The sequence below is a fragment of the Hypanus sabinus genome, unplaced genomic scaffold (assembly GCF_030144855.1).
Source record: "Hypanus sabinus isolate sHypSab1 unplaced genomic scaffold, sHypSab1.hap1 scaffold_251, whole genome shotgun sequence".
Classification (NCBI taxonomy): domain Eukaryota; kingdom Metazoa; phylum Chordata; class Chondrichthyes; order Myliobatiformes; family Dasyatidae; genus Hypanus; species Hypanus sabinus.
Genome location: NW_026780634.1, coordinates 355360 through 477951, shown reverse-complemented (window position 1 = coordinate 477951; position 122592 = coordinate 355360). Strand labels below are relative to the sequence as shown.

General features: G+C 46.3%; 1 protein-coding gene across 1 annotated transcript; it reads right to left on the bottom strand.

Annotated features, from left to right (window-relative positions):
* Positions 1-12720: 12720 nt before the first annotated feature.
* On the bottom strand, positions 12721-69018 carry LOC132388025 (NACHT, LRR and PYD domains-containing protein 3-like). The gene is made up of 13 exons (XM_059960366.1): positions 68944-69018; positions 67469-67540; positions 60712-60825; positions 51916-52007; positions 44216-44310; positions 43247-43413; positions 40780-40951; positions 40633-40683; positions 33832-35569; positions 19171-19257; positions 13983-14153; positions 12973-13140; positions 12721-12808 (listed from the first exon to the last, which is right to left on the bottom strand). Exons 1-13 carry the CDS (start codon positions 69016-69018, stop codon positions 12721-12723), a joined length of 3090 nt encoding a protein of 1029 aa, XP_059816349.1.
* Between the last annotated feature and the right edge of the window lie 53574 nt (positions 69019-122592).

The window sequence follows — 122592 nt, the reverse complement described above, 5'->3', positions numbered from 1 at the left end:
CTGAGTGGTGTCAAGTTAGAAGAAGGGGAAGCACAACGAGATCTAGGTGTCCTTGCTCATCAGTCACTGAAATTAAGCATACAGGTACAGTAGGCAGTGAGGAAAGCTAATGGCATGTTGGCCTTCATAACAAGGGGAGCTGAGTTATAGGAGCAAGGAGGTCCTTCTGCAGTTGTACAGGGCCCTGGTGAGACCCCACCTGGAGTATTGTCTTCAGTTTTGGTCTCCAAATTTGTGGAAGGACATTCTTGCTATTGGGTGAGTGCAGCGCAGGTTCACGAGGTTGATTCCCGGGGTGGCGGGACTGTCATATGTTGAAAAATGGAGCGACTGGGCTTGTATACACTGGAATTTAGAAGGAGGAGAGGAGATCTGATTGAAACATATAAGATTATTAAGGGATTGGACAAGCCAGAGGCAAGAAACATGTTCCCGATGTTGGGGGAGCCCAGAACCAGAGGCCACAGTTTAAGAATAAGGGGTAGGGCCATTTAGAACTGAGTTGAGGAAAAACTTTTTCACCCAGAGAGTTGTAGATATATGGACTGCTCTGCCTCAGAAGGCAGTAGACGCCAATTATCTGGATGCTTTCAAGAAAGAGTTAGATAGAGCTCTTAACAATAGCGGAGTCAAGGGATATGGGGAGAAGGCAGGAACAGGGTACTGATTGTGGATGATCAGCCATGATCACATTGAATTGCGATGTTGGCTCTAAGGGCCGAGTGGCCTACTCCTGCATCGATTGGCTATTGTCTATAGGCCCGTCAGCTTAACATTTGATATCAGGAGAATTCTTAAAGCCGTCATTATGGAAGAAATAACGAGGCATTTGCAAAGGAGTGGTTCCATTATTCAGAAGCAGCATGGATTCAGAATGGGCAAGTCCTGTTTGACCATCTAACTGGAGTTGTCTGTGGACATAATGAGTGCAGTGGATAGAGGAGAACAGCTGGATACTTGGATTTCCAGAAGGTGTTCGATAAGGTGCCGGACAAGAAACTTATGAATAAGATACGGATGCATGGACTCGGAGGAAGTGTATTGGCATAGATAGTGGATTGCTTAACCGATAGGCGGCAGAGAGTTGGTATAAATGGGTGTTTTGCCGGTCGGCAGTCTGTGGTGTGTGGGGTGCCGCAGGGGTCGGGTCTGGGTCCGCACCTGCGTACCATTTATATTGATGATTGGGAAGAGGGGACTGAGTGTAGCGTAGCAAAAATTTCCGATGATACTAAACTGAGTGGAAAAGCAAATTGTACAGAAGACATGGAGGGTCTGCAGAGGGAAAAGATAGGTTAAGTGAGTGAGCCAATGTCCGGTAGATGGAATACAATGTTGATAACTGCGAGATCATCCACTTTAGAAGGAATAATACAGAAGCAGATTAATATTTAAATAGTGAAATATTGCAGCATACTGTTGTGCAGAGTGACTTGGGAGCTCCTGTTCATGAATCGCAAAAAGTTGGCTTGCAGTTATAACAGCTTATTAAGAAGGCAAACGGAATGTTGGTCTTCTTTGCTAGAGAGATTAAATTCAAAAGCAGGGAGGGCATGCTGCAACTGTACAGGGTACAGCACCTGAAGTACTGTGTGCCGTTCTGGTGTCCATACTTGAGGAAGGATATTCTGGCATTGACGACAGTGCAGAGCAGGTTCACTAGGTTTATTCCAGGGATGAAGGGGTTAACCTATGAGGAGCGATTCCGTCGCTTGGGACTATACTCTCTATAATTCAGAAGGATGGGAGGGAATCTTATAGAAACATGCAAAATTTTGAAAGGGATTGATAAGATCGAAGTAGGCAAGTTGTTTCCATTGGTAGGTGAGACTAGAACTCGGGGATATTGTCTCAAGATTCAGGGAAGAAGCTGTTTTTCCCAGAGAGTGGTGAATCTGTGGAACTATCTGCCCCGGGAAGCAGCTGAGGCTTCCTCACTAAATATATTTAAGTTACGGTTAGATAGGATTTTACATAGTAAGGGAATTAAGTGTTCTGGGGAACAGCCAGGTAGATGGAGCTGAGTTTACGGACAGATCAGCCATGATCTTATTGAATGGCGGGGCAGGCACGATGGGCCGGATGGCCTACTCCTGCTCCTATTTCTTATGTTAAGTTTGCCCCTGTCTCCTGTGATATGAATCTCAAGTTCCATTACTCAATATTATACACGCATTATAAACGTGTTTACTTCTAATGACCATATCATGTGTGTCTCTCTTCTTTGAACCGCCTTGGTGATTTCCACTGTGAGTGGACTGCTCTCCTGAGAAACACGGGCCTCTCTTCTCTGAACTGCCTTGGTGATCTCCGCTGTGAGTGAACTGCTCTCCTGAGAAACACGGGCCTCTCTTCTCTGAACCGCCTTGGTGATTTCCATTGTGAGTGGACTGCTCTCCTGAGAAACACGGGCCTCTCTTCTCTGAACTGCCTTGGTGATTTCCGTTGTGAGTGGACTGCTCTCCTGAGAAACACGGGCCTCTCTTCTCTGAACTGCCTTGGTGATTTCCGTTGTGAGTGGACTGCTCTCCTGAGAAACACCGGTCTCTCTTCTCTGAACTGCCTTGGTGATTTCCGTTGTGAGTGGACTGCTCTCCTGAGAAACACGGGCCTCTCTTCTCTGAACTGCCTTGGTGATCTCCGCTGTGAGTGAACTGCTCTCCTGAGAAACACGGGCCTCTCTTCTCTGAACTGCCTTGGTGATTTCCATTGTGAGTGGACTGCTCTCCTGAGAAACACGGGCCTCTCTTCTCTGAACTGCCTTGGTGATTTCCGTTGTGAGTGGACTGGTCTCCTGAGAAACACGGGCCTCTCTTCTCTGAACTGCCTTGGTGATTTCTCCTGTGAGTGGACTGCTCTCCTGAGAAACATGGGCCTCTCTTCTCTGAACTGCCTTGGTGATTTCCGTTGTGAGTGGACTGCTCTCCTGAGAAACACGGGCCTCTCTTCTCTGAACTGCCTTGGTGATCTCCGTTGTGAGTGGACTGCTCTCCTGAGAAACACGGGCCTCTCTTCTCTGAACTGCCTTGGTGATTTCTCCTGTGAGTGGACTGCTCTCCTGAGAAACACGGGCCTCTCTTCTCTGAACTGCCTTGGTGATTTCCGTTGTGAGTGGACTGCTCTCCTGAGAAACACGGGCAACAGTCGCAGCCTTTGGTCTCAATGGGCCACTTTGTAATCTGACAGGATCTTTTTTTCAGGTTTCCCAGCAACTGCCGCCTATTCAGCATCGCATCACTAGCGGTTCGCTGACTGTCATGCCCAGCCCGAGCTCCAGACACCCCCTGGCGAACCCCAGGCAGCGGCCGTGTCAGTCTGCTCCATTGACATCCCTCCATTTCTAAAGCCAAAGGGTATTCCCTTTTATACCGACAGACGGGATTTAGTTTCAGCCACCCCGAACATGGAGAACAGACGCTGACCGGAGCACCGCCTAATCTGTGTACAGACGTGTCTAGATTTGCTTCAGGACCGGGGGAGGGTAGGGGAGGTGGAGGGGTGACGGGCTGGATTTAACTCAGTGGGTATCTTCTCCCCGGACCCTATGACCCTGAACGCGGACCTCACTGCAGAGCTGGAAACTGAGCCCCGGCTCCTCACCTGTCCTCAGAGTTGATGCGGCTGAGAGACTCACCGTCCGAAGACTGCCTCCGGATGCCGTTCCCATTCTTTGCCTCTTCGGCTGTTTATTCGTCTGTGTGTGTAGTTCTTTTTGTTCTTATTGATTCTGTTCTAATTCTTTGTATCTACTGTGAGTGGCCGGAAGATAATGAACCGGAGACTCATATTGCGGTGATATACACGTACTTTGATGGGAAATTGATTCTGATCTTTGAAGTCTGAATATGATTTCCCTTTATTCTTCCCCTCACTCGGCAGATCAAGCGGGCACCCTCCCGCATACAGATACCCTACCCGTGAACTCCAGTTCGTCCAAATGACGAGCACAACCCATCCTCCGTCTCTTCAGGCTCCCCCTTGAATCTTCGTGTTGATGGAAAACCGAATCCATCTAAACAAGCGAATGCCGGACCACACCACGTCATCATTCCCAGCCATTTATTCCTTTATCTTTCCCGTCAGTCTGTGCGGCTCAGCGCACCACACGCAGGGAAACGGGTTATTGGTCGGACAATGAGAAGGATGGGATAGACCTAGGGGGGCGGGCAGAAAGCCGGTGGGAAAAAATGCCCACATCTGTGTGATAACAACCCGTGGATGTGAAAGAAAACAGTTCAGCCAGGAGAGTCTGCGCACAATGCAGACGGGAGCCGACACGGACCAAAAAGAAAGTGGGACTGACAATGAAAGAGAATTCCTTTGAGAGAGAGAAAAAGAATGAGTTTGGATCATAGAGTGCTTTTTGTTGAAGTTTTATTTTGCCGATTTGAGTGTTATTGCTCAGGCCTGTAAATGTTCCGCTAAATCATGCACTAATCCGTGGCACTAAAGGAACAGCGAGTCGGACAGCAGGACAGGCTCAGTGTCAGCGACGGCCGATACTGCGGGCGTCGTATCCATGGCGGCAGACATTGTAAGTTGGTGTCAGATAAAATGAACGAAGATGAACCTCCGTCAGGAACAGTGGATGGAGCGTAGCCTCCACCTGGACCAAATGAATGAGGATCAAATCTACTGGGAAAAGTGTATGGAGGGTCAATCCGCAGGGAAAATGGATGGAGGGGGAACTTCCAACGGGAACAATAGATGGCTGGTCACCCACCGGGATTAGTGATGTAGAGCAATTGGACGGATGGTCAGCCCGGCGAGATCCATAGATTGCGGGTCACTCGCACAACGAATATTGGATAGAGGGTCAACGATACACGGGTCAATGACTGAGGCTTCACTACCACCGGGAACAGTGAGTGTTGGTCAACACCATACGGGTCAGTGACTGAGGCTTCACTACCACCGGGAACAATGAATGGAGGTTCAGCACCACACGAGTCAATAGCTGAGGCTTCACTACCACCGGGAACAATGAATGGAGGGTCAAAACCACACGGATCAATGGCTGAGGCTTCACTACCACCGGGATCAATGAATGGAGGTTCAGCACCACACGGGTCAATGGCTGAGACTGCCCTACCAGCGGGAACAATGAATGGAGGTTCAACACCACACGGGTCAATGGCTGAGGCTTCACTACTACCGGGATCAATGAGTAGAAATTCTAAACCACACGGGTCAATGACTGAGGATTCACTACCACAGGGAGCAATGAATGGAGGTTCAACACCGCACGGGGCAATGGCTGAGGCTTCACTCCCACCGGGAACAATGAATGGAGGGTCAACACCACACGGGGCAATGGCTGAGGCTTCACTACCACCCGGAACAATGAATGGAGGTTCAACACCACACGTGTCAATGGCTGAGGCTTCACTACCACCGGGAACAATGAATGGAGGTTCAACACCACACGGGTCAATAGCTGTGGCTTCACTACCAACGGGAACAATAAATGGAGGTTCAACACCACACGGGTCAATGGCTGAGGCTTCACTGCCACCGGGAACAATGAATGGAGGTTCAACACCATACAGGTCAATGGCTGAGGCTTCACTACCACCTGGAACAATGAATGGAAGTTCAACACCACACGGGTAATGGCTGAGGCTTCACTACCAACGGGAACAATGAATGGAGATTCCGTGCTACTGTGATGGACGGGTTCTTGTCACCCCTACAATAGATGGAGTATCAACCACCGGGTATAATGGATGGATGTTCATACCTAACGGGATGAGTGGATGCAGGGCCACCACCATCGGGCATTATAGACATTAGCGAGTCGCTGTCGTTTGTAACATTGCTTGGTAATAATTGAAAATTGTGGGCGCAGAGTCACTGTATCTGGGCACAGAGGAGAAATTGGAACCTCCCCATTGTCACTGAGATGACGGGGTCTCCAACAGTGGGTAGTGTGGGGGGTGGGTCACTGTTCCCGGAGATTGCAGGATGATATTATTCACCCGACACGTTGACCTGGGGAATCAGAAATCCGTCACCGACGGAAGATGTATATACAGCGTCACGTTCCCAGATGTGCGATCGAAGGAGAGTGACAACGCTCTTTGGACATCGTAGCTATATGGTCTCTCTGTATTCAGCCAGCGGCACCACCTTAGGGAAGAGAGGTTAGAAGTCGGGACTACGGGGCTGACTCTGGGCAGTTTTGTGCTTCGTTTGGGGGTTGCTCTGTTAATGAACCGGAGTACTGAAATGAACGGATATTTCTGCGCGCTTTTCACCTACTCTCGGAATCTGGACTGAGTGGCGGCGGAAATGAATGTGTTCGTGCAGCAGCTGATATTCCTCAGCAAATATCCGACAGAGGCGGAAATAATTTCCGAGTCATTCCTGTGTGTTCCTATCCCCGTGATGTGATAGTAGATAAATTCTGCATCATTCGTCAGCCACAGGAGGATGAAGCTGCCGGAGAGGGTGAAGAGCAAAACCACAGACCTCTTCCGGCTCTCCATCTCCAGGTCACTGCTGTTTCCCCCCTTGCTCTGACCCCTCGGCCTCGACGGACCCGACTGGCCACTAAAATGTGCCTGACTGTCAGAGCGATGAGCAGCAGAATTACGCCGAATGGGAGGAACGGAGTCAAAACGATGTCAAACCAGTCATACGCCACCCACGCTGGTTCAGTGAAGTAACTTGTCTTCGGCTAACAGAACCATGGTACATTGTTAATGATCTCTCTGTAAGTGAAGTAGAGTGGGCCGTTTTTCAGACGGAACAGACCGCTAGATGGCGCTAGAACCACGGCCGCCGTTCTCCCCGTGCAGGATTTTGTTTTCAGTTTCTGACAGCAAATGGCAACAAACCGATCGAAGGTGAAAGTGACGGTGAACCAGACGGAACAGTTTACGGCAATGCGGGACCGGACACGGTGAACAGTGCACACAGAGAGGACGTTCAGGAAAAGAAAGGGAAAATAATGATAGTGAAATTGATATAAAACAAGTTATAATGGCCAGCAGATACAGTGTGGTGCAGAAGGAGAGGCCGCACTTTCCCCGGACAGGATGACAATCGCCTCCAAAATCACTGGAGAAAGAGAACGGATTGACATAACAAATATGATTCGCAATCAGGCACATCCAACTTAATCGCCCTCCACTACCCATCAAGGGTGAGGTTGAGTTACTGTTAACCTCAGATTCACTGCTGTCTGATTCCAATGATTCACGAGCGGTAAAGAATTTCATCTGATATCCGTCGTGAACAGTGTATTCATTCTTATGAAATGTTGCCTCATAGGCCTTAACTGGACTGTACAGGATACATATTCCCTGCACCCAGACTGTCAATCATAGAATCATAGAAATCTACAGCACATTACAGGCCCTTCGGCCCACAATGTTGTGCCGACCATGTAAATTCTGATGGAGATTATCTGCAATATTTGCAAATCATTCATCTTGCTTAGTATGAATGAATGCACAGGTCATTGTTTGAATGAAGCAGCTTCATGACGGAGCGTCCAGTCCACGTGATCCAATCCCCGTCACAGTTCAGCCACGTCAGAAGCCAAGATGGTGAACATTCCTCTATTGCGAGTCTGTATTTCTTAAGGAGGGAGCACAATTTGCACGCGATACAACAATTTTTGTCTCATAATATCGAGACGAAGCTGGAGTAGGAAAACATGACTTTGACTGGGGGTTAAAAGTTACTTGCTGAGAATATCAACTGACCATCTCTGAATCTGACTGGTTGCCCTGTTTACACGTGAACAGTGTTCCAGGTGACCCGAGAATCAGCACACGAAACATTTCCAATATATTATGCAAATTCCTATTTTGGTAGCACTTCGCTTTTAATTTTCCTCATACATTACATTCATCACGTTATTTTTTTGTAATTGCCATGGATTTCCGCACACATCGAGATTCACTAAATGGCAGTAAGTCATCCTGGCATCCTCATAATTCTGCAAATAACCCAATTTCATCTCGCCCGGAACGTCAGGGGAAAAAAGAAAATGTTCATGTAATTCTCCACATCGCCGGGAATGCCAGGAGAGAAAAAAAAAATATTCTGTCCTCAAAATTCCCCACATCGCCTAAGTTCCCATCGCCGGGAACGCCAGAAAAGAATAAAACACTCGGTCCTGACCTAATCGATATAGTCTATATCGTAACAGACGGGTTTCATTCTGTGCGGTACCGCACATGTGATTGCCTGCTACCCGAAAACAGAATAATTTATTGCCAATATCTGTATTTTTTGTCTGACAACGATTGTTCAAACTCGCACATCACTGTCTTTTCCACGGGGGAATTTATCGGAGATAATACTTGTAATTTCATACTTGATAGGGAATTACAGAATCGTTCCTGTTATTGCTAATGGACTAGACAGTTCAGAGAGATGGGGCAGAAAAGCTCTAAAAAGGTAGGGAGAGTGGTGGAGAGAGGAGGATAAGGTGCGGAGAGAGGAGGATAGGGTGGGTAGAGGGGTGGAGAGAGGAGGATAGGGTGGGGAGAGGAAAAAGGGTGGGGAGAGGAGGATAGGGAGGCGAGAGGGATAGGGAGAGGAGGATAGGGTGGGGAGAGAGGAGGATAGGGTAGGGAGAGGTGTGGAGAGAAGGGGTTAGGGTGCGGAGAGGGGTGGAGAGAGGAGGATAGTGTGGGGAGGGGTGGAGAGAGGAGGGTAGGGTGGAAAGAGAGAGGTGGGGGAACAGATGGAGAGAGGAGACTAAGGGAGAGAGAGGCTGAGTGGGTAGTGGGTCTCATCTCCACTGCTCACCTCTTTCTCCTCTTCCCTCCTCAATCTGACCCCTCCTTCTCCCTCACCCTGCAAAAAATGGTGGTGATCCACGTCAACCAGCCCGCACCGCTAGACCTCGCCTCCGTCTTCTCCGGCAAAACGGCGCCCACTCCTGCCTTTGACGGGCCCCGGTGACGACACGTCCCCCTACTCCACGGTCAGGCTGAGGGATTCAGGCCGAGCGAGCTGAGGCTCAGCCCGAAAGAAAAATCAAAGCTGGACTTTCGAGATTGAGGAGGGGAGGGCAGGGTAACTGTGTTAGCCTCTTCCCGTAGTTGCATTCCACCCCCGTGGGAACCCCCCAGTTCTTGCTTCCTTGTTACGAGCCGTCCTCTCCTACCCTCAGCTCCCGTCTCCCCTGAAACACTCCGCTCTCTGTCCCCTCGCTATCATCGTCCATCCCACCCTGGCTGGCGGCCATTTTTTGATGGTTACCATTGACAACCTCTCTCCCACCATTGTAGAATGGGGCACAAACTTTTCCTCACCTTCCCTTGCTGTTTATTCAATCTCAACTCCTCATCCCTCCTCTCCTTTCCCTCGATGCCCTATCTCCCGATTTTCCATTTAACCTTCCGCTGACAGCGATTTTTTGACAGTGTCAGACCCTCCTTCCCACTTCCTCCACCACGAAGTGCGTCAGTCCCTCACACTCACCATCTTGTCACCCTCCTTCCCATCCCACCACTCGCAAACCCCGTCCCTCCGTCCCCTCGCTCTCCTCCCCCCGCCATCTCGATGCTCTGCATCGTACGCTGGTTGGGGCTGCCATTTTGCGATGCCAATCTTCACCTCTCCTCATCGCCCTCTTTCTCTCTCTCTGTTACCCAGTGAGTCACTCCCCTACTCACCCTGTCACTCCTGACATCCTTTCCCCTCTCTGGCCCCTTGCCCTTTCTTCCACCATCCACCACATTTTAGTGAACATTTTCTGATGGGAAATTTCTCTCCCCCACCCAATCCCTTCACCCCGTCCGTTGAGTGAGTCGCTCCCCTCTCCTTCGTTGAGACAATGAACTCCCTGACTCATCAGCTCTGACCGCGTCCCCGATCTCCGCTCCGCATTTCTCCCGCCCACGCCCCACTTTTTTGAAGCTCGTCTTATTTGCGAGGGAAATGTCACCACCCATTCATCCACCACTATTGCAAACGTCACTCGCCCACACTCCCCACCCTGTCCAATCAGACCACCCCCTCCCGTCCCATCAATTCCCCTCCCTTCCCGTACCATCACATCGCGCTCCCTCCCGTCCTATCAGTCCCACTCCCTTCCTGTCGTTTCACACCTCCTCACCCCTTCTTTATTTTCTCCACGTCGGCCACCAGTTTGTGAACTTTCGCCCCTCCGCTTTCCCTCCCCTATTGAGTCAGTGACTTCGCCACGCTCACCGTCTCATCAGTCCACTCCTCGTCCCATCACTCCTCTTCCTCCCAAACCCCTCACCCCTCCTCACCAAAACCCACATGTATATGTGTATGTGTGAATATCTGAGATATATACATTAATTTATTCAATTACAACATCATTAGAATTAAAATATATATACAATATGGAAGACGATATAAAACGCAAATTAAACTACTGTTATTACAATCAATAACACACTCGATCCCGAGATTGTCTCCATGGGCACCGCATGTTCCTTCGCCATAGATTCTGTGTGTGACAGTGGCCATTGTAACTCAGTGTCTCACTCCATCCCTGGCGGCCACATTTACCAAGGATTCGCCCATTTTAAATCAGTGCGTCCCTCCCTCTCTTGTGCTCACTTCGACCAAAGCCGTCACTCCCACCCCAGCGGCCATTTCAAGTGATGCGTCGGACAGCCCACCTCTCCCGGATGATCCGCTAATTGACAGCGGCTCCTTGAAGCCCGCGAATTATATATAATATCCCAGAAATCGATTTTTTGAGTACGATCGAAAAAGAGAGAGAGGTGGGGGGAGAAGGAGAGACAGAGAGAGAAAAAGAGAGAGAGAGAAAGGGGGAGGGTGGAGAGAAGAGAAAGAGAGAGAGAGAGAGAGAGAGAGAGAGAGAGAGAGAGAGAGAGAGAGAGAGAGTGCCATGGCAGAGTATTCCAAAAAAAGTAAAATATGAAACATACTTTCACCCCAGACTACACTGAAGTGTTCCCCTGCCTAACAGGGATCAGGAATAATGACAGTGTTGCTCGCTGCACTGTTTGCAACAGTGACTTTTCTATTGCCCATGGAGGATTAAATCACTGTTGAGGTGAGTTTAACGGGTGTCATTCGTTCATTAGCACACCTAACACTATTTAAACTAGCTGGCTGGCCGCTAAGGAGCTACTCTACTGCAGACATCCCACCTCTCCCGGGAGTTTGGCATTGCAAGTGTGTGATGGGACGGTGTGGAGGGAGATTCACTCTGTGTCTGACCGGGGTGTGTGATGGGACGGTGCGGAGGGAGATTCATTCTGTGTCTGAACCCGGTAGTGTGTGATGTGACAGTGTGGAGGGAGATTCACTCTGTGTCTAAACCCGGTAGTGTGTGATGTGACAGTGCGGAGGGGGATTAATTCTGTGTCTGAACCCGGCAGTGTGTGATGGGACGGTGTGGAGGGGGATTCATTCTGTGTCTGAACCCAGCAGTGTGTGATGGGACGGTGTGGAGGGAGATTCATTCTGTGTCTGACCCCGGGAGTGTGTGATGTGACAGTGTGGAGGGAGACTCATTCTGTGCCTCAACCCGGTAGTGTGTGATGTGACAGTGTAGAGGGAGATTCACTTTGTGTCTGACGGAGTAATTCAATGATGGGACGGTGTGGAGGGAGATTCACTCTGTGTCTGACCCCGACAGTGTGTGATGGGACAGTGTGGGGGGAGATACACTTTGTGTCTGACCCGGGGAGTGTGTGATGGGTCGGTGTGGAGGGAGATTCACTCTGTGTCTGACCCCGGGAGTGTGTGATGGGACAGTGTGGAGGGAGATTCACTTTGTGTCTGAACCCGGGAGTGTGTGATGGGAGGGTGTGGAGGAAGCTTCACTCTGTGTCTGACCCTGGGGCTGTATAATGGGTGACGGCGGAGGGAGCTTCACTCCTTATGAAACGTCGGTGTTCCATTCCCATCGGGAGCTCAGTGGTCTCACGTGTGATACTATCGTCAATTCTATCAGTCTGCGGGGATCAATTAGCCAGGAAGGGGCTTTGGTGGAGATGAGATCCTGGGCATCCGACCTCCCTCAGCCTGGAGCTGAGACGCTACTGTGTCAGTGTGAGGAGCTCCGACCCACTGTTGCAGTGCACAGGGTGCGGGGGGCAGCAGAAACCTCAAATAAAACTCGAGTCCGGCACCAGGACAGGAAGTTACCGCGGTTTATTGATTTCATCATGACAAATGTAAATTAAACAATGGGTGAGCTGCTGACGTGCGGGAATAAATAAACTGACCCGACTCATTCACAGTCACCCACAATTAACTGATCGGCGACAACGAGTGACCGGATGAATAATGAGTCCCGTTTCTCACCGTCACTCTGCACCGGGGAACCGATGATTATAAAATCACACTTCAGGGCCGTGTCCCGGATCGCTGCAGATCCAGGGTCATTGCCGAGGGATTTGTCAATTTGACATCATTATATCGGCCAGACTGCACCGTCCTCAGCAAAGGGAGCAAAAGGATTCTGTCACGGGATAACCCTCGGGCTCTTCCTGTCTGGGTAATTCTCTCGGGTGTCACGTGGGAGTCCCGAACACGCACACCCCGCCGGACAACAGGCGGAAACACGTCACTGCGGGACCGCTCCGAGCGACGCACAGAGCGAGACCTGAGCCACTTCCGTTAAAACCGTTGGGAATCACACCGGGCGCGCGGCCATTAAAGGTAAGGGCGGGAGTTAAAGGGGAGGCGGGGAATCGGCCAAAATGTTCCCATCCCGCGGGTGGGGATTTTCACACATTCAGATGTTCACAGATCCACTCTCAGTCCGGGTCTGAGTCCCTCCAGAGGTCCCAGTTCCTTCCTCCCGGTCTCACTGAACCGATTGTCCTCCAGCCTGAGACAGATGGAAGAATAAAGATGAAATAAACAGATCACACAACAGTGTCAGTAACAGGGGACCGGGGTTAATGTTTCAACAACACTCACAGACAAATATCACCAGACAACCTGCCGATCCGCTGATATTTTATCACATTGAACATTAACACAAACACTTACTCGATCGACTCCAGACTCGGGAGGGTCAGTATGAGGAGGCGGATAGCGGGGGCAGATCGATCTGTCAGCGAGTTTGAGGTCAGGTTCAGCTGCGTCAGTGATGGTTTTGTACTGAGTGCGGAGACGAGATCCTCGGCACCAGAATCTGTGAGACCGACACCCCACAGCCTGGAGATGAGAGAGAGTGAGGGTGAAGGACACAGAGAGACAGGAGATGGTACAAATCCCCAGTGTTTATCAGTAACACAATTACTGATCACATTAATGTTCAGTGTCAGACACCCAGTGACTGTAAACACAATCTCCCACAGCCTGGAGATGAGAGAGAGTGAGGGTGAAGGACACAGAGAGACAGGAGACGGTATAAATCCCCAGTGTTCTGTGGTGAACTATGTGCCTGTCTGGACACGCCCCCTGCTGACTGCTCCTGTGGCTCCTCCCACAGGCCCCTGTATAAAGGCGATCTGAGGCCTGACGCTCGGCCTCAGTCTCCAGGTCATAGTATGATGGACACTCACTCCTGGTTCCTTCTTCCAGTCAATAAAAGCCGATATCTCGCCTTACATCTCAGTGTGAGTTATTGATGGTGCATCATGTTTATCAGTAACACAATTACTGATCACGTTAATGTTCAGTGTCAGACACCCAGTGACTGTAAACACTCTCCCACAGTCTGGTACTTACTGCAGTGTCTGTATTTTACACTCCGTGTTCCTCAGAGCCGCAGACACCAGTTTCACTCCTGAATCTTCCAGTTTATTATCACTCAGGTCCAGCTCCGTCAGTGATGGGTCTGTAGTGAGAGCGGAGGCGAGATCCTCGACACCGGAATCTGTGAGACCGACGCTGAACAGCCTGGAGATGAGAGAGAGTGAGATTGAAGGACACAGAGAGACTGGAGATGGTACAAATCCCCAGTGTTGATCAGTAACACAATTACTGATCACATTAATGTTCAGTGTCAGATACCCAGTGACTGTAAACACAATCTCCAACAGTCTGGTACTTACCCCAGTTTCTGTATTTTACACTCCGGGTTCCTCAGAGCCGCAGACACCAGTTTCACTCCTGAATCTCCCAGTTCATTACCACTCAGGCCCAGCTCCGTCAGTGATGGGTTTGTACTGAGAGCGGAGGCGAGATCCTCGGCACCAGAATCTGTGAGACCGACACCACTCAGCCTGGAGATCAGAGAGAGAGAGAGAGAGAGGGGGGGGGGGTGTGAAGGACACAGAGAGACAGGAGACGGTACAAATCCCCAGTGTTTATCGGTAAAACAATTACTGATTTTTTTTCCTCAGCACGACTGCGCAAGTCGGCCAGTGAAAACAGCGAGAAGAGTTTAAAAGGAAGACAGATTTACAGAGCGAGCGTCAGAGGAGCAGGAGACAGAGTAGGAAGGCTTTGGCTCAACGGGGCTTCGGCGATAAAGGGTCGAGGCGAGGTAGGTTATCTGTTTACAATACAGACAGAGAGTATGTGTGTGAGGCTGGTTTTCTGTGCTCTGTGTCAGATGTGGGAGATCCTGGAGACTCCCAGCCTCCTGGCCGGCAACATCTACACCCGGTGTGTCGAGCTGCAGCTCCATAGGGACCGAGTTAGGGAACTGGGGATGCAGCTCGATGACCTTCGTCTGGTCACGGAGAGCGAGGAGAGAGAGGAGTTACAGGCAGGTGGTCATACCTGAGCCATGTGAGACTGAAGAAGTGGTTCAGTCAGGAGAGGGAAGGGCAAGAAGCAGGTACTAGTGAATACCCCTGTGGCTGTACCCCTTGACAATAGGTACTCCTGTTCTAGTACTGCCGGAGTGGGGGCGTCCTAAGGGGGGTGGGGTGAAGCAACGGTGGACGTGCCTGTGGCACAGAGTCTGGCCCTGTGCTCCAGAAGTGCAGGGAATGGAAGAGGATGGCAGTAGCGATAGGGGATTCTGTCGTTAACGGGTCAGACAGGCGAATCTTTGGATGCAGGAATGAAACACATGAATGACAGTAGTTTGCCTCGCAGGTGCCAGGGTCCCGGATTTTCAGATCGCGTCCAAGATAGCCTGCAGTGGGAGAGAGCACAGCCAGAGGTCGTGGTACATATTGGGACCAATAACATAGGTAGGAAAAGGGACGAAGTCCTGAAAACAGACCACAGGGCGTAAGGATGTAAGTTGCGAAACAGGAACGCACATGTAGTAATCTCGGGTTTACTGACTGTGCAACAAGACAGTGAGAATAGGAATAGGATGAGGTTAAGGATAAATGCGTGGCTGAGGGATTGGAGCAGGAGGCAGGGATTCCGATTTCTGGATCATTGGGACCTCTTTTGAAGCAGCTGTGACCTGCACAAAAAGGATGGGTTCCACTTGAATCCCGGGGGGGGGGGGGGGGGGGTGGGGGTGGGGTGCAATATCCTGCAGGGAAGGTTTGCTAAGGCTGTTGCGGAGAGTTTTAATAGAATTGCTCGGAGTTGGAAATGAACTGATGTGATGGAGGAAAGGAAGGTTGGCTCACAAATAGAGAAAATTTGGAGAGAATACGAAAGGGAGGATAGGCAGGAGATAGAGAAGGGACACATTCAGTCCAATCATTTGAGATGTGTCTATTTTAATGCAAGGAGTATGATGAATAACGCGGATGAGCGAGTGCGGATCAGCTCTCTTGGAGCTATGATGTTGTGGTCATTAGAGAGACTTGGATGGCTCAGAGGCAGGAATGGCTACTTCATGTGCCAGGCTTTAGATGTTTCATAAAGGACAGGGTGGGAGGAAAAAGTGGTGGGTGCGTGGCACTGTTAATCAGAGATAGTGTCACGGCTGCAGAAAAGGAGGACGTCATGGAGGGGTTGTCTACGGCGTCTCTGTGGGTGGAAGTTAGGACCAGGAAGGGGGTCAATAACTCTACTGGGTGTTTTGTATAGACCGCCCAACAGTAACAGGGACATCGACGAGCAGATAGGGAGACAGATTCCCAAAAGGAGTAATAATAACAGGGTTGTTGAAGTGTGAGATTTTAATCTCCCATATATTGATTGGCATCTCTTTAGAGTGAGGGGTTTAGATGGGGTGGGGTTTGTTAGGTGTTTTCAGGAAGGTTTCTTGACACAATATGTAGATAAGCCTATAAGAGGGGAGCCTGTACTTGATCTGGTATTGGGAAATGAACCTGGCCTGGTGTCAGGTCTCTCAGTGCGAGAGCATTTTGGAGGTAGTGATCACAATTCAATCTCTTTTACCATAGCATTAGAGAGAGATAGGAATAGGCAAGTTAGGGAAACCTTTAATTGGAGTATGGAGAACTATGAGGCTATCAGGCTGGAACTTGTCAGCATAAATTGCAAACAGATTTTCTCAGGGAAACGTACCGAAGAAATGTAGAAAATATTCAAGTGATATTTGCGTGGGGTTCTGAGTGGGTACGTTCCAATGAGACATGGAAAGGATGGTAGGGTACAAGATCCGTGGTGCACAAAGGCCGTTGTAAATCTAGTCAAGAAGAAAAGAAGAGCTTATGAAAGGTTCGAAACACGAGTTAATGATATGAATCTGGAAGATTATAAGACTGGCAGGGAATAGCTTAAGAATGAAATCAGGAGAGCTGGAAGGGGCCATGAGAACGCCTTGGCGGACAGGATTAAGGAAAACCCCAAAGCATTCTGCAAGTATGTGAAGAGCAAGAGGGTAAGATGTGAGAGGATAGGACCAATCAAGTGTGACAATGCAAAACTGCGTATGGGACAGGAGGATATAGCGGAGGTATTTAATGAATCATTCACTTCAGTATTCGTGACGGAAAACGATCTTGGTGTTTGTAGGGATGACTTGCAGTGGACTGCAAAGCTTGAGAATGTAGATATTAAGAAAGAGGATGTGCTGGAGCTTTTGCAAAGCATCAAGTTGGATACGTCACTGGAACATGATGGGATGTACCTCAGGCTACTTTTGGAAGCGAGGGAGGAGATTACTGAGCCTCTAGCAATGAACTTTGCATCATCAATGAGGATGTGAGAGGTTCTGGAGTATTGGAGGGTTGCGAATGCTGTTCACTTATTCAAGAAAGGGAGTAGGGATAGCCCAGGAAAGTATAGGTTAGTGAGTCTTGCTTCAGTGGTTGGAAAGTTGATGGAGAAGATCCTGAGAGGTAGGATTTATGAATATCTGGAGAGGCAAAATATGATTAGGAATAGACAGCATGGCTTTGTCAAAGGCAGGTCGTGCCTTACGAGCCTGAATGATTTTCTTGATGATGTGACTAAACACATTGATGAAGGTAGAGCCGTAGATGTAGTGTATATGGAATTCAGCAAGGCATTTGATAAGGTACCCCATACAAGGCATTGAGAAAGTAAAGAGGCATGGGATCCAAGGCGTCATTGCTTTATGGATCCAGAACTGGCTTGTCCACAGAAGACAAAGAGTGGTTGTAGATGGGTCATATTCTGCATGGAGGTTGGTGACCAGTCGTGTGCCTCAGGGATCAGTTCTGGGACCCCTAGTCTTTGTGATTTTTATAAATGACCTGGATGAGGAAGTGGAGGGTAGTGTTAGTAAATTTGTTGCTGACACAAAGGTTAGGTGTGTTGTGGATAGTGTGGAGGGCTGTTAGAGGTCACAGCGGGACACCGAAAGGATGCAAAACTGGGCTGAGAAGTTGCAAATGGAGTTTAACCTATATAAGTGTGAAGTGGTTCATTTTGGTAGGTCAAATATGCTGGTAGAATATAGTATTCATGGCAAGACTTGGCAGTGTGGATGATCAGAAAACATAGGACACTCAAAGCTGCTATGCAGGTTGACTCTGTAGTTAATAAGGCACACGGTGTATTGGCCTTCATCAGTCGTGGGATTCAGTTTAACAGTCGAGAGGTAATGTTTAAGAGTTGAGAGGTTATGAGGGGGATAGATCGAGTTGACGTGGATAGGCTTTTTCCGTTGAGAGTAGGGGAAATTCAAACAAGAGGACATGATTTGAAAGTTAGGGGGCAAAACTTTAAGGGTAACACGAGGGGGAATTTCTTTACTCAGAGAGTGGTGGCTGTGTGGAATGAGCTTCCAGTAGAAGTGGTAGAGGCAGGTTCGGTATTGTCATTTAAAGTAAAATTGCATAGGAATATGGACAGGAAAGGAATGGGGGGTTATGGGCTGAGTGCAGGTCGGTGGGACGAGGTGAGAGTAAGCGTTCGGCACGGACTGCAAGGGCCAAGCTGGTCTGTTTCCATGATGTTATAGTTATTTGGTTATATGTTGCAGCTATATAGGACCCTGATCAGACCCCACTTGGAGTACAGTGCTCAATTCTGGTCTTTTCACTATCGGAAGGACATGGAAACCATAGAAAGGGTGTAGAAGAGATTTACAAGGATGTTGCCTGGATTGGGGATCATGTCTTATGAGAATAGGTTGAGTGAACGTGGCCTTTTCTCCTGGAGAGACAGAGGATGAGAGGTGACTTGGTAGAGGTGTACAAGATAATGAGAGGCAATGATCATGTAGATATTCAGAGGCTTTTCCCCAGGGCTGAAATGACTAGCACGAGAGGACATAGTTTTAAGGTGCTTGGAAGTAGGTACAGAGGACATGTCAGGGGTAAGTTTTTTTCCGCAGAGAGTGGTGAGTGCGTGGAATGGGCTGCTGGCGGCGGTGGTGGAGGCGGACACGATCGGATCTTTTTAACTCCAGGATGGCTGCATCGAGCTTAGAAATATAGAGCACTATGGGTAAAACCGAGGTAACTCTAAGGTAGAAACATGTTCAGCACAGCTTTGTGGGCCGAAGGGCCTGTATTGTGCTGTATGTTTTCTATGTTTCTTTGTTTCTACTGATCACATTAATGTTCAGTGTCAGACACCCAGTGACTGTAAACACAATCTCCCACAGTCTGGTACTTACCACAGTTTCTGTATTTTACATTCCGGGTGCCTCAGACCCGCAGACACCAGTTTCACTCCTGAATCCCCCAGTTTATTATAACTCAGGTTCAGCTCCGTCAGTGATGGGTTTGTACTGAGAGCGGAGGCGAGATCCTCGGCACCAGGATCTGTGAGACCGACATTCTCCAGCCTGGAGATGAGAGAGAGTGAGGATGAAGGACACAGAGAGACAGGAGACGGTACAAATCCCCAGTGTTTATCAGTAACACAATTACTGATCACATTAATGTTCAGTGTCAGACACCCAGTGACTGTAAACACAATCTCCCACAGTCTGGCACTTACCACAGTTTCTGTATTTTACACTCTGGGTTCCTCAGAGCCGCAGACACCAGTTTCACTCCTGAATCTCCCAGCTGGTTTCGCCCAAGTCTAAACACAAACAGACAAATTGATGAATAAAGTGATTCAAACCGTGAGTTTGGGGGAATTTCTCTCGTTCGGATATTTCAGGAAACGTTAAACCTTTCAGTAAATCACTGATCGGAGTTCCCATCACTGTCAATGTCAAGATCCCAGAGGAAGAAGGCAGATGGGGAACAGTGATCCCACTGGAGAAATTGGGATGGGGAAGAAAGATACCCACAGGAGGAAAGGGAGTGGGGAAGATAAATGCCACAGGAGGAAGGGAATGTGGGAGTAACATCCCACAGAAAAAACTTGGATGAGGAAGAGCGATCCCACAGGAGGAAGGAGCATGGGGAAGAGAAACCGGCAGGGACAGGGAAGAGAGATCATACAGGTGGAAGGGGGATGAGAAAGTGAGATGCCACAGGAAGAGGGGAATGGGAACAGAGGCCTAACTGCAGGAAGGGGGATGGTGAAGAGAGATCCCACCGATGGAAGGGAGATGGGGAAGAGATAGATCCCTGAAGAGGAAGGAAGATGTAGAAGGGAGATCACACAAGGATGGGGAAACAGAGATCCCACAGGAGTATGTGGGATGGGTAAGAGAGACCCCACAGAAGGAAAGGGTGTGGGGAAGAGAGATTCCACAGAAGGAAGTCAGATGGACCAGTGATTCCGAAGGAGGAAGGCGGATGGCGAAGAGAGATCCCTAAGGAGGAAGGCGGAGTTCGATATTAAGGTACAGCATATTAAAGGAAGTGATAATATGCTCACGGATTGTTTATCTAGATGCTGAATTGAGTGGATAACTGCATTACACTGTAGAAAAAAAAGTTTGGTGTTGTGTTAGATTCTAACACCCTGCAAGACTCTGTATGAATTCGTTTTTTCCCGATGGTAAAAAAAAACGCCCTGAAGAAAGGGGGTATTACGTCCGTAGCCCCCTCCTTTGTGAAAATCGCCAGATCACTGTTGGGTTGAGTCGAAAGGGGGCCCAAGTCAGGAGGGGGAGACGTGCAGGATGTCAAGTTTCTCCCCCCCCCCCCCATAGCGATGCAAAGCTACGGGACATGGCCATTGTCGCTTGGAGACAGATTTGTGGATTGAGATACTCTGCTACGTGAATGCCCTCGGGCAAAGTGGGCTGGTTGAGGGAGAGATTGCATCACCCCCAACCTGATTGACATCTACGACCCTGCGAGTCAGAATAAAAAAGGGGCTGTAGGAACAACCCCTCAGTCGCACCAGAAGAAACGTTAAGCGACCACGTAACAGCAGGAAGTCATCTGAAGGAAGCCACGTGCGTTCGATTCCGTGGCTGGAATCGGTGACTGGAACCACGGAAAACAGCTTTTAGCTAACAACGGGGAAGCCCGCTCCCCTGACTCAACGGATTGGCATCTTAAAAGACCTGGGGCAAGTTTATACTACATCACTTTTAAACCCAACAACGCTGCAGCTTGAACGAACTGATGGTGACTTGCCTTTCCATCGGACAATACATTATCCCCTAGACAACGATAGAGATATTTCTTATCGGTTATTATTATACCCGCGCTTAGATTTAGTATTGACGACGTATATTATCTGTATGTTTGCATTAACCTTATTTTTGTGCCCTTTATCAATAAATACTTTTAATAAATAGTACCATCAGACTTCAACGGACCTCCCTATATTTGCTGGTAACTGATCCAGTTACGGGAATTTCGTAACAACAGGAAGTGGGGGTGATGGGAACAGAGACCCTCAGGCCGAAGTTGGATGTGGAAAAGAGATCCCACAGGAGGAAGGGGGATGGTGAAGAGAGTTCCCACAGGAGGAAGGGGGATGAGGAAGAGAGATCCCACAGGGACTGTGGGGATGGGAACAGAGGTGGCACAGGAGAAAGTGGGATAGGGAATCACATTCTTCTTCTGGGATCTCCCTTCCACATCCCCCTTCATGATTTTACATCACTCGTCCATCTGACCTCCTCCTCTGAGCTCTCTCTTCACCGTACCTCTTCCTGCTGTTGGGCCTCTGTTCCCATTCCCCTCTTCCTGTGGCATCTGTCTTTCTCGTGTCCCTTCCTCCTTATTGATCTCTCTTCCCCATCCCACTTCCTCCTCTGGGATCACACTTCCCTATCCCCCTTCCTCCTGTGGGAACTCTCTTTCCCATCCACTTACTCCTGTCGGGCCTCTGTTCGAATACCCGCCACTTCCTGTCGGATACAACACATCCTGTGGGGTCTCTCTTCAGAAGGAGGGGGAAAGGGAAAGGGAGATCCAACAGCAGGAAGGATGGGACAAGAGATCCCACAGGAGGAAGGGGGTGAGGAAGAGAGATCCCACAGGAGGATGCCGGATAGGGAAGAGAGATCCCACAGGAAGAGGTGGGATGGAGAAGAGAGATCATAGAGGAGGATTGGTGACGAGTCGGAGTGATACCTCAGGAGGAATGGGTTTGGGAAAGAGAAATCCCACAGGTTGAGGGGGCATGAGAACAGAGGACCCACAGGAGGGAGGGGGATGGGGAAGAGAGATCCCACAGGAGGAAGCCGGATGGATGAGTGATCCCACAGGAGGATGCCGGATAGGGAAGGGACATCCCACAGGAGAAAGTAGCATGAGGAAACGAGATCTCACAGGTGGATTGCTATCCGTGCTATGCGCCAGTGAGGCTAGAAATAGGAAGATAATGCAGCTAAATACGTGGCTGAGGGGATGGTGCATGAGGGACGGGTTCATGTTTCTGGACAATTGGGCTTTCTTCCAAGGGAGGTGGGACCAGTTCGAATTGGACAGTTTGCACCTGAACTGGAGGGGGACTAATACCCTTGCCGGTAGGTTAGCATGTTCTGCTCCGGGGGTTTTAAACTAGATTGTAGGCGGAGGGGGAAGAGTGTTAGAGCAGATAGTGAAGTGGAGGAGGATAAAGGTCATGCGAAGACTACTTTGATAAACAGATATCAATGGTTTATACGTGAGAGGAATGTTCTCAGCTGCATCTATTTCAATGCAAGGAGTATTGTGTGGAAGGCAGATGGGTTTGGGTTGTGGATTGGCACATGATGATATCGACGTAATTGCTATTAGTAAGACTTGGTTGCAGGAGGGGCAGGACTAATAACTATATAACCATATAACAATTACAGCACAGAAAAAGGACATTTTGGCCCTTCTAGTCCGTGCCGAATGCTTACACTCTCCTAGACCCACTGACTCATACTTGGTTCATAACCCCCCATTCCTTTCCTGTCCATATACCTATCCAATTTTACGTTAAATGACAATACCGAACCTGCCTCTACCACTTCTATTGGAAGCTCATTCCACACAGCTAACCCTATCTGAGTAAAGAAATTACCCCTCATATTACCCTTAAACGTTTGCCCCTTAACTCATGTCCTCTTGTTTGAATCTCTAGTATTCTCAATGGAAAAAGCCTATCTACATCAACTCTATCTGTCCCCCACATAAGTTTAAATACCGCTATCGTCCCCCCTCAACCTTCTATGCTCCAAAGAAAAAAGACCTAACTTGTTCAATCTTTCTCTGTAACTTCGATGCTGAAACCCAGGTAACATTCCAGTAAATATCCTCTGTACTGTCTCAATTTTGTTGACGTCTTTCTTATAATTTGGTGACCAGAACTGTACACAATACTCCAAATTTGGCCTCACCAATGCCTTGTACAATTCTAACAATCCATCCCATCTCCTATTCTCAATGCTCTGATTTATAAAGGCCAACATACCAAAAACTTTCTTCACCACACTATCCACATGAGATTCCACTTTCAGGGAACTATGCACCATTATTCCTAGAACACACTGTTCTATTGCATTCTTCAATGCCCTACATTTTACTATGTATGTCCTATTTGGATTATTCCTATAAAATGTAGTACCTCACACTTATCAGCATTAAACTCCATTTGCCATCTTTCAGCCGACTCCTCTAACTGGTCTAAATCTCTCTGCAAACTTTCAAAACCTACTTCATTATCCACAACGCCACCAACCTTAGTATCATCTGCATACTTACTAATCCAATTTACCACCCCATCATCCAGATCATTAATGTATATGACAAACAACATTGGACCCAGTACAGATCCCTGAGGCACACCACTAGTCACCGGCCTCCAACCTAACAAGCAGTTATCCATCACCACTCTCTGGCATCTCCCATCCCGCCACTGTCGAATCCATTTTACTACTTCAGTATTAATAACTAAAGATTGAATCTTCCTTACTAACCTTCTGTGCGAAGCCTTGTCAAGGGCCTTAATGAAGTCCATATAGAAAACATCCACTGCTTTACACTCGTCAACTTTCCTTGTAATCTCTTCAAAAAATTCAATAAGGTTTGTCAAACATGACCTTCCACGCACAAATCCATGATGACTGATCCTGTCTATCGAGATAATTATATATACCATCTCTAAGAATACGTTCCATTAATTTACCCACCACTGACGTCAAATTGACAGGCGTATAATTGCTAGGTTTACTCTTAGAACCCTTTTTAAATAATGGAACCACATGAGCAATACACAAATCCTTCGGCACCATCCCCGTTTCTAATGACATTTGAAATATTTCTGTCAGAGTCCCTGCTATTTCTACATTAACCTCACTCATGGTCTAAGGGAATATCCTGTGAGGCTCCGGAGATTTATCCACTTTTATATTCCTTAAAAACTCCAGCTTCATGTTCCGGGGTTCCATTGTTTTAGACGTGATAGAGGTGAAGGTTGAAAGAAGCAGTGGCATTACCAGTAAGGGAGAATATCACAGCTGTGCGTAGATGGGACAGCCCGGAGGGCTCGTCTACAGACGTCATATGGGTGGAGCCGAGGAACGGGAAAGGTGTGATCACACTAATAGGGTTGTATTATAGACCGTCTAATAGGCAGAGAGAATTGGAGGAGCAAATCTGTAGAGAGGTAGCAGACCGATGTAAGAAACAGAAAGTTGTAATCGTAGGGGATTTTAAATTTTCACATATTGACGGGGACGCCCACTCTGATAAAGGGTTAGATGGTGTGGAGTTTGTCAAATGTGTTCAGGAAAGTTTTCTAAATCAATATATTGAGCTAACAACAAGAGAGGGTGCAGTGCCTGATCTCTTATTAGGGAACCAGACAAGTCAGGTGACAGATGTGTAAGCAAAATTTTGGGGTCCAGTGACGATAATGTCATTAGTTTTAAGATTGGGATAAGTTGTTTTCTGGCAAGGATGTGTTCAGTAAGTGGAACGCCTTCAAGGGTGAAATTTTGAGAGTGCAGAGTTTGCATGTTCCTGCCAGGATTAAAGGCAAAGTTAACAGGCAGAGGGAACCTTGGTTTTCAAGGGATATTGGCGATCTGGTTAAGTAGGTGTTTAGCAGCTATAGGCAACAAGGGACTCTTCTATACTTGAAGAGTATAGAAAATGTAAGGGAATGCTAAAGAAGGAAATCAGGAAGGCAAAAAGAAGACATGAGGTTGTGTTGGCAAATAATGTGAAGGTAAACCAGAAGGGTTTCTACAAGAATATTGAGGGTAAAAGGATAGTAAAGTACAAAATTGGTACCCCAGATGATTAGAGTGGTCGTCTATGTGTGGAGACTCACGAGATGGAGGAGATCTTAAACAGTTTTTTTTTTGCATCAGTGTTTACTCAGGAAACTAGCATAGCGGATATGGAATTAAGGCAAACAAACAGTTGTGTCATGGAACATATAGAGATTAGAGAGGAGGAGCTGCTTGCAGCCTTACAGTGAATAAAGGTAGATAAATTCCACGGAACTGAAATGATATTTCCTCCGACCTTGAGAGAGACTAGTGTAGAAATTGCAGGGGCCCTGGCAGAAATATTTAAAATGTCCTTTGCCACGGGTGCAGTGCCGGAGGATTGGAGGTAGCTCATGTTGTTCCGTTCTTTGCAAAAGGCTTCAAAAGTACACCAGGTAATTACAGACCAGTGAGCCTGACATCAGTAGTAGGTAAACTATTGGAAGGTGTTTTGAGAGATCGGATATACAAGGATTTGGATAACCAAGGGCTGTTTGTGTGTGGTAGATCATGTTTAATGAATCCTATTGTGTTTTTCGAGAAAGTTACCAAGGATGCATAATAAGGAAAGGCTGTGGATGTTGAATGCATAGACGTTAGTAAAACATTTTAAAAAGTCCCACATGGGAGGCTAGATCAGAAAGTTTTGACACTCGGTATCCATGGAGAGGTTGTAGATTGGATTCGAAATTGGCTGTGTGGGAGAAGACAGAGAGTGGTAGTGGATGATTGTTTCTCAGACGGAGGCCTGTGACTACTGGTGAGCCTCTGGGATCTGTGCTGGGACCATTGTTCTTTGTTGTCCATATCAATGACCTAAATGGTAATGTGATAAATTGGATCAGCAGCTTTACTGACGGCACTAAGATGGAGGCGTTGTGGACAGCAAGAAAGGCTTTCAAAGCTTGCAGAGGGATCTGGACCAACTGGAAGAATGGGGCAGAAGATGGGAGATGGAATTTATATCATATAACTTATAACCATTAAACCATTAAACAGCACGGAAGCAGGCCTTTCCGGCCCTTCTAGTCCGTGCCGAACGCTTACTCTCATCTAGTCGCACCTACCTGCACTCAGCCCATAACCCTCCATTCCATTTCTTTCCTGTCCATATACCTATCCAATTTTACTTTAACTGACAAAATCGAAACTGTCTCTACAACTTCTACTGGAAGCTCGTTCCACACAACGACCACTCTCTGAGTAAAATAAAATCCCCTCGTGTTAACCCTAAACTTTTGCCCCTTCACTCTCAACTCATTCCCTCTTGTTCCAACCTCCCTTACTCTCAATTGAAAAAGTATATGCAGGTCAACTATTTCTATCCCCCTCATAATTTTAAATACTTCTATCAAGTCCCCCTTCAACCTTGTACGATCTAAAGAATAAAGTCCTAACTTGTTCAACCTTTCCCTGTGACTTAGGTGCTGAAACCCAGGTAACATTCTAGTAAATCTCCTTTGTATTCTCTCTATTTTGTTGACATCTTTCCTATAATTCAGTGACCAGAACTGTACACAATAAACCAAATTTGGCCGCACCAATGCCTTGTACAATTTCAACATTACATCCAAACTCCTATACTCAATGCTCTGATTTATAAAGGCCAGCATACCAAAAGCTTTCTTCACCACCCTATCCACATGTGATTCCACCTCCAGAGAACTATGCGCCATTATTCCTAGATCACTCTGTTCTACTGCATTCCTCAATGCCCTACCATTTACCATGTATGTCCTATTTGGATTATTATTTCCTAAGTGTAGCACCTCACACTTATCAGCATTAAACTCCCTCTACTATTTTTCAACCCACTCTTCTAACTGGCCTAAATCTTTGAACAACAAGCTTTGAAAACTTTCAATATCTACAACGCCACCTATCTTAGTATCAATTGCATACTTACTAATCCAATTTACTATTGCATCATCCAGATCATTAATGGATATGACAAACAACATTGGAACCAGTACAGATCCCTGAGGCAGACCACTAGTCACCACTTAAATGCAGAAAAGTGTGAGGAGTTGCATTTTGGCATGACAAATCAAGGTAGGACATACTCAGTAAATGTTAGGGCACTGATGAGTGCGGAGGAACAAAGGGATCTGAGAGTTCAGATACATAATTCCCTGAAAGTAGCATCACAGATAGACAGGGTTGTAAAGAAGGCTTTTGGCATCCTGGCATTCATAAATCAAAGTATTGAGTATAGGAGTTGAAATGTTATGATGAGGTTGTATGGGACATTGGTGAGGCCAAGTTTTGAATATTGTGCGCAGTTCTGTTCACATAACTATAGGAAGGATATCAGTAAGATTGAAACAGTGCAGAGAAGATTTACTAGGATGTTGCCCGGTCTTCAGGAGTTGAGTTACAAGGAAAGATTGAGCAGGTTAGGACTTTATTCCTTGGAGCACAGAAGAATGAGGGGAGATTTGATAGAAGTTTACAAAATTCTGAGGGGTATAGACAGGGTAAATGCGAATAGGCTCTTTCCGCATAGATTAGGAGAGATAAATTACAGGAGGACTTGGCTTCAGGGTGAAAAGGGTTCAGGTTCAGGTTTAGGGGGAAATTCTTCACTGAGAGAGTGGGGAGAGTGTGGAACGTGTTGCTATTTGATGTAGTAGATGTGGACTCAAGCTTTAAGAATAAATTGGATAGATGCATGGATGGGAGAGGTCTGGAAGGTTATGGACTGGGTGCAGGTCAATGGGACAAGAAGAATAAAGTTTCGGCACAGAGCAGAAGGGCCGAAGGTCTTGTTTTCTGTGCGCTGGAGTTTTATGATTTTACGATTCTCTGAAGGGATGTGGGGAGGAGAATTCACTCAGTCGGAAGGGCCAATGGGAAGAGAGATCCCACAGGAGCAAGGAAGATTGGGAAGGGATCTCCCACAGGAAGATGTGGGAAGGGGAGAGATCACACCAGAGGAAGGGGGACGGAGGAGAGAGCCCAGAGAAGGAAGTGGAATGTGGAAGAGAGGTCCAACAGAAGGAAGATGATGGGAAAGAGAGATCCCATAGAAAGAAAGCTGGTGGGGAAGATAAATCCAACAGAAGGAAGGGTATGGGGAAGAGGTATTACATAGGAAGAAGGGGATGGGGATGTGAGATCCCACAGGAGGAAGTGCGATCGGGTAAAGAGATGCCAGAGCAGGAGAGTGGATGAGAAGAGATATCCAATAGCAGGAAGGTAATGGGCAAGAAAAATCCCACAAGGAGGATGTGGAAGAGAGATCCCACAGGATGAAGTAGGATTGTGAAGAGAGATCACATAGGAGGAAGGAGCATGCGGAAGAGAGATTCCACAGGAGGATGTGGGATGGGTAGGAGAGAGCGCACAGAAGGAAGGGGGGGGGGAAGGTGAATAGAGAGCACACAGAAGTAAGGGGGTTGGGGAAGATATATCCCTAGGAAGAAAGATGGTGGGGAGATATCACACAGTTGGTAGGAGAATGGGGAAGAGGCATTCCACAGAACGAAGGCGGATGGGAAAAAGAGATCCCACAAGAGGATGGGGAATGGGAAAGAGATCCCATAGGAGGAAGGGGATTGAGAAAGAGAGATCCTACAGGAGGAAGGGGGAATGGGAAAGAGATCCCACAGGAGGAAGGGGGATGGGGAGAAGTGATCCCTCATGACGAAGGGGGATGAGCAAGAGAGATCCCACAGGAGGAAGGGGGATGGGAAAGAGAGATCCCACAGGAGGAAGGGGGATGGGAAAGAGAGATCCCACAGGAGGTAATTGATGGGGAGGAGAGAGCGCATAGGAGAATGGGGAATGGGAAAGAGAGATCTCACAGGAGGAAGTGGGGTGGGGAGAAGTGATCCCACATGACGAAGGGGGATGAGCAAGAGAGATCCCACAAGAGGAAGGGGGATGGGAAAGAGAGATCCCACAGGAGGAAGGGGGATGGGAAAGAGAGATCCCACTGGAGGAAGGGGGATGAGGAAGAGAGATCCCACAGAAGGAAGGGGGATGGGGAAGAGAGGTCCCACAAGAGGATGGGGAATTGGGAACAGAGATGTACAGGAGGAAGGGAAATTGGGAAGAGAGATTCCATAAGGAATGGGAACAGAGCTCCCACGGTGGTCAGGTGGATGAGGAAGAGAGATCCCACAGGAAGAAAGGGGTAGGGAGTTTAAATCTCACTGGAGGAAGGGGGAATGCGGAAGAGAGATCCCACAGGAAGAAAGGGGTGGGGAGGTTAATTCGCACAGGAGGAAGGGGGATGCGGAAGAGAGATCCAACTGCAGGAAGTTGATGGGGAAGAGAGATCCCACAGATGGAAGTGGAATGGGAACAGAGGCCCCAGAGGGTGAAAGGTGATGCGGAATAGAGATCCCATAGGAGCATGGGGGTGGAGAAGAGAGATTCCACTGTTGGAATGGGGATGGGGAAGAGAGATTCATCAGGATGAAGGAAGCCGGTGATGAGAAATCCCACAGGAGGAAGTTGTATAGGGAACCGAGTGCCCACAGGAGGAAGGGGGAAGGGTAGAGAGATCTCACAGGAGCAAGGGGTATGGAGAAGAGAAATTCGACAGCAGGAAGGAATGGGGAAGGGAGATCGCACAGAAGGAAGGGGGATGGGAATGAGAGATACCACAGGAGGAAGGTGGATGCTGAGGAGAGATCCAACAGTTGGAAGAAAGTTGGAGTGGGAGCAGAGAGCCCAGAGGATGAAAGGGGGATGGGAAAGCGAGATCTCACAGGTGGATTGCTACCCGTGCCACATGTTCGTGAGGCTAGAAATAGGAAGATAATGCAGCTAAATACGCGGCTGAGGGGATGGTGCATGAGGGAGGGGTTCATGTTTCTGGACAATTGGGCTTTCTTCCAGGGGAGGTGCGACCAGTTCGAATTGGACAGTTTGCACCTGAACTGGAGGGGACTAACATCCTTGCCAGTAGGTTAGCAAGTTCTGCTCCGGGGGTTTTAAACTAGATTGCAGGGGGAGGGGAGCCAGAGTGTTAGAGAAGATAGTGATGTGGAGGATGATAAGGATCATGCGTGGACTGCTTGTATAGACATATATATATATATATATAAGTTTTGTCCGTGATAGAAATGTTCTCAGGTGCATTTATTTCCATACGAGGAGTATTGTGGGTAAGGCAGATGAATTTAGGGCGTGGATTGGCACGATAATGATATCGACATTATTTCTATCAGTAAGACATGGCTTGCAGGAGGGGCAGGGCTGGCAGCTTCATGTTCTGGGTTTCCATTGTTTCAGACGTGATAGGGGGGGGGGGGATGAATGGGGGAGGAGTGGCATTACCAGTCAGGGAAAATATCACAGCTGTGCTTAAACGGGACTCCCCGGAGGGCTCATCTACGGAGGCCACATGGGTGGAGCTGAGGAACGGGAAAGGTGCGACCACACGAATAGGGTTGTATTGTAGACCGCACAATAGTCAGAGAGAATCGGAGGACCAAACCTGTAGAGATTTAGCAGACCGATGTAAGAAACAGAAAGTTGTAATAGGAGGGGATTTTAACTTTCCACATATTGATGGGGTCTCCCAATCTGAGAAATGGTTAGATGGCGTGGAGTTTGTCAAATGTGTTCAGGAAAGTTTTCTAAATCAATATATTGAGGTACCAACGAGAGAGGGTGTAGTACCTGATCTCCTATTAGGGAACCAAACAGGTCAGGTGACAGAAGTATTTGACAGATGTATTCCAATTCTGTGGAAATGAGAGAAGATCTGGGAAGAGTGGATTGGGATAAGTTGTTTTCAAGCAAGGATGTGTTCAGTAAGTGGAACGACTTCAAGGGTGAAATTTTGAGAGTGCAGAGTTCACATGTTTCTGCCAGGATTAAAGGCAAATTTTACAGGCATAGGGAAACTTGGTTTTCAAGGGATATTGGCGATCTGGTTAAGTAGGTGTTTAGCAGGTATAGGCAACAAGGAACAAATGAGGTACTGGAAGAGGATAGAAAATGTAAGGGAATACTGAAGAAGGAAATCAGGAAGGCAAAAAGAAGACATGAGGTTGTGTTGTCAGATAATGTGAAGGTGAAGCGAAGGGTTTCTACAAGTATATTGAGAGTAAAAGAATATTAAAGGACAAAATTTGTACCCTAGAAGGTCAGAGTGTTCGTCTATGTGTGGAGCCTCACGAGATGGGGGAGATCTTAAACATTTTTTTAAATCAGTGTTTACTCAGGAAACTGGGATAGCGTATATGGAATTAAGGGAATGAACAGTAGTGTTATGGAACATATATAGATTAAAGGGGAGAAGGTGTTTGCTGCCTTACAGCGAATAAAGTTACATAAATCCCCCGGGCCTGACATGATACTTCCTCGGAACTTGAGCGAGACTGGTGTAGAAATTGCAGGGGACCTGGCAGAAATATTTAAAATATCCTTAACTATGGGTGCGCTGCCGGAGGATTGGAGTGTAGCTCATGTTGTTCCGTTGTTTGAAAAAAGGCTCTAAAAGTGCACCACGTAATTACAGGCCAGTAAACCTGATATCACTAGTAGGTAAAGTATTGGATGGTGTTCTGAGAGATCGCATATACAAGGATTTGGACAGCCTAGGGCTGATTAAAGATAGTCAGCATGGCTTTGTGCCTGGGAAATCATGTTTAATGAATCTTGTAGTGTTTTTCGAGGAATTTACCAAGAAGGTAGATGAATAAAAGGCTGTGAAGGTTGCCTATATGGACTTTAGTAAGGCCATCAGAGGCCATAAGATGTTAACTCAAAAGGTTCAGACACCAGCTATCCATGTAGAGATTGCAAACTGGATTTGAAATTGGCTGTGTGGGAGAAGGCAGAGAGTGGTAGTGGAAGATTGCTTCTCAGACTGGAGGACTGTGACTCGTGGTGTGTCTCAGGGATCTGTTCTGAGGTAATTGTTGTTTTTTGTTTAAATCTATGATCTAGATTCTAGATGATAATTTGATAATTTGGATCAGCCTGTTTGAGGATGACACTAAGATGGAGGCGTTGTGGACAGCGAGGAAGGCTTTCAAAGCTTGCAGAGGGATCTGGACAAACTGGAGAAATGGGCCAGCAAACGGCAGATGGAATTTAATGCAGACAAGTGTGAGGTGTTCCATTTTGGAAGGACAAATGAGGGTACGGCATACACAACAAATGTTAGGGCACTGAGGAGTGCGGAGAAACAAAGGGATCGGGGAGTTCAGATACATAATTCCCTGAAAGTGTCATCACAGGTAGAAAGGGTTGCAAAGAAGGCTTTTGTCATCCTTGCATTCATAAATCAAAGTATTGAGTATAAGAGTTGCGATGCTATGGTGAGGTTGTGTAAGGCATTGGTGAGGCCAAATTTGGAATACTGTATGCAGTTCTGGTCACCTAACCACAGGAAGGATATCCGTAAGTTTGAAAAAGTGCAGAGAAGATTTAATAGGATTTTGCCGGGTCTTCAGGAGTTGAGTTACATGGAAAGATTGAACAAGTTAGGACTTTATTCCTGGAGCGCAGAAGAATGAGGGGAGATTTGATAGTTTACAAAACTCTGAGGGTACAGACAGGGTAAATGCGAATAGGCTCTTTCCACATAGATTAGAAGAGATGAATTACAGGAGGACGGCTTCAGGGTGAAAGGGGAAAAGTTTAGGGGAGCATTTGGAGGAACTTCTTCACTCAGAGGGTGGTGAGAGTATGGAACGAGCTGCCATCTGATGTGGAAAATGTGGACTCACTCTTAAGCTTTAAGAACAAATTGGATAGATACATGGATAGGAGAGGATTGGAGGGTTATGGACTGGGTGCAGGTCAATGGGACTAGCGGAATAAGGATTCGGTACAGACTAGCAGGTCCGAATGGTCTGATTTCTGTGTTGTAGTTTTCTATGATTTTATGATTCTATGGAAGGATATGGGGAGGAAAGATCCCGTAGGCAAAAGGGGGATGGGGATGTGGAAGAGAGATCCCGAAGGAGGAAGCGGGATGGGAAGGGATCCCACAAGAAGAAGGAAATGGGGAAGGGAGATCCCACAGAAGGTATGGGAGTGTGGAAGAGAGATTCCACAGCAGGATGAGGCATGGGGAATACATATCCCACAGGAGGAAGGGGATAGAGAGAGAGATTAAACAGGATGTAGGGGGAAGTGGTTGAGAGATCGGTCAGGAGGAGGAGGCATGTTGAAGAGAGTTCCCACAGGAGGATGTGGGATTGGTAAGAGAAATCACACAGGAGGAAGGGGGTTGGGGAAGAGAAATTCCACAGGGGCATGCCAAAGAGAGATCAGACAGGAGGAAGTCGATGGGTGAGAGAGATCCCACAGGAGGAAAGGGGATAAGGATCCGATAGAAGGAAGGGGGATGGGGAAGAGAGATCTCACAGGAAGGGTGGGTGTGGGAAAGACATCCCACAGGAGGATGAGGAACGAGTAATAGAGAGCGCACAGGAGGAATGGGGATGGGGGCGAGATTCCAAATAATGGAAGGCGGATTGGGATGAGAGGTCCCACAGGTGGATTCCAAGGGTAAACGATAATCCTACAAGACGAGAGGATGCAGACAATTTTGTGCGTGTATGTTGGGTCTGAACAGAGGCCCAGAGGAGATGCGCCCTCGCTCTTTGCGTATCTGGAAGTGAGCAAAGTCACGCACGGGGAATGGCAGTAGGAGGACAATCTCACAATGGTATTTCATTCCTTCTCACTGGGACAGTCTGCTGATGGTCTCTTGTCCCTCACCGGGAAGGGGGTGTGAATCTCTGACCCACCTGCTGCAGTCAGTGTCGGTCTGGGTGTCAGTCACAGTGAGAAGGAACATTGTCAATGGACGTGTCACAGGCAGTGAGTATCACGGCCATTCCTGTGATTTACTACCATTAAACCAATGGTCGTTGTTCACTGATCTGATGAAGTCTCCAACATCCCTTCACAAGGAACCACAGAACCCTCCCGTCCTTGGGGAATTACTGACCGATCCCCTGGGCATTTGTCACAATTCTTCACAATCTGATTTACTACAAATTTACTGAAATTCCTTTACATTGAAACAACACAATGAGACAGTTTCACAGTTCAGAGTGAGAGATAAATCAAGTTACCTCAACTCCTGGCTCTTGTGCAGCCCGGGTCCCAGCCGTTGGATTCCTTCACACTGAATGTGGCAATTCTGCAGGTTGAGGTGTTTTATTGTGTCACTGAGTCCGATGACATGAGACAGGACAGCGCAGTCAATCGGGGTCAGTGTCATTCCACTGAATGAAAGTGTTTCCACAGATTCCAGTGCGGCCTGAGCCAGTCCACGATTCTGAGACTCAAACAGGTAGTGTAATGTGTTCAGGAGGCTCCTTTTACCAGCTTCACTCCCCATGTTTCCACTTTGGCGTTCAACCTCCTCCTTCACCCAGTCAATCACCCGGCAGGTTGTTTGATGAGGAAATGGACCCAGAAACTCCTCCAGGCCCCGAGTTGTCATTGGGGAGGAGAGACCAGCAACAAAACGGAGAAATACCTCAAATCGCCCATCTGTCGTGTTGTGGGCTCCAGTGAGGAATTTCAGGATATCCCCGGGATGTGGATTCAGGAATTGTGCCACTGCAGCTACAAACTCTTGGATCGTGAGGTGTGGGAATGTGTACACCACGCTCCGTGCAGAATCCTCTCTCTCCAAAAGCTCCATCAGGAACCCGGACAGGAACTGGGAAGGCTGCAGATTGTAGTTGATCAAATCTCCATCTGTAAACACAATCTTCTTCTCGGACACTCCTCTGAAGGCCATCTGACCAACCCTGAGTAACACATCACGGGGGTTCTCAATCTCACGACCGTGGTTTTTCAGGATGTGGTAAATATAGTAGGAGTACAGTTGGGTGATGGTCTTGGGAACTCGCTGCGGGTCCCTGACTCTTTGTGTGAAGAAGGGGCCCAGTGCCAGAGCGAGGATCCAGCAGTAGGAGGGGTTGTAGCTCATGGTGTACAGGATCTCGTTCTCCTTCACGTGTTTGAAAACAGCTGCCGCCACCGTCTGATCTTCAAAATGTCTGATGAAGTATTCCTTCCTTTCCTCACCAACAAATCCCAGGATTTCAGCCCAGACACTGATCTTAGCCTTTTCCAGTAAATGTAACGCAGTGGGACGGGTGGTCACCAGCACTGAACACCCTGGGAGCAGCTTGTGCTGGATTAAACTGTACACAATGTCAGACACCTTACACTTGAATGCAGGATCTGTGCATGTGGACTGAGGTTCCGTGTCTTTCTGACTGTCAGCAAAATCAATTGTGTCATTGAATTCATCCAAACCATCAAATATAAACAGCAATCCCTCTGGGTTCTTCCAGACCTCTCTCAGTATGTTCCCAAAGTAAGGATACTGATCCAGAATGAGTTCCTTCAGGTTTATTCTGCAGTTAATGGAGTTTAAATCCCGGAATTTGAAACTGAAGATAAACTGGAATTGTTGGTATATTTTCCCCGTGGCCCAGTCATGAACAATCCTTTGTACCATTGTTGTTTTCCCGATCCCCGGGACTCCGGCCATTGCTGCCGAACTCACAGATTTGGATTTACTCCGAGTAAAGCTGCTGTGGAACAGCTGATCCATCCGGAGTTTTTCCAGGTGTCCACGGAGATGTTTTTCTCTCCACTCCTCGTGGTCTCTGCCTCTTGCCAGCAGCTCATGCTCCACCAGTCTCCGATCTCGAACAGTAGAAATGACCGTGAGCTCAGCGTATCGATCAACCAGCTGGAAAACCTTCACCTTCTCCCTCATCAGGATCGTGTTCACTCTCAGTGTTTCAGTTTGTGCCCGCAGAGCCTCCTTGTGTTTCTGTTGAACATCTTCCATGGGAACAAACAGTGGACAAACTGTTAGATGCCTCAACGCTGAACTCAGTATCTAAGCACGCAAGAGTTATCTCAAAGCCATTGCATTAATAGATTCATCAATGGATATTCGTACAGTAAAGTCAATTTGATTAAAAGACTCCTGACTGGACAGAAAGGCGTGGTCTAGATAAACACCAGATCATCACATTTCCGCATTAACTGTGTTGTGAAGGTGAGAATTTCCCTGGTAGTTTACTGACCCCAGATTGTCCCGTACTCGTCAAACTCCCACGACTGCCACAAATATAATTGTTCCTGTGGATGAAACTTTTAATCCCTTATGTTGATGTGGTGTATAGACATAGTAAAGAGGGTAGTGAGAATTCTACCAAAGGAACGTGTCAGGGAATCACAGCTTCCCCCTCCTAGCATCACTAATTCAAAATGCAAAGAGGCAGCTTTGCTGATCAGCACCTACACTGTGGGTGACTGGTTGGGGTGTGCGGGATCTTAAAGTGTGTTCGAACCCTTTCATGGGTGTGTGGGGTCTCGCAGTGTGCCTGGACTGTGTATGGGGGTCTCACAGTGTGACAGCATATTGACGGTGTGTGTAGATTTTCACAGCATGAGAAGGGTGTGTGCTGTCTCTTTCTGTGTCAGGACCTTGTTAGGGATGCGTGGGGTCTCACAGTGTTTCCCGACACTGTCAGGGGTGTGTGGGATCTCATACTGTCTCAGGAATCTGTCAGGGGTGTGTGGGTTCTCACAGTGATTCAGGACCCTTTCAGGGCTGTGTGAGGTTAACGTGTGTCAGGACCCTGTCAGGAGTGTGTGGGGTCTCACAGTGTGACAGGACCCAGTCAGGGGTGTGTGGGGTCTCACTGCGTATCAGAACCTTGTTACGGGTGTGTGGGGTCTCACAGTGTATCAGGATCCTATCAAGGTGTGGGGTCGCACATTGTGTCAGGACCCTGTCGGGGTGAGTGGGATCTAACAGCGTGTCAGGGCCCGAAAACGAGTGTGTTGAGTCTCGTCGGGTATCGCGATACTCCCAGGGTGTGCAGGTCGTCTCAGTGTGACAGGACACTGCCAGTGGTGTGTGGAGAATCACAATTGCCAGGAACCTGTCCGTTGTGTGTCGGGTCTCTAAGTGTTTCAGGACCCTTTCAGGGGTCTGTGGGGTCTCACAAACTGTCAGGACACTGCCAGAGGTATCTGCGGTCTTGCATTGTGTCAGCACCCTCCTATGGGTGTGTGGGGTCTCACAGTGTGTCATTAACCTGTCAGGAGTGTGGTGTCACACAGTGTGTCATGACCCTGTCAGGGATGTCGTGTCTCACAGTGTGTCAGGACCCTGTCAGGGGTGAGTGGGGTGTCAAAGTGTGTCTGTGCCCTAACAGTGGAGTGTGGCGTCTCAGTGTCTTTCAGGACCGAGTCAGGGGTGTGTGGGTCTCACAGTGTGTCAGGACATTGTCAGGGGTGTGTGAGGTCTTACAATGTGTTCGGTCCCCGTCAGGAGTCTGTGGTGTCTGGCCATGTGTCAAGACTCTGCCAGGGATATGTTGAGTCTCACAGTTTATCGGGAACCTGCCAGGGGTGTGTGGGGTCTCACAGTGTGTCAGGACCCTGTCAGGGGTGTTTGGGGTCTCACAGTGTGTCAGGGCTTTGTCAGGGATGTGCGTGGTTTCACAGTTTGTCAGGACCCTGACAGGGTTATGTGTGGTCTCACAGTGTATTATGGCCCTAACAGGGGTATGTGGGTTCTGTCAATCCTTCATCATCCGGTCACTGGTGTGTATTGTCTCACAGTATGTCAGGACCTCTCAAGAGTGTGTCTGTCTAATTGTGTGTCATGTCTCTTTCAGTAGTGGGGGTCTCACAGTGTGTCAGGACTCTGTCAGGCGTGTCTGGAGTCTCAGCATGTGTCAGGACCTTGCCGGTGCTTTGTGGGGTCTCATGGTGTGTCAGAGCTGTGTCAGGTGTGTGTGGCGACTCACAGTGTTTCAGGACCCTGTAAGGCATGTGTGGGGACTCACAGTATGCCAGCACACTGCCAGGGGTGTTTGGGGTCCCACAGTGTTTCAGGACTCTGTCAGGTGTGTGTATGGTCTCAGAGTGTGTCAGGATACTGTCAGAGGTGTGTGTAGTCTCACTGTGTATCAGAACCCTGTTACGGGCGTGTGTGGTCTCACAGTCTATCTGAATCCAATCGGGGTACGTGCGGTCTTGCAGTGTGTCAGGACCCTGTCAGCGGTGTGTGGGGTCTCGCAGCGTGTCGGGACCCTCTTATGTGTGTCTGGGTACTGTCAGTGTGTCAGGACCTATCAAGAGTGTGTCGGTCTAATAGTGTGTCAGGTCCCTTTCATGGGTGTGGTGACTCACAATGTGCCAGGACCCTGTCAGGGGTGTGTGGGGTTTCACAGTGTGTCAGGACCCTGTCAGGGGTGTGTGGGGTTTCACAGTGTGCCAGGACCCTGTCAGGGGTGTGTGGGGTATCACGGTGTGTCAGGACCCAGTCAAGGGTGTGTGGGGTTTCACGGTGTGTCAGGACCCAGTCAGGGGTGTGTGGGGTATCACAGTGTGTCAGGGCCCTGTCAGGGGTGTGTGTGTTCTGACTGTGTGTCAGGACCCTGTCAGGTGTGTGTGTTTGGTCTCTCACTGTGTCTGGAACCTGCCTGGTGTGTTTGGGGTCTGACAGTGTTTCAGGATCCTGTCAGGGGTGTGTCCGGTCTCACAGTGTGTCCGGATGCTGTCAGAAGTGTTTGGGGTCTCACTGTGTATCAGAACCCTATTAACGGCGTATGGGGTCTCACAGTGAGACAGGACCCTGTTAGGGATATGTGGGGTTTCACAGTGCTTCAGGACCCTACCCGGTATATGTGGGGTCTCACCATATGCCAAGACACTGTTGGCGGTGTGTTGGGTCTCACAGTGTGTCAGGACCCTGCCCGGTGAGTGTGGAGTCTCTCAATTTGTCAGGACTCTAACAGGCGTATGTGGAGTCTCTAATTCCTTCATTATCTGGTCACTGGTGTGTAGTGTCTCAGTGTGTCAGGACCTGTCAAGAGGGTGTCGGTCTAATAGTGTGGCAGGTCCCTTTCAGGGGTTTGGTGCCTCACTGTGTGTCAGGAATCTATCAAGGATGTGTAGGGTCTCACTGTGTGTCAGGACCTTGCCGGTGCTTTGTGGGGTCTCAGAGTGTGACAGGACCCTGTCAGGGATGTGTGGGGTCTCACAGCATGCCGGGAACCAGTCAGAAGTGTGTCGGGTCTCAGAGTGTGACAGGACCCTGTCAGGGATGAGTGGGGTCTCACAGCATGCCGGGAACCAGTCAGAAGTGTGTCGGGTCTCAAAGTGTGACAGGTCCCTAGCAGTGGAGGGACAGGTCTCTGAGAGTGTCAGGACCCTGTCAGGGGTGTGTGGGGTCTCACAATGTTTCCGGACTCTGTTAGAAGTATGTGGGGACGCACAGTGTGACAGGAAACGATCAGGGGTGTGTCTCGTCTCACCATGTGCCAGGACACTGTTAGAGGTGTGTTGGGTCTCACAGAGTATCGGGTCTCTAACATGTGTGTGTGACATCTCAGAGTGTGTCAGGACCCTGCCTGGTGTGTGTGGTGTCTCACAGTTTTCAGAGCCCTGTCAGATGTGTGTGAGGTCTCACTTGGACCAGGACACTACCAGGGGTGTGTGGGATCTCACAGTGTGTCAGGACCCTGTCAGGTGTGTGGGATCTCACAGTGTGTCAGGACCCTGTCAGGGGTGTGTGGGGTCTCACAGTGTGTCAGGACCCTATCAGGTGTGTGTGAGGTCTCACAGTGTGTCAGAACAATGTCATGGATGTGTGGTGTCTCACAATGTATCAGGTTCCTGCCAGGTGTGTGTGGGGTCTCACAGTGTGTCAGGAACCTGTCAGTGGTGAAAGCAATAACAGACGACAGAGGCGTGAACAGTATGAAAACAGCTTGTTACCATTTGAAAATTAACGACCTTGGAATTTGTTCTTGGAAATGAGACACGTTGAATGAAGGTGGTGCCTTATATTTCTGTTCAAGGGCTTCGAGTAATCAGTTAAAAGCATGGGCTACTGTAAGACTAATAATCTTTACGATATCTGTCTTTCCTTCGCCCTCTCCTCTGTTGAATGTGCAGTTGAGTGGTCCAACTCAGTCTGCGATGATGAAGCCTTACAATCTCTTCAGCCCAAGAGATTCCAGTTGCATTTTCGGTGACAAAATGTGCTAACGGATGTAGTGAATTTCCTATCCAGACGTTCACAATTTAATTAATTGCAATATTATTTATAGATATTTTCAGTCCTTTCCACTTTTTTGCTGCAAGCTCACAAACCCCGGTTTCTCTGTCCTTATTCCCATCTCTTACCCTTCCACAGTGTCCACACAACACAGGCCCACATGAATTTCAGCTGAGCATTTAGTCTCTGATCTCCACCTCACTAACATTGTTTCCAGATGGAATTCCAGGATTATTGAGTGGGAAATTGAGCTGGATAACTTTAGCAGTGTTTGCACGAAGTGGTTTGAAAACGTGAAGAGAGTGGGGTTTATATGCTGTTCTGGGATTAAACAGACCAGTTGGGGTGTTACAGCTTTTCTCATTAAATGGACGTTGTCATGCCTATTCTGTGACGAGAACTTCAATGGACTCCCAATTCTAAAAATTGATAACCTGTAGGATCTGAGGGAGTTTAGAAATGTGGCTTAGAATGAGGGTGTTGGGTTGGGTGTTGGTAGGGGTATTATTTCATTTTTCGGAGTGAAATCTCCTATAGTTTCGCTCCTCAGACTGCACTCTTCTCCAATCTGACCCCGGTAGTGGGACCTGTCTTTGCAGAACCCATAGAGGAGTGATCCCTTTCAGCAACGCCCCCAACTCTCTGCGTGTTTCCTCATAATCTCCTGTGAAAACTCTCCCTGCAGCAAACATTTTCCCATGTGTCTCACTGTGTGCTGTGACACGGTGGAACACTTACCTGATCAAATCCTCCTGGCTCAGCAACGACTTGGCCCTACACAACATCAACCTTTGATGGCAACAGCGGTTTCTTCACTTACCTTTCAGCTCCCTGGGAATCTCCGGTACGGGTTGATGGTCCGGAACACAGCCTGTTCAGATTTTAAACAATTTTACACGTTTCAATTCATCAAGTTTTAAGTAAGTAATATTTGAATCCAAAAGTAAATTAATATCTGATATCTCACCATGTTCCTGTATTTCTTTCAGGATTTTGTCCAGCTTTGGGACACCAATCCTCATTTTCACAAAGGTTTCCCACATCACCCTCCGGGCGCGGGAGCCTTTCTCCATCACCAGGCTCAGAAGGAGTTTAGAACTGTCCGCCCGCTCTCCCTTATCAGCGAGATCAGAGATTTTCTGTGAAGAGTAACGGTGAACATATTGGGGACTGACAGATTCACACAGAGAATGAGAAGTAAATGATGTGCTGTGTAATGGGATCACACTGAGCAGTCACCCGGACGGGTGCTGATCCTGTCTGGACATGGACTGTACATTCTGAGTGCAGAGCACATGGAGGGACATTCACCGTGAACCTGGTCCACCAGTCAATGAGATCCAGCCTGATATCGTTGGTGGGGAAGATGCTAGAGTCCATTATTAAGGATGAAATAGTGGCATATCTAGATAGCAGTGATAGGACTGGACCGAGCCAGCATGGATTTTCCAAGGGTAAATCATGCTTGACTAATCTGTTGGAGTTTTTCGAGGATGTAACCAGGAGGTTAGACGGGAGGAGATCCAGTGGATGTAGTTTACCTCGATTTTCAGAAGGCATTTGATAAGGTCCCACATAAGAGATTAGTGGGTAAAATCAAAGCTAAGCGCATCGGGGGGAAGACATTGACATGGATAGAAAACTGGTTGGCAGATAGAAAGCAAAGGGCAGCGGTGAATGGGCGTTTCTCGGAATGGCAGGTGGTGAATAGTGGGGTGCCACAGGGCTCGGTATTGGGATCACCGCTGTTTACAATTTACGTCAACGATTTAGATGAAGGCATTGAGAATAACATCAGCAAATTTGCTGATAAGAAAATGCTGGGCGGAAGTGTGACATATGATGAGTATGTTAGGAGAATTCACCGTGACTTGGATAGGCTGGGTGAGTGGGCAGATACTTGGCAGATGACGTTTAATGTGAATAAGTTTGAGGTTATACACTTCAGGAGTAAGAACAGGAAGGCAGATTATTATCTGAACGGTGTAGAGTTAGGTAAGGGAGAAATGTAAAGAGATCTAGGAGTCCTTGTTCATCAGTCACTGAAGGTGAATGAGCAAGTGCAGCAGGCAGTGAAGAAGGCTAATGGAATGTTGGCCTTTATTACAAAGGGAATTGAGTACAAGAGCAAGCAAATTCTCTTGCATTTGTACATAGCCCTGGTGAGACCACACCTGGAGTATTGTGTACAGTTTTGGTCTCCAGGCTTAAGGAAGGACATCCTGGCTGTAGAGGAAGTGCAGCGTAGATTCACGAGGTCAATTCTTGGGATGTCTGGACTGTCTTACGCAGATAGGTTGGAGAAACTGGTCTTGTACACGCTGGAATTAAGGAGATTGAGAGGGGATCTGATTGAAACATATAAGATTATTAAGGGATTGGACAAAATAGAGGCAGGAAATAAGTTCCAGATGCTGGGAGAGTCCAGTATCAAAGGGCATGGTTTGAGAATAAGGGGTAGGTCATTTAGGCCAGAGTTAAGGAAAAACAAATTCTCCCAGAGAGTTGTGGGGGTCTGGAATGCACTGCCTCGGAAGGTAGTGGAGGCCAATTCTCTGAATGCTTTCAAGAAGGAGCTAGATAGTTATCTCATGGATAGGGGAATCAAGGGATATAGGAACCGGTTATTGATAGTAGATGATCAGCCATGATCTCAGAATGGCGGTGCAGGCTCGAAGGGCCAAATGATCTACTTCTGCACCTACTGTCTATTGTCTATTGTTTATTGCCTATCCTGGCTGGTCTGTGACCGCTTCATTGACGTGGCTTCAAATCCATAATTAATTCCTCACTGGATTTGACGGAGCAAAACAGAAATAAGAAAATGACGATCACAGATGAGGAAAGAAGTCAGGAGAGTTTTTATAACAGAGTGAGCAGTCACAGGGAAGTTGCAGAAATGATTATGTGATTCATCTCCTCAGTCTGTCAGTGTCCAACATGAGAGCAGATTACCGGCTAACACCTGATGCCTTTCCTTTGCCTTTTCCAGTGGAGGCTTATTCAGTGATTACACATTTTAACATAGTAGTATTCTACGATCCACAGTTTGCGGTTACAGATTGTAACAATCATCTCCACTCAGAACAGAGCACACTCGAGCTCATGTGGCATTCACTGATGATCTGTTCTCACTGTCATCCTGCCATCACACTGCATATCCTTCCCAAACCGAAACTTCCTGTAATATTTCAACTTAATACTTCAAGGCCACACAACTCAACTCGCTCTGAATATTGAGGGGATACCCAGCATTCCGCAGGATCTTTTCACTTTTTCTATCACTGGTTCACATTCACATTTTTGTGATTGTATGTACAGTATTTATTTCCCAGTTGTTCCTTTATCTAATATAATATCCGATGAGTCAGATTTCCGACACCCATCAGTCCTGTGATGTGTGAAAATTCAAAGCCATTCTCCCTCCCACTCACCCGATGTTCCTCTCCGCTGAACTGATTCTCGGCCGTTAACGCCAGGCTTACTCCGTGCACCCCTCCTTCCATCGCCTGTTCCAGCCTGACCCGGTAGAAGTCTGTCAACTGCAGCAACTGGAAATCGTCCCAGCTTGCCAGGAGCTCGGTGATCACTGTGCTCGGCCCTGTGAAGGAAAATGGACAAAAATAACTTCATTTCCAAACACCTATTGGGCAGCAGCTTTCACTCTGGAACCTAAAGGTAGTGCGCCAGGTCACCAAACTCAGTCCGAAATACATATACGAACACCAGGAAATCTGCAGATGCTGGACATACAAGCAACACACACAAAAAATTATGGTGATCGCAGCAGGCCAGGCAGCATCTATAGGAAGAGGTACAGTCGACTTTTTATGCCGAGACCCTTCGTCAGGACTAACTGAAAGAAGAGATAGTAAGCGATTTGAACGTGGGACGGGGAGGGGTGATCTGAAATGATAGGAGAAGACAGGAGGGGGAGGGATGGGGCTAAGAACTGGAAAGTTGATTGGAAAAAGTGATACAATGCTGGAAAAGGGAGAGGATCATGGGACGGGAGGCCTAGGAAGAAAGAAAAGGGGACGGGAGCCCAGAGGATGGAGAACAAGCAAGGAATTATAGTGAGAGGGACAGAGGGAGAAAAAAGAAAGAGAGAAAGGGGAAAATTGTAATAAATGAATAAGGGATGGGGTACGAAGAGGAGGAGAGGCATGAACGGAAGTTAGAGAAGTCAAAGTTTACGAAGGGGAGGGGGAAATTAACGGAAGTTAGGGAAGTCAAGGTTTATGAAGAGGAGGGAGTGACTTCTCTAACTTCCGATGATGCCCCTTCTCTGTCATCTCTCTACCCAGTCCCTTCACAAATATTTTGTGAATTGCCGATATTGAACTAAACTCAGACACGGAGTCAAGACAATACTTATAAACGAATGTAATTTGCTAGCATACCCGTGTACTTTCCCGATGTTGACGTCACTGGAACTCCTCCACTGCTCGCCCCGTTACCCATTTCGAAGACAGTTCTGGTCAGATTCTGCCGCTTTCTACAAACACAATTACCAGGATGCTCAGACATTATTTGAGGCGCAAATGAGAGCACTTTGTTTTAACTGAATCGCACGCTTCCAAACATCTTGGGTCTATCCACCGAACACTTGACATGGCCTGAGCTACCTGTGGCCATCGACCCTCAGTCACACAATGTCCATTTCCGCGCTCTCCATGGATTGTATACTAGGCCAGGATTTTCCAGGGTATCTACTCACTATATTACCAGCAATTCCCTTTTAGGAACCAGTCTTATGTCCTGGACCGGGGATAGTGTGTCAATGGAATGGCAAGGCAGATTTCGCAGACAGCGCCTACTGCTCCACTGTGTTCCTCCTACCACTGGAGGCGCTATGGTGAGTAATGTACAACTGTTACAGCAGAGCGGGTTGAAACATTTCTGCTGACCAATGGGACATCTATTCCTCTCGCCACTGGATTATACAGATTTCTAAGTTGCACTTGATTCCCATCGCCTCCTTTCAGTTCAACATCGTCTGGCACTGTCCTGAAGCATTATAGTTTCTCCAGCAGGATTTTAAGACCATAATTAACTCCTAAACTCCTGTCAAGATTTCTCTGGGTATTCTGCTGGCTATTATCAGAGTTACATGACGCTGTTAAACACAATGTAGTCCCGCCATACATCCAAAAGAGCAAGCTGACAAAAACGTATTTAAAATAAATAAACAAAGTACTGGAATTATTCAACAAAACAGACACTGTTAATATTCCAGGTGGAAAACCCCGTATGAGAGCTGAGCCAGTCTGTAGGAGCCATGTATCTGTTCTCCATCTGCATTGCAGTCTGTGCTGCCTATTCATGATGCTTTTTATGGTAACTAGTCGCATCAGTGGGGACTTTGTAAACGCAAAGACAATCAGCTACGTATTTGTGGTTTGTTCAGTGCAGTATTCAGCTGGGGACCGTATCATTTGTTATCATCAGCTCACTTTCGCTGAAGTTAAACTTGTGTACCTTTTCGCTTCTTTGCTTCAAAATCGTACGTTTGCAGATTGCTAATAAAGGATCGACGACATACCTTTGCCTTTTGAAACAACCTTTATTGGAGCCGTGGGTGCGTCATACAAGTATATCAAGTCCGTGGGAGTCGCCAGCAATGGCAACTTGGTTTGGTTAGAATTGGCCGCTACAGATGTTCCTCAATCTGCTAATCATTTTAAATATTATCTGTTTATATTACACATTTCCTTTATGTCGTTCTTTATTTTAGTAGCGAAAAATAGCAAATTGGATGCCCTTCTCCTTGGATTTGCACGCACAAATCGCTCACGGTTTACTGAGAATGGTGCGGAAACAACATCGCGGCAGGTCTAAGGTGAATACGCCTCGTTAATGAGAGAACCAGGAGACTGGCCAGACTGATTAAATCCGACAGGAAGCCGACTGTAACTCAAATCACAATGCGTCCAACAGTGGTGTGCAGAGGACCGTCACTGAACGCCGAACTCTGATTTTGGAACAGCAGGAGACCACCAACACACACTCAGCGGCCACGTCATTAGGGACAAGATGTACAAAATAAAATGCCCTCTGAGAGCAGACTGCCAAGTTTCGTCCAATTGCCGGTGGGATTTACTGCTGGATGTTTTTTTATCACTGACAGATATACACCTTCTTTGCTAAAACAAAATACACAGAATCGGAAAAATACACACACGAATCCATTAATCCACGGTATTGAACTAGTAGAAACACTAGAAATACCACCTTAATAAAACACCATAACATCTCCCCGTATAGGTTCTGTTCTGACCTGGTGCTAGACTCCAGCGAATCCTAGCATCTGAGGCCATAACAGTAAGTGAACACACCCTGAGAAATGTTCAGTTGATAACACGCTCATAAAACTGAACTTCAGTCTAGTCAACATGTAAAGACTCACCTTGCTTCAATGAGTCTTTCTAACTTGTGTTCCGAACCAGAATTAATACTTAAGTGCGCGAAATTTTACCACCTCCAGAGAACCCGCATCCTGGGTCCGTTCTGTTGGTGCCGTCGCTGGAATTTATTATTCACGTCGGGAACAGTTTATTGTCAGATTATAAACCGCAGCGACAGCCCAGGGCAAAGATCGCTGTGGTTTATTGCACAGAGACAGCAGAAGCAAGGGCGCTCTCCACTCTGATCGAGTATTATGCATTTGGAATAATGCCCTTTTTTGATCAGCGGACAATCCCTTTCTCGAGATTTAGCTGTGCCCCCGTAGCCTGGACCTGCACTGATTTTATGTTGGCCCATTTAAAAGCCATCTTTAACAGTTGCCCGCAGTTGTTACCTTTTGGTAATGGGCAATTGGGGAGCAGCTGTGCCGAGATAACCATCTCCCACAGATAACTACCGGTCAATGTCGACAGCAAGATAATGACAGCAATGACACTGCTCAATACAGTCCATCTTCCTGCCTGATCCTTAATTCCTGGGTCTGGTTTCAGCGAATCCGAGTATCTGAATTTTATGTCAGTAAGTGAACACACCGTGAGCAATGTTCAGTTGATAACACGCTCATAAACCTGAACTTCAGTCTATTCAACATATAACGCCACACCCTGTTCCACAACGCTTGTGTTAAACCACACAAAGATTCACCTTGCTTGAATGAGTCTTTCTAACTTGTGGTCCGAGTCAGAATTAATACTTCAGTGCAAGCGATGCAAAGATTACGTTTCTCTCTAACATGTGGTCTGTTTCAGAGAACGAGTACAAACTGCATCCAGTTCCGCTAATGTTGGAGCCGTCGCTTTAATTTATTGTTCACTCTGGGCCAGTTTATTGTCAGATTATAAACCCCAGCGACAGCTCAGGACAAAGATCGTTGTGGGTTTATTGCACAGAGACAGCAGAAGGAAGGGCACTCTCCACTCTGATGGAATATTATGCATTTGGAATAATGTTCTCTTTCGATCAGCGGACATCCCCTTTCTCCAGATTTAACTGTGCCGCCGTAGCTTGGACATGCACTGATATTAAGTTGGTCCTTTTAAAAGCCATCTTTAACAGTTCTCCGCAGTTGTAACATTGTGGGAATGGGCAATTCGGAAGCGGCTATGCCAAGGTTACCATCTTACAGAGATAACTACTCGGCAAAGTCGACAACAAGACAAGGATGCCCTTCTCCTTCAGTTTATTGTTCTCTGACTGGAAACGAATTGCTGGATTTAAGCGCCATCATATGAAATTTAGACCATTTCCCGGCTGCTGAAATTGCCTGACATCGCATATAATTTACACCTACATCAGACGTTTTCTTATCAGTGATGGATGGAAAAACTCTGCACATTAATTTCACTGGTACTCTTATTTGGCGGAAGTTGCTGCTGGCATATTGGATTAGTAGCAGGACATTCGGCCTCTCAGTTCTATTCCACCATTCTCTGATTCTCTGATCTCAATTGAACTCTGATTTCAGCGGCCCAAGCCTGCACAGCCTGCAACACGTCACTCCCTTGCCTGTCAAGAAACTGACTGTGTTCTGCGGAATTAAACATTAAAAAAAACTCCTGCTCTTTCTTTTTTTCCTTTGAGGAAGAGAATTCCAAAGACACACTATTCCCCTTCGTAAAAATAATCTCGTCTATCTTCCCCTGTTTGAGTTTCCCATACAACAGCAAACATATTGTCCACATTGCTGTCAAGATGTCTCGTCATGTTACATATTACTAGCAACCTGTCGACTCATTTATGTAAACAAGCGGATAAAGTCTCCTCTCATTGATCTAAATAGCAGCGAATACCATCGTCTCCCAACCTTTATCTAATACCCGCGAATACAGTAAAAATTCCGACATTCATCCATTTCATCCGACACCTCCCTCTGCAACAGGATCCTAGACTCCCTGACTGGGAGACCTCAGTCGGTCCGGATCGGGAGCAGCATCCCCAAAACCATCAAACTGAACACGCCACCCACCCAGGTCTGTGTGCTCAGTCCACTGTTGTTCACTGTGCTGACCCACGACTGTGCTGCAACACACAGCTGAAACCATATCAAGTTCGCCGATGACACGACCGTGGTGGGTCTCATCAGCAAGAATGACGAGTCAGCTTACATAGAGGAGATGCAGCGGCTAACGGTCTGGTGCAGAGCCAACAACCTGTCTCTGAATGTGAACAAAACAAAAAAGATGGTTGTTGACTTCAGGAGGGCATAGAGCGACAACTCCCCGCTGAACATCGACGGCTCCTCGGTAGAGGTCATAAAGAGCACCGAATTTCTTGGTGTTCACCTGACGGATAATCTCACCTGGTCCTTCAACACCAGCTCCATAGCAAAGAAAGCTCAGCAGCGTTTCTACTTTCTACGAAGGCTGAGAAAAGTCCGCCTGCCACCCCCCATCCTCATCACATTCTACAGGGGTTGTATTGAGAGCATCCTGAGCAGCTGCATCACTGCCTGGTTCGGAAATTGCACCATTTCGGACCGTAAGACCCTGCAGCGGATAGTGAGGTCAGCTGAGAAGATCATCGGGGTCTCTCTTCCCGCCATCACGGAAATTCACACCACACGCTGCATCCGCAAAACAAACAGCATTATGAAGCAGCCAACGCACCCCTCATACAATCTCTTCTCCCTCCTGCCGTCTGGGAAAGGGCTCCGAAGCATTCGGGCTCTCACGACCAGACTATGAAACAGTTTCTTCCCCCAGGCGATCAGACTCCTCAATACCCAGAGTCTGGACTAAATCCATGCTGCCCTATTGTCTTGTTTATCATTTATTGAAATGCCTGCACTGTTTTGTGCACGTTATGCAATCCTGGGTAGGTATGTAGTCTAGTGTAGATTTTTTTTCTGTGTTGTTTTTTTAACGTAGTTTAATGTAGTTTTCGTACTGTATCATGTAACACCATGGTCCTGACAACCGTTGTCTCATTTTTACTATTTACTGTACCAGCGGTTATGGTGAAAATGACAGTTAAAAGTGACTTGACTTGACTTGACTTGAAAATTGATGCGAAATGCTTATTCAGTACGTCCACCATTTTATTATCCCCCATTACTGCCTCTCGATCATTGCTTTCCAATTTCTCCTCTCTTGTACACGTTGTGTATCTGAAAAAAAGAACTTTTGGTATCATCTTTAATCATATTGGCTAGTATTATATTGCATTCCTTCTTTAACTTTTTAATGGGTTGTATTTTGCGTTCTGCTGGCATATAAAATTTCACAATCATTTAACTTCCCGCTAATACTTATACTGCATTCCTTCTCTATGCCTATGATGTTGGCGTTGAACAGTGTTCTGCGCCACGGTGTATTATCTTCCTTTATAACATATCTCCTCTTTAGTAAGTATATATCGTGTGCTTTCGAAACTCCTTTCGGAAACTACAGCCAGTTTTGTTCTGCCGTCATGCCTGCCTGGCTTCTTTTCCAAACGATTCTGGCGAACTCTCGCTAATGTCTCTGTAATTCCCTCTACTCCGCTGTAGTTTTGATGCATCCTTTCTTTTCAAGTTTGAGGGTGAATCCGATCATATCGTGATCATTTTCACCAGAGACCTTTGATCAATTCCGGCTCATTACACAATATCTCCCGATGGGTTCAACATCGAGCTGCTCTGAAAAGCCACGGCGTAGGCATTCTAAAAATTCTGTCTCTTGGAGTTTAGGATCAATGTAATTTTCCCAGTCTTGCGGAATATTTTCAACCCTCATGACGATTACCATACTGCCCTTTCGGCAGGCATTTTCTATCTCATGTTACATTGTGTAGACCAAATCATATTCTTGTTTGGGTTGTCTGTAAATATAACTCACATAATGGTTTTTATCATTACAGTTCGTGGTTCTATCCACAATGATTCAACACCTTGCAACCCCATATCACCTCTTTTAAATGATTTAATTTCACATTTAACCAAAAGAGCAACACTGCCCCTTCTCCATTCTTGGCTATTTGTCCAACGTTAGTGGATGGTCGCATAACCGGGTCCTGTGATAAACACCAGCTGCTCATACGACCATCTTCCACCAACCCACATAGCTGCATGTACCCCCGATCGGTGGGGTGGAGAGTGGAAGTGGGCTAAGCAGGTTTGCTAACCATGTTTGCTCAAATATGACCTGCAATCTAGCGGAGGAAAGGAGATCTTTACAACTTTTATTTGGTCCATCTGCAGAAAAAAAATATAATTCTGGGCATTTTCCAGTGGAGAAGAGGATAAAGAACCAAAAGTACGTTTTCAGCTTGTTTTCCGTGGTGCAGATAATGGAACACACCAGGAAAAAAATAAAAATATCGTGTTTACTTCAATTACAGATTTGGTCAGATGTACTTTTTTCTGATGTCCAAAGGTGTCAATAATATAGTAAATATAACTTAACGTATACTGGTGGATGTTTATTTCTGTGTGATCTTCAATCGACGGTAAATTGTACAAAGTTACAGCGACACGTTTGCTTGGCGATAAATACAAAATCATTTTATAGAAAAATGTTGATTCTGTACGGATTAAAGCGTATCTTCTCACACCGACACCTTCGCACAGCGGAACAGCATCAACTGCCATACAGTGGAAATCTCTGTAGGTCTGCGGCCTGGGCTTTGTATGGGATGTGGGTAGGCTTATGGACCGTAAGGAAAACACTCTATTTTTCTTGCTAATTTCTGGTTCAACAGCATCAGGATTTTACAGGAAAGTGAGACACAAGTAAACATGTTAAAGATTGTTAATCTACATGTATATCAGGATGACATGAAAAATAATAATCAGCCACTTGTAAAACCACAGAAAGACCGTCGCAAAGAATCCTTATTGACCACTCAGTGATCTGATCCGCATTGCGCTGGAGGGAACCCAGTTGCCGACAGGTAATTCCTTCGTTATTGTCTCTGTATCTCTCTCTCTCTCTCTCTCTGTCTCTACCTCTCTCTCTCTCTCTCTCTCTCTCTCTCTCTCTCTCTCTCTCTCTCTCTCTCTCTCACCGCTCTCTCTCTCTCTCTGCTCCTCTCTCCCTCTCTCTCTCTCTCTCTCTCTCTCTCTCTCTCTCTCTCTCTCTCTCTCTCTCTCTCTCTCTCTCTCTCTCTCTCTCTCACTCTTCCTTTCCTCCCCTTGTCTACCTTTCTTGTCCTCTTGCTACTCCTGTCGAACATGACAGCACGTTTGTACAGAGGGCTGACAGTCCTTTTCTCTCTCATCAAACCTCCACTTTCCAAGCTAATGCCGCTCTCTTTCAGAACCGTTCTTTTCTTCCATTCATCTTACAGCAGCCAAGGATGGATCAAATATGATTTTTGACTAATTTACTGCTTTCCCAACACGGGGGGTTTTAAAGAAAATGCATATATTTGCCTATTTTGGACTTACTTCCACTTCAAACTGTGTTAAACCAGTGCAGTGCGAGATTTTAAAAACATATTTTAGTATTTTCAGTATATATGGCCACAGCAGCATTTATCTACACACTTCTTCCTCTGCCACCTGGTAGACCAAGGGTTAACTCTTCCTGTAGCTTTACGGAATATAATTAGAGTCTGTTCAGGGTAGGCTGCTGACGTCACCGGAGATTCTTTTTCTCTCTGTTTAATAAGAGCCCCGTTCACCCGGTTCCCTCAGTTTCAGCGAGATCAGCCTCACCTGCCACGGACAGATAACCGGAGCTGCAGTGTCAGGGAGAGTGAGGACGGATTGGCTCGTTCTGTCATGGATCGGAATCCGGGAAGCGCAGCCTGGAATATAACGGGAAATGGAAGAAGTGTCTTCTGGATGATTCCATATATTTCTGCAGACTATTGGGTGCCGGTCGATTTTCGAGTTACACATGTTCTCCTCGCCATTCAAGTGGTTTTCTTCCCCATCCTCGCCATTATTGCCCTTCCTAGTGAGTCTCTTTAATACGTTACCGTATTTTCTTATCACGTGTACTTCTCATAATAATAATTAATGATGCTGTCGCACTACAATGTGTTAAACAAACTTTTTTCCTATGCACTTTGGTGGTTTTCTGTCCTGACGATCTCTGTTCAAGAGAATATGTGTTGGCAGTGGTGTTGATCCAGAGTAGGTTTACGAGAATGGTCCAGCGATTAAACGATCTCACGTATGCGGCGCGTTTGATGGCCCTGTGCCCGTATTCGCGCAGTTTAAGCGGTTGTTAACTGAGACATCAATGTTCATGTAGAGAAGGCAAGAAGACAGTTTTGGAAGTGAAACACGTCAATCAGGATTGAGTAGCTTATGGTCCTGTGGCGTGGTCAGACTGGCTCAGTTAATGCTCCGGGTGTAATGGTTAAATTTCTGACGAGTGAACTTACTGACAGTTGCTCAGCACAGCAGCCTACCACCGAGACGTTGAAACATTACATATTAAAATTGATCTCCGCTTTCTATTCACTTTCTCATCGCCGTGAGAATATCTGCTATGAATCAAGATGTTTTTTCTTCCTCAATTGAGAGACAATTCCAATCAAACTGGGTTCCAACCCTTAGTCTTTCCGTGGCTAATCGGTCTGTTCGGTCATCTGTAGTGCAGGATTTCCATGAACTGAACCAGGTCCCTCCGCTGTCAGGACCTTCGGCCGTGCCGACCACATTATCGAAGTGTCATTCGCATTTTGGCTCCTATCTCGCCCTATAGGCTTGCGGGAGTTCCTTAGAAAACGTCGTTCCTTCTTCACGTTTCCACATTGGCTGTCGTTCAGCAGTGGCATTACGTTCTCTAAACTGCGAACATTTATCTTCATGGCTCCGCTTCCGGGCGTTTTGCGTTCGCCAGCTCAGGATCCACATTTCTTTTGCTATTGTTTCCGTTGGCAGCGTGAGGCTGTCGCAGAACTGTGTTGGATAAATCGTCTAATTATCTGCCTTCCAGCAGAAAGAATAACGTTAGTGTGACGACCCCTCCTCCATTTCTCTCTGATCATTATCAGCAACAGATAATTGTTGTACAGATGATTACAGAATATAGATGAATACAGATGATTGGGAAAGTTTTAAGGAACAGCAGATCTTAAGTAAAAAAGCAATACGGAGAGAAAAAATCAGGTATGAGCTCAGTCCAGCCAGGAATATAAAAGGGGATAGCAAAAGCTTTTTTAGCTATGCGAAGAGAAAGAAGATAGTTAAGAACAATGTTGGCCCCTTGAAGAATGAATTGGGAGAAATTGTTATGGGAAACAGGGAAATGGCAACAGAATTTAATGCGTACTTTAGATCTGTCTTCACCAGGGAGGACACAAGCAATCTCCCAGATGTATGTATGGGCCAGGGTCATAAGATATCAGAGGAATTGAGACAGATTGACATTAGGAAAGAAACTGTGATGAGTAGACTGGTAGGACTGAAGGCTAATAAATCCCCGGGTCCAGATGGTCTGCATCCGAGGGTTCTAAAAGAGGTGGCTCAGGAAATTGCGGATGCATTGGTAATCATTTTCCAATGTTCCTTAGATTCAGGATCAGTTCCTGAAGATTGGAGAGTGGCTAATGTTATCCCACTTTTCAAGAAGGGAGGGGAGGAGAAAACGGAGAACTAACGTCAGTCGTGGGGAAGATGCTTGAGTCCATTATTAAGGACGAAATAGTGGCACATCTAGATGGCAGAAATAGGATTAGGCCGAGCCAGTATGGAATTACCAAGGGCAAATCATGCTTGACTAATCTGTTGGAGTTTTTTGAGGGTGTAACAAGGATGTTAGACGAGGATAAGCCAGTGGATGTTGTATACCTAGATTTTCAGAAGGCATTCGATAAGGTGCCACATAGGAGATTGGTGAGTAAAATCTGAGCTCATGGCATTGGGGACAGGGTTTCAACATGGATAGAAAACTGGTTGGCAGATAGAAAGCAAAGGGTAGCAGTGAATGGGTGTTTCTCGGACTGGCTGGAGGTGACTAGTGGGGTACCACAGGGCTCTGTATTGGGACCACAGCTCTTTACGATTTATGTCAACGATTTAGATGAGGGCATTGAAAACTATATCAGCAGGTTTGCTGACGATACTAAACTGGGTGGCAGTGTGACATGCGAAGAGGATGTTTGGAGAATACAGGGAGACTTGGATAGGCTGGGTGAGTGGGCAGATACTTGGCAGATGTCATTCAATGTGAATAAATGTGAAGTTATCCACTTTGGAAGCAGGAACAAGAGGGCAGAGTATTGTCTGAACGGTGTAGAGTTAGGTAAGGGAGAAATGCAAAGAGACCTAGGAGTCCTAGTTCACCAGTCAATGAAGGTGAATGAGCAAGTGCAACAGGCAGTGAAGAGGGCAAATGGAATGTTGGCCTTTGTTACAAGGGGAATTGAATACAAGAGCAAGGATGTCCTTTTGCATTTGTACAGGGCCCTGGTGAGACCACACCTGGAATATTGTGTACAGTTTTGGTCTCCAGGTTTAAGGAAGGACATTCTGGCAATTGAGGAAGCGCAGCGTAGATTCACTAGGTTGATTCCTGGGATGGCAGGGCTGTCTTACGCAGAGAGATTGTAGAGATTGGGCTTGTACACGCTGGAATTGAGGAGATTGAGAGGGGATCTGATTGAAACGTTTAAGATAATTAAAGGATTTGATAGGATTGAGGCAGGAAATATGTTCCAGATGTTGGGAGAGTCCAGTACCAGAGGGTACTTATTCATTGAGAATAAGAGGTCAGTTATTTAAAACAGAGTTGAGGAAGAGCTTCTTCTCCCAGAGAGTTGTGGAGGTGTGGAATGCACTGCCTCGGAAGACGGTGGAGGCCAATTCTCTGGATGCTTTCAAGAAGGAGCTAGATAGATATCTGATGGATAGGGGAATCAAGGGATATGGGGACAAGGCAGGGACTGGGTATTGGTCGTGAATGATCAGCCATGATCTCAGAATGGCGGTGCAGACTCGAGGGGCCGAATGGTCTATTTCTGCACCTATTGTCTATTGTCTATTGTCTATAACATCGGTCGGATTAGAAAGTTAATAAATTCGTTAGTTCCTTTCCAACTTTCATGTGCTGGCCGAGGTGCCACTGAAGCAAAGGAAGCTTTGTCTCCGGAATATAATCACTGGTTGCCTCTTCTGACTCTGGCCTCCCTCCTGCCCACTGTGTTCATAAAATGCGTTTTCCAATTGGGACCCAAAAATTGTAAAATGCAATGATCTTTAATATATATTTTCACGCCAGCTGCATTTGACCGCGTGTAAAGCCTGAGGAACATATTTCTGAAAACATGATTTTTTTTCCCAAAACTTGATAGACCACTGTAAGTTCTTGAAATGCTGACCATGACGTATTGTTCTGGTGACAAATCAGTTTCACTGTTGCTGAAAAAAATAAGGCATTTTCGAGACATTAATGAGTGGCATAGGATTGTAAAGGCAGAAGTACAAGTAGGAGCTGGTGAGACTCGTGATACGATTTCAAGGTAATACTCCCTCAATGTTGGCAAACAGGAAGTGACGTGCAAAATAAGGTTGTGGACTACATCTGCAAATTCAGCCGCCCTGGCTAAGGATCAGGGACGGGAATTTGCGCCTCAGCCAGAGATGGTGGGTGTCAAGGATAATTATTTCACGGAGATTCCGCGGAGCACCATTCAGATCTTTTCCCCTCAGCATGTACGGAATTTCACAACCATCTACCGTCGTTATCTGTGTTCTTCGCTTTCCGTTTCGTTGCTGATATTCGATCGAACAGATTGCACTAAGATTAAACGACTTTGCAAAACGGTTCAATTTTATTCAACTGGTAATCGCTACGATTATATTATTCCGTCAGGTACACTCATTCCAATCATTGACACACATTACACTCGCTTTAAGAGGAATCTTCCTGTTGTATTTACCCTGATGGTTTATTCTGTTTGGCAGTGAACATGGTGATCATATTCATCCTGTCTCGGAAAAAGTGCGGCCTCTCCAGAGTTGTCACGTGCTATCTGGTTGCCATGGCAGCGGCGGATCTTCTGGTTCTTATCCTGGACTTGATATTGAGCAAGATTCCTCTTACGTACATGCAGCACTCGGTTTTCGACCGCTCAATGCCCAAGGTGTGTAATGTCCACGCTGCTCTGATTTACACCGCAACCGACTGTTCGGTCTGGTTCACCGTCACGTTCACCTTGGATCGGTTTGTCGCTATTTGTTGCCAAAAGATGAAAACAAAATATTGCACGCGGAAAACCGCGGCCGTGGTTTTGGTGACAGTGACTGTGATCAGCAATTTAAAGAATATTTACTGGTATTTTCGACTGTCAGAGGAATACGCATGGGTAATTGCTCCATTCATTTGTCAACAGAGATATCATAATTTCAATTACACGAATCAAATTGACATATTTTATTCCTTCCTCACCCCTGTACTCCCATTTGTGCTGATTCTGCTGACGAACGGCCTCACTGTCAGGCACGTCTTAATCACCAGCAGAGCCCGCAGGAGACTCAGAGTTCCCGGTAACGGACAGAGTGCCAGAGACCCGGAGATGGAGAAACGCAGGAAATCCCTCGTTTTATTGCTGATGGTCTCGGGTAATTTCATCCTGTTGTGGGCACCTTTCAGTGTGTTCTCTGCGTGGGATCGGCTCTATTATCTTCCCATACGTTTGCTTCCGCCAGATTCCCTTCGAGAGCTGGGCATCATTCTGCAGCTTCTGAGCTGTTGTACAAACACGGCCCTTTACGCCGTTACACAGGCCAAGTTCAGGGAGCAGCTAAAGAATGTGGTAAAATCTCCGCTTGCCCTCATTGTTCCGAAAAAGTCGTGACTTAGTGGCGTCGCCCGTCCAGATAACACGAGGTTCTATATATTGCGGGCATTTTCTGTCCCTCTTGGCCTGGCGATATCCTTATTCCTGTCACACCTCACAAGCGGAAATTGCATAGACAAACCCCTTATGCAGCTGCAATGCTGGTCCCGAATCCACTGGCTCATTTCCCTTCTTTGCCCTACTGATTGTAGTGCATTTCGCCCCATGGTTCCACCGTACATTGCTCTGTTCTCCCGATACGTTGGTCCAGCTGCAAGGCCATATTCCTGCGAGGGCATCAGTGTTCCCGAAACAACCCGTTCGTTCCCGACAGTGGCGGCTGAATTGATGCTACAAGTCCATTGACAAATGAATTGGTGCCTCTTCCTGCAGCCACAATGAGCTGGTCATTCTCATGTACCTGGCCTACAATTTGCCACACCGCCGCAGATCAGGTTGTACCCTTTCTGAAAACAATCTTGACTCTCGAGATCTCTGTTCCCAACTCCAGGGAGAGATTGTCCACCGACATCTTTTCCAAAGCCATGCAACTGACTCTAACAGTTATCCTGAAGATACCAACTGAAAAACGGATACTCGCAAAAGTGCTATTCCATTCTATCATTTCCTTTGATGAGAATTTCATCTCCAGACATTTTACAGCCAATGGACATTCCCTTCCACCATGATCGATGCTTCTATCTCCATTCTCTGACGCATTTCCCTCAGGTAACATCACTCCATTCCACCCAGAATAATAAAAAGGATTGGGTCTCCTTGTCCTCAGGTAACACGCCACGAGCCTCCGCATGCAAGAGATTTCAACGTAACTTCCACCATCTCCATAGCCTCTCTACCACCAGGCACAACTTCCCCTCCCCCATCTCCGGTTTCTGCTGATCGTCCTCTGCGCGACTCCATTGTTTACCAGCGGTGCCCACAAGTCTCTCTTATTCCTGTAACCATACTGCAGACATTATTTCCAGCAGGTACTGGTTATTCAAGGGCAATGGAGATCACACTGGCGACACACTGCATTTCCAGTGTCCGCTGACTTGCAAGAAATAAAATGCTGATACTCCATCCAGTTACAGTCGTAAAAACCCATTGTCATCAATGATGTCATCTACAATCCCTGTCAGACCAGTATGTTACTGTTGCCGCGGAAAGAATTCTCCTGAAAGTTGTTATGAGATAGATATTATCGAGTTTGGAGGAGAGATATTTTTGAACAAGGGCCCCATCGAGTGGCCACACGGACGGAGGAAGATAGACACATTTAACATTAATTGTTGTTATTCTGATCTCAATAATATCGGGAATAGCCCAAACAGTTGACAGTAAAGCTCGCTGTTTTATTTTTAAGTATCACATTGTATCGTGTTTATACTTGGAGGGATCTGATGTGACCGGGCCTTCTCCAGACACACAAATAGTTCTACTAGTGGTGACATTTCCTCACATTAATTAAGCTGCTCATGCTGCTTCACTTTATTGTTCACAATGAGAATGTCGCTCCTTATCCTGTCAATCGCAAAGATAACGATGATATCTGAATATGAACACGTCCGTCAGCTGAACCATACTGCTAAACATGAATCGCAGATATCAGAGGCAGTAATGATAGTTCTTATCCAGACCCAACTCAGATTTGATTCGGATAAATGTATTGAACTGGCAATTGTCGCAGAACGGATGACAGGTACAGAGCCTGTAAAAATATTCACATTTCAAACCGAACCCCCTCCCCACACTTTGAAGACCCTTGTAGCCATGGGCGCTCACATGGATCCCAGCCGTTCCTGCCGTTTTGTTGGTTACGTGGAACGGTCCGTGTTCCGAGCCGACACCGGTGTCACTGCCCGACTTCTCCCGCGCGACACTGACGACAGCATTGCTGCCGCTTCCTGCACGCTGCTCGTTGGCTTCATCAACCAGCTCCAATTTCCATCACGCATTTTGTTTTACCTGATCCATTTCCAACAGCTCACTCCCCTTCTCAATCTCCCTTTCTCTGTCTCCTGAGCCAGCTTATCTGCTATCGTACACAATAAACCCATCGACTCACACAGCTCCCTGGACTATACTTCACCCATCCTGTTACTGGTAAAAATGTCATCCTCTTCTCAATCTCCCTTTCCCTGTCTTCTGAGCCAGCTTATCTGCTGCCGTACTTCATAAACCCATCGACTCACACAGCTACCTGGACTATATTTCACTCATCCAGTTACTGGTATAAATGTCATCCCATTCTCAATCTCCCTTTCTCTGTCTCCTGAGCCAGCTTATCTACTGTCGTACATCATAAACACACCGACTCACACAGCTACCTGGACTATACTTCACCCATCCTGTTACTGGTAAAAACGTCATCCCCTTCTCTCAACTCCTCCCCCCTCCGCCGCTTACGTTCTCAGCCTGAGGCGTTTCATTTCAGAACAACGGAGATGTTTCTTTCTTCTTCAGAGAAGGGTGCTTCCCTCCCTTCACCATCAACGCTGTCCTCAAAGTCGTTTCTTCCATTTCGCACAGGTCTGTCCTCACTCCAACCTCCCGCCACCTCACTAAGGATAGGGACCTGCCAACTCACCAGACACGGCGTCCAGCGCATAATTCTCTGTAATTCCTACATTACTAACGTGATCCCAACAACAAGCAACAACATTACTAACGTGATCCCAACAACAAGCACATCTTCCCTTCCCCTACTCCCAGTCTGCGCTTTCCAGGGATCTCTTCCTACGCGACTGTCGTCACTGATCTCCTTCCTGGCACTTATCTTGCAATCTGAACAATTGATACACCCTCCCCTGCACATTATCCCTCACTAATATTCATGTCCTCATACTGTCCTCCTAGGTGAGGCGACACTTCAACTCTGGGTCTGTTGGGTCATTAATTGTACCTACTGCTCCGGTGCGGCCTCTTGTATATCTGTGATACTGGACGTTGATTGGGAAATTGCTTCACCGAGCACATCCGTTCCGTCCGTCAGAAAAAGCGGGACCTTCCAGTAGCCACCTACTTAAATTCCACTTCCCATTCCCATTCTGACCTGCCCGTCCATGGCCTCCTCTACTGTCGGAGTCAGGCCACATTCATTGTTCTTGCGGAGCCTGTGTCGCCTTCAACCAGATGGCAGGAATATCGATTTTTCGAAGTTCTTGCAATGTTCACCTACTGCAACATTCCCCATTCCTATTGCCCACTCTAACCCAATCTGCCCCTGCCACTAACTACCCCCTGGTCCTCCTCCACCTTTTCTTTCCTCTATGGCCTTCTGTCCTCTCCTATTAGATTCCTCTTCTCCGCCCTTTAACCTCCCAGCTCGTTAACTCACCACTGCCCCCATCCCGGTTTCACGCTTGCACATGTGGTTCTTCCTCCCCTTCACCCAACATCGAAATCTGTCTCCAGTCCTGACGCCGGGTACAGTTTGTAATTACGTGTCAATAATTTCTAACACGGTATCAATGTTTGGTATCCGCACAAACCGGGGTTTAGGGCGGGAAAGCTGTCTCAATCACAAGCGTTTAGCGGGAACGGAGACTGTCTTCCCTAGACCTGTGCAGCCAAGGAAACCGCGCATTTTGATTCTGCGGCTCCTCCAGGATTGATTTTGTTCGAGGCTTATATGATTACTCAGCATTGTTCCAGTTGATTGTGTGTCTCAGCCCGTGTCTGGTAAAGTAAATAGGATACGGGGTTAGGATTGTACAGGGGGCAGTGTGCTTTCCACGCTTCCCATGGGGAGGATATTGTAGGCGAGCGTGGTGAACCGCAAGCCGAGCGTCCCATTGCTGAGGTTGGAGACATCTGCAAATGAAACAACCTGGAGATACGGCACAACTCTGAATCCGCTGACACCACAGGTGTGCACCTTCATACTGGCGGTTGCATCACTGAATCTGTTCGCATCCTTAAACCAATGTGCATCCCCATATTTGCCGACACCGCCCTAAAACTGGCTGACACTCCTAACAGGCTGACACTCCAAAATCCATAATAGATTACTCAGAGCAGGACTCATTTCAAACGGCACAGAAAATGACTGTTTCCAGAATAAAAATCCGCACGCATCCCAAATCCGTCTGGAACTGCAAATCCGCCGGAACACCGAAACCCGGTGTAACCCAAAATCCGTGTGTAACTCTATGTTCGACACAAGATGCATAAAACTGCGCACATGTCGAAATGAGAGCGCACACCTAAACCCATCTGCATGCCAAACCCGATGACAGGTTCACATGCACATTGAATTATGCAAAAGCAAGAGTCACTTCATGCATTTCACAAAATAGCTGCCTCAACGTCCAAAATCTAGAACTAAGTTTTGCTCTATGTACACTTATTATGAATATATCTATCAACGATACGATCTTGAGATTCATCACACACACGATCCACCGACATCACCAAATCCGCATGTACCCAAACCTGCCGCATATATCTCCAAATCTCTGCGCAGCTCCAAATTCGAAGGCGGCCCTATAAGTACAAATGTTTATCCCAGAGCTAGAATCATTTCAAACTTTTCTCAAGATAGCTTAATCCACATTAACAACAGCAACCAATCGAAATGGAACGTTAAAGTGCACTATTTATTGAAGTGTTTGTAAAAGAAACAACCTTGATATTTTCCATTACTCCAAATCCACAATTGCTCAGAAATCCGTGAAGACGCGCTTGAGATTCGTCACGACCACAAATACACCACATCCCGGAATCTGTGAGCACCCGAGGGCCGTGGACACCGTCAAGCCGACTGAAACCCAGCGATGCACATTCGATTTTTCCAAAAGAATCATTCACAAAATAGCAGCCCTCACCTGAAAGAAATAGCTAGAACATCTTCAATGTTTAAAGATCAGTTGTTATTAAAACTCAAATAAATGAAACTACTTTGAGATTTTAACAGCTCGGAATCGACTGGCACCCACAACTCCATGTGCACCCATATGCGCCGACCAACACCTAAACCTGCGAACATCACCAAAACCGTGTGCACCCCAAACACGCATGATAATCCCTGTGCGCACATACTTGGCGTCATTCTCATCAATAAGTGCGCACGACGTCTTCCGTATGCGCCCCCAAAGCTGCTGACATACCCACTTGCACATTAGTTTATCCCAGAGCAAGAAACATTTCCAGCAGATTACAAACACGACTTAAACAACCAAGTAGGTACTGTATAAAGTACAAGATTGAAAGTGCATTTGTTAATAAATTATCACAAACCGTCCACCGATAAGCTAAATCCCCGTGCACAATGACGACCATCAGTGGACCGGCCATTGCACACAAGTAGGCTAGTCGGCGAGTGTAGGACCGACAGGCTCTGTCTCAAAGGAGCCTTCGGCTCTGTGTAAAACGTCTGTAAGGTTCCATTTTTGTTATTTTTCCCTCTCTCACTGGACCATTTAGACGCCTGTGGTCTGCTCTCCGTGCCGGATTTTGGAGAGCTGGCGGTCCCAGGGTGTCCATGAAATGCATCCGGCTGCAGTTCCATGAAGACCGTGTTAGGGATCTGGATCGGAAACGGGATGACCTTCAGCTTGTGCGGGAGAGCGAGTTACAGGGATGTAGTCACCCCTAAGTTGCAGGAGGCGATTAGTTGGGTGCCCGTCAGGAGAAATGGTAATAGGCAGTTGCAACGGAACACACCGTGGCCATTTTGTCACAAGGTGTGGCATTGGGACCGGACCCAAATGCAAGACACAGACAGTGAACTACCAGGAACAGGACTAGGCGTGCGAAGGAAGCAGGGGAAGAGAGGAAGAAAGGACGCTGGACATTACACAGGCCCCGGACGAGACAGGGATTCCGGGCCTGGGCTAGGACTTGACCTGGATACCGGAACCAGGACATGAAACTGGGAACCAGGAGCTTGGTCTTGGACTTCGAGCCAGAGACTGGACAAGGACACAGAACCTGGGTCTTGACTCGAACTTGGACACCAGAACTAGGCGAAGACATGACGAGGTTACAGGATGAGGGGAGGCAACAGGACTGGACGTGAGATTCATGAACAGGACGTGGGAACACCAGCACTGGGCTGGGCAAGGTACTCCTGGGCCGGGCGTGGCACATGACAAGACGTGAACAGAAAGCCGTGGCTTCGACAAGACAAGGACCTTGACTAGGACTGGATGAGGCCCCGAAGCCTTGACATGGTCGAGGAAGAGAGAAGAACGCAGAACACTGAGCCTTGGACGAAGTAGAGTCAGGAGCATGGAGCACTGAGCCGGGACCCCTCCTTGGGTACAGGACTTAGGGCCGGGTCTCATCACACCGAACACAGAACCCGACGAGACAGTTCCTAACGCTAGTTAGCGGCAAAACAGCCGGACCTAACGAGCGAAGGCGTGGACACAGACAGTTCCAAACACGGCGAAGCTCCAAACACAGGCAAGGTGAGGCGGGGCTCCAGACACAGGCAAGGCGAGGCCAGGCGGGGCTCCAGGCAGAGGCAAGGCGAGGCTCCAGGCAAAGGCAGGGGGAGACCAGGCACCAGGAGGAAGGTGAAGGGAAGGGATGCAGACAGGTGGATCTGGGCAAGAGGCTCCAGGCAGGAAGGTAAAGGAAAGGGATGCAGACAGGGTGTTTTCACAGGAACAATCCAGCAGCCTGAGGCGTAATCCTGAAGGTATTTATGAGGTCAGCCAAACAAGAATAAGCTGCCTCAACAGAAACTAGGGAAACCCGGAAAACCTGGAATAAGGTACGTAGACCGGACAGTGAACCGGAATGCGGATTTCACGGACCATACCACGACACATTGCCATGAAAAGAAAGTATACCGCTTTGATACATTTTTCAGGGGTGACGTCCTGGAAGAATGCCGTGGCAACCTAGTTACAGGCACAGAACATGGGACGGTGGCGGAGAAGGGAAAGGGACAGAAGAAGGAACTGTAGCGATAGAGGATTCGATAGTGTGGGGAACAGACAGGAGACACTGTGGACGTAAACTGCACACTCGAAAGGTATGCTGCCTCCCAGGTGTCAGGGATGGGACGGCTCAGATCGCGTCCACAACATTTTTGGGGAGGGAGGTAAAAGTGAATATAGCATTCAGTCACGTTGTCAGGAAGGGCAGGCAGGTGATGGGACTTATTTGCAGCCAAAAGGTTGAGTCACAAATCATTAGGTGTGCAGGATCAGAAAGGACAGCAAGGTGTTGAATCTAAATGCTCGTCGTATCAGAAATCAGGTGGATGATATTGTGGCAATATTACAGATTGCCAGACATGATGTTGTAGCCATCACTGAAAGATGTTTGCAGTTGGGAACTGAATGTCCGAGGTTACATGTTATATCGGAGGGATAGAAAGTTAGGTAGAGGGGATGATGTGGGTCTACTGGGAAAGAATGCCTTAGAATCAGTAAAAGGATGTGATCGAGTATGGGAAGATCTTGCATCCTTGTGGGATGAGTTAAGAAAAATGCAAGGAAAAAGAATGTGGATGCCAGTTTTATACAGCCTCCCAACAGTGGCTGGGAGCTGGACCGTAGTTTACAACAGGAAATAGAAAAGGCTAATAAAAAGGAAATTATATGGTAGTCATGGGTGACTTTAACATGCAGGCCGATTGGGAAAATCAGTTTTGTAATGGATCTCAAGCAAGTGATTTCTTTGAATGCCTAAGAAATAGCCCTTTAGAGCAGTTTACCGTTGAACCTTCTAGAGGTTTAGGTATACTGGATTGGGTGTTACGTGAGTCGATTTGGCAGCTAAGGTAATAGAACGCTTCGGAAGCACTGATCACAATATGATTGTGTTCTACTTGAAATTTGATAAGTAGAAAGTGAAGTCTGAAGTAGCGGTATTTCATTGGAGTAAGGGAAATCACAGTGGTACGAGAGAGTAGCTGGTCAAAGTACAATCGATTGGTAGGAGCTACAGGCAGGGAGGTCAGCAGAGCATAAACGTCGTCTGTTTCTGTGAAAATGAAGAATGTGCAGGACATGTGTATCTCAAATTTTGATAAATACTCGAATTGTAAAATAGTACAACTATGGCTGACAAGGGAAGTCAAGGCGATTGTAAAAGCAAAAGAAAGGTCAAACAGCAAAGCAAAAATTAGTGGCTAGATAGACGATTGGGAAGTTTTGTTTAAACCTACAGAGAGCAACTAAAATGATCATTAAAAGGGAAAAGACAAAACATAAAAGCAAGGCAGCAAATAATATCAAAGTGGATTGTAAATGATTTTTCAAGTCTTTTAAAAATAAAAGAGAAATGAGAATGGATATTCGACCGCTAGAAAGTGAGGCAGGAGAAATAATCACGGGGGACTGATGAATTAAATCAGTATTTTGCACCAGTGTTCATTGTGGCAGATACTAGCTGTATGCCTGATGTTGTGGCGTGTGAAGGAAGATAAATGTGTACAGTTACTGTTAAAAGAGAGAAGGTGCCCATAGAGCTGAAAGACAGAAAGTTACGTAAGTCACACGGATCACAAGAACCGCATTCTGGGGTTCTGAAAGAGGTAGCATTAGAGATTCTGGTGCATTAGAAATGGCCTTTCAAAATCATTGAAATCTGTCATGATGCCAGAGGACTAAGAAATTGCAAACGCTACTCCTCTCTTTAGGAAAGGAGGAAGGCAGCAGAAAGGAAATTACAGAACAGTCACCTAGCTGCCATACCCTCTCCAGCAGCCCCCCCACTCAGTCTGATCCGCCTATACGGCCCCAATGACCACAAATCCCACTACGTTGTTTTCCACTGACTCTACCTCCCCATTTTCCAATGACCACATACCTCCCACATTTTCGCTGACTCCACACCTCCCCGTCAGCTCACACTGCGACTATTCCTCCCCAGCAGACCCCACAGCTCTCAGGCATCTGACATTGACCTCGGGCCTCTATCGAACAGCAACCAGCTCATACCTCACCCATCAGACACTGAAGCCGTCCTCATACACCACCTCCCCCATAAGCAGCGCGACTGCATCTCCACTTCCGGACTGGCTTGACCTGAAAAACAAGATCAGTGTGTCTAATCTTGATTCATAACCGCACATCAGCCACTTCCAGAGCACCCATCTGACTCCTCACGCTCAACGGACGCCCATTGTTCAACGACCACAGAACCCCACCACCCACCAGAAACATCCACAAGAGCAGCAACGCACAGCACACTCGCACCCCCAGTCATTTAACTGAACACTCTGCTCCCTCGGGATCCAGTATCTGTGAATCCTCGGGATGACGCCTTTCGGCATTTTGAACCCGTGATGCTTCGCGCGTCATTCTGCAGTTTCCCGTGGGCAGGAAAAGTCAACGTTGATTGCATCAGCACAAGTCAGGTTTAGTAGAGCGATAAGGACGAGAATCATCTGATACCGAATGGGGAAAGGAGAGAAAGAGGGAGGGCCATTCTTTGGAAAACCAGCATCCTTGACCACCACAGAAATAACCCAGAGAACGCTATGGAAGGTGGTCACTCGCCCGATTCAATATAACGTTGAGACTTTATAAAGCACTGTTAGGGCTGCACTTTCAGTGTTGTGAGCAGATTTGTGCTCCTCCGCTTAGAAGGGATCTGCTGAAACTAGGGAGTGCTCAGTCCTGGTTTACGAAAATGATTTCCGGATTTCACGGCTTGTCATATGAAGACGGTTTGTTGGCTCTGGCCCGGAATTCACTGGAAAACAGAAAAATGAGGTGTGACGTCATTGGAAATATTGAATGGTGAGAGATCTTGACAGAATAGATGTGGAATGGATAATATTTATGGTGAGAGAGTCTAGGACCAGAGGACGCTGCCTCAGAATAGAGGAGCGTCCTTGTAGAACGGCAAACAGAACTAATTTCGTTAGCCAGAGAGGGCTGAATCCTGTAATTCCTTGCCACGGGCAACTGCAGAGTCCAAGTCTTTATGTATATTTAAGACGGAAAGTGATAGATTCTTCATTCTGCAGGTCATGGATAGAAAAAAAACAAGACATTGGGGCTGAAAGTAAAATTGGATCAGCCATGATTAAATGGCGGAGCAGACTCGAGAGACCAACTTGACTAATTCTGCTCCTATTCTTAATGTCCTTATGGCCTTAACTGCTTTGCGCTGATGGTTATACGAGCCGTCTCGTTAACTTTGCTTCCTGTATCGTTTCGATATCTACACATGAATCGCCCGTTATCTGTGTGTGCAGTTACATTTGAAGACACCTGGTGACCCCATCTCTACCACAGGAGCAGGCAGCGCCTTCCAATCACAACCACTTATCGTTTGTACAACACCGCGTGTGTAGCCCAGGTGGTATCCCGGTAAATCTGCTCTTCATCCCCTTTCACGTTTCCACCGTCTTCCTAAGCTCAACATCTCAAGTTTGGTCTAACCTGTGCGTTACAGATCTGCAACATTTTCTCAGCAAGTTTGAGCTCGATTCCAGTCAAATGAAGGTCAGCACGCCTTCCTAACATTGCTCCCAGCTTGTTCATAGTTCAGAGCACATTTACCATCAAAGTGTGTATACAGTAGACAGCCTTGAGGTTCATCTTGTTGCAGGCGGCCACAAAGCAAAGAACCCGCTTAAAGAAAACAAAAACACACAGATTCAGGATTAAGGAAAACCCCGAGTCATTCCACAAGTATGTGAAGAGCAAGAGGATAAGATGTGAGCGAATAGGACCAATCAAGTGTGAGAATGGAAAAGTGTTTATGGAATCCGAGGAAATAACGGAGGTACTTAAAGAATAATTATTCACTACGGAAAAGGATCTTGGCGATTGTAGGGATGTCTTGCGGTGTACTGAAAAGCTTGAGAATGTGCCGGAGATTTTGGAAACCATCCAGTTGGATAAGTCTCCGGGACCGGACGGGATGTACCCTGAGCTGCTGTGGGAGCGAGGGTGGAGATTGCTGAGCCTGTGGCAATGATCTTTGCATCATCAATGAGGAGGGGAGAGGTTCCGGAGGATTGGAGGGTTGTGGATCTTGTTCTTCTATTCAAGAAAGGTACAGCCCGGGGGACTATAGGCCAGTGAGTTATACTTCAGTTGTTGATAAGTTGATGGAGAAGATCCTGACAGGCAGAACTTATGAACATTTATAGAGGCATAATATGATTCGGAATATTCTGCATTGCTTTCTCAACGGCAGTTCATGTCTTACGAGCCTGATTGAATTTTTGAGGATGTGACTAAGTACATTGACGAAGATAGAGCTGTAATGTCGTGTATATGGATTTTAACAAGGCATTTGATAAGAAACACCATGAAAGGCTTATTGAGAAAGAAAGGAGTCATGGGATCCAAGTGGGCATGGCTTTGTGGAACCAGAACTAGCTGTCCACAGAAGGCAACGTTTGGTTGTAGACGGGTCATATTCCGCATGGAGGCCGGTGACCAGGGGTGTGCCTCAGGGATCTGTTATGGGACTCCTATTCTTTGTGGTTTTTTTACTGACCTGGATGAGGATGTGGAGGGATAGGTTAGTAAATTTGCTGATGACACAAAGGTAGTGGGTTTTGTGGATAGTGTTTTGGGCTGTCAGAGTTTACAGCTGGACACTAATAGAATGCATATTGGTAGGTCAAATTATATAGTATTAATGACAAGACTCTTGGCAGTGTGAAGGATTAGAGGGATCTTGAGGTTAGAGTCCATAGGACACTCAAAGCAGCTACGCAGGTTAAGAAGGCATACAGTGTATTGGCCTTCATCAATTGTGAGATTGAGTTTAAGAGCGAGAGATAATGGTGCAGCTATTCAATGTGGTGATAATGGCTTCTAAATTGAATTTTCCTAATGTGTGTCCTTAATTGGCGATCCTGCATTTAGTTCTACCAGTGCACTGTGGAGGTAATCCCAAATACATAGGTATTTTATGTTAAAGCAAGAGATGAAGACATCTGTTTACGGAGTTGAATCTATGAAGAACAGAAAATATCATGCCAGTATTTACACCTGTTGGAGTCCGGTCTGGAGCCCACCTTCCGGGTCTTGCTCCGGTCCGCGGACATCTGACTCCGGGCCTTGCAGCCAGCTCTCCTACAACACGGAGCCATTGGATCATCTTGGCTTAAGGATGTACACCTGTTGCCTATTAGGAGGATGGTGTTTATCAGGGGCTAGGGGACTGAGCCTAGCTGTGGGGTCGTCCTGCTCCGAAGCTCTGTACCTGGACCGCCGGCTCTGGACCCTGTCTGTATCCTGCTCTACCCTGGTTGCCGACCTGCTCGGAATCCTGTTCTGCCCTGGTTGCCGCCCTGCTCGGAATCCTGTTCTACCCTGGTTGCCGCCCAGCTCGGAATCCTGTTCTACCCTGGTTGCCGCCCTGCTCGGAATCCTGTTCTGCCCTGGTTGCCGCCCTGCTCGGAATCCTGTTCTACCCTGGTTACCGCCCTGCTCGGAATCCTGTTCTACCCTGGTTGCCGCCCTGCTCGGAATCCTGTTCTACCCTGGTTGCCGCCCTGCTCGGAATCCTGTTCTACCCTGGTTACCGCCCTGCTCGGAATCCTGCACTGCCGGGTTGCCGGCCTGTTCTGTATGTGTTCAATCCGGTTTGTCTTGTTCCGATGCTTCTCTCCTGTGCGCTGGTCCAGCTGTTCTGCCTTATTCTCCTTGCTCGCGCTGTCACGCTGTCGGTCGTCTTTACCAATGTACCGTTGTTCCACGGTAGTCCTGCTGTTCACCCTAGACCCAGCTTCCTTCTGATCCCTTGGCCCCGTCGGGCAGCTCCGGACGGACTGCCGCTGCCCGGCGGGGGTTCTGGCCTTTCCACCCATCTGCCTTTTCCTACGCGTTGCCTCCGTCGGGGAGTACGGCCGGACTGCCGCTGTCCGGCGGGGGTTCTGGCCTTTCCACCCATCTGCCTTTTCCTACCCGTTGCCTCCGTCGGGGAGTGCGGCCGGTCTGCCGCTGTCTGGCGAGGGTTCTGCCCCTTCCTATCCGTTACCTCCGTCGGGCAGGTCCGGCCGGATTGCCGCACTCTCACACTATAGCAGATACTGACAGAATGAAACCCACACTCTCACACTGTAAAGGAGAAGGACAGATACAGAATGAAACGCACACTGTAGCAGAGACAGACCGATACAGAATGAAACCCAGACTTTCACACTGTAGCAGAGACCGACCGATACAGACTGAAACCCACACTCTCACACTGTAGCAGAGACTGACAGATACAGACTGAAACCCACACTCTCACACTGTAGCAGAGACCGACCGACACAGAATGAAACCCACACTCTCACACTGTAGCAGAGACCGACAGATACAGAATGAAACCCAGACTCTCACACTGTAGCAGAGACTGACAGATACAGAATGAAACCCACACTGTCACACTGTAAAGGAGACGGGCACTGTAAAGGAAATGCCAAAGAAACTGGTATTGTTATGACAAACCATGAGATCATATCGGAATGGAATCTATACATGATTTTGTTAAATCATGCCGGTATTTTCACCGGAGAGAAATTGTGTTGATGGTTGTGCTCGTAACCCAACGGCAGTGAATACCAGCATTATCAGCGCATGATAGGTACTCCTACAGCTAATTGAACGCCACAGTGTTTCAGCATCAAACTGTTCTTCAGCTGGATTCAGCAACGGCTTTGTCTGTCACTTTACCATTTAAAAATGGACAGCACGAGCAGGTAATTTTATTCACATACATTATAAAATGTATAAGAGGTATTTCAGTGAACACACACACACACACACACACACACACACACACACACACACACACACACACACACACACACACAAACTAAAAATATGTGGAAAATATAGGTTACCAGATGGACAGAACGGTGGACAGCTCTAGACTAACAGAAACAGACTAACTAAACATCGATATCGCCCAGGGCTGATGGAGAACTGGACAGAGTGTCTGTGTACTCAGCGGGGATGAGTTATATCCGGGAGCACATCAGTGGATGTGGTGTGGTGGGTTTAACAGCTGAGCGGTCAAAGTGAAGCTGCTGAATTAAATAAAAACAAAGTGAATAACATTAACTGAAACTCTGCAGAGGGAGACTGAGAGTCTCCCTGGATCCGGAGCACACTGAGGGGAAACCAGGTCTATCTGTAGACTAAACAATAGGTATGACAGTGAAGATCGCCAAAAATGCCGGACACACCGGTTCCCGATTGCTCGGTGAAAGAGGACCGAAGTGAAAGTTTCATGTAGGAAAATAGGAACAGCCGTGACCGCTGCCAACACTATTGTGGAATGTTGTAAACACAGCCGATCATTGCTCACTTACTGGTCTCATTACACATTTTGGTAGAATTGAATGTAACACAATGTAACACATTAATACAATTGGCATCACCTCAGTCAGATCGCAGAGAGATCGCAGAGGGATCTGACTGAGGGAATGCCAATGGTATTATTGTGTTTGTGTTAAATGCCCAAAACATCTGCACCTGAGACACTGCCGGTGATGTAATTTGTTTATTCAGTAACAATGGTCAGATGTGGGACCTTGTCACTGGAGATCGATCCCCTGTATAAATCAGAGCCTGTTGCAGTACGTCAGCCCAGAGTGTCTTGCCGAGCTGAGGAATTCAGAGCAATCTCGTTCACTGCGTCACTCAAATGGGATATCCAGTAATCTGGCGGATTGAAAACATTTAATACCCTGTTATTTCAGCCGTTGGAATTCCCGGTAAGCCGCTGTCACTCCTGCAAACGGCAGAAACTGATAGTTAACTCCGATGTTCCGAAGTGTTTTTCTCGCTACTTGTTTCCACAGCCACCTGTTCAGTCCCCTCATTTCAGTCATGGGCAGAAGGCGCTGACAATATTAATCCCATTGCTTTCGTAGCAGACAGTGCTCTGTATTGCAGCCGAGATGATGCCTTTGACTGAAACCCTCTCGCTGCCTTGATGTGGAGGAATAATCGTGAATTGAAATGTCTGAAAACGAGGACACCGGGCGACACTGCATCCTGGGGAACAGCCGTCCTTCTTTCATGTCCCTATGAATCGTCTGTAATTTGCGAGACTGGGTGACGGAACGACGCGAGCAGCTCATTTATTTGAGAAATGTGAGCAGAGTGAACTGCAGATGTGGATTTCCTTTCATTCCTGTGCTGCGCAGAGCCAGTGATGCCGGTATTTAATGCCCATCCCTTACTGCGGCCGCGGCAGCATTTCAGCAGCTCATCGTTCGTCAGTCCTGGAAATTCACCCAGATTCATCAGAACTCGCAGGAAGTCTCTGTCACGCCGGTAATGCCACTCTCAGTCGCTCCACATGTCCTCGGTCCGGTTTCCACCCTCTGAGGCAGATAACAAAACACAAGATCTAATCTGATTCTATCACACTGCGGCTCGATTTTCCTGACTAGTCAGTAATGTCCCTGCCTCCTTCCCTCTCTCTTGCAGTTAACCTGGTGGCGATTGTTATCCTGTCCCGAGGAAATGTATCACTGTCCAAATGTATCACTCACTACCTGCTGGGAATGGCAGCGGCCGATCTCCTGGTCGTTATCTCTGACCCTCTGCTGAAGTGGACTGTTTACATATACTTTAGTTCTTCTTTCCTCTATAGAACTCCCGCTTGCAGGTTCGCCCGTTGCCTGCTCATAGCAAATACCGGCGTCTCTGTCTGGCTGACAGTCGCGTTCACCGGTGACAGATTTGTGGCCATTTGTTGTGAAAAGCTTAAAACAAAATATTGCACCGAAAGAACGGCGGCTGTGATTATCGGGACAGTGAGTGTTCTGGGCTGTTCAGGAAGTATCCCTTTCTACTTTACGTTGGAGCCTTTGATGAGAATTAATGGAGTTTTCTATGGCTGTGCGACCAAAGAGAGCTTCTCTACGTCCCCCTTGTGGACCGCACCTCGCATGATACATCGCATTTTCATGCCTTGTCTCCCCTTTGTTCTGATTTTATTGTTCAATACTCTTACGGTCAGACGAATTTTGTCCGCTAATAAAGTCCGGATGGGGCTCCGAGGCGGCAGCAACAGATAGAATGACAAGGACCCGGAGATGGAGAACCGAAGGAAATCTGTGGTTTTACTATTCAGTGTAACCGGTAGTTTTATATGTCTGTGATTAACACTGGTAGTATTTGATATTTACGCACGGATAGTAAACAACCCTCGTTACACGGTCGCTGATCCGATGTATATCGCAGACTCCACGGCGACGATGCTGCAGATCCTCAGCTCCTGCACCAACATATGTATTTACGCCGTGACTCAGAGCAAGTTCAGAGAGGAGATGAAGAACACGGTGAAATACTCGCTGAAACTGTTAGCCAAATTCGTTAAATCTTAGAGTGACTAGTTACTTTCTGCCGGAGATTTCAGTCAAGCGCCATGTTTCCTCCATAATCTATCCACTTGCCGATATGTGGAACCACGGGTAACAACTGAGCGATCTGAAATACGCTTGCGTTTTGTGATGATATATTTCACTCGCTGTTTACCCCATACAGGTGAAAGGTGTCCATCAAATATGTAATATGTAGCGGTCACCTCAGCTGTAATTCACCCCGATGGAGGGTCTATAGTCAGGTCCCGCCCTTTTCAGTGACGCTCACGGTGTTTTAGCCCAATATCTCTCATGTCGTCCTCGCTCACTCCTTCCCCCACGCCGGTGAGGGGAACGTGATCAGACTGACACCTAGAGATGGTGTGTGTGTGTATGTGTGTGTGTGTGTGTGTGTGTGTGTGTGTGTGTGTGTGTGTGTGTGTGTGTTTTCTTTACTTTACCAACTCCTTTTCCATCTCCAGTCTGCTCCGCTTCGTCCTTTCCTATCTCCCTCTTTATTTCCGTTCACATCCTGAGGTCCTGTGAAAATCTGTTTCCTCTGTTCCCTGTTTCTCTCTGTCCACACGTTCGGAACAGAATTTAATCTCATTGCAGACGAGTGAGGTTCATCGTGAGGGAGACATGATCGGGCTGGAACAGAGCGTGTGCGGGTTCTTTTCGTTCTTTTTCAACTCCATCTCCATCTCCGATCTGCTCCGTCGTTGTCCCCGCATCTCTCCGGCTTTATCTCTGTTCACATCCCGAGGCCCCGTCACAGTCTGTTTCTTTCCCTCTGTGTCCCTCTGCTCTCTGTTTCTCTCTGACCACACCTTTCGTTCGGTCGCGTACTAATCAAAGTAAATCTCATTACAGGAACATATATTTATATTGATAATCAATGTACGCTGAAATTTAATCAACTTCCAGAGCCACGGGAAAAAGTAATTTGTTCATTTTGTCTCTCTACATCTAACTAATCTCTACCTGGAAGTTTTATCGATGTATGAAAAATAAAAGAATGATACTGGAAATCCGAATTAAAATTAATTTAAATGATGTTTTACCGCTTTCTGACGGAACATTACCCACTCTGTTGCATTACCAGTTCCGTCTCACTGATGTCTGCCCTGCCACCGATCATTTAATCACCGATCACCGATGATTTAATTTCAATTTAACACCCCCACCCCGCATCTGAATCAGAATCAGAACCAGATTTAATATCACAGCCATACGTCGTGAAATTTGTCAACTTTACGGTTGCAGTACAATAACAGTCAATGAAGAGAAAAGGTATTACACGGGAAGGCGCCCATACTGGTCAGCCTTTCCTCGTGATCCCGATCTCCACGTGTCCGTGGGGTCCTCCTTCTCCAGGTGAGTTATCTCCCCTGCATATTTGGAGCTCCTGATTTTTAAATTGCTCCTTATCAATTGAACCATTGGATCTCCAACCCATTGGCTCAAGGTCACCAGACCTACCTGGGTCACCTGGTTACTGGTTATTGTACAGGACTACAGATAACATTGTTTCATGGCTCTGCGCACCTCAGCCTTGTGTATTTGTGTCTTTACACTCTGACTGGTCCACGTCAGTTCAATGAGGCAAACCAGACAGAGTCTCGCGAGATTACAGATTACTTCTTTAGTAGGTCTGGCATTTTACATAACAAGTAGCTCCTCCTCTGAGAATGGTCTCAGGTTTATTGTTCTCATTAGATTGCCCCAGAATCAATAATCAGTTCAGAATCCAAATGGCTATTTGTTTGAGAATGGCCTCAGGTTTAGCAGATTATTACCTGAACCTTCCACCACGGTTAGTTGCTCTAATTAGATTATCCAAGAGCATGAATCTGGACTGATTCCACAGAATGGTGTGTGTGTGTGTGTGGGGGGGGGGGGGTTGGTAGAGAAATCAGAGCCTTTTCATAACAAAAGGCTACTTGTTTAACAGTAGTCTCAGGGTTAGCAGATCGTCAACTGAAGCTTCCTGTGTCCAAGTTCAGTTACTCTGATTAGATCATCTAAAAGCAAGAATCAGTTCAGAGTCCACAAAATGGTTTAGGGGTGGGGGGGGGGGCTGTTAGAGAAATCAGTCCCTTAACATAACAAATGGCGACTTGTTTGACAATGGTCTCAGGTTTAGCAGATCTTCACCTGAAGCTTCCTGTGTCCACATTCAGTTTCTCTGATTAGATTATCCAAGAGTAGACAAACTCGCGGGGGAAACAGAGAGAACTGGTTTGTTTGCTTCCCCTGTCCTTGATCAGACAGTAGTTTCTTTTAGTCAGCAGGGTGTTTTATGAGCCCTTCCTTCTGCCACGGAGAGTGTCTTTCTCGGGTCAGCTGTCGTTAAATGTTCCAGGGTGGATGCTGGTGGGTTTTGCTGAGATGCCGAGTGCTGTAGGGGTCGGAGGGTTTTTCAGAAATGGGGAGTGATGTAGTGGTTGAAATGGATTTACGGATGGCGAGGGGTGATTGGGTGTTTCTCTGCCACTGGTGGAAACCAGGATTCGCACTCCATGACGGATGTGTAAAAATAATAAGTATAGACAGATAAACTTAAGTGAAAGCACAATCCAGGGAAATGATGAAATGGTCACTATAGAAGGTTAAGTTAACGTCTAATGACCCTCCATTGAAAACATCCCGGGGAGATGAGCAGACAAGTTCCTAGCAAACTGAAAAATGAGTCCATTTCGCTCTGCCCGGGCTTCCAGTTTTACCAGCTTGAGCTGAGAAACAATATAAATATAATAATTGTTTTTATAGGCTGACAAATCCTCCATAGGCGGACGAACGCTGCTTCATCATCAAAGGCAGAGCAATTAATTTAATTCATAGAATTTATATATAAAGATATAAACACGAACATTGGACAAGATAAGTACAGAGCAAAGTAAAGCATGAAAATTGTAATAGAGCTGGTAGAATCAGCAAGATACAACACAACGAAGAGATGAGCATGAAACATGACACCATAGGACGTAGGAGCAATTATTGGTTCATCGAGTCTGCTCCGCCATTTCATCATGGCTGACCTAATTTTCCTCGCAGCCCCAATCTCTTGCATTCTCTCTATATCCCTTCATCTCCTGACCAATGGAGAATCTATCAAACACTGTCTGAAATAAACGTAGTCAACTGGCCTCCACAACTACCGCTGGCAACGAATTCCGCAGATTCATCACTCTCTGGGTAATCTCATCTTCGTTCCAAAAGGAAGCACCTCCATTCAGAAACTGTGTCCTCTGGTTCCAGACTCTCCCACCATAGAACATTCTCTCCACATCCAATCCATCGAGACATTAGATAGGTTTCAATTATGCCACCCATCAGATTCTCTTCTTATGACAAGATATTCAATCCTGGAATCATTTTCGTTAACCTCCGTTAAGCTCACGTCATGTTAGCCCATCCTTTCAAGAAGGAGCTAGATAGATATCTGATGGATAGGGGAATCAAGGGACATGGGGACAAGGCAGGGACTGGGTATTGATAGTGAATGATCGGCCATGATCTCAGAATGGCGGTGCAGACTCGAGGGGCCGAATAGTCTACTTCTGCACCTATTGTCTATTGTCTATCAGGGGCAAAAACTGCTTACAGTATTCCAAGTGAAACCTCGCCAGTACTTTATTCAGCCTCAATATTAAGTCCTTGCTTTTATCTTCAAGTCCTCTTGAAATGAACGCTAAAATTTGATTTTATTTTTTCACCAACAGAGCTATGCAACCCTTCCCGCGTCCCTGCGCGTCCTTTCTAGAAACTTACAAGTACATGGGACACATGAGATGTGCTGGATACTGCAGATGCTGGGAATCCAGAGCAATACACGCAACCTGCTGGAGGGGCTCAGCAGGTCAGGCCGCATTTATGGACGAGAATCAAAGTTTTGGGCTAAGACGTTGCATCAGAAATCTTGATACGCGGGTTTCTGGAATGCCAACTGGCAAGTGAAATATAAAGTAGTGCGATAAAGGGAAAACATGACAAAATTTACTGCAAGGCTTAAGAACATTTGCCAAGCAGATCTCCAATGTATAGCAAATACATCAAAGGCAATAAACACTTCTGCTACACCAATTGTTTAAGCATTATTTCGGCAAAATTTACTATGTCCCATTCCGATCTGGAAACTTTAGAAATGAACAATAGGAACTGAAATGACAAATTAAAAAAAAGCACTGTTTGCAATGAAACCCCCTTAGATTAACACTACCGAGGACAGAAGGAGGAAAAGCTATACAGACTTTAAAAAAACACCCAACAGTCTGATAACACTTCTAAAGTATGTACTTGGAAATAAAAAAAAATAAACGGGATTCAGCACTCCATGAGAGTATATGGAAGTCTGCTAAGAAATACAGACCAGAAAACTTAAATCAGAGGCCAGTTCAGAAAAATGAAACGTCACTATGGAAGAAAACGTTAACCAGTGGAATTTAATTAAACAAATTTGGCAGGGGGATGGGAACCGGAGTGATGGGATGAGGAAGGGGAAAACTAAAATAAATCAGAGATAGTGTGCAACATAAATGACAGAAAGGAAAGGCAGGAGATGAGGCATAATCACGGCCAGTGGGATGAGTTACAGGACAATAGATCCCTGGTGCAGTTACAATAGAAACAACACATACTGGACTTAAAGAAAGAAAGAATGGAATGGAAGAAGAGCACTGCCGTGGCTGACAAATGAAATCAAAGCCAAGGCGAAAACAAAAGAGACAGCATTCAAGGAAGCCAAAGTTAGTGGGAAGATAGGGGATTGGGAAGCTTTTAAAAACTTGCAGAACGAAACTAAGTTCATTAAGAAGGAAATGGTAAATTATGAAAGGAAGCTGGCGTCTAATATCAAAGAAGACAGGAAAGTTTTTGTATAAGTATATAAAGGGTAAAAGAGATAGATATAGATAGGATATAAAGGGTAGCAATAGGAACAATGGAAAATAATGCTGGAGTTATTGTAATGAGAGCCGAAAAGATGGCAGAAGAAATGAATGAGTATCTTGCATCAGTCTTCACAGTGGAAGACGTCTGCAGTATACCAGATATTCCAGCGTGTCAGGGAAGTGAAGTATGTGGAGTGAAAATTACGACTGAGAAGGTGCTCAGGAGGCTTAATGGGCTGGGGTTTGATAAATCACCTGGACCTGATGGAATGCACCCCAGGGTTTTGAAGGAAGTAGCTGGAGAGATTGCGGAGGCATTAACAATGATCTTCCAGTAATTGTAGAATGACTGGAGAATTGCAAATGTTACTCCGCTACTTAAGAAGGTGGGAGGCAGCAGAACTGAAACTATAGACACGTTAGCCTGACATCTGCGGTTGGGAAGTTGTCGGAATCGATTCTTAGGGATGAGATTACAGACTACCTGGAGGCACCTGACAAGATAGGCCAAAGTCAGCATGGTGTCCTAAAATTACTACATTCTTTCAGAAAATTACAAACAGGGTAGACAAAGGAGATGCAGTGGATGTGGTGTGCTTGTATTTTCAGAAGTCCTTTGACACACAAGGCTGCTTATCAGCACAAGAGCCCATCGAATTACAGGGGAGTTACTAGCATCAGTAGAGCATTGGTTGCTCGGCAGTAAACAGGGATTGGGAATAAAGGGATCCCATTCTGCCTGGCTGTCGGTTACCGATGGGGTTCCACAGGGGTCTGCGTTGGACCCGCTCCTTTTTATGTCTATGATGTGAATTATGGGATTAATGGAATTGTAGCTGAATTTGTCGATGATACAAAGATAGATGAAGGTCTCAATTAAGCGGCATAGTGTCCTCAATAAATGAAGGGAGTTTCCGAACATTTTAACCACTTTGTTTATATTCTTCAAGAGTTGTCCCAAATAAATTGCTACCCAAATTAACTGATGCCCTAATTAACGTAAAATATAAAAATACAAAATAAATAAACAAACAAACAAATAAATAAATAAATAGATAGGTAGATAGATAGATAGATAGATAGATAGATAGATAGATAGATAGATAGATAGATAGATAGATAGATAGATAGATAGATAGATAGATAGATAGATAGATAGATAGATAGATAGATAGATAGATAAATAGTACCAAACCAAAAATACTTCCTGCTCGGCCAGGAAGCTGATGCTGGAGGGGGACATGCTGGTCGTAAAAGTTGAGTGTGTGTCTTCATGTGTCTGTACCTCCTCTCCAATGGTATTAATGAGAAGAGGGTTTATCATGTGTGGTTGCGTGTCCTTAATGTTTCCTTTCGAAGGGATCCTGGATGATAGGCATGCTAGTGTTCATGATGGGATTTTTTCAAGATTCAAGTTTCAAAAACTTTATTGTCATTCTAACCGTACATCAGCTCTGCAGGGCAGAATGAGACAGCGTTTCCCAGTGGCAGTGCAATCATTACATAACAATAGCAACACTAAATAATAAACATAACAATAAATAGTAAAACACAACAGCCACATGTGAGTTAAAAACAAGTTATAAGTGTCCAGTGCAAGTTAAAATTGTTCAAAGCAGAGTCAGGCAGAGTAGCTATTTAGCAGTCTGACTGCCTGTGGGAAGAAGCTGTTTAGTAGCCTTGTGGTTTTTGTTTTGATGCTCCTGTAACGTTTGCCTGATGGCAGAAGAGCAAACAGTTCATGGAGAGTGTGTGACGAGACGTTAATGATGTACCGTGCCTTCTGGAGGCATCGACTCGGAAAGAGGTCTTGGACGGAAGGTAGGGAGACTCCAATAACCTCTCTGCTCCTTTAACCACTCTCTGCAAGGCTTTTTATCGGCAGCACTGCAGCTGGAGTCCCATTTTGTGATGCAAAACGTCATCACAATCTCAACAACGCCTCTGTCTAATGTAGTTAGGATGTTAGTGGGGAGTGAAGCTTGTTTAAGCTTCCTCAGAAAGTGCAAACTCTGCTGGGCCGGTTTCACAATCCCCAGTGGTGTTTCTGGACCAGGTGAGATTGCCCGAGATCTGCACCCCTAGGAAATTAATGTTTCCCACACTATCCACTGTGGAGCCGCTGATGCTGAGGGGTGTATGTTCAGGCTGAGACCGTCTGAATCGAAGATCACCTCCTTGGTTTTAGTGACATTAAGCATCAAGTTGTCACTGCACCAGCTCTCTAGATGTTTGACCTCCTCCCTATTCATTGTTTCATCATTTTAGCTTATGAGCCCCACCACTGTGATATCATCAGCAAATTTAATGATCAGGTTCTCCTGGAATCTGGCTGCACAGTCATGTGTTAGCAGTGTAAACAGCAAAGTGCTAAGGGCACAGCCTTGTCGGGATGCAGTGCTCATTGTGATGGAGTCAGAGATGTTCCTGTCAACACGGACTGACTGTGGTCTCTCTGTCAAGAAATCCAGAAGCCAGCGACACGTGGCAGTGTTAACCCAAGCAGCGACAGTTTCACCACTAGTCTCTGCGGGATGATGGTATTGAACGCTGCACTGAAATCAATATACAGGATTCTGGTATAAGTGTCTTTGTTGTCCAAGTGAGAGAGAACTGTGTGCAGTGTGGTGGACATTGCGTCCTCCGTAGAGCGATTTTGACGATGAGGAAACTGTAGAGGATCCAGCGACGAGGGGAGGCTGGCTGTGATATGCTTGGCAAACCGTTCAAAACATTTCATCACTATGGGGGTCAGTGCGACGTGACGGTAATCATTGAGACAGACTACCACTGATTTCTTTGCTACAGGGATGATTGTGGAGGTTTTGAAGCTTCTGGGGCAATGGCTTGACTAAGGGAGGTGTTGAAAATGTCTGTCAGGGCATCTGCTAATACATCAGCACATTCCTGGAGCACACTTCCAGGGATATTGTCGGGATCTCCAGTTTTTCGTGGGTTGACCATGGCAAGGGTCCTCTGTGTGTGCTCTGAATCAATGATTGGAGCCGGCGGGTCATATGGTAAGAAGGGACTGGCTCTCCCACTTGCTTTAGTGTTTAATGCTTCCAAGCGTGCAAAGAATTTGTTAAGCCTGTTTGGAAGAGAAACGGCGCTGTCATCGGTTTTCTGCCTGACCTTGTAGTCTGTCAGAGCTTTAATTCCCTGCCACATCCGTCTGGTGTCACCTGTGTCATAGAAGTATCCATGCATTTTTCGCTTTCCTGATCCCAGGTGAAAGCGCAGACTTGGCTGAGCGAAGCCTACTCCTGTCCCCCGATCTTTAGGCTGATTACGGGCCTTCAGTAGTGAACGCTCCTCTGTTTCCATCCATGGCTTTTTATAACCACGTGCGGTGAAGACTTTCATCACAGTGACATCCGCCGTGCATTTGGATATGTAGCTGATTACTGCCTCCGCATGCTCCTCAATGTCTATATGGTCATCATAGGAGGCTGTTGTTTTGAATATGTCCCAGTCTGTGTGCAAAAGACATTATTGTAGTGCAGTATTGTAGACAGTGTGCAAAAGACAGCTGAGGCTGCTCCTTTTGGCCAGACCCCTTTTCGCTGCTCTCACACGTTTAAGCAGTGGTTTATATGCTGGTGTTAACATGACAGATATGTGGTCAGAGTGGCCAAGATGGGGGCGGGGGGCTGCTTTGTATGCCTGCGGTGTGTTGGTATAAACCAAGTCCAGTGTGTTGTCTGCCCTGCTTTTGAAATCCAAATATTGCAGGAATTTGGGGAACACAGTCTTCAAGCTGGTGTGGCTAAAGTCCGCAGCAATCACCACAAAGCTGTCCGGATTTGGGAATGCGGACGGATTTCGGGTGTTTTCTCTAATACGGGGCGACATAGCGAATGTTTGATCGAACAGATTGAGGTCTATGCTTCAAATATGGGAGCGCGGAAAGCATTCGCTGGGTGCACGGAATTGGGGATGCGGACGGATTTCGGGTGTTTTCTCCAATACGGGGATACAGACTGAATGTTGGATCGCACAGATTTAGGTGCATGCTTCAAATGTGGGAGTGCGGAAGCGTTCACTGGGTGCCCGGATTTGGGGATGCTCGCAGTCTTAGGGGTGTGATCCGGAAAACGGGGGTGCACCCGGATCTGGAGCTGAAAAGCAATGTTATGTTATGTGCGGATTTTTAATGTAGAGGCAGTCATTTTTGTTCTCAACTGTTTGAAATGATTCCTGCTCTGAGATTTATTGATATGTCCGCCAATATGGAGGTGCACACTAATTTGGGGATGTTCGTTGATGTAACCGTGTGTCAGCCTCTCTGGAGCTGCAAACGAGTTTCGGGGATGTGCGGAGATTTGCGTCTGTCGGGGTGTGTGGAGTTGCACACTAATTTGTGTGGTTCAGGCGTACTTGGTGGTGCACATGGATTTGGGCTTGCACACTGATTTAACGTTGCGTGTGGATTTGGGGCTGTGCACAGATTTAGGGGTGTGTTGGTGAAAAACGGTTACAAAAATGTGTATGTCGGTTGATTTGGAGAAATGATAAACTCGAGGCTGTTTCATTTGTAGACGCCTAAGCAATGAATGCACTTTCAATGTTGAACTTTGTTCTTGCTGTATTAGTAATGTGGATACAGTTATTTTCTGAACTTTTTGAAAGGTTTCTTGCTCTGGGATAATCAAATGTGAATGTGGGGTGTCAACAGGTTTGGCCAGATTTGGGGTTCATATCGATTTAGGGATGTGCGCAGATTATGGAGTGTGTTGGGGAACACTGGCGCAGAGGAATTTAGGGTGCACTCGGATGTAGGAGTACGTGCACAGATTATGGAGTGTGTTGGAGAATTTCGGTGCAGAGGAATTTAGGGTGCATTCGGATGTGGGAGTACGTGCGCAGATTTAGGGATTTATTGGCGCATATGGATGCAGACGGATTTGGGGTTGCCAGTGGACCTGGGTCTCGAACTTACTTCATTTACAGGTATTTTCATAATAGATGGACTTAAACTGAAACTTGCTCGGTCTATGTCTCTAATATGGAGGCAGAAATTCCGTGAAATGTTTGAAATCACACGTTCTCTGAGATAATGAAATATTCAGATGGGGGTTTGAGCAGGTTTGCGGGTGTACGCGGATTTTGGATGCACAAGCACTTCGGGATGTGCGCTGATTTATGGGCGTGTCGTCAGATCTGTGGCTGCGCACGAATTTGCAGAGTGTCGGTGCATTTGGACACGTGACGTGTCTCAGGAATATTTCATTTCTAGATACTTTATTAATAAATGTATAAATGCACTTTAAACTGAACTTTAAACTATTTCTTTAACGAGGAGATAACTATTTTGTGAACTATTTGAGATTATTATGATTTTTCACTCGGACAGCGATGTGTGCATGTGGGGATGTCAGCGCGTTTGCGGGTGTACAGGGATTTGGCAATGTATGCATTTCGGGATGTGTCGTCAAATACAGGTACGATCACCGATATGGGAGTGTCGTTGGAGTTGAGGTCGTGGCGATTCTCAGGATTGATTCGGAAACCCCCTTTCTTCCCGGACGTCTCAGTAAAGGGCTCCTTCGCCCTCGCCGGCAGTCTCCAACTCAGCGTCGAGAAACCCGCAATTCTCCAGCCTGGTACGTCTGCGGTTTACACGCTCGGTCCCGCCAGTCCGCGAGATCGGGATGTCCCGCCCACCCAGGCTTCAGCATTTGTCTGAATGCTGTGCGTTTTGCTGCCCTGTTACAGCTCGTCACACGAGACAACAAATTCACACGGTACGCAAATAAAAGAAGTATATTTTGAGCTGAAACATTACTGAATGTGCACAGGCAGGAGCTCAAAATTTCCGAAACCCGTACTCATCGATCCGCAGCAGACTCCCCACGTTGTCTCCACCGAATCACGGTCCCCACCTGATCGGATCCTACGACCTGTCCTCTCCGGAGTTTTCGCCGGGAAGTAAACTGTTAACCGATGGACATTTACGTTCGAGTGCGGGATTCAATATCGAAAGCGGTTTGCCGGGTGACGAGAGCGGGACTATGAAAACAATAAATGAAAGCAAAGGGAAAGGCGAGTGTAATAATTGGTCGGAGATGGTTGTCGAGGGCTGGGTGACGACAGTTCCGAAGCTGTGTCTCCCATAGGTTTTGGACCATAGAAACACAGAACATTACAGCACAGATACAGGCCTTTTTGCCTTTCTTGGCTGTGCCGAACCATTTTCTGTCTAGTCCTACTAACCTGCAAGAGGTCCATACCCCTCCATATACCTCTCATCCATGTACCTGTATGTTTTTCTTAAATGCTAAAAGTGAGCCCGCATTTACCACTTATTTTTCCAGCTCATTCCACACTCCCACCACTCTCTGTGTGAAGAAGCCCCCCAACCCAATGTTCCCTTTAAACTTTGCCCCCTTCACCCTTAACACATGTCCTCCGTTTTCTTTTTCTCCCCTAGCCTCAGTGGAAAATACCTGCTTGCATTCACTCTATCTATACCCATCATAATTTTATATACCTCTATCAATTATCGCCCCATTTTTTCCACGCCCCAGGGAATAAAGTCATAACCTATTCAACCTTTCTCTGTAACTCAGTTTCCTAAGTCCCGGCAACATCCTTGTAAACCTTCTCTGCACTCTTTCAACCTTATTAATATCCTTCCTGTAATTAGGTGACCAGAGCTGGACACAATACTTCAAATTCGGCCTCACCAATGCTTTATACCACCTCACCATTACATTCCAACTCTGATACTCAATACTTTGATTTATAAAGGCCAATTTCCAAAAGCTCTCTTTACGACCCTATCTACCTGTGATGCCACTTTTCGGGAATTCTGTATCAGTATTCCCAGATCCCTCTATTCTGCTGAACTCCTCAGTGTCTTACCATTTACCTTGCATGTTCTACCTTGGTTTGTTCTTCCAAAGTGCAATACGTCACACATGTCTGCATTAAACTCAATCTGCCATTATCAGCCCAAGTTTCCAGCTGGTTCAAATCCCTCTGCAAGCTTTGATAACCTTCCTCACTGGCCACTACCCCTCCAGTCTTTGTATCATCAGCAAATTTGCTGATCCAATTTACCACATTAACATCTAGATCATTGATATAAATGACAAATAACAATGAAGCCAGTACTGATCCCAGTGGCACACCACTCGTCACAGGCCTCCACTCAGGGTGGTAATCCTCTACTACCACTCTCTGGCTTCTTCCATTGACACAATGTCTAATCCATTTTACTACCTCTCGATGTACACCTAGCGACTGAATCTTCCTAACTAACTTCTCATGCGGACCTTGTCAAAGGCCTTACTGAAGTCCATGTAGACAACATCCACTGCCTTCCCTTCATCCACTTTCCTGGTAACCTGCTCGAAAAACTCTAATAGATTGATTATACATGACCTACCACGCATAAAGCCGTGTTGCTTCTGCCTAATAAGTCCCTGTATAACCAAATATTTGTAGATTCTATCTCTTAGTACTCCTTCCAATAATTCACATAGTAATGGCCTCGGATTTACCGGCCTATAAATTTCCGGATTTTTTTTAGAGCCTTTTTTATTTATCGGAACAACATGAGCTATCCTCTGATCCGCCAGTACCACACCCGCAGATACCGATATTTTTAATATATCTGCCAGGGCCCCTGCAATTTCAACACCAGTCTTCTTCAAGGTCCGAGGGAATACCCTGTCAGGTCCTGGGAATTTATCTGCTCTGATTTGCCTTGAAATAGCAAGCACCTCCTCCTCTATTTCCTATCATCAAATTTACTACCTCCATGGCCTCAATACTTGTTTGCCTTATTTCCATAGACACCATTTCAGTTTCCTTAGTAACTACAGATGCAAAAAAAAAACCATTTAAGATCTCCCTTTTTTTTGTTCCATACATAGCACCAATTGAATCCCTTACTATACTTGCTCTTAAAATACCTGTTGAAGCGCTTTGGATTATTCTTCACCTTTACTGCCAAAGCAACCTCATGTCTTCTTTTAGTCTTCCTAATTTCTTCCTTAAGTATTTTACTTTTGCAATTTTATACTGCTCAAGCATCCTATTTGCTTCCTGTCGCCAATAGATGACATACATCTCACTTCTTCTTCATCAGAGTTCCAATATCTCTTGAGAACCAAGGTTCCTTAATCGTATTCACTTTGCCCTTAATCATAACAGGAATATACAAACTCTGCACTCTTAAAACTTCTCCTTTGAAGGTCTCCCATTTACCAATCACATCCTTGCCAAAGAACAACCTGTCCCAATCCACGCACTTTCGATCCTTTCTCACTTTTTGAAATGTGTTATTTTTCCTGGTTAGAACCTCAACCCGAGGACCAGATCTATCTTTATCCATGATCATGTTGAAGCTAATGGCATTATGATCGCTGGAGCTAAAGTGTTCCCCTGCACACACTTCTGTCACCTGTCCTAAATCATTTCCTAAAGGAGATCTAAAATTGCATCCTCTCTAGTCGGTACCTCTATATATTGGTTTTGAAAACTTTCTTCAACGTATTTTACGAACTCTAAACCGTCTAGAACTTTAACCATATCGGAGTCCTAATAAATATGTGGAAAATTATAATCCCCTACTATCCCCATTTTATGTTCCTGCAGTTCTCCACAATCTCTCTGCAGATTTGCTCCTCCAATTCTCGCATACTGTTGGGTGGTCTATAATACAACCCCATTAATGTGGTAATACCTTTCCTGTTTCTCAGCACCACACATTTGTCCTCAGTAGACAAGCCCTCTAATCTGTCCTGCCTGAGCACTGCTGTGATATTTTCCCTGACAAGCAATGCCCCGCTATCCGTCTTTCCTCTGCCTCCAACACGTATGAGACATTTGAACCCTGGAGCATTGAGTTGCCAGTCCTGCCCCTCCTGTTCCCCCAGTTTTTTTCCCCCCGCTGGAACGTTGTCCGGTGACAGCCAGTTCTGCAGTGTCAAAATGGAAAACAGTGCGACCGCCTGTAAAAACAACTCAATATATATTATTTATTAATCAGTTGAATAATTGACAACAGCGGAAATTTTGCTGCGCTGATGAACTGCTTTCTGAAATTGGACTGAGTTACCCCATAATTAAACGTGTTTGTGCAGCAACTTAACACCAGCAACATATCTCCTGTGTGTCCAAATATATATTCTGAATCATTGTAATTATTCTGATCTAATCCGGAAATCGTGCAACAAAGAAATTCGCCAACAGATAATGAAGCTTCCGGAGATGGTGAGAAGTAAGATCACAGACCTCCTCCTGCTCTCCATCTCCGGGTCACTGCGGTTCTCCGCCTTGCTCTGACCCCTCAGCCCCTTACGGACGCGACTAGTCACTACAATGTGTCTGACTGTCAGAGCGTTGAACAGCAGTATTAACACGAACGGGAGTAATGGCGTTAGGACGGTAGAAAGCGAGTCAAATCCCACCCACCCGGGATTCGTATAGTAGTCCGGTATTTCAGTGCAGTCCCAGGGTATATTGTCAATCACTGTCACAGCTTGGTATATAAAGAAGTTGGGTACATTTTTAAAGCAGAACAAAACGCCGGTTGTTGTCAGAACCACAGCCGCAGTTTTCCCGGTGCAATACTTTTCTTTCCGCTTCTGGAAACAAATGGCAACAAACCGATCAAAAGTAAAAGTGACGGTGAACCAGACTGAGCAGTCAGTGGCTGCCTGTCCTAGGGCGAAGATCACACTGCACACGGGGGTGATGTCCAGGAAAGTTCCTGGGAAGTAATAATAACTGAGCCGCCACAGTATAACCTGAGATATGATGGTTAGTAGATCCGCCGTTGCCATGGCCACCAGGTAGCGAGTGGTGCAGGTGGAGAGGCCGCACTTTCCACGGGACAAGATCACAATCGCCACTAAATTGACTGCGGGAACAGCAAAAAAATAAAATGTGAATTACTGTCTCACCGTTCCGTGGGTCTGAAACCATAGATCAGCAGGAAATTGAGCACATTCCAACTCTGCAGACAACTCATTTCTGGAAGTTTACAAATGTAAAACGGCACGCTGCTCGGTACTGGAAGAGGAGCAGTGTTTGGAAAGAAGGCATTGTCAATTGATTGCCGAGAGGGCTTTGGAGAAATTAATCTAAATCTCCAGCAATCAGGTTTTCGAGTGATACGTGCAGCCTGGCTAAGGGGCAAATTTCTCAGCGATGATGGTTGCCGCGTTGCTGTCACCTATGGTCTGTCACTCTCCCGATACAGCGGTCCCGCTCCCTCCGTCTCTGTCCACTTACACAGCCCAAAGCAAATTTACAGCCACCCGTCTCATGTCCTCGACCCCTCTTTGATTTCTGCTCGTCACCCGCCCGCAGGGGCCCCGCTTGCCTCGCTTCTTTTAAATTCTGCAGCTACTCCATCCCGGGGTCCTTCACACCATGTCAAAGTGTCCGATCAGAAAGTTCCTAATCGCCCTTTTAATCATTTTGCCTGAGTCACTGAACGTCTGACGTTTCTTGCACGTTAGTGCTTTGAACATCCAGTACATAAAGAAAAAAAAGGATTAACATAGGCTCTTCAGAAACATTGTCCTCCTTTAGGCTGATGTGTAAAGTCTGGATAATCTTGTACATTTGTCACTGCCGCGATCCCGTCACCGATTTACTGACGCTCTCCTCATATAGCGAATCACCGCCTGTCCGCCTCTGTCCATTAGAAAACCAGATTTATCCCACCACACCCACGTTCGCATGTCTTGTCATGAGTTGCTCCAAACTGCTACAGCATTGTTCCAAATACTTCAAACCTCATTGTTCCTGAGCGGAATATCGCCAGGACCTCACCCCGGCTGAGCTCCACCGGACATCGCTATGTTGTCCCTTCACTCCCTCTTCTCTTCACGGATAACAGGGCATAAAACAAATCCTGCTACACTAGACCTACATAGAACTTTTTCTTTAATCTTTCGAACCTCCGGATGTTTGAGACTGACAAGTGATGTCTGCGTTTCTTCCCGAAATCTCAGCGGCGATTCTCTTCTCGCATTCCCTTCAAACTTGCAGCGATTTCTAAACGCACAGAGCATGACATTTCAAGTTGAATTTAAATTATGCTTCAGTATTGATACCGAATTACACCAATCGTCTCTAAAGGTGCCCAGCGCTCGGGGTATCGGAATTTACTTTAGCAGAGGCTTTGCATTGATAAATCAAAACTGCCCGCCATGAACCCACAAAATGAATTCGTCTCCGCGATCTTCCACTCTACATCTGTTTTCTGCCGAACTATTTTCGGCCGAGTCCACGGATCAAACTGCAAAAAAACTTCTGACCGAACACGGATTGTTGCCACAATGTCTCCACCTCACTCGTAACCGCATAACAACCGAACGAGTCTAATGAACGCGCAGTCACAGCCGCAAATGTTACTTCGCCCATGTTCTTACCAGGAGCACCGATAACGGCAGTGATCATGTACCATATCTTTCTCACACGGTAAAATGTTTCAATCATGCTGTGTGAGATTCAGCCTGTCTTCCAGCTGCCCGCGATCTCGCTGCAGAAACTCTGAGCTGATGAATCTCCACGGTCATTCACTTATACTCGCTCCAGCACACTGAATATTCAATACTACACAAGGCTGACGTGTCTTCCAAAAGCTGGGGTAAAAATAAACATGATGTCATTCAAGTCAAATCCCAATTGTGATGAGGTATGGCACAAAATTGTAAAACCTCAGTGTACAAATCTAAATTCATAAATTGTACTGAAAGCAGGGAAACTGTTGATCATATTGATTAACACGTTCTCGAGCACCTGAGCTCTATCCACAAAAATGCGAGAATTCACAGTGGCAGGCATTCTCAATACATTTACCCACTCCGTTTCCGACATGTTTGTCCATGGCCTCATCTTGTGACATTATGAGGCCACTTTTAGTTTGAATAAATAACACCTCATATTCCGTCTAGTTATCCTCTAATCGAATGGCATTAAAATCGATTCATCTGATATTCTTCCTTACTTCATTCCTTCTTCCTCATTTCGCCACTTTGGCATCTTCTCTCATCTCCTCTCCTGCAAGCCTTCATATTCTGTTAACTTCTACTTTCTTTTCAAGCTCTGATGAAAGACCATGGTCGAAAACGTAGACTGTTTATTCATTGTCAAAGATGTTTCTTGACCGACTGAGAATCATTATTGAGTCTCCCATCCCATCACACACCAGTTCACTGCGCGAATTATCATCATCCATTCAACCATTAATATCCTCATTCAAATCCCAACCTTCTCTCCCTCTGCACAGAGATTCCCATGCCATTATTTCAAACCCATTCTAACCTAGCTCCACACTTCGAGTATTATCTCACTTCCCTCAAAACACCCAACAACCCACCAATGAGTATCCTTATACCTAGCCCTCCCTTCGGAAAACTTAATTGCGCCGTCTATTCCCACTTTGTACACCCACTAATACCTCACCCTGCACCATGTCACCTCCTCACACTAGACCTGAATTAATACCCGAACAAACAGAATTCCAAATTCCGCCTTATCCACTTACCTTTGTATACTTCACCTAGTGTAATTCCATAACATCCTTCCCACACGCCCCTTAATGCTGTACCCAATATAATCCTTTTCGCTTCTCTCTCAACCCACCCACTAATATTCTACCGTCTAATCAAACTCTCGGATTCATCCACACGCCCATTAATGCAATAGTTAATATAATCCCTCTTTCCTTTGTGGTAGCGATGAACGTAATAGTTCACATCATTCTGCACCGTGAATGACACCAACAGTATGGAAGAAGGTTGCGACTGCTATTGATGGAAGTGAGTGTAGTTGCTATTGCTGAGGAGAAGATGTTTGAGAGGCTGAAATACGGGAAGTTAGAAGCACTAATCAGCTGGTCCAGCTGGAGGAGACCAGGGTGTTCTGTCTGGTTCACTGCAACATTGATATCTGATCAGTTTGTCGCCATCTGTTGCCAGATGCAAAGTATTTGCACCGGGGAAACTGGGGCTGTGGATATGACAACAGCCTGCGCTTTCTGAAAGACGTGGCTGAGGGCGGCATTGGCGGTGAACTTTGAATAATCATTGTGATTCGGAAGAGTCCGGAAGAGTAAGAGTAGCAAATGTTAATACACACCACTCTGAGAAGAGAGGTGGGTAAACGACAGGAAACTATATGCTGGATAGCCTGACCTCACTGGTTGGAAAGATGTAGGACTCCATTATTAATTATGAGGTTTCACGTATATGGCCAGTAATGATAATATAGGGCGGATTTTACCGTGGTTTCCTAAAGGGGATGTGTAGATTTGTAAATCTGTTGGAATTTTTTCAGGAAATCAAAAGGCAGATTCCATACAGGAGAGTCAGTGGATGTCGTTTACTTGGAATTTCAGAAGGCCTTTGACAATGTGCCGCGCTTGAGGTATCTAAACAGGATAAAACGCCCTTAATACAAAAATATGTGATGGATGGAAGACTGGCTGAATGGCAGAATGCAAGAAGTGGGACGAAACGGAGCTGATTAGTGGTGTTCGGCAGGCGTGGGCTTTGGGGCCGCTTCTGTTTGTTTTCAGAGAAGGGAAGGTCAACAAATAAAATCTCCCATGCTGCGGGCGGTCAAATTGTGATTTATTCAACTATGGATTCAGGCATGGTGTTTTCTGAAGAAACTTTCACATTTCTTTCACGTAGATGCTTAGTCGCTCTTCGGGACAGCTATTCAATTTTCCTTCCCAACCTGCTTCCAGATTGAGTGTTTGTCTCTCTGAAAGAGGAGGCAACCATTCTTCAGAAAAGTCTTTATTCTCATCCGACATTTCTGATATTCAAATCCGCGTGCTGACTCTTTAGGGCCCCCTGGCGCTAGCAGAGTGTCAGTACACGGTGGGGAAATGCCGACGCTGTCAGTTTGAACCTCCTCTCGAGCACGTGTGGTTTAGATGGTTGTCCGAGATGTGAGGGTCGACTCTCTTCACCGCCAAACTGTATTCGATATTGAATCCCGCACGCCAACGTAAATGCTCATTGTTTAACAGGCCAACAAAGCCGTTACTTCCCGGTGGGAAAGCTGGAGAGAATAGGTCGTATGATTTGATCCGGAGGGGACCGTGATTCGGTGGAGACAGCGTGATGGAGTCTGCTGCAGATCGGTTTTGGGCTCAACTTGTGCACTTTAAGTGAAGTTTCTGCTCATAAATAAACTTCTTTTAATTGTATGCCGTGTGCAATCTGTTATTTCCTGTGATGCGCTGTTAAGGGCAGCAAAACACAGTGTTCAGACAAACCCGGGCTTCGGTGGGCGAGATATCCGGATCTCGCGGATTGGCGGGACCGAGTGTGTAAACCCCAGACGGACCAACTTGGAGAATGGCGGGTTTCGCGGCGCTGAGTTGGAGACAGCCAGCGAGGGCGAAGGAGCCGTTTCCTGAGACGCCTGGGAAGAAAGGGGGTTTCCGAATCAATCCTGAGATTCGTCACGACCCCAACTCCAACGGCACCCCGAAGCAATGTGAAACCCCATATCTATAGTCGTCCCTGTATTTAACGACACACCTGCAGACATCCCCAAATCCCTGTACAGCTGCAAACGTGCTGAGATCCCCAAATGCACATGCCGTAATCCGACAGAAAAAAAAAATAATTTCAAATAATTCTCAAAATAGCTGCCTCCTCGTTAAAGAAGAAAGCTTTGCAAGAACAAAGCTCAGTTTAAAGTACATTTATAGATTTATTAATAAAGTATCTATAAATGAAACAATCGAAATTCGCCGCGCCTGTAATTACAGTAACACTCTGAAAAATCTTGCGCAGCCACATATTTGAGGACACGTTCCTAAATCAGAGCATATCCCTAAGTGAACCGCTAATCCATGTGAACCGCTAAAACCGATATTCACCGACACAGCGATAAATCTGCACGATCTCCAAATCAGTGCGCACCCCAAACCAGCTGAATCCCCCACATGCACATTCGAGTATCCCAGAGCAGGAGTCATGTCGACAATTCCAAAAATGCAGGCCTCCGCCATAGAATAATGTCTGCAAGTTCAAATTGCACTGATTTTGACAGTACCTATAAATGAATTAAATTTGAGATACCTCACAAAGCCAAATCCGCAGTCACCACAACTCTGACAATCCCGAAACCGGTAAACATCCCCACATCAGTGTGGGGTACATCACTAAATCTGTTCGCATCCCCAAGTGTCCACCCCTGTATTTACTGACATCGCCTTAAATGTGCGCAGTCCCCAAGGCAGTGCCCACCTCAGACACGCTCACACTCGCACATACTAACAGATTATTTCAGAGCAGGACTAAAACCGTTCAGAAAATTGTTGTCAAAATCCACAGTCACCCTGAAATTTGTTTGCAGCTCCCAATCAGCCGACGCACCTATGTCTAGATCTGATCCCAAATTGTTGCGCACCCGCTTGTTCCTAAACACATCGCTAAATCCGTGCACTTCCCCTAATCCATGTGCAGCACCATCCCCGTCGCACCACAAAGTCTACCGACTCCCCAAAATTGTGTGTAACCCTAAATCCAAGTGTATCCTCAAATCTCCGTACATCTCAAATAAGTGCGCCCCCACGATTCAGTACGCTCCACAAACCCGCTGGCAATGCAATATGTACAGTGTTTCCCAGAGAGATAACAGCAAGAATACTGTTGAGAGTTCTATATTGATGTATCTATAAATGAAACAAACTTGAGAAACGTCACAAATTCAAGTCGGCAGATTCCACAAATTTGTGCGAACGCCGAAATCAATCCTCAATTCACTGTGCATCGCAAACCCGCTGATACCTGCATTAGCATCCCAGAGTATCCCACAGCAAGAGTAATTTCAAACAGTTCACAAAATGGCTGCCTCCAGAATTCCTTATAACAAACAGCACAGCCAGAGCTCCATTGATCACCTGATCTATCAGCACGGCGTTTCAAATCTTCATCTCGTGTCCCTGTCAGTCTCGACAGTGATGTCCCGTTCGTCTCTATCTCCTGCCCTGTTGATATTTTAACCTGGGTCATGCGGACTTGTCACTGGAACTGCCTGTAGTGTTCTTATTTGTGACGTGACACATCGAACACTACAATCCATGTCTATCAAAACCTCCTGTCATTAGCGACCTCATTCATTTGAACACTTTCACGTGTACGATAGATGAAGATTTTAACTCACAACAAAGAAGTTTGCTGTCAATCAGTAATACTGCTCCCCTTTCCTTTCCGGGTTCACGGCAATTCTGATATTATTACGAATTTGCAGAGTGTCGGTGCATTTGGACACTTGGCGTATCTCAGGAATGTTTCATTTCTAGATACTTTATTAATAAATGTATAAATGCACTTTAAACTGAAATTTAAACTGTTTCTTTAACGAGGAGACAACTATTTTATGAACTATTTGAGATTAGGTACGATCACAGATATGGGGATGTCGTTGGAGTTGAGGTCGTGGCGAACCTCAGGATTGATTCGGAAACCCTCTTTCTTCCCGGACGTCTCAGTAAACGGCTCCTTCGCCCTCGCCGGCAGTCTCCAACTCAGCGCCGAGAAACCCGCAATTCTCCAGCCTGGTACGTCTGGGGTTTACACGCTCGGTCCCGCCAGTCTGCGAGATCGGGATGTGCGGCCCACCCAGGCCTCAGCATTTGTCTAAATGCTCTGTGTTTTGCTGCCCTGTTACAGCTCGTCACACGAGACAACAAATTCACACGGTACGCAAATAAAAGAAGTTTATTTAGAGCTGAATCATTACTGAATGTGCACAGGCTGGAGTACAAAACCTCCAAAACCCGTACTCATCGATCCGCAGCAGACTCCCCACATTGTCTCCACCGAATCACGGTCCCCAAAGGATCGGATCCTACGACCTGTCCTCTCCGGACTTTTCGCCGGGAAGTAACCTGTTAACCGATGGACATTTACGTTCTAGTGCCGGATTCAATATCGAAAGCGGTATGCCGGGTGACGAGAGCGGGACTATGATTGAAAAAAATAAATGAAAACAAAGTGAAAGGCGAGTGTAATAATTGCTAGGAGATGGTTGTCGTGGGCTGGGTGACGAGAGTTCCGGAGCTGTGTCTCCCATAGGTTCGGAACCATAGAAACACAGTACATTACAGAACAGAAACAGGCATTTTAGCCCTTCTTGGCTGTGCCGAACCATTTTTCTGCCTAGTCCTACTGACCTGCAAATGGAACGTACCGCTCCATACCCCCTCATCCATGTACCTGTACAAGTTTGTCTTAAATGTTAAAAGTGAGCCCGCATGTACCACATATTTTGCCAGCTCATTCCACACTCCCACCACTCCCTGTGTGAAAGATCACCCCTCAATGTTCCCTTTAAACTGCCCCCTTCACCCTTAGCCCATGTCCTCTGTTTTCTTTTCTCCCCTAGCCTCAGTGGAAAATAACTGCTTGCATTCACTCTATCTATACCCATCATAATTTTATATACCTCTACCAATTCTCCCCTCATTTTTCTACGCTCCAGGGAATAAAGTCCTAACCTATTCAAACTTTCTTTGTAACTCAGTTTCTCAAGTCCTGGCAACATCCTTGTAAACCTTCTTTGCACTCTTTCAACCTTATTAATATCCTTCCTGTAATTCGGTGACACACAACTGCACACAATACACCAAACTTGGCAACAATGCCTTATACAACCTCACCATTACATTCCAACTCTGTTACTCAATAGCTTGATTTATAAAGGCCAATATACCAAAAGCTCTCTTTACGAACCTATCTACCTGTGACGCCACTTTTCGGGAATTATGTATCTATATTCCCAGATCCCTCTATTCTACTAAACTGCTCAGTGTCCTACCATTTACCTTGTATGTTCTGTCTCGGTTTGTTCTTCCAAGGTGCAATACGTCACACATGTCTGCGTTAAAGTCCATCTGCCATTTTCAGCCCAAGTTTCCAGCTGGTCCAAATCCCCCTGCAAGCTTTGATAACCTTCCTCACTGGCCACTACCCCACCCCCCCCAGTCTTTGTACCATCAGCAAATTTGCTGATCCAATTTACCACATTAACATGATGACAAATAACAATGGATCCAGCACTGATCTCAGTGGCACACCACTAGTCACAGGCCTCCACTGAGAGTAGTAATCCTCTACTGCCACTCTCTGGCTTCTTCCATTGAGACAATGTCTAATCCATTTTGCTACCTCTCGATGTACACCTAGCGACTGTATCTTCCTAACTGACTTCTCATGCGGACCTTGTCAAAGGCCTTACTGAAGTCCATGTAGAGAACATCTACTTCATTCACTTTCCTGGTAACCTCCTCGAAAAACTCTAATAGATTGATTATACATGACCTACCACGCATAAAGCCATGTTGCCTCTGCCTAATAAGTCCCTGTATAACCAAATATTTGTAGATCCTATCTCTTAGTACTCCTTCCAATAACTTACCTAGCAATGGCGTCACATTTACCGGCCAATAAATTTCAGGATTACTTTTAGAGCCTTTTTAAAGTAACGGAACAACATGAGATGTCCTCTAATTCTCCAGTACCTCACCCGCAGATACCGACATTTTAAATATATCTGCCAGGGCCCCTGCAATTTCAACACCAGTCTTCATCAAAGTCCGAGGGAATACCCTGTCAGGACTTGCGGATTTATCTACTGTGGTTAGCCTTAAGATACCAAGCACTTCCTCCTCAATTTCCTATCATCCAATCTCCGACCTCCATGACCTCACTAATTGTTTGCCTTATTTCCATAGACTCCATGCCAGTTACCTTAGTAACTACAGATGCAAAAAAGAACATTTAAGGTCTCCCTATTTTTTTTTTGTTCCATACATAGCCGACGATTCTGTTCATCCAGAGGACCAATTGAATCCCTTACTCTCCTTTTGCTCTTAATATACCGGTAGAAGCTCCTTGGATTATTCTTCACCTTTACCGCCAAAGCAATCTCATGTCTTCTTTTAGCCTTCCTAATTTCTTTCTTAAGTATTTTTTTTTGCAATTTTACACTCCTCAAGCACCTTATTTGTGTCCTGTTGCCTATAGATGACATACATCTCTCTCTTTTCTTTATCAGAGTTCTAATATCTCTTGAGAAACAAGGCTCCTTATTCTTATACACTTTGCCCTTAATCCTAACAGGAATATACAAACTCTGCAATCTCAAAACATCTCCTTTGAAGTTATCCCACTTACCAATCACATCCTTGCCAGAGAACAACCTGTCCCAATCCTCGATTTTTAGATCCTTTCTCATCTCTTCAAATTTGGCTTTTTTTTCCCAGTTTAAAAACTCAAACTGAGGACCAGATCTATCTTTATCCATGATCAACTTGAAACTAATGGTATTATGATCACTGGAACTAAAGTGTTCCCCTACACACATTTTCATCACCTGTCCTAACTCGTTTCCTAAAAGGAGATCTAATATTGCATCCTCTCTAGTTGGTACCTCTATCTATTGGTTTAGAAAAAAATTCCTGAAAAATTTTTACAAACTCTAACCCGTCTAGAGCTTTAACCGTATGGGAGTCCCAATATTAGAAACCCATACTATCACCATTTTATGTTCCTGCAGTTGTCCACAGAGTTGCTCCTCCAATTCTCGCATACTGTTTGGTGGTCTATAAATACAACCCTATTAATGTGGTCATACATTTCCTGTTTTTCGGCTCCACACATATGTGACCAGCCCTCTAATCTGTGATGCCTGAGTACTGCTGTGACATTTTCCTGACTAGCAATGCCCCCCTACCCGTCGTTCCTCTGCCTCTAACACGTCTGAAATATCCGAACCCTGGAGCATTAAGCTGCCAATTCTACCCCTCCTGTTCCCCCAGTTTTATTCCCCCCTCTGGCACATTGTCCGGTGACAGTCAGTTATTCAGTGTCAAGATGGGAAACAGTGCGACCGCCTCTGAAAAAAACTCAATATATATTATTTATTAATCAGTTGAATAATTGACAAGAGCGGAAATATTGCAGCGCTGATGAACTGGTCTCTGAACTTGGACTGAGTTACCCCATAAATAAACGTGTTTGTGCAGCAACTTAACACCAACAACAAATATCCCGATTGTCCAAATATATATTCCGAATTATTGTAATTATTCTGATCCAATCCGGAAATCATATAATAAAGGAATTCGGCAACATTCACCGACCACAGGATGATGAAGCTTCCGGAGATGGTGAGAAGTAAGATCACAGACCTCCTCCTGCTCTCCATCTCCGGGTCACTGCGGTTCTCCGTCTTGCCGTGAACCCTCAGCCGCTTACGGACAAGACTCTTCACTACAATGTGTCTGACTGTCAGAGCGTTGAACAACAGTATTAACACGAACGGGAGTAACGGCGTTAGGACGGTAGAAAGCCAGTCATATCCCACCCACCCGGGATCCGTATAGAAGCCCGGCTTTGTAATACAGTCCCAGGGTATATTGTCAATCACTTTCACAGGTTGGGATACAAAGAAGTAGGATACATTTTTAAAGCAGAACAAAACGCCGGTTGTTGTCAGGACCACAGCCGCAGTTTTGCCGGTGCAATACTTTTCTTTCCGCTTCTGGAAACAAATGGCAACAAACCGATCAAATGTAAAAGTGACGGTGAACCAGACTGAACAGTCAGTGGCTGCCTGTCCTAGGGCAAAGATCACACTGCACACAGGGGTGATGTCCAGGAAAGTTCCTGGGAAGTAATAATAACTGATCCGCCACAGTATAACCCGAGATATGATGGTTAGTAGATCCGCGGTTGCCATGGCCACCAGGTAGCGAGTGGTGCAGGTGGAGAGGCCGCACTTTCCCGGGACAGGATCACAATCGCCACTAAATTCACTGCGGGAACAGCAAAAAAATACAATGTGAATTACTGTCTCACCGTTCCGTGGGTCGGAAGCCATAGTTAAGCTGGAAATAGAGCACATTACAACTTCGCAGACAACTCATTTCTGGAAGTTTACAAATGTAAAACGGCGCGGTGCTCGGTACTGGAAGAGGAGCAGTGTTTGGAAAGAAGGCATTGTCAATTGATTGCCGAGAGGGCTTTGGAGAAATTAATGTAAATCTCCAGCAATCAGGTTTTCGAGTGATACGTGCAGCCTGGCTACCGGGGCAAATTTCTCAGCGATGATGGTTGCCGCGTTGCTGTCACCTATGGTCTGTCACTCTCCCGATACAGCGGTCCCGCTCCCTCCGTCTCTGTCCACTTACTCAGTCCAAAGCAAATTTACAGCCACCCGTCGCATGTCCTCGTCCCCTCTTTGATTTCCGGTCGTCACCCGCCCGCAGGGGCCCCGCTTGCCTCGCTTCTTTTAAATTCTGCAGCTATTCCTTCCCGGGGTCCTTCACACCAGGTCAAAGTGTCCGACCAGAAAGTTCCTATTCCCCCTTTTAATAATTTTGCCTGATCCATTGAATGCCTGAGGTATCTTGTACGTTAGTGCTTTGAACATCCAATACATAAAGAAAAAAAGGAATAACATAGGTACTTCAGAAACATTGTCCTCCTTCAGGCTGATGTGTAAAGTCTGGATACCCCTGTGCATTTCTCACTGTCGCGATCCTGTCACCGATGTACTGACACACTCCTCATACAGCGAAGCACCGCCTATCCGCCTCTGTCCATTAGAAAAAACAGATTTATCCCCCCACACCCCCGTTCGCATGTCTTGTCATGAGTTGCTCCAAACTGCTACAGCATTGTTCCAAAAGCTCGATGCTCATTGTTCCTGAGCGGAGTATCGCAGGGACCTTACCCCGGCTGAGCTCCATCAGACATCGCTATGTTGTCCCTTCACTCCCTCTTCACTTCACGGATAACAGGGCATAAAACAGATCCTGCTACACTAGACGTACACAGAACTTTTTCTTTAATCTTTCGAAACTCCGGATGTTTGCGACTGACAAGTGATGTCTGCGTTTCTTCCCGAAATCTCAGCTGCAATTCTCTTCTCGCATTCCCTTCAAACTTGCATCGATTTCTAAAGCACAGATCAATACCTTTAAATTTGAAATTAAAGTATGCTACAGTATTGATACGGAGTTACACCAATAGTCTCTAAAGGTGTCCAACGCTCCGGGTTATCGGAATTTACTTTAGCAGAGGCTTTTCATTGATAAATCAAAACTGCCCGCCATGAACCCACAAAATGAATTCGTCTCCGCGATCTTCCGCTCGACATCTGTTTCAGCTGCTGATCTATTTTCGGCCGAGTCTACGGATCAAACTGCAAAAAAAACTTCCGACCGAACACGGACCGTTGCCACAATGTCTCCACCGCTCTCGTAACCGCATAACAACCGAACTACTCTAATGAACGCGTAGTCACAGCGGCAAATGTTACTTCGCCCATGTTCTTACTAGGAACACCGATAATGGCGATGATCATGTACCATATCTTTCTCACACGGTAAAATGTTTCAATCATGCTGTGTGAGATTCAGCCTGTCTTCCAGCTGCCCGCGATCTCGCTGAAGAAAATCTGAGCAGATGAATCTCCACAGTCATTCATTTATACTCGCTCCAGCACGCTGAACATTCAGATCCACACAAGGCTGACGAGTCTCCCAACAGCTGGCGTAACAATAAACATGATGTCATTCTAGTCAAATCCCAATTGTGATGAGGTATGGCACTAAACTGTAAAACCTCAATGTACAAATCTAAATTGTAAACTTGTACTGAACGCAGGGAAACTGTTAATCACATTGATAAACACTTTCTCGAGCATCTCAGCTCTATCCACAAAAATGCGGGAATTCACAGTGCCAGACACTTTCAATACATTTCCCCACTCCGTTTCCGTCATGTTTGTCCATGGCCTCATCTTGGGACATTATGGGGCCACTTTCAGTTTGGATAATTAACACCTCATATTCTGTCTTAGTATCCTCTAATCTAATGGCATCAACAACGATTTATCTAACCTGATACGTTTCCCTACTTCCTTCCTTATTCCTCATTTCTCCACCTTGGTATCTTTCCACTTCTCCTCTCCTGCAAGCCTTCATATTCTGGCCACTTCGACTTTCTTTTCAAGCTCTGATGAAAGACCAAGGTCGGAAACGTAGACAGTTTATTCATTGTCATAGATGTTGCCTGACCTACTGAGGATCAGAAGTGAGTCCTCCAATCACACACCAGTTCACTTCGCGTATTATCATCATCCATTCAACCATTAATATCCCCACTCAAATACCAATCTTCTCTCCCTCTGCACAGAGATTCCCACACCATTATTTCAAACCCATTCTAACCTAGCTCCACACTCCGAGTAATATCTCCCGTCACCGAACACCCCCGACACAACGATTACTACACTAATATTGCAAACTCATTCCAACATCCTTTCACGATCCGATTAACATCTCCCTTCTCCTACCACTCCCTATACAGAACGATTACTACACAAGTGTTTCAAACCCATTCTAAACTTCCTTCAATCAACATCTCCCATCCCCTAACAGCCTTTCCCCCGATACACCCATTAACCCACCAATGAGTATCGTTACACCTAGATTTCCCTTCAAAAAAAATAATTTCGCCTTCTATTCCACCCCTCTGCTCTCCTTTAATACTTTTCCCTGCACCATGTCACCTCCTCAGACCAGACAGAATTCCAAATTCCGCTTTATCCACTTAACCTCGTATACTTCACCTAGTGTAATTCCATAATGTCCTTCCCATACACCCCTTAATGCTGTACCCAATATAATCCTTTTCGCCTCTCTCAACACACCCATTAATATTCCACCGTCTAATCAAACTCTGCCATTCACCCACACGCCCATTAATACAATAATTAATATAATCCCTCTTTCCTTTGCGGTAAAGATGAACCTAATATTTTACATCATTCTGCAGCATGCATGACACCAGCAGTATGAAAGAAGGTTGCGACTGTTATTGATGGAAGTGAGTGTAGTTTCTATTGCTGAGGAGAAGATGTTTGAGAGGCTGAAATACGGGCAGTTAGAAGCACTAATCAGCTGGACCAGCTGGAGGAGACCAGGACGCTCTGTCTGGTTCACTGCAACATTGAGATCTGATCAGTTTGTCGCTATCTGTTGCCAGATGCAAAGTATTTGCACCGGGGAAACTGGGGTTGTAGATCTGACAACAGCCTGTGCTTTCTGAAAGACGTGGCTGAGGACGGCATTAGCGGCGAACTTTGAATAATCATTGTGATTTGGAAGAGTCCAGAAGCGTACGAAGTAACAAATGTCAAACCACTCCACTCTAAGGTGGACAAACGACAAGAAACTATAGGCTGGATAGCCTGTCATCAGTGGTTGGAAAGATGTAGGACTCCATTATTAATGATGAGATTTCTCGTCTATGGAGAGTAATGATAATATAGGGCGGATTTTACCGTGGTTTCCTGAAGGGCAGGTAAAGCTTTATAAATCTGTTGGCATTATTTCAGGAAACCAAAAGGCAGATTCCACACAGGAGAGTCAGTGGATGTTGTTTACTTGGATTTTCAGAAGGTCTTTGACAATGTGCCGCGCTTGAGGCTTCCAAACCGGATAAAACGCCCTTAATACAAAAAATATACTGTGATGGATGGAAGACTGGCTGAATGGCAGAATGGAAGAAATGGGACGAAACGGAGCTGATTAGTGGTGTTCGGCAGGCGTCGGCTTTGGGGCCGCTTCTGTTCGCGTTCAGAGAAGGGAAGGTCAACAAATAAAATCTCCCCTGCAGCGGGCGGTCAAATTGTGATTTATTCAACTATGGATTCCGTCATGGTGTTTTCTGAAGAAACTTTCACATTTCTTTCACGTAGATGCTTAGTCACTCTTCGGACCAACTATTCAATTCTCCTTCCCAACCTGCTTCCAGCTTGAGTGTTTGTCTCTCTGAAAGAGGAGGCAATCATTCATCAGGAAAGTCTTTATTCTCATCCGACATTTCTGATATTCAAAGCGGCGTGCTGACTCTGCAGGGCCCCCTGGCGCTAGCAGAGTGTCAGTACACGGTGGGGAAATGGCGACGCTGTCAGTTTGAACCTCTCGAGCACGCGTGGTTTAGATGGTTGTCCCAGATATGAGGGTCGACTCTCTTCACCGCCAAACCGTATTCGATATTGAATCCCGCACGCCAACGTAAATGCTCATTGTTTAACAGGCCAACAAAGCTGTTACTTCTCGGTGGGAAAGCTGGAGAGAACAGGTCGTATGATTTGATCCGGAGGGGACCGTGATTCGGTGGAGACAGCGTGATGGAGTCTGCTGCAGATCGGTTTTGGGCTCCAACTTGTGCACTTTAAGTGAAGTTTCTGCTCATAAATAAACTTCTTTTAATTGTATGCCGTGTGCAATCTGTTATTTCCTGTGATGCGCTGTTAAGGGCAGCAAAACACAGTGTTCAGACAAACCCGGGCTTCGGTGGGCGAGATATCCGGATCTCGCGGATTGGCGGGACCGAGTGTGTAAACCCCAGACGGACCAACTTGGAGAATGGCGGGTTTCGCGGCGCTGAGTTGGAGACAGCCAGCGAGGGCGAAGGAGCCGTTTCCTGAGACGCATGTGAAGAAAGAGGGTTTCCGAATCAATCCTGAGATTCGCCACGACCCCAACTCCAACGGCACCCCCAAGCAATGTGAAACCCCATATCTATAGTCGTCCCTGTATTTAACGACACACCTGCAAACATCCCCAAATCCATGTACAGCTGCAAACGTGCTGTGATCCCCAAATGCACATGCCGTTATCCGACAGAAAAAATAATTTCAAATAATTCACAAAATAGCTGCCTCTTCGTTAAAGAAACAGCAAGAACAAAGCACAGTTTAAAGTACATTTATAGATTTATTAATAAAGTATCTATAAATGAAACAATCGAAATTCGCCGCGCCTGTAATTACAGTAACACTCTGAAAAATCGTGCGCAGCCACATATTTGAGGACACGTTCCTAAATCACAGCATATCCCTAAGTGAACCGCTAATCCATGTGAACCGCTAAAACCGATATTCACCGACACAGCGATAAATCTGCACGATCTCCAAATCAGTGCGCACCCCAAACCAGCTGACTCCCCCACATGCACATTCGAGTGTCCCAGAGGAGGAGTCATGTCGACAATTCCAAAAATGCAGGCCTCCGCCATAGAATAATGTCTGCAACTTCAAATTGCACTGATTTTGACAGTATCTATAAATGAATTAAATTTGAGATACCTCACAAAGCCAAATCCGCAGTCACCACAACTCTGGCAATCCCGAAACCGGTAAACATCCCCACATCAGTGTGGGGTACATCACTAAATCTGTTCGCATCCCCAAGTGTCCACCCTGTATTGACTGACATCGCCTTAAATGTGCGCAGTCCCCAAGGCAGTGCCCACCTCAGACACGCTCACACTCGCACATACTAACAGATTATTTCAGAGCAGGACGAAAACCGTTCAGAAAATTGTTGTCAAAATCCACAGTCACCCTGAAATTTGTTTGCAGCTCCCAATCAGCCGACGCACCTATGTCTAGATCTGATCCCAAATTGTTGCGCACCCGCTTGTTCCTAAACACATCCCTAAATCCGTGCACTTCCGCTAATCCACGTGCAGCACCATCCCCGTCGCACCACAAAGTCTACAGACTCCCCAAAATTGTGTGTAACCCTAAATCCAAGTGTATCCTCAAATCTACGTACATCTCAAATAAGTGCGCCCCCACGATTCAGTACGCTCCACAAACCCGCTGGCAATGCAATATGTACAGTGTATCTCAGAGAGATAACAGCAAGAATACTGTTGAGAGTTCTATATTGATGTATCTATAAATGAAACAAACTTGAGAAACGTCACAAATCCAAGTCAGCAGATTCCACAAATTTGTGCGAACGCCGAAATCAATCCTCAATTCACTGTGCATCGCAAACCCGCTGATACCCGCATTAGCATCCCAGAGTATCCCACAGCAAGAGTAATTTCAAACAGTTCACAAAATGGCTGCCTCCAGAATTCCTTATAACAAACAGCACAGCCAGAGCTCCATTGATCACCTGATCTATCAGCACGGCGTTTCAAATCTTCATCTCGTGTCCCTGTCAGTCTCGACAGTGATGTCCCGTTCGTCTCTATCTCCTGCCCTGTTGATATTTTAACCTGGGTCATGCGGACTTGTCACTGGAACTGCCGGTAGTGTTCTTATTTGTGACGTGACACCTCGAACACTACAATCCATGTCTATCAAAACCTCCTGTCATTAGCGACCTCATTCATTTGAACTCTTTCACGTGTACGATAGATGAAGATTTTAACTCACAACAAAGAAGTTTGCTGTCAATCTGTAAAACTGCTCCCCTTTCATTTCCGGGTTCACGGCAATTCTGATATCATTACGAATTTGCAGTGTGTCGGTGCATTTGGACACTTGGCTTATCTCAGGAATGTTTCATTTCTAGATACTTTATTAATAAATATATAGATGCACTTTAAACTGAAATTTAAACTGTTTATTTAACGAAGAGACAACTATTTTATGAACTATTTGAGATTAGGTACGATCACAGATATGGGGGTGTCGTTGGAGTTGAGGTCGTGGCGAATCTCAGGATTGATTCGGAAACTCCCTTTCTTCCCGGACGTCTCAGTAAACGGCTCCTTCGCCCTCGCCGGCAGTCTCCAACTCAGCGCCGAGAAACCCGCAATTCTCCAGCCTGGTACGTCTGGGGTTTACACGCCAGTCTGCGAGATCGGGATGTGCGGCCCACCCAGGCCTCAGCATTTGTCTGAATGCTGTGTGTTTTGCTGCCCTGTTACAGCTCGTCACACGAGACAACAAATTCACACGGTACGCAAATAAAAGAAGTTTATTTAGAGCTGAAACATTACTGAATGTGCACAGGCTGGAGTACAAAACCTCCAAAACCCGTACTCATCGATCCGCAGCAGACTCTCCACGTTGTCTCCACCGAATCACGGTCCCCAACGGATCGGCTCCTACGACCTGTCCTCTCCGGACTTTTCACCGGGAAGTAACCTGTTAACCGATGGACATTTACGTTCGAGTGCCGGATTCAATATCGAAAGCGGTATGCCGGGTGACGAGAGCGGGACTATGATTGAAAAAAATAAATGAAAACAAAGGGAAAGGCGAGTTTAATAATTGCTAGGAGATGGTTGTCGTGGGCTGGGTGACGAGAGTTCCGGAGCTGTGTCTCCCATAGGTTCGGAACCATAGAAACACAGTACATTACAGAACAGAAACAGGCCTTTTAGCCCTTCTTGGCTGTGCCGAACCATTTTTCTGCCTAGTCCCACTGACCTGCAAATGGAACGTACCGCTCCATACCCCCTCAACCATGTACCTGTACAAGTTTGTCTTAAATGTTAAAAGTGAGCCCGCATGTACCACATATTTTGCCAGCTCATTCCACACTCCCACAACTCCCTGTGTGAAAGATCACCCCCCAATGGTCCCTTTAAACTTTGCCCCCTTCACCCCTAGCCCATGTCCTCTGTTTTCTTTTCTCCCCTAGCCTCAGTGGAAAATGCCTGCTTGCATTCACTCTATCTATACCCATCATAATTTTATGTACCTCTACCAATTCTCCCCTCATTTTTCTACGCTCCAGGGAATAAAGTCCTAACCTATTCAAACTTTCTTTGTAACTCAGTTTCTCAAGTCCTGGCAACATCCTTGTAAACCTTCATTGCACTCTTTCAACCTTATTAATATCCTTCCTGTAATTCGGTGACACACAACTGCACACAATACTCCAAATTTGGCAACAATGCCTTATACAACCTCACCATTACATTCCAACTCTGATACTCAATAGCTTGATTTATAAAGGCCAATGTACCAAAAGCTCTCTTTACGACCCTATCTACCTGTGACGCCACTTTTCGGGAATTATATATCTATATTCCCAGATCCCTCTATTCTTCTAAACTGCTCAGTGTCCTACCATTTACCTTGTAAGTTCTGTCTCGGTTTATTCTTCCAAGGTGCAATACGTCACACATGTCTGCGTTAAAGTCCATCTGCCATTTTCAGCCCAAGTTTCCAGCTGGTCCAAATCCCTCTGCAAGCTCTGATAACCTTCCTCACTGGCCACTATACCTCCAATCTTTGTACCATCAGCAAATTTGCTGATCCAATTTACCACATTATCATGATGACAAATAACAATGGACCCAGCACTGATCTCAGTGGCACACCACTAGTCACAGGCCTCCACTCAGAGTGGTAATCCTCTACTGCCACTCTCTGGCTTCTTCCATTGAGACAATGTCTAATCCATTTTGCTACCTCTCGATGTACACCTAGCGACTGTATCTTCCTAACTGACTTCTCATGCGGACCTTGTCAAAGGCCTTACTGAAGTCCATGTAGAGAACATCTACTGCCTACCCATCATTCACTTTCCTGGTAACCTCCTCGAAAAACTCTAATAGATTGACTATACATGACCTACCACGCATAAAGCCATGTTGCATCTGCCTAATAAGTCCCTGCATAACCAAATATTTGTAGATCCTATCTCTTAGTACTCCTTCCAATAACTTACCTAGCAATGGCGTCAAATTTACCGGCCAATAAATTTCAGGATTACTTTTAGAGCCTTTTTAAAGTAATGGAACAACATGAGATGTCCTCTAATCCTCCAGTACCTCACCCGCAGATACCGACATTTTAAATATATCTGCCAGGGCCCCTACAATTTCAACACCAGTCTTCTTCAAAGTCCGAGGGAATACTCTGTCAGGACCTGGGGATTTATCTACTCTGGTTAGCCTTAAGATACCAAGCACTTCCTCCTCAATTTCCTATCATCCAATCTCCGACCTCCATGACCTCACTACTTGTTTGCCTTATTTCCATAGACTCCATGCCAGTTACCTTAGTAACTACAGATGCAAAAAAGAACATTTAAGATCTCCCTATTTTTTTTTTTTGTTCCATACATAGCCGACGACTCTGTTCATCCAGAGGACCAATTGTATCCCTTACTCTCCTTTTGCTCTTAATATACCTGTAGAAGCTCCTTGGATTATTCTTCACCTTTACCGCCAAAGCAATCTCATGTCTTCTTTTAGCCTTCCTAATTTCTTTCTTAAGTATTTTTTTTTGCAATTTTATACTCCTCAAGCACCTTATTTGTGTCCTGTTGCCTATAGATGACATACATCTCTCTCTTTTCTTTATCAGAGTTCCAATATCTCTTGAGAACCAAGGTTCCTTATTCTTATTCACTTTGCCCTTAATCCTAACAGGAATGTACAAACTCTGCAATCTCAAAACTTCTCCTTTGAAGGTCTCCCACTTACCAATCCTCGATTTTTAGATCCTTTCTCATTTCTTCAAATTTGGCTTTTTTTTCCCAGTTTAAAAACTCAAACTGAGGACCAGATCTATCTTTATCCATGATCAACTTGAAACTAATGGTATTATGATCACTGGAACTAAAGTGTTCCCCTACACACATTTCCATCACCTGTCCTAACTCGTTTCCTAAAAGGAGATCTAATATTGCATCCTCTCTAGTTGGTACCTCTATATATTGGTTTAGAAAAAAATTCCTGAAAATTTTTAACAAACTCTAACCCGTCTAGAGCTTTAACCGTATGGGAGTCCCAATAAATATGTGGAAAATTAGAAACCCATACTATCACAATTTTATGTTCCTGCAGTTGTCCACCATCTCTCTGCAGAGTTGCTCCTCCAATTCTCGCATACTGTTTGGTGGTCTATTATACAACCCTATTAGTGTGGTCATACATTTCCTGTTTTTGGGCTCCACACATATGTGACCAGCCCTCTAATCTGTCCTGCCTGAGTACTGCTGTGACATTTTCCTGACTAGCAATGCCCCCCTACCCGTCGTTCCTCTGCCTCTAACACGTCTGAAACATCCGAACCCTGGAGCATTAAGCTGCCAATTCTACCCCTCCTGTTCCCCCAGTTTTATTCCCCCCTCTGGCACATTGTCCGGTGACAGTCAGTTATTCAGTGTCAAGATGGGAAACAGTGCGACCGCCTCTGAAAAAAACTCAATATATATCATTTATTAATCAGTTGAATAATTGACAAGAGCGGAAATATTGCAGCGCTGATGAACTGGTCTCTGAACTTGGACTGAGTTACCCCATAAATAAACGTGTTTGTGCAGCAACTTAACACCAACAGCAAATATCCCGATTGTCCAAATATATATTCCGAATTATTGTAATTATTCTGATCCAATCCGGAAATCGTATAATAAATGAATTCGCCAACAGTCACCGACCACAGGATGATGAAGCTTCCGGAGATGGTGAGAAGTAAGATCACAGACCTCCTCCTGCTCTCCATCTCCGGGTCACCGCGGTTCTCCCCCTTGCTCTGACCCCTCAGCCTCTTACGGACGCGACTCGTCACCAAAATGTGTCTGACTGTCAGAGCGTTGAACAGCAGTATTAACACGAACGGGAGTAATGGCGTAAGGACGGTAGTAAGCCAGTCATATCCCACCCACCCGGGATCCGTATAGAAGCCCGGCTTTGGAATACAGTCCCAGGGTATATTGTCAATCACTTTCACAGGTTGGTATACAAAGAAGTAGGGTACATTTTTAAAGCAGAACAAAACACCGGTTGTTGTCAGAACAACAGCCGCAGATTTCCCGGTGCAATACTTCACTTTCCACTTCTGGAAACAAATGGCAACAAACCGATCAAATGTAAAAGTGACGGTGAACCAGACAGAACAGTCAGTGGCTGCCTGTCCTAGGGCGAAGATCACACTGCACACGGGGGTGATGTCCAGGAAAGTTCCTGGGAAGTAATAATAACTGATCCGCCACAGTATAACCCGAGATATGATGGTTAGTAGATCCGCGGTTGCCATGACCACCAGGTAGCGAGTGGTGCAGGTGGAGAGGCCGCACTTACCCCGGGACAGGATCACAATCGCCAGTAAATTCACTGCGGGAACAGCAAAAAAAAAAAATAAATAAAATGTGAATAACTGTCTCACCGTTCCGTGGGTCTGAAACCATAGATCAGCTGGAAATTGAGCACATTACAACTTTGCAGACAACTCATTTCTGGAAGTTTACAAATGTAAAACGGCGCGCTGCTCGGTACTGGAAGAGGAGCAGTGTTTGGAAAGAAGGCATTGTCAATTGATTGCCGAGAGGGCTTTGGAGAAATTAATGTAAATCTCCAGCAATCAGGTTTTCGAGTGATACGTGCAGCCTGGCTACCGGGGCAAATTTCTCAGCGATGATGGTTGCCGCGTTGCTGTCACCTATGGTCCGTCACTCTCCCGATACAGCGGTCCCGCTCCCTCCGTCTCTGTCCACTTACACAGTCCAAAGCAAATTTACAGCCACCGGTCGCATGTCCTCGTCCCCTCTTTGATTTCCGGTCGTCACCCGCCCGTAGGGGCCCCGCTTGCCTCGCTTCTTTTAAAATCTGCAGCTATTCCTTCCCGGGGTCCTTCACACCAGGTTAAAGTGTCCGAGCAGAAAGTTCCTATTCGCCCTTTTAATAATTTTGCCTGAGCCACTGAATGCCTGACGTATCTTGCACGTTAGTGCTTTGAACATCCAGTACATAAAGAAAAAAAAAAGAATAACATAGGCGCTTCATAAACATTGTCCTCCTTTACGTTGATGTGTAATGTCTGGATACCCCTGTGCATTTCTCACTGTCGCGATCCTGTCACCGATGTACTGACACACTCCTCATACAGCGAAGCACCGCCTATCCGCCTCAGTCCATTAGAAAAACAGATTTATTCACCCCCCCCCCCCGTTCGCATGTCTTGTCATGAGTTGCTCCAAACTGCTACAGCATTGTTCCAAAAGCTCGATGCTCATTGTTCCTGAGCGGAGTATCGCAGGGACCTTACCCCGGCTGAGCTCCATCAGACACCGCTATGTTGTCCCTTCACTCCCTCTTCACTTCACGGATAACAGGGCATAAAACAGATCCTGCTACACGAGACCTACACAGAACTTTTTCTTTAATCTTTCGAAACTCCGGATGTTTGAGACTGACAAGTGATGTCTGCGTTTCTTCCCGAAATCTCAGCTGCAATTCTCTTCTCGCATTCCCTTCAAACTTGCATCGATTTCTAAAGCACAGATCAATACCTTTAAATTTGAAATTAAAGTATGCTACAGTATTGATACGGAGTTACACCAATAGTCTCTAAAGGTGTCCAACGCTCCGGGTTATCGGAATTTACTTTAGCAGAGGCTTTTCATTGATAAATCAAAACTGCCGGCCATGAACCCACAAAATGAATTCGTCTCCGCGATCTTCCGCCCGACATCTGTTTCAGCTGCCGATCTATTTTCGGCCGGGTCCACGGATCAAACTGCAAAGAAACTTCCGACCGAACACGGAGCGTTGCCACAATGTCTCCACCGCACTCGTAACCGCATAACAACCGAACTAGTCTAATGAACGCAATGTCACAGCGGCAAATGTTACTTCGCCCATGTTCTTACTAGGAACACCGATAATGGCGATGATCATGTACCATATCTTTCTCACACGGTAAAATGTTTCAATCATGCTGTGTGAGATTCAGCCTGTCCTCCAGCTGCCCGCGATCTCGCTGAAGAAAATCTGAGCAGATGAATCTCCACGGTCATTCATTTATACTCGCTCCAGCACGCTGAACATTCAGATCCACACAAGGCTGACGAGTCTCCCAACAGCTGGGGTAAAAATAAACATGATGTCATTCAAGTCAAATTCCAATTGTGATGAGGTATGGCACTAAATTGTTAAACCTCAATGTACAAATCTAAATTGTAAACTTGTACTGAACGCATGGCGACTGTTAATCACATTGATAAACACTTTCTCGAGCATATCAGCTCTATCCACAAAAATGCGGGAATTCACAGTGCCAGACACTTTCAATACCTTTCCCCACACCGTTTCCGTCATGTTTGTCCATGGCCTCATCTTGGGACATTATGAGGCCACTTTCAGTTTGGATAATTAACACCTCATATTCTGTCTTAGTATCCTCTAATCTAATGGCATCAACAACGATTTATCTAACCTGATACGTTTCCCTACTTCCTTCCTTATTCCTCATTTCTCCACCTTGGTATCTTTCCACTTCTCCTCTCCTGCAAGCCTTCATATTCTGGCCACTTCGACTGTCTGTTCAAGCCCTGATGAAAGACCATAGTCGGAAACGTAGACTATTTATTCATTGTCATAGAGGTTGCCTGACCTACTGAGGATCAGAAGTGAGTCCTCCAATCACACACCAGTTCATTTCGCGTATTATCATCATCCATTCAACCATTAATATCCCCACTCAAATACCAATCTTCTCTCCCTCTGCACAGAGATTCCCACACCATTATTTCAAACCCATTCTAACCTAGCTCCACACTCCGAGTAATATATGCCGTCACCGAGCACCCCCGACACAACGATTACTACACTAATATTGCAAACTCATTCCAACATCCTTTCACGATCCGATTAACATCTCCCTTCTCCTAACTTCCACTCCCTATACAGAACGATTACTACACAAGTGTTTCAAACCCATTCTAAACTTCCTTCAATCAACATCTCCCATCCCCTAACAGCCTTTCCCCCGATACACCCATTAACCCACCAATGAGTATCGTTACACCTAGATTTCCCTTCAAAAAAAATAATTTCGCCTTCTATTCCACCCCTCTGCTCTCCTTTAATACCTTACCCTGCACCATGTCACCTCCTCAGACCAGACAGAATTCCAAATTCCGCTTTATCCACTTAACCTCGTATACTTCACCTAGTGTAATTCCATAATGTCCTTCCCATACACCCCTTAATGCTGTACCCAATATAATCCTTTTCGCCTCTCTCAACACACCCATTAATATTCCACCGTCTAATCAAACTCTGCCATTCACCCACACGCCCATTAATACAATAATTAATATAATCCCTCTTTCCTTTGCGGTAACGATGAACCTAATATTTTACATCATTCTGCAGCATGCATGACACCAGCAGTATGAAAGAAGGTTGCGACTGTTATTGATGGAAGTGAGTGTAGTTTCTATTGCTGAGGAGAAGATGTTTGAGAGGCTGAAATACGGGCAGTTAGAAGCACTAATCAGCTGGACCAGCTGGAGGAGACCAGGACGCTCTGTCTGGTTCACTGCAACATTGAGATCTGATCAGTTTGTCGCTATCTGTTGCCAGATGCAAAGTATTTGCACCGGGGAAACTGGGGTTGTGGATCTGACAACAGCCTGTGCTTTCTGAAAGACGTGGCTGAGGACGGCATTAGCGGCGAACTTTGAATAATCATTGTGATTTGGAAGAGTCCAGAAGCGTACGAAGTAACAAATGTCAATCCACTCCACTCTAAGGTGGACAAACGACAAGAAACTATTGGCTGGATAGCCTGTCATCAGTGGTTGGAAAGATGTAGGACTCCATTATTAATGATGAGATTTCTCGTCTATGGAGAGTAATGATAATATAGGGCGGATTTTACCGTGGTTTCCTGAAGGGCATGTAAAGCTTTATAAATCTGTTGGCATTATTTCAGGAAACCAAAAGGCAGATTCCACACCGGAGAGTCAGTGGATGTTGTTTACTTGGATTTTCAGAAGATCTTTGACAATGTGCCGCGCTTGAGGTTTCTAAACAGGATAAAACGCCCTTAATACAAAAATATATGATGGATGGCAGACCGTCTGAATGCCAGAATGCAAGGAGTGGGACTAAACGGAGCTGATTAGTGGTGTTCGGCAGACGTCGGCTTTGGGGCCGCTTCTGTTCGTTTTCAGAGAAGGGAAGGTCAACAAATAAAATCTCCCATGCGGCGGGCGGTCAAATTGTGATTTATTCAACTCTGGATTCCGTCATGGTATTTTCTGAAGAAACTTTCACATTTCTTTCACGTAGATGCTTAGTCACTCTTCGGACCTGCTATTCAATTCTCCTTCCCAACCTGCTTCCAGATTGAGTGTTTGTGTCTCTGAAAGAGGAGGCAATCATTCTTCAGGAATGTCTTTATTCTCATCCGACATTTCTGATATTCAAAGCGGCGTGCTGACTCTGCAGGGCCCCCTGGCGCTAGCAGAATGTCAGTACACGGTGGGGAAATGCCGACGCTGTCAGTTTGAACCTCCTCTAGAGCACGCGTGGTTTAGATGGTTGTCCGAGATGTGAGGGTCGACTCTTTGGCTGCGAATTTGGAGAAGGAAGTCTGAGAATCGGAACGGATGTGCTGTGGGAGCCGTTTTGATTTTTTCTTCTCATCGGGGTTAAGAGAGGCGGGACCGCGCAGCCCTGTGGCTTCGAGCAATGAAACGCGGCAGATTTAAAACACAGCCTCTTACAGCGGGAGGCGTCGTTTGCGGGCAGAGCAGTGAGACGGGAGCAGAGTGAAGCTTAAGAGCTTTGGCTCAACGGGCTGAGGCGGAAACGGGCGTGGCAAGGGAGGTTTTGTTTTCATTTTTTTCCTGTTAATTAAGAAAAGGGGGAATTATGAGTGTGAGGGCAGCTTCCTGTTCTCGGTGTCGGATGTGGGAGGTCCTGGAGTCACCTAGCCTCCCGGGCGTTCACATCTGCGCCAGGTGCGCCGAGCTGCAGCTACTAAGGGACCGTGTTAGGGAACTGGAGTTGCAGCTCGATTACCTTCGTCTGGTCTGGGAGAATGAGGAGGTGTTACAGGCAGGTGGTCACACCAGGGTCACGGGAGGCAGACAAGTGTTTCATGTTTAAGTTATGGAAGGGGAAGAGTCAGGTACTAGAGAGTACCCTAAGGGCTGTACGCCTTGAATATAAGTACTCCTGTTTGAGTAGTGTTGGCGGGTGGGGGGGTGGATGCTGGGGGAGCCTATCTGGGAGAAGATGCAATGGCCATGTCTTCGGCACAGAGTCTGGCACTGTGGCTCAGAAGTGTAGGGAAAGGAATGCGAAGGAAGTAGTAATAGGGGACTCGATAGTTAGTGGGTCAGATAGGCAATTATGCGGACGCAGTCAGGAGATCCGGATGGCAGTTTGCATCCCTGGTGCCAAGTTCCAGGATGTTTCTGATCGCGTCCAAGATATCCTGAAAAGGGTGAGGAGCCAGAGGTCGTGGTACATGTAGGTACCAACGACATAGGTAGGAACAGGGAAGAGGTCCTGAAATGAGAATATAGGGAGTTAGGAGAGGAGTTGAGAAGAAGGACCGCAAAGGTAGTATTCTCGGGATTACTGCATGTGGCACGCGACAATGGGAGTAGGAATGGAATGAGGTGGAGGATAAATGTGTGGCTGAGGGATTGGAGCAAGGGGCAGCGATTCAAGTTTCTGGATCATTGGGACCTCTTTTGTGCCTGTTGTGAACTGTGCAAAAAGGACGGGTTACAATTGGATCCTCGGAGGACCAATATCCTGGCGGGGAGATTTGCTAAGGCTACGGGGGAGACTTTAAACTGGAATGGTTGGGGGATGGGAATCAAATTGAAGAGACAAAGAGGGAGGAGGTTAGTTCACAAATAGAGAAAGCTTGCAGACAGTGTGTGATTGATGATAGGCAGTTGATAGAGAAGGGGAGCGCTCAGACCAAAGATGAATGGGAGAAGGAAGAAAAAGAAGATAGCAAATTTGTTTGCACCGTTAGAGAGTAAGAGATGGAGATTTTTTTAAATGCATTTACTTCAATGCTAGGAGCATTGTAAGTAAGGTGAATGAGCTTAGATCATGGATTGATGCCTGGAAATATGATGTTGTAGGTATTAGTGAAACATGGCTGATGGAGGGGTATGAAAGGCAACTAATTATTACTGGATTTTGTTGCTTCAGGTGTGATAGAATCGGAGGGGCAAGAGGAGAAGGTGATGCATTGTTGGTCAGAGAAGATATTACAGCGGTGCTTTGGCAGGATAGATTAGACGGCTCGTCTAGGGTGACTAGTTGGGTGGAATTGAGGAATGGGAATGGTGTAGTAACACTTATAGGGGTGTATTATAGACCACCTAATGGGGAGCGAGAATTGGAGGAGCAAATTTGTAAGGAGCTAGCAGTTATTTGTAGTAAGCACAAGGTTGTGATTGTGGGAGATTTTAATTTTCCTCACATAGACTGGGAAGCCCATACTGTAAAAGGGATGGATGGTTTGGAGTTTGTAAAATGTGTGCAGGATAGTTCATTGCCGCAATACATAGAGGTACCACCTAGAGAAAGGGCAGTGTTGGACCTCCTGTTAGGGAATGAGATAGGTCTGTCATGGCCCCTTCTGGCAACTGGCTATCTTCCTCAGGAATTGGGCCTTTATAACCTCGTTTAGTTCCCAATCAATTCCCAAGTTCCAATAATTGCGAACACCTGCATTCCATCAACTAAAGTAGTATATGAATACTGTGACCACTACTCGAAGGTGTCACTCGTTGGTCGACACGTGTACGAGTAACCTCACTCCATAGTGTTTAGGACTAACAGTTCCAGATCTAGCCTTGTTCCTGAATTACCGACCAAGACCAAGACTCCGGGTAAATGCTCCTTGGAACGCTTACTACGCTCGCTACAACGGCAGCGTCTCCCGATACGGCCTCCGCGCCCGTGTTCAGCATTTGGGTTCGTTCCACCGCCACGTCCTCGCAACAAACCATTCGATCATGTCCCTCCAAGTGTCTGGAAAAACACCCGCTTAATAATCGACTCCAACACTTTTCCCACCCCGGTTCAGAGTATAATTTATTTTCTTCTTCGTCTCTCCGTTCTTGAAGAGAGGAGTGACGACAGCAATCTTCTGTTCATTTGGAAGTATGTCAGAATCAATTGATTATTGAAACTTGCCCCTTCAGGTATCTCTTTCAGAATCCTGGTCCAGTTGACTTTTGTACCTTTTGAGCTTGCAGTTTTCTAAGTACCTTCTCAAGAGTAATGACACACTTCCAATATCTCTGCCCCCTGCCGCTCCTAACTTCCACAGTGCAGACAGATACAATAAGTACTTATTCCGTTCGCCCGCCATTTTCTTGTCCTGCTAATCCTACTTCTCCAGCATCGTTTTACAGCGGTCCGATATCCAATATCGCTTCTTTTTACACTTTATGCATCTGAGGATACCTTTGTCATCCCGTTCAAATTGTGGGATCGTTTACCTTCGCATTTCATTATTTCAAAGACATCAAGTATTAATTATTTCTTGTCTTCTGCTAACAACAAGCTTACCACTACATTATGCTTTTTCTTCTATAAGCTATGTTTTCTCTTTGGGTTTCATGTTGGCTTCGACTTCTCATGACAGCGACGGTGGTGTCATATTGCCTTTAGAATACTTCTTTTTTCGATGGACATATTATTCGGATTTCGAAATGCTTCAGGAATACCCAGCCATTGCTGCTGTACCGTCATCGCTGCCAGTGTTCTTTCCCAAACAGTTTTGAGCAAGTCCTCCCTCAAGTCTCAGTAATTCACTTTTCTTCACTGATATACGAGGGGTGATTTATATGTTCGTGGCCTGAGGTAGAAGGAGTCAATTTTAGAAAACCCAGCACAATTATTTTTCCGCATAGTCCCATCCTACTTTTATACACTTCGTCTAGCTGTCGTGGAGCATACGGTCCCTTCCTTGTAGAAGTCGGCGTCTTGGACCTCCAGAAGCGGTCGATAGCAGGGCTGATTGCTAAGTTCATGGCCAAAGCTAGAAGGAGACGAGTTATACAGCTCTGATTACCTACACGTGCAGGTCAACTCTTTAAGTGATTAGGCAGAAAGTTTGAAGTTAATAACTCACCTCCTTCTACCGAGATTTTCTAAAGTTGACTCCTTCAACCTTAGGCCACGGACATAACAATCACCCCGTATCTGACTTCATCTTCCCATTGTTAAATTCCAAGCTGAGTTGTATCACCTTGTCAGGGGAACACGAGGGAGAGATATAAGTGGAGAAAGTCAGAAGAGAGAAACATGGTGCAGAGAGACAAACAGAAAGTAAGATGAACGTGGGAGAGAACAACGAGGAAGAATTAAATGAGTAGAGAGGGAGCAGCAAAGATAAAATGAGGGCGAGAACATAAGACAGGATTGGGGAGAGAGGCAGAGTGAAAGAGAAATCGTTGATAGAGAGATGTCGTAGCGGAAGACTGAGGGAGAAAGAGATAGTGGGCGAGAAGTGGAGGGGTGAGAAAGGCTGAGGGGACAGAGAGACTGGGGTAGAGAGAAGGGTGTATGGACAGAAACACTGCGTGGAAGAGGTATGAGAGACAGAATGCTGTGCTCAAGTGATAAGAGAACATTGGGGCTGATACAGATTGGGGAACGACAGCGTGACTGGGGTAGTAGAGAGATTATGGGGTGAAAGATGGGGGAGTGAGTGTCTGAGGAGAGAGAGTGTGAAAGAGATTCGGAGAGAGAAAACCAGAGGCAGCAAGAGACGTGGAACAGGGCTGAGTAGCGAGTGCTGGCGGACAGTAACAAAGCGGGAGAGAGAGACACTGGGAGAGAGACAGGGCAATTGAGACAAAGGGGGAGTGTGGAGGATGAGACAGGTAGGGGCTGAAACGGGTACTGAGGTGAGAAACGAACTGAGTTAGAAGACAGTGTGGAAAGAGAGACAGTGCAAGGGATACGGGGAGATAATAAGGGAAAAAGAGACAGGAAATAAGATGGGGAATGAGCGAGACGGGCGAGAAGACAAGGCGAAAGAGGGAACACGATAGAAGACGGTGGTAGAGATGGGAGTCGAGCGAAAGATTGCAGGAGAGGCATGCCAAGGAGCGATACGGAGAGAGAAAGAGAGAGAGAGAGAGAGAGAGAGAGAGAGAGAGAGAGAGAGAGAGAGAGAGAGAGAGAGAGAGAGAGAGAGAGAGAGAGAGAGAGAGAGAGAGAGAGAGAGAGAGAGAGAGAGAGAGAGAGAGACGAGGGCGAGGGTAATAGTAATTATCTTTTCTTTCAGTTAGTCCTGACGAAGGGTCTTGGCATGAAGCGTCAACTGTACTTCTTCCTATCGATGTTGCCTGGCCTGTTGTGTTCCTCCAGCATTTTGTGTGTGTGTTGCGTATATTCTCCTGGGGCTGTATTAACACAAGCTTGCAAAAACAATGTAACAACTCTGATCAGCTTTGTGCCTCCCTGATCATGGCACATGAGAGGGTAGAAAGGACGGGATCGGCGGAACCGAGTCGGAAAGACGGCAGTATTATGTGAAGTGTTGTCTGAAATAAGGAGGTCCGGATCCGGATCCTAGTCCCACCCAGGATGTTCTCCGATTAGTAAATAAAACCAGTAGATATAAATAAGACTTGAAGAGACGAATGAAACGAAATTTCTTTCGCTCTTGTGCCTTCGACTGACCGTCTTTCCTTTGCAGGACCAGGTAAGTAGATTGAAGGCGGATGGGAAGTAGTGACAGCAAAGTTGATCAGGAATGCGGGGGAGAAAGTTCACTGTAAAGATAAAGATGAAAACCAGGTAAGTAGATTGAAGGAAGATGGTAAATAATGATAGGAAAGTTGATGAGAGAAATGCGGGGAGGATTACGTCTGTAAAGTTAAAGAAAAAAAATGAGAATGTAGCTCCAATAGATTGAACGAGTAGCGAAATCCCGGGGAGACCCGCTGGTGCAGCCAGTCTCCCCTGCTGATGAGGTCTGGTTGGAAAGTGGAAATATTATATATGTGATTCCTTTTACTAGTGGCTTGTGTAGTTGGACACAAGGACGGTGTCTCTATGGGAGTATTTTTAGTTAATGAAAATCATATATTTTCAACAAGAAACTGGTAGCGGAGACGGAAACCCTACGTGGGATTATGATTATATAATATGGTGTTATTATTTGTGCAATTTAATTTGTTTATTTGTGCCTGGTTAATCGGAGGATGTTGTCCTTGCTTTGATACGTGATTGTGTGTTGTGTGTGTTGTGTGCGCTGCTGTGCTTTCCACCCTGGGTCGGAGAAACGTTGTCTCTTTTGTCGGTGTGCATGTGTGTGGTTAAATGACAGTAAACTTGACTTGAGTTGAATAAATGCTGAAGGAATTTAAGAGACACCAATCTCCGAAACAACAAAAAAAGGACAGACTGACCAAACGATGTCCAAACAAAACAAAGAGTAGGCGTCTCTATCCTCACCTAGACAGCCTGAGCCCAAGCTGTAATCAGGTCTGGACGAGGATTTAATGTTAAAAAAAAACACAAAATGCTGGCAGAGCTCAGCAGGCCAGACAGCATCTATGGGGGAGGTAGTGACGACAGGCCGAAACTTTTCATCAGGAGTGACGTAACATGGGATGGTCGTGGGGGGTGGGGATAAGAAGTGGGGGGAGGGATGAAGGAGAGAGCTGGGAAGTGACAGGCTGAAGGGAAATGGTCTAGGGGAACGTGGATAATTATGGGAAATAAAAGAGAAAGAAAGGTAGGGCTAGGGGAAGGATTATAGTCGGGCGAGGAGGGAGAGAGATAAAGAGAACCAGACTAAAATTATAGATAGGGATGGGGTAAGGGGGGGGCAGGGTTATCAACGGTGGTCTGTGAGTTGAATGTTCATGCCGGCAGGTAGGAGGCTACCTAGGCAGGAGATAAGATATTGCTCCATCGACCTGCGTGTGCCCTCATTGTTAATGGTTAGTGTTTAAAGTTTTCATGTTAGCAGATGCTACACGACAGAATCAAACACCCCGACCCCGCCTGATAACGCTCAGGCAACTGAAGCAGAGGGGCAGGAGGGGGACAGACGGCAAGACAACGAACTATGCAAGGAAAGATGACCCCATTTTTAGGACTGCTTCTGAACGTCGAGGGGTCTCAAAAAAGGGACATGACTATAATTTGCGTATTGGAACAGGAAATGGGAGAGAAATAAAAAAAAAGCAAATTCAGAACTCTTACAGCATATCCAAAAATATATAATTGACACCACCGCGGTAACTGGTCTATAGACCCCGTCTGAATTCCGGGCTCCGGGGTAAATTTGAGAAATTTATAACTCCTTGCCTGGAAATGTTGAGAAGTTCTGAAAAGTGGTGTGTGGACGCCACCTGCTCTGCAGTACAAAGCGCGTTTAAATTCCCCAGAGGAATAGAGGGGGAAACGATAATGATGGATATTCCGTTACCATTGGGACGTGGTTAAAGGGGACCGTGCTCGGCTGCTCGAGTGGGGCAGTTCGTCAGCATAGTGACTTTGGAGAGGGAAGCAAGTGCAGGCAAAAATCAGGAGACAATATAACTGACTTCATTTCCCGTTTCCCTGACACATGATAGACTTACAGAACAACTCTGCCCGGCGGTAAACAGAATTGAAAATACACTTTGACTAAGAGGTTAACCAACGACAGCTTTTCCTGACAAGCCAACATCTGAAGCATTTCCATACACTGAAACATCTCAGCCGAGCGATCACCAAAAGCTCCTTTCCGTGACTAACATAGCAGAAACTCTTTCTGTAATTGAGCACATCTATTATGGTGCAAAGGACAAAGCAGCAGAAGGGGTTTCGAGTGAATATCAGAATGAGTGATATAAACTGCCAGAACCTAACCCCTCATGTCACCACAGCCATCAAACCCCCTGCAACTCCTGAACTACTCGGAGCCGTGCTTCAGACTTTAGAGGAGTTAAACCGCACACAGTGTATAACTCTGCCTAATACTAATACTACTCGACAACTTCATTCCTCTCAGGGTGGGTGTATAATATTTCCTTCTTCATCATTAAAACAAAGATTCACCTGTTTGCACCGCCCGCTTTGCCTGAATATGTCGTAGTCTTGTTGCTTTCGCAGGCACCTCCCTCTCGGTGGGCGATAAACAAACATCACGAGGGACTTGTACATTCCGCCCCACCACAGGAAGACCGATGATATTCTACACTCTATACTGCAATATGATCTGTCACTGGCGACAATGTAAAGAATGAAACCCGTCTTAAAGCTCTTTTCGTTCAGGAAGGGCTTGTAGCAACCTGCGGTCCTTGCAATTCCCTTATTTTACCAGTTCCGAAACCAGGTCGTGATATTGAGTGACTTTTTTGCAATACTTACGGGCGATTAAAAATATAGCATGTCAAGGGTTTACTAATGGCAATTTAGCAGAACTACACGGGGCCGCAGATAACCCAGTGCATAGTGCTCTGCACAATTAACAGCAGTTGTAAGAGGCATGTCTGGGTGTCTATCAACTGTCGCCGACACTACAATTACAAAAACATAGAACATAGAAACCTACAGCCCTTTACAGGCCCTTCGGCCCACAATGTTGTGCCCACCATGACACCCACTCTAGAAACTGCCTTGGATTTACTTGGTGTATAGACCTCTAGTTTCCAAAGTTCCATGTACCTGTCTAAGAGGCTCTTAAAGACCCTATTGTATTCGCTTCCATCACCGCCACCGGCAGTGTTTTCCACGCACCCAACACTCTCTGTGTGAAAACTGAACTCTGATATTCCCTCGGTACCTATTTCCAAGCACCTTAAAAGTGTACCCCGCGTATTAGCCATTTTGTCCCTGGGAAAGAGGCCTCGGGTTATCCACACGATCAGTGCCGCTCATCACCTTATACGTATAATTATGGTAGAAAC

Excerpts from the sequence above, each read along its gene's own strand:
- LOC132388025 (XM_059960366.1), bottom strand. The coding sequence starts at position 69,018 with ATGGCTCCGTGTTGTAGGAGAGCTGGCTGCAAGGCCCGGAGTCAGATG. Across the intron at positions 44,311-51,915 it reads CGGTTATCTGTCCGTGGCAG|AAAGCGGCAGAATCTGACCA; the intron begins GTGAGGCTGATC and ends TTGTGTTTGTAG. Across the intron at positions 35,570-40,632 it reads GATTCCCAGGGAGCTGAAAG|ATGTTCAACAGAAACACAAG; the intron begins GTAAGTGAAGAA and ends TTCCCATGGAAG.